This window comes from Gorilla gorilla, chromosome 19, assembly GCF_029281585.2.
Source record: "Gorilla gorilla gorilla isolate KB3781 chromosome 19, NHGRI_mGorGor1-v2.1_pri, whole genome shotgun sequence".
NCBI classification, from domain to species: domain Eukaryota; kingdom Metazoa; phylum Chordata; class Mammalia; order Primates; family Hominidae; genus Gorilla; species Gorilla gorilla.
In genome coordinates this window covers 95,867,135-96,011,313 of record NC_073243.2, presented here as the reverse complement: position 1 = coordinate 96,011,313, position 144,179 = coordinate 95,867,135, and the positions used below count along the sequence as shown (strand labels likewise).

At 39.9% G+C, this 144,179-nt stretch overlaps 1 protein-coding gene across 1 annotated transcript; it reads right to left on the bottom strand.

The window, feature by feature from the left end:
• Window positions 1-27,604: 27,604 nt before the first annotated feature.
• Window positions 27,605-140,367, bottom strand: MARCHF11 (membrane associated ring-CH-type finger 11). The gene is made up of 5 exons (XM_019012998.4): window positions 140,293-140,367; window positions 138,904-139,947; window positions 137,592-137,747; window positions 50,930-51,122; window positions 27,605-28,260 (listed from the first exon to the last, which is right to left on the bottom strand). The coding sequence occupies exons 2-5, from the start codon at window positions 139,441-139,443 to the stop codon at window positions 27,938-27,940; spliced, it is 1,212 nt and encodes a 403-aa protein (XP_018868543.3). The 5' UTR covers window positions 139,444-139,947; window positions 140,293-140,367; the 3' UTR covers window positions 27,605-27,937.
• Window positions 140,368-144,179: the final 3,812 nt, after the last annotated feature.

The window sequence follows — 144,179 nt, the reverse complement described above, 5'->3', positions numbered from 1 at the left end:
ACAATGTGTAAAGATCAAATTAGTGTATTTAGGATATCCATCACTTCCAACATTTATTATTTCTTTGTGTTGGAAATATTTCAAATCTTTTCTTCCAGCTATTTTGGAATATACAATAAGGTATTTTTAACTAGAGGCGCTCTACTGTTCTGTTGAACACTAGAACATATTCCTTCTAATTAACTATACATTTGCACCCTTTAACCAACCTCTCTTCCTCCTTTCCCCCTTTCCCATTCTGGTAACTGTCATTCCACTCTCTACCTTCATGAGACCAACACCTTTAGCGCCCACATGTAAATGAGAATGTGTACGTGTGTGTGTGTGTGTGTGTGTGTGTGTGTGTGTGAGAGAGAGAGAGAGAGAGAGAGAGAGTTGCTGGTGATGAAGCCAAGATCAAAAACTAGAGCCTGATTTCCACCCATGTTTTACTGTATAATGTCCCTTCTTCTGAGTGCTTATCTTCCAATAATCACCATGCAGAGGTGAATGCCAAGACAACTGGCAGAGCCCCAGCACTGATCAAACAGAATGATCACCAGTATAAACATCCACCGTGACTGTAGCTAGGCATCAGGCTGACCATCAGCCATAAACTTATGTTCCAGAGACTCTATACCCTTACTACACCTATGGCTAGAGGGGAAGTACACGTGTTGTCTTGCTCTCTGTGTCATTAGACACAGATATCTTGGCCACAACGGATTGTACCAGAGATTTGCTTCTCAAGTAAACGCCACATGACTTACATGGTAGCCTTGTGGTTGACAAGGTGGTCAAGTCTGGATGTTTGTCTTTCTGCACCTGGCTTATTTCACCTAATATAATAACCTCCAGTTCTATCCATGTTGCTGCAAATGACAAGATTTCATTCTTTTTTATGACTGAATAGTATTCCATTGTGTATACATATATATATATATATATATAACATTTTCTTTATCCATTCATTCGTTGATAGACACTATGGTTGATTCCATATATTGGCTGTTGTGAAGTGCTATAATAAACATCAGAGGGCAGGTATCCTTTTGATGTACTGATATCTTTCCCTTTGGATAAATACCCAGTAGTGGGATTGCTGGATTGAATGGTAATTCTATTTTTAGTTTTTTTGAGAAATCCTCTTACTGTTTTTTGTAATGGCTGTACTAATTTACATTCCCACCGACACGGTGTAAGAGTTTCCTTTTCTCTGGGCAACATATGTTATTTTTTGTCTTTTTCAAGATAGTCATTCTAACTGAGGTGAAATGAAATTTCATTGTGGTTTTGATTTGCATTTTTCTGACCACAGCCCGTTTGAATCCACAAAATATTTCATGTCTCCCCCTACATGATTATAACTGTAGCTAATGTTTTCAGAAGACGTATCAAGTGCCAAGCCCCACTTAAGTCCTTTCTGTGTACTGATTCTATTACTGTTTATCCCACCCCTATGAGGTTAAATAATATCATGCTGTTTTACAGATGAGATACCAAGGCATGGGGAAGTTAAAGTAACTCCCCCAACATCACACAGCTGGTAAGAGGGAATTGAGGTGTGCACCAGGCAGGCCGGCTCCACAATCCCTGCTGTTCCTCCTCATGATAGGAGTGTTTTCACCGAAGAATGAGTCACACAGAACAGAAGGTTTCTACACATCTAGTACACTTTTAAATTCATCTCATACAGATGAAAAATAATATGCCTGTGGATTTAGCTATTCAATTAATAAACACACTTGAAGCAACACATGGGTGTCTGGATGTCTTATGATGGCCTCCCTTATCCTGGTAACATATGATTAGACCCCTCCCCTCTGCCCCCACAGCCCTGGGGCCTACTGTTCCCCAGACTTCTCATACTCTCTTGGACATAGGCTGCATGTTGGGTGTGTCCTTGCTGTCAGGGACTGTAACTTCTTCATTGCTGTAATTCATGTACCCATCATGTCTTGCCTATAATAGGTGCTCAATAAATATTTTTTTGGAATGCATAAATACATAGTTCTTTTTTTTTTTTTTTGACAGAGTCTTGCTCTTTCACCTAGGCTGGAGTGCAGTGGCATGATTTTGGCTCACTGCAATCTTCACCTCCCGAGTTCAAGTGATTCTCCTGCCTCAGCCTCCCAAGTAGCTGGGACTACAGGCATGCACCACCATGCTAGGCTAATTTTTTGGTATTTTTAGTAGAGATGGGGCTTCACCATGTTGGTCCAGCTGGTCTTGAACTCCTAACCTCAAATGATCCTCCCACCTAGGCATCCCAAAGTGCTGGGATGACAGGCTTGAACCAGCATGCCCGGTTGGAATGGATAAATGCATAGTTCTGTATCTAGCTCCTCCCATCTCCTACCAAAGATGTTTTCAAGTACAGATGATTTGGGAATGACTAGCCTAGGCTGTGAAATTGATAGTAATGCAAGGTCTTCAGAGAGAGGGGTACAGAGGAGAAGTAGGGCTCTAAGTGAGCTCCCCTAGAGGTGCCAGCATAAAAACACACAAGGTTGGTTCCAGGACCCCTTTTCATGGGCTCTGATTGAGCAAGTTTGGGGGGACAGTCATGGACATTATGTTCAGTGTGGAGGGGTGAGTGGTCAGTGTAGGCAGAAACCTTCAGTGAAGATAGCAGGGCTTTGGCTAGTCCTTGCCTGAGGCTGCTGCAGGACATGACTTTCATGTGGTACCTGGGACAGAGTAAAAGGCACTATTCCCAACACTGTAAGGGCCACATTGGCTATCTGAGGATGAACCAGATGCACCTAGGATGTGGGCAGCCTGCCTGGGCTGCTGATCCCAAATGGCTGTATAACAAGGACTGGCTCCTCCAGCTCAACTTCTGGCCAAGCCACAGGGAGACTCTCCCTCTCAAGCTTCTTCTAGAAGAAATTTACTCGTTGCTATTTAAACTGAATAAAAAGACACACTGGGAAATTTCAAGCCTATCATTGTGGATATGAAATTGGGCATTAGGGCACAAAAGGAGCCCAGGGCATTGGCCTTTTGAGAGTCTGGGGTTGCTTTTTGTTCACACATCTTGGGTCTACCAATCTGGGGTGTTGTAGACTTTTAGGCAGGCCCTTCTCATTCTAAGGAATAGTTAAGAAATCCCAGAGGGCTCAGTCTGAGCCCAGTATGGGATAAATAAGAGCTCCCCAAGGGAAGCAGGTTCTGACTTACGTTGTTGGAAAATGACCCATGAGTATCAGATAGCAAATCATTAGTTTCGAGAGGGTCTTTGATCCTGAATTAGATTACATGTGTGAAGTTCATTCCTTCCTTTTGATAAAAGTCCCTGTGGCCCTTAAGCATTAAGGTGGGGAGTGGGGGCGCAGAGAGGAGGATACAGAGAACGTTCTCCAGTAGTTTGCCAATAAGATAAACTTCTAGAAGAGAGGACTCCTAGCTCAGAAAGGTCATCCTGAGGCGATAACTCGGAGAATGGACAACTTGCTTGTCTCTGTCTGGTTGTTTGACATCCCTCCTGCTTTTGCACCACGGTTTGTGACCTTGACCTTGGGTAGTTTTTCTTTACAGAATGGATCCTGATGCCCACCCTGTGCAGTCAACTCAGCAGTAAAATAAACAATGAATTAGCCATCACATGTTAGCACTGTAAAGTTCTCAAAAATGAGAAATACACAAAAAGTGCAAGGTAATAGTGTGTCGGATATAGGCATAGAATCAACTTTTCTTGCTGGGTAGAAATAAATCAAAAACAGACACTTCCCTTGATCATAGATGAGGAGGTATCTGGGGCTGGATAACAGCAGGTTGCTGAATCTAAAATGCACATAAAATCCAATTGTAAATTGGCTGACTACAGAATGGGACTGGATCCACTTATTGCTAATTAGGATGAATAAAAGGAGACACTGTGAGATGTGAAGCTTGGGATTATGGGTAGGGGAAGCCATTTGATGGAGGAAATGTATTTTTCCTGATGTTTTGGAAAATCACTTCGTGTAATGTCTGGTTCATTACTTATGCCCTGAAATATGCACGAAGTAAGAACCAAGGATATTTCTGATAAAACCACATTCCATGAAACCCAATCCAAAGGGGCCTTAAGGATCCACGCTGGGAAAAGTGAGTGAGTTTAGCTCCCTATTTAAAAATGACTTTTTTGGCCTGGGCTGTATGGAAAGACATTTTTCCTTCTGCCCCAAGTGATAAAATACACATCACTGAGCAATGCTCTGGATACTGTTAGCTGAGGCTGGTGTGAGGCCCGGATAGTCCATTTGATTATTCATTTTATTTGTACCTCCTGGTACTAACTGCTCTGTCTTAGGGTGAACTCACTATTCCTTTACTCTATCTAGAAAAGAAATGAACTGCCAGGCTCATGCAAGGTAGGGGAGACTAGGGAGGTGTAAGGACAGAAGAAATCAGCTAGATGTTGGGCATAACATAGCAGAATCTTCTATGGAAATTCTTATTCCATAATGTTGGAACACCCCTTTTCCCCAACTTTCTGGCCAGAGGTAAGCCAGGAGAGTTATCTTAATCTTAACTCTTATTTAGGGGATTGGAGTGTTCCAAACAAGATTTTTTGCTGAGCATTTTAAACAACTGATTCCACATGGATTCCCTCCGCATCATTTTTGGAATTGTTTTCTCTAGACGTGTTCTAAAGATAGAATGTACATATTCACTAAAGATTGAAGGATGCTGAAATATTAAGCAGCCAGAATGGCAAATGTTGTCACATTCTGGTTTCAATCGGGCAAATGGCTTCAATTCTTGTGTTTTTCTTGGTGTTTCAATGAGGCATCTAAGACAGTAACTCTGGCAGGGTAGGGCCTGCAGGAGGAATAATGAGGAAAAATTATCTATACCTTTGCTCAAGTGCATACTTTGAGAATATTTTGCGATAGTAATACATGACTTTTACTTCAAATTAGTTTTTGGAGAACTGGAATGAGAAATGTAGACTGCGTGTATGTGTGTGTGTGTGAGAGAGAGAGAGAGAGAGTTGCTGGTGATGAAGCCAACATTAAAAACTAAAGCCTGATTTCCACCCATGCCTTTTCCCATGCCCTTTCTTCCAAGTGGTTATCTTCCAATAATCACCATACAGAGGTGAATGTAAAGACAACTGGTAGAGCCCCAGCACTGATCAAACAGAATGATCACCAGTATAAATGTCCACAATGACTGTAGGTAGGCATCAGGCTGATCATCAGCCATAAACTGATGTTCCAGAGACTCTATACCCTTACTACACCTATGGCCAGAGGGGAAGAACATGTGTTATCTTGCTCTCTGTGTCGTTAGACACAGATATCTTGGCCACAACCGATTGTACCAGAGATTTGCTTCTCAGGTAAAGGCCACATGATGTATATGGTAGCCCTGTGGTTGACAAGGTGGTCAAGTGCCAAATACACATGCTCCTTTCTTTGGACAAAGAGCAGCCAACCCAATGAGAGCCTCTCTCTAGAGTAGTTGAATGAGTGACACAAGAAGTAGAGAAAAGAAATAGAGGCAGGGAAGTTGTTGTGAAACTCCAAGAGTAGAAAAAGAAGCAGCTAGAAAAGAGGTTGAGAATGACAAATTAACTAGAGTGGGTCCCAATAGGTGCTATTGACAAAGAGGACAAGAGGACATAGACCTAAGGATCTGTAATGCTGCTTCAGTTCTCCAAGACAATGACTATGGGAGGTGGTCTTCTGAGCCTTCTTACTTCCCCAAGTCTTCACTGTTAACTTCCTATCACCTACAGTATCACAAGACTGTCTCTCCTCCATGTAATGCAAAGTAATATTAACTACAATAATCAAATGCTTTCTACATGCCAAATGTTTAAGTAGATTGTTTTAGCTAATTATTTCAAAAACTCTATAAAGTCAGTATCATAATTCTGATATCTATTTTACAGATGAGAAAATGGAAGAAAAAGGGAGTCAAGTACGATGGTAGCCTTCTTATTGAAAGCAAGAAGTATCCACAATTAATTAATTGAAAATGCCAATTAAAATTGGGAATTGTTAAAAGCTGATTTATGCAAATCTTAAACTTTTTTTTAAAAACATATGAATGTACATCAATTTGGCAAGGACTTTTCTTTCAGTAGAGGGTCTGCTAATTGCAATTCAGCACTGCTTTTCTGGAAGAAACCACACACATAACATATGCTCACCATTATCTAGTTTTAGTTCCTTTAATGTGAAATAAACCTGGAGATATGTGTAAAGAAATCTGATGCAGAATCCTTCTAGATTTCTTTTTCACTGTTCTCTAATATATTACAGTTATTTTTCCAGTGCCCAATTTGCATGGCTTGCTCATGTCCTGTCCTTCCAATACATTCAGCCTAGTTTTCACTGGGGAAAAAAGCATTCTTTTCACATTCAGATTTCATCATTAGTTATCACATATAATTAAATTATGTGATGACAACTAGTATTAAGAGATCTGAGAACTAACTGTTAGACAATTCACCTGGTAAGAGGAGAAGTGTGTGAGTCTACCATAGAGGATGTATTCCTAACATAGTTGTAACTACCTGTAAGATCTCACATGCTCATCTGGAACTTTTTACTATAGAGAATGCATACTATAGAGGATGTATTCCTAACGTAGATGTAACTACATGTATGATCTCACATGCTCATCTAGAACTTTGCCACTCCTCCATTAGAGGTAGAATCTATGTCCTCTCCCCTTGAATCTAGAGGGGTCTTGGTGACTACATTGACAAAGTATGGTGAAAATAATGCCATATTACTTCCAAGTTTCAATTATAAACATGCCATACACTTCAGCCCTGTCCTTTTACAATGCTGCTTCTTGAAACCTCTCTATGTGCTGCCAGAAAGCCAAAACAAACTATAGAGATGCCTACATAGAGAGGAACCAAGGCCCATAGCCCACAGCCCTGGCTTGAGCTTTCAGCTGACACGAGAACCATCTTGCCAGCCACGTGAATGAACTAACTTGAAAGTAGCTCCTCTAGTCCCCAGTCAAGCCACTCTACCATGTACCATGTGAAGCAGAGGTGAGCCATCTCTGCTGAACACTTGCTAATTAAAGATCAGTGAGCAAGATAAAAGGTAGATATTTTAGGCCACTAAGTTTAAATGGTTTGTTATGAAGCAGTAGATAGCTGGAATGAGTGCTTGGGGTATCATTGGATATGTTTTACCAAGAGAATAGAAAGCAGGTGTCAACCAGTGGGTCTGACAAGTTAAACTTCTACTGTAACTTTCCCAAGATTACACAAATATTAAGAGATAAAGCCTAGTTTTAAACCCAGAAGTCTGCAGAATTATGATAGCCCTGAAAAGATTTTAAAAGGCCCCTGCAAAGACCTACATAGAAGTTGATGATACATAATTATTTATGCATAATTATACAATAATTCCATGCTTACAGATATGCTCCTAATATTTAAAGGCTCCAAGGCAAGAGTACAAATTAATAAAGATATCTAATATTTAAGAGTTAAAAAATCAAGTTAAAAACTGTTAAAACCAGTTTTATCCTGTTGACTTTATAAATATCTGGTGAAATTTGAATGATCAGGTTTGAACTTAGAATTCTTGGACTCCATGTCTGTTCCCTTTCTCTGTTCACCCCTGGGATCCTTTCCTCACTGCAAGGGCTTTGGTCACATGTGTGTAACCTCCAGCCTATACTTCTAAGCTTCCTTCACGCATACTGTGATATGGCTTGCCTCTGTGCCCCCACACAAATCTCACCTTGTATTGTAATAATCTCCATGTGTCATGGGATGGACCCAGTGAGAGGTAATTGAATCATGGGGGTGGGTTTTTCCCATACTGTTCCCGTGATAATCAATAAGATTCACGAGATCTGATGGTTTTATAAAGGGGAATTCCCCTGCACATGCCCTCTTGCCTGCCGCCATATAAGATGTGCCTTTGCTCTTCCTTCACCTCCTGCTATGATTGTGAGGCCTCCACAGCCATGTGAAACTATGAGTCCATTAAACCTCTTTCCTTTATAAAATTACCCAGTCTCGGGTATGTCCTTATTAGCATCATGAGAACAGACAAATACACTGTTTTGCCGTCAACTGCCTCTTGGCCAGCCCCGGATATTAGGGATGTCCACGCTGCAGGATGGTCAGCTCCAGGAGAACAAATGCAGAGAAGAGGCCCAGGTAGGCTCAGGAGGCTGACTTAGGCCATTTGGGTAGAAATATCAGAGATCCTGATACCTGGAGCATGGTCTAAAAGAAGAAATGGGCTCTGGCAGGACTCTGGGTGGAAACATGCCCTTGGCCCCCAGTCTCCTTGTGCCATGGAGAGAATGCAGCTAACAGGGACTGGAGCAGCACTCTTTACTATAGGGCACCCATGACTGGGGCTCCTCTTCTCAGTTCTAAGGACATACTGGCCCTACCTCCCAGATGTGCTTCTCTCCAAACTCCCTCCCTCACCCTCTTCCAGGGTGTCTGGCACAAAATTGAGGATTGATAAATATTTTTCCAACAAAGTACCCTGGTTTCCAAAGGCAAGTTTTCCATTTTCAGTCTTGGGTGCTGCTGAGGTTTAAGGCTGTCAGCCCTGAGTGAGGTTGTGAAGTTGGGATGGGAGCCAGACATTCAGCACACCTCTGAGCACAGCTAGAATTGATCCTAAGTGTCTCTAAAGAGCACACACAATGGATGAGAATTAGATTTGACTCAATGGCTAGTGGCATAAAGCAAGCACCAGACATTTGAGAATGAAACCTTGAGAGCTCTTCCAACCTTTTGCCCTGATGATGATATTTCCACTGACACTGACAAACTGCTATAATCTCTCTCCACACTCATGCCCAGCTGAGACTTCTCGTGTCCCTACCGAACTACACATATTGGTCTGGTAATGACTACCAAGTAAAGTGGAAATGATTGGAGCTAATAGTTGCTTTGCTGTTCTGTAGAATGCTGCAACTATACATTTAGGAGATTTATTTTAAAAGAACTCCCCATTTTGATTATATCTCCAGATCAGCCTCTGCAGAATCACAGAACCTTCTATGCCCAACACCAGTAATGATAGCAATGCACTGTTATTTACCAGACCTGTAAGTCACAGGTCTTCCAAGCTTGTGTATGTTGCAGACATACTTTCTTACTTAGTTTAATGCTATATTTTCAGGTACACTCTCTGTTATGTCCAGAAAATTATTACTCATAAAAGCAGCTGTTTTCATTAATTGAAGCTAGGTGTTTTAATATTATTTTAGTCCAAATATAAAGGACTTCAGCCATAAAGTCCTATTAAAAATTTTACCTGCCATTTTGATTGAACTTATTTCTTTCAGCAGCAGCAGAAAAAGACCAATCTAGGTTATACTCCAGAGTGTTTTAAGTAAAGGTGAAAAGAAAAGTAAAAGAACAGGGTCATTCTGCATTTCTTTCAGTAAATTTAATTTACTTTTATTTGGAATGCAGTTAATGCAAATCATTCATAAACATGGCTCTGAAGATCTCCAATGAAACCGAGGCTATTGAGGCATAACTCTCTCAGGGTTTAACTCAAAAATGCAATCAGAATTGTGTTTTCTGGAAGGCTACTGGATCTAGGCAAGCAACAAAGATTAAACCTATGAGAAATGAGTGGTGCATTCTCTCTAGACCTCCTTCTGACAGTTAAAAATTTCCTTGGCTTCAGAAGAAATCCATCTCTGCCTAAACTCATCACTGGTTCTCTGGGAATAGATGTTGACAAAGAATTATATAAATTGATGTTTTAAATCAACCTTGTCCAACCCACAGCCCACAGGCTGCATGTGGCTCAGAATGGCTTTGAATGTGGCAAAACACAATATTATGAGTTTTTTGTGATTTTTTTTTTAGCTCATCAGCTACTGTTAGTGTTAGTGTATTTTATCTGTGGCCCAAGGCAATTCTTTTTCTTTCAATGTGGCCCTGGGAAGCCAAAATATTTGATACCCCTGTTTTAAGTGGTACTTTTATCTTTAGAGATTTTGAGAAAATTTGATAAATTTGGGGTTAAGAAAAGCAAAATGTGGAGAGGTAATTTATTGAACTACTAATTAATGAGTTTTTCCCCCTGTATTTCCATGGGAGACTTAAAAGCTAGAGAAAAATTCTATATCCTCCTCATCCCTAAGGCTGTGTTTGCATATTTAAAAATGGAGGTTTTGTTTTGTTTGGCACATTATTGTTATTATTTTACTTTCCCTAAGGGGAATTACACTGGCTTCTGGAAGGGGATGGGAACTGAGGAATGCAGGGAAGAGATGTGTGAAGCAGAAGAATGGCCCCCCAATTATGTCCAAATTCCATTTCCTGGAACCAGGAAATATGTCACCTTACATGGCAAAAGGAATTTATAAAAGAAAAATGTTCAGAGTGAATAAAAAGTGGGACTCATCTATATGCTATTTACAAGAGATAAACTTGGCCAGGTGCGGTGGCTCATGCCTATAATCCCAGCACTTTGGGAGGCTGAAGCAGGCAGATCACTTGGAGGTCAGGAGTTTGAGACCAGCCTGGCAAACATGGTGAAACGCTGTCTCTAATAAAAATACAAAAATTAGCCAGGCTTGGTGATGGTCACCTGTAATCATAGCTACTTGGGAGGCTGAGGCAGGAGAATCACTTGAACCTGGGAGGTGGAGGTTGCAGTGAGTCAAGTTTGGGTCACTGCACTCCAGCCCAGGCAACAGAGCGAGACTCAGTCTCAAGAAAAAACAAAAACAACAACAACAACCAAAAAAAAAAAAAGAGAGATAAACTTTAAATATAAAACATAAATAATTTCAAACTAAAAGGATGAGATGATGTATACTGTTAAAGACTTAGGCACATTTGAGTTGTAAAAAAGTTTATTTGAGCATTCAGCAATTCATGAGTTGGGCAGCACTAGACCACAAGTGCTTCATGACTCCTCAGAGAAAGTCCCTAGTCAGAAGTTAATTGGTGGTTTTTGATTAGTTAAGTTTAGGTTTTGTTTTACCGCTTACCCTGAGTGAGATTCGGTTTGCTTACACAGAAACTCAAGGCACTGGAGGCATTTCACCCCAATGGTCTCCTGACTAGTTATTTTAACAGTATCAGGCAAAAAATAAACTCTAAGGACTTTCCACTTTAGACAATCAAATATTTTCTTTGGATTGCTTTCATGAACACCTTATAAAAGTTTTCCCCTCATGCCCACTCTGATGTTGGCCTGGGGGCTGGCTCAGGTGGAAGTCCCAGAGAAAACTCCTATGGAAAAATTAATACTGACAAAGTAAGTTTCCATACCAGAGAGAGAGAAGAACATTTAATAATGAAGAAACTCAATGTATCCAGAAGATATAATGTTTCCATATGCACACATATATATCTAAAATCAGAGCTTTAAAACACACGAAACAAAAACTTACAAGCAAAAAAGAAATAGACAACTCCATAATCACGATGGAGTAAAAAAATATAGATTAAAAATCTAAGGATATAGATTTTAACACTATTAACCAATTTGTGTTCATAAAAATTTATGGAACACCATACTCAAAAATTGCAAGAGCATTTTTTCAAGACTACAAATAGGAACCTTCATGGAGCCTCCATCAAACAGGGCCACAAATTAATTAGTCCCTCCTCTCTTCAAGGGGTACAGTTTCTTTTTCCCACCTCTTTGATGTGAGCTGGTCTTGTGACTTGTATGGCAGAATTGGTGTTATGCCACTTATGAGTCAAGGCCACAAGAGGCCCTGACACGTTGTCTGCACCCTCTTGGAATGCTGCTGCCACTATGCGAAGAAGCTCTGGCTGAGATGAAAAGAGCACATGGAGAGAGGCCCAGTCACGCCAGTGCTCCAACTGAGTCAGACTCAGCCAATCCTCCAGCTGAATGCAGCTGAATGAGTGTGATCAAGGGAAACTAGCAGAACAATCATCCAGACAGCCAACAGAATTATTAAAAAATAATAAACAGTTGTATTTGGGTCACTGAGTTTTGGAGCAGCTTGCTATGAAGCAACAGATTGCTGATACTTAAGAAAGACCATATACTTGGCTATAAAAAGATCTTAATACATTTCCATGGATCTAAATCATACGAAGTATCTTTCTGACTACAATGAGTTAAATTCTAAATACTACAAATCAATAATAGAAAGATCTAGAAATTCCACAAATGTTTGGAAATTAAACAACATAGTTTTGAATAATTTATAGGTCAAAGAAGAAACTGCAAGGGAATTTGCGAAGCATTTTGTACAGAATAAGGAAATTAATGTATCAAAACTTGCAGGATGCAGTAAAAACGACACTTAGAAGGAAACGTATAGTTTAAAGTGTTCAAGTTAGGAGAAAATAAAGCTAGGAGTGGTGGCTCATGCCTGTAATCCCAGCACTTTGGGAGGCTGAGGCGGGTAGATCACTTGAGCTCAGGAGTTCGAGATCAGCCTGGGCAACAAGGCAAAACCCTCATCTCTACAAAAAATACAAAAATTAGCTGGGCGTGGTGGCATGCACCTTTAGTCCCAGATACTTGAGCATCTGAGGCAGGAGGATCCCCTGAGCCTGGGAAGTCGAGGCTGCTGTGAGCCGAGGTTGCACCACTATACTCTAGCCTGGGTGACAGTGAGACCCCGTCTCAAAAAATAAAAATTAAAATTAAAAAAGGCTAAAAATCCATAATCTAAGATTCTACCTTAAGAAGTTAGACCAAGGGCTAGGGGTGGTGGCTCATGTCTGTAATCCCAGCACTTTGGGAGGCTGAGGCGGGTGGATCACCTGATGTTAGGAGGTCGCAACCAGCCTGGCCAACCTGGTGAAACCCCATGTCTACTAAATTTACAAAAAATTAGCCAGGCGTGGTGGCAGGTGCCTGTAATCCCAGCTACTCATGAGGCTGAGGCAGGAGAATTGCTTGAACCTGGGAGGCGGAGGTTGCAGTGAGCCGAGATTGTGACATTGCACTCCAGCCTGGGCAACAAGAGGGAAACTCCATCTCAAAAAAAAAAGAAGCTAGACAAAGAAGGTAAAAATTAAATCCAAATTTCATAGAAGGAAATAATTAGTCATTACATACAGATGTAGACTTGATTGTGTGGGTAGAGAACATGAGAACATCAAGGAGTCAACAACAACAATAAAAGTCTGTGAGAATCATTAGTGGAATTAGCAAGTTCAACATAGAAAAGTCAATTTTGTTTCTATGTGCTAACAATAAACAACTTAAATAAAAATACAACACCATATACAAAAACATGAAAATATAAAATACTTAAAAATTTTTACAAAAGATGTAACAGACCTCTACACTTGAAACTACAAATGTGTACAAACACAATCTTCTAAATAAACACTGAACCTTTTGGATAAATACCTTTTTGAAAAAAACAAAAAAGAATTTTTAACCCTCTTCCTTTTTCTTCCCTTTTACTCAGAAGGCAGAAGGAAAAAGCGAGGAAGGGTTACATGATATCACAGTGATGGGAGAGGTGTGCAAGAAAGTTCATAGGCATTTTTTTGTAATAGCCTCAAACTGGTAACAGTCCAAATGTCCATTAATGGGAAATTTATACACAAATTGTGATATATTCTTTTCTTTTTTTTTTGAGATAGAGTCTCGCACTGTTGGCCAGGCTGGAGTGCAGTGGCGCGATCTTCGCTCACTGCAAGCTCCGCCTCCCGGGTTCATGCCATTCTGCCTCAGCCTCCCAAGTAGCTGGGACTACAGGCGCCTGCCACTACGCCTGGCTAATTTTTTGTATTTTTATTAGAGACGGGGTTTCACAGTGTCAGCCAGGATGGTCTCGATCTCCTGACCTCATGATCCGCCCATCTCGGCCTCCCAAAGTGCTGGGATTACAGGTGTGAGCCACTGCGCCCGGCCAATACATTCTTATAATAGAATACTACTCAGCAATAACAATGAACAAATAACTGATAAACACAACAACGTGGATGGATCCCAAAAGCATTCCGAAAAGCAAATATTGTCAGATGCAAAAAGTATGTACAGCAGTATATGGTATGTACATATTTCATTTACATGAAATTCAAGAGCAGCCAGAACGAATCTATCTCAATAGACGTCACAACAGCTTTTACCTCTGGGAGGCACAAAAACTGACTGAAAAGAGCAGAAGAAACTTTCTGGAGTGGTAAGGATGTTCTACATTTTGACTGGGATATTTGTGGCACATGCATATACATTTGTCAGCTGTAGTTTAACGTGTGCATTTGTAGTCTGTACATTAACACTCAATAAAATTAGTTTATAAGAAAAAGAATGAATTTGCACATCAGTCACAGGAGTTTTCAAGGCCTGGAACAAGTAAATCCCATAGGGCAGACAGCCCAAAGCCTGGAGCTCATTGCAGGGTGAGACTGGCAAGACTGGGTGAGACTCAGATGGTGGGTGGCCCACTGAGAGCCAAGATGGGGATGGCACAGTGGGAAGCAGATGGCCAAACTACTTTGGAGCAACCACCATACAAGACGAGGCGACAGAGGAAGCCTTCGGACTACTGGTGCAGCAGATGCAATGAGGCTCAAAGCCTACGCCCAAAGACTGGGGGCAATTAGCTGTACATCAGACAGAGGTCAGTGGGGCCTATAAGATAGAATCACAAGGTGACCACCAATGTCTCCTCTCCCATCACTGTAGGATTATATATAACCCTTCCTTCCTTTTTCCTTCTGCCTTCAGAGTTAAAGGGGGAACAAAAGGAAGAAGGTTAAAAATTCCCTTTTAAGTAAGAAATTTACCCTAAAGATACAGTTTTTTATTTAGAACATTGTTTTAGACCAGAAGAAACTGAGTTGTCTTGACTGGAAAATTCAAATGCCTTGCCCCCACTCCAGCTACCACCTTCAATGAGAGTGGAGACTGCAGAACCACTGGAAGCCTAAGGCTACAAAAAGTAAAGTTCCTTTTTGTTTTGTGTTTGAATTTTTGGGTTACTGTGTGTAATTTCCAACTCAGATCCATGCTGGTTTTCAGTCTCCATTCTGGCTGGAGCATTGTGTGCTTGTGGGGTCATGGCAAGTAATGAAGCTGGGGAGATCAGAAGGGGCCAGGCCCTTGGGTACCATGTTAAGGAGCTTGGATTTTATCCTGAAGGCAAAGAGAAGGCTTCGAAAAATTTTAAGTCAGACAATAACATGATTAGATATATGTCTTAGAAAAAATTTTCCAGAAATATGGGAAGTAATTTGAAATGAGCAAAACTTGGAGAGTAGATAAGAGGCTATTGGAGAAAACTACGCAGGATATCTGGAGGGTCGTTATTAAGGTGGTGGCAGTGGGCATGGAGAAAATGGGATTGAATTATATTAAGGAAGTAAATACATGGGAAAGGTGGAAGATAACAATGATAGCTCTATCCGGGCTTGGACGACTGGGTGGATTATGATGCCATTTACCGAGCAAAGGAACATAGAGAGTGTGAATTTGAGGGCCTCAGGGAAGGAAGATTACAATCTATTACTGTGTGTATTAGTCTGTTCTCACATTGCTATACAGAACTACTGGAGACTGGGTAATTTATAAGAAAAAAGGTTTAATTGGCTCACAGTTCCACAGGCTGTACAGGAAACATGGCTGGGGAGGCCTCAGGAAACTTACAATCATGGCGGAAGGTGAAGAAGAAGCTGGCACTTCCTACATGGCTGACACGGGAGGACGAGAGAGCGAAGTGGGAAGTGCTACACACTTTTAAACAACAATCTCATGAGAACTCACTCATGAGACAGCACTGAGGGGTGGTGCTAAACCATTAGAAACCACCGCCATGATCCAGTCACTCCCACCAGGCCCCACCTCCAACTATATATATATACACACATATATATATACACACACACATATATATATATACACACACTATATATATATACACACATATATATATACACACACATATATACACACACACATATATATACACATATATACACATATATACACATATATATATACACATATATACACATATATACACATATATACACATATATACACATATATATACACATATATATACACACATATATATACACACACATATATATACATATATATACACATACATATATATGCCTTCTCATCCATAATTTTCAAATTGTATACTTAAATTTATTATAACATTTACTATCTATAACAATACCTAATAAAAATTAAAGCAAGTGAAATTCAAAGAACAACATGATTCTACTTACAGGTCTCTCTGATCCCATTACATTGCCAGTGAATTCCACTGGGCGTCTTAATTCAAGAAATGATCCCTGGGAGCTCTCTGCCATAAAGGGATTACTATGAAACTGAAGCAGATTGCTTTGTGAGGGGTAAAGCATAAGCAGGTAAGCAATTTGCAATTTGAGTAAAAGTGCAGAGAGCTCTGCTGTCAACACTTTGTCTTGGTAGTTGCAACAGTGGCTCTCAGTCGTGGGGATGAGGGCAGAGCAGGATTTTCCCACTTCCCACTCTTCCCTTGTTGGGCTAGTTGGTGACCTAGACTCTACTTGCTTCTAAGATTTAACTGTAAATAATTTGATGATTCAAATATAATAAAATAAATTCTCCAGAAATGTATCTTGTCCATGCAGAGAACTATGCTTGGCAGTATCCATGTCCGACTAGGACTCAAGCACTTGGTAGCCTTAACAAAAGTTTAGAGACTCAGAATAATGTGCTTGGACACGAGCTCAGACCAAATACATCTTTGGTCAGCAGAATGATGGCCCCACAAAGATGTCCTGGTTATGCCCCCCCAAAACCTGTAAATATTTTACCTTATGAGGCAGAAAAAACTTGTGATTAAGTGAATGATCTTGAGATGGGAAGATTATCTTGAATTATTTGGGTGGGCCAATCATAATCACAAGGATCTTATAAGATAGAGATGGGAGAGTCAAAGTCAGAGAGGTGAAGTGATGAGAAAGCAGAGGTTAAAGTGGTGTGCTTGAAAGATGGAGGAAAGGACCACGAGCCAAGTAATGTGAGAAACCCCACAAGCTGGAAAGATAAGAAAGCAAATTGTACCCTATTGCCTCCTGAAGAACCAGCCACATTGACACCTTAATTTTAGCCCCTTAAAATCTATTTGGGATGTCTGCCCACTGTAACTGTAAGATAATAAATCTGTGTTGTTTTATTGAGCCACTAAGAAAGTGGTAATTTTTTACAATAGCAATAGGAAACTAATACGAGACATTATCTTCTGTTTGTTTCATGGTCATGTGTCTCAGCATCTTCCTTCTCATCAATCAGTCAGTCTTACTTAGGGAGGAGGCCAGGTTGAAAGATGCTTCTTAAGTAACATTGAGCCATGAACTGCCACAGCTGCTGGTTCTTCCTGACCCTATCCCCCTGCTCACTCACTCCTTACACACACACACCATTGACTGTCTCCTTTAGGCGCTGGGTCTGGGTGGTGGAGCATCTAGGTCGCCAGACATAGGTTTACGGGGTTTTTCTTCCTCATGGTTATTTGAATACCAGGAAGTGGTGGCTGCTCAAAATCCAGCAACACCCAATCAAAAGTGGGTGGGGCCATGGAAATCCAACCTGAGTCGAGACTCGTCCAAAGGATAGTCTCGATAAGCTACAATTGTCAAATGCAAACTTCTGACCCATACACATTATGAGTTTGAAAGAACATTTAGGGAAAAGGTATTTAAACACTGTCTCTCATACGCACTCAGTGTCAGTACAGCTGACAGCCTGAGAAGTTACTCCATGTTAAAAAACTGTTGCAAACACCTTCTGTACCAAACGCTTCTAGGCTGACACTGAATCACTCAACCTGGCTCTTGCTAGACCCCTCATTTTTTCCCCAACTGGGAAGACGTCTATGTAATTTCATTCGACTCTGTTGATCACCAATATGCTACAGAGGGCATTTAGAGATTAATTGCATAGGCATTTTTGCAGCCCATAGAGAAGGCTTCAGGAAACTGTTACAATGAGTAATTGTTCATTCAATAGACGTTACAGCAATTCCAGACATGCAGTGATGAAATTAATCATAGTCTAAAACATTCAACCAGGAACTTATAAACAGCCTATCTTAGAGTATTTCCAACAGACCAATTCTTTCATCCTTTCAGAAAACTTTATTCAAATCACAAATGCCTGTAAGATATTTGTAGAGCCTTTCCAAGGATCTCAGCTGGCAGAATAACTATTGAAGAGATAATCTATTCAGGAAAGATAAAATGTTTTCCAGCCTTCATATAAATTGTATTTCCTCTTTGTTTCTGAAATGATGGCAGCCAGAAAGAGGTCTGCCGTGATAAAGAAGAAGTTGAAGCTAATGTGGATTCTGATAATGGTGTGTTGGTGTTGAAGAAGAAAAAGAAAGGGAAGAAGGGAAAGAACGAGAATAGGAAGGAGGAGGAGAAGAAGGGTGGGGGAGGAAGGGAACTGGCAAGTGTCAGAGCTATAAGAAATCTTAGTGGTTATATAATCTGACCAGCACATGCACTGCAATCTCCTAGCTGGTGAATAATGGTGATTTATTTGGCTTTCAACATTGTCACATGATTCTTTTTAATGCAAACTTTGTCCAGTTAACACTGTACACAGTGTTGATCAGGGCATCCTTCTGCGCAAGTTAACCTACTTAGTGCAAAACTTTATACTTAAGCCCAGGAGTGGGTGCTCACATGGATGACCCTATAAAGTCCGGTTTCTGGTATCAACTGTCACCTTGCTGTTCCAGACGGGCCTTCTCTTTCCCAGTTCCCTTCCTTTCCCATCCTCCACCATATTTAAACTTTCAACAATCTCCTCTGACCCTAATATCTCCTTTCTTATTCCTAACATATTCATTTATTGATTTTAAAAAAATATTTTTTGAGAGTTTACTGTGTGCCAATCATGCTGTGTGCCAGTCATGCTAAGCATCAGGGGAGCAGCATTGAACAAAATATAGCCCCAGCTCTCATGAAGTTTACGTTCTAGTGGAGGTAAAGAGTAGGAAATAAACATATACTATGTTGGATGCTGGAAAGTTTTCCAGGGAACATAAAGCAGAGGGAGGGAGCAGAGAGCAGGAAGAGAGCGCCATTTTAGAGTGGTCCAAGAGGACTTCATGACAGGAAGGAAGCAAAGTGGTCCATGAGGACATGCGGGCAAGTGTGTTCTAGGTAGAGGAAGCATAGGAAGTGAGCACAGGAAGATGCTTCATATGTTTCACAGCTCACACAAGCCAGACTGAGCAAGTAAAAGAGTAGTAGGAGCTGAGGTCAGAGAGGTAGATCACATAGGACCTTGTGGGACATTGCAAAGACACTGACTTCATTCTCAGTGAGATGGGACCCCATTCGAGTGTGTTTAAGTAGAGGAATGACATGACTTGATTTACACCCTGAAATGATGACTCTGTTGCTCTGAGCTAGGACTATGGGGAGCAAGAGGAGTGTATTAGTTTTCTGCGGCTGTCATAGCAAAGTACCAATAGTTGTGTGTCTTCAAAAATAGACACATTATTTCACAGTTATGGAGGCCAGAAGTCCAAAATCTACATGTCAGGAGGGCCATGGTCTCTCTGAAGGCACTAGGAGAACATCCTTTCATGTTAGCTTTGGTGACTGCCAACAGTCTTGGCCCTCATGGCTTGCAGCTCCCTCCCTCCAACCTCTGCCTCTATCATCACCTGTCACCTTTTTTTGTGTGTCTTAACCTGGCTTTCTCATAAGAACACCAATCATTGGATTTGGAGCTTATCCTCATCCAGTTTGACTTCATCTTAACTAATTACATATGCAAAACCCTATTTCCAAATAAGGTCATATCTTGAGATTCCAGGAAGACATGAATTTTGGAGGAAACACCATTCAACTCAGTACAACTGACCTCAGGGAGCTATTGAGATAATCCCATGAGAGATGATGGTGGCTTATTTGAGCAAGGGAGGTGATGACTGGTAATTAGATTTGGAAAAAATGGTAAAGACTGAACTGATAGAATTCACTAGTGGATTGAAGATGGGATACAAAGGAGTGAAGGATTTAGGGATGACGCCAAGGTTTTTTGACTTAAGCAACTATAAGAATGCAATTTCTATTTTCAGAGATGACAGGGGAACAGGTTTTCAAGGAGAAACAAAGAGTTCTGGTTTAGAGAGGTTGAGTATGAAGCACCAGGTCTCCTATTTCAAAGAGAAAATGGAAGCCACCAAGCAGGGGTTCCCTAATTTCCTTCTAACCAAAGCTATGCACTTACCTGCATTACATGCTATGCACATACCCCCACTCTCCTTCTTCCCTTCTGGTTGAAGTTGCAGCTCAAACACTGTGCAGGGCTCCAGATCCCACCCCCTCCGCCCTCTTCAGGGAAGTTTATCGTCCTCACTTATTTACAATTTCAACTCCCATTTAAACATGCTCAAGGAGTTCACATCTTGAAATGAAGGAAGGGGGAAACAACGAATAAAAAATTAAAAAGGAGGAAGAAAAGGAAATCCCACTTTGAGAAACACAGCCACCGCCTACTTGTCACTGTCATTCACAATTAGATTGCAGCTTCTCCCTCACCTGCAATTTCACTGAAACTGCTTCTGTCAAGAGCACCAAGGCCCTCCTTGTGTTAAATGCCACAGGCTTCACACTCCTGATCTGACTTTTCAGGGACATTTGATACTCTTGACTTGTTTTTGAAGCAGTCTTTCCCCTTGTGGCTTCTAAACATTTAACTCCCTTGGTCTTTCCCCCCATTCTGCACACTCTCTCTCCCCCACTCCATCCCCACTCCTCCCACAGGTGTTGGTCCCATCTGTGTCTCTGACATATAAGGTTCTAGCAGCAATCTTGCTCCTAAGCTTTGGACTCACACATCTGACTGCCTATTAGTCATCTCCACGTTGCTGTCTTATGTGTGCAGAAACTCAGCAAAGCCACCAAAGGACGTAGGATCATTCTACCAACTCCTGCTGCCCTGAGCTCCCTGTCCCAGGGTCAGCACAGGGCTCCCCCATCCTGAAGACCCCAGGAGCCATCTGGTCAGCTCTCCCTCTCTCTCTGCGCCTCTGTATTAGTCTGTTTTCACACTGCTGATAAAGACATAGCTGAGACTGGTAATTTACAAAAGAAAGAGATTTATTGGACTTACAGTTCCATGTGGCTGGGGAGGCCTCACAATCATGGCAGAAGGTGAAAGGCATGTCTCACGTGGTGGCAGACAAGAGAAGAGAGCTTATGCAGGGAAACTCCCCTTTTTAAAACCATCAGATCTCGTGCGACCTATTAACTACCATGAGAACAGCACTGGAAAGACCAGCCCCCATGATTCAATTACCTCCCACCAGGTCCCTCCCACACACGTGGGAATTCAAGGTGAGATTTGGGTGGGGACACAGTCAAACCATATCAGCCTCTTACATGTAAATAGCCAAGTGTTCTGCTCCTCTCCAAATGTGCCTGCTTCCTGTGCACACTCTGTCTGCCTCTTCAGTCAGCCCCTGCTACTTCAGGTTCTCAGTTTAAAAGGTGACCTCCTTCAGGAGACCCTTCCTGAACCCTCAGTCTCAGTCACTTGTCCTTCCCATGTGCTCTTCCTTAAGTTCTTATTTCTGCAAGACAGCACTTACACCACTCTGTTCTAAATGCCAGTTTACTTGACTCCATCCTCCACACGACCATAAACTTGAAACCAGCCTGTCTCTTATCCTGTGTTCCCAGCAGCCTCCCCTCCTTTTCACCTCACAGGGTGACTTTTGGGCTCCTGGTCACTGTGTCCCCACCCTTTCCTCATCCCCTCCATGGCTGCCACTGCTCCTGGCTTGTTCCTCCCCTCCTTGTGAAGGGAAGCCTCTCCAGCTCATCTGGGGCACTGATCCTCATTAACACACCCAGCAGGAGCAAGCTGGGTCCCACTATGAGCCTCAACAATGGCACTGTGGGAAGAATGCCACCGTGTTTGCTCAAGCCAAGATTAATGAATGAGGATGGGGCTATAGAGAAGGAAGCATCCTGAGAGCTGCAGCTCACAGAAGCAGACTGACTCATTATAAAGGACTTAGTTGAAGAGTGCTTTTTTATTTCCTTCCGCTGGTCTCCTAATCCATGCTTTGATTCTTCCTTTTTAGTAAATCCTGACATTCTCAAGAGTATCATGGGAAGAGTGTCCTAGTGAGTTTCTATAGCCTCCACCCATTGTTCTCATTGCCACAGCAGCTTCTGTGCAGATCTCCACGGCCCCAAAGCCCCTGTGCAGCGGTGATGAAGAGCTAACTCCACTGCTGTAATAAGATGTTTCTCTCCATGGTTCCTCTTGCCCACAGCTGATGCCCCTTCTGAGGTCCAGCAGTTGCCATGAATATCCCTGCTTGATGGGTCCATAGGCAAGATTTTTAAATGCCCAGCTCACCATGACAGATGCATTAAGCTCCCTTCTCTGTACATATTAGAGCAAACATTTTCCCCATTTGTAATATGAGAAAAAGATAATTTCTCCCCTAAAAGCCGTGTTGCATGTAGAAAACTCAACAATATGAAAAGTTGCAAGAAAATTTAGTGACTGCTCACTTATTTTGGAAAAGAAATAGAAACTTTATCACAGCACTTTGGGAGGCTGAGGCGGGTGGATCGCTTGAGGTCAGGAGTTCAAGACCAGCCAAGCAAACATGGGTGAAAACTCCGTCTTTACAAAAATTAACTGGGCGTAGTGGTGGATGCCTGTAATCCCAGCTACTAGGGAGGCTGAGGCAGAAGAATGGCTTGAACCCCGGAGGTGGAGGTGGAGGTTGCAATGGGCCAACATCATTGCATTCCAGCCTGGGCAACAAGAGTGAAACTCTGTCTCAAAAACAAAACAAAAACAAAAACAAAAAAAGACATGATTAAAAAACACACCACCAAAACTTTATAGGAAACTGTGCATTATTTTCATTCTCCCATTGGCTCCTAGTGTCCTATATTTCCTAGGGAGAAAATGTCTTAAAACAACTTTTTTTTTTTTAATTTTTTTCTAGATGGAGTCTGGCTCTGCCGCCCAGGTTGGAGTGCCACAGCATGATCTTGGCTCACTGCGGCCTCCGCCTCCTGGGTTCAAGTGATTTTCCTGCCTCAACCTCCCGAGTAGCTGAGATTACAGGCACCCGCCACCACACCTGGCTAATTTTTGTATTTTTAGTACAGATGGAGTTTCACCACGTTGGCCAGGCTGGTCTTGAACTCCTGACCTCGTGATCCACCCACCTTAGCCTCTCAAAGTGCTGGGATTACAGGTGTGAGCCACTGCACCCGGCCAAAACAACTTTAAACTCCTTAACAAATTAACCACATAAACCCATGGTATATAAAATGGCACCTTTATGAAGGAAATCAATTAATCTCTAGGTACCACTGGGGACCAGAATTTTGAGCTTTGCTATAAATTATAGCATCTGCTGCAATTCTGTATCACCCACACATGATGGAAACATTTTTTTCTGAACTGATAAACTGGCACTAAGCTGATTGCTAAAGTACTTTTTAAGGCCTTTAACCTATTATTTTTTAATATGTAGACCACCAAATGATTTTTGTATAAATTATGTCATTTATATAAATAATATATAATATGTACATAATGAAATTATATATTACATTATTATATATAACATTTTATTATGTATTATGTAATATATAATATTTATTTCATACATAGTTTAAAACAAACTTTGCCACATCTTAGTTTGTAAAAGGTTGAACTTGGAAAGAGAAGTTTAAAATATCAGATATTTGTAACTTACTGCTATTAAAAGATATAAGTTAAAAACTAAGCTATACAGAGACATATAGGCAAAGCAACACCTCTGCTTAAAAGTGACATATCAGGCCAGGCATGGTGCTCACACCTGCAATCCCAGTACTTTGGGAGGCCCAGTGGGCACATCACTTGAGGTCAGGAGTTCAAGACCAGTCTGGCCAAAATGGTGAAACCCCGTCTGTACCAAAAATACAAAACACACACACACACACACACACACACACACACACACACACACACACACAAACTAGCTGGGCAATGTAGTACATGCCTGTAATTCCAGCTACTCGGGAGGCTGAGGCACGAGAATCGCTTGAACCCGGGAGGCGGAGGTTGCAGTGAGTTGAGATCACGACACTGCACTCCAGCCTGGGCAACAGAATGAGGCTCTGTCTCAGAAAAATAATGAATGATGAATGAATGAATGAATGAATAAATAAATAAATAAATTTTAAAAAGGGACACATCAATTGCTAGATGGCAAATCCTCCTCCCATACATAGGCAAGAGAGGAGGGAACATTTGTCCATCATCAAAAATAATAGGCCAGGCTAACATTGTTAACTTATGGGGAAAAAACAGAAAAGAGAAGCAGTCCCAGGCTGAAACAAAAACAACAGAGAGAGCTTGCTTTATTTTGGTTTTAGTTATTGGGATGTATAGAATAAAAAAAACAAAAAAAAAATTGGGTGGGTGTGGTGGCTCGTGTCTGTAATCTGAACACTTTGGGAGGCCGAGGCGGGGGGCTGATCTGAGGTCAGGAGTTCCAGACCAGCCTGGCCAACATGGCGAAACCTCGTCTCTACTAAAAAATACAAAAATTAGCCAGACGTGGTGGCGGCCACCTGTAATCCCAGCTACTCAGGAAGCTGAGGCATGAGAATCGCTTGAACCTGGGAGGTGGAGGGTGCAGTGAGCTGAGATCACACCACTCCACTCTAGCCTGGGTGATACAGTAAGACCCTCTCTCAAAAAAAAAGGAAAAATATATATATATATAGAGAGAGGAAAAATCAGATGATAACATGTATTTACTCTGGAAAGTGTTCGGGGCTCATTTAATAATGGAGAAACTGTCCTCTACTCCACAAGAGTAGAAGTGCTTTCCTCTTCACAATGATGCACGTTGCCATCTCCTGGGAGAGCGAAAGAAAGCAGCATAGCCCATTTGATGCCTTAGTATTTCTATTGCCTCATTGAATTTGCAGCAACTGGTGAAGAGAGAACATCCATCTCCCACAAACGATCCTGCTAAATCTTACCAGCCACTGCTTGAACACCAGCTTCTATATGAGATCCAGACCTAGATACCTAAGGTGGGGTCGTGTCTTCACCTGTGGCCCACGGTCCCCTACAGGAAGCCTCTCCATTGCTGGAACATGCCTTTTACTCCACAGCTGTTCCAGAGTGTTCTCTCCTTATCGGATTGGCAAGTATTCATTGATGCTTCCAGACCCATGTCCTGTCAGTTCATCAGAGACACCTTCCCCAGCTGCCCTAGGGCAACTGACAACCCCTCTAGCCTGGCACCTCTCTTAGCTCACCTGTATGTTGACACATATGATGCAGTGCAGCCTATCCCCACACACGGAGTCTTCCTGACAACCTGGCTTATCCATGCCCTGCCACTAACAGTGCCCAGCACAGAAAGTGCTCTGTGTTTCTACTACAAATAATTGAAAAGAGACAGGCTGCATACAGCTTCTAAATCTGTATCATATTGAAAAAGATTTTGAAGATAATAATTTAAAATATTTCCAACTCATTTCCTTACCAGAAATGTTTTTGACATGTATGGCAGCCCGAGTTTGAATTACGGCATCAACTCATATAGCATGATATTAAGGATTTTAATTATTTTAAAGCTCTATTATTTCAATTCTCGAAATGCACTCCCCACCTTTGGAGTGTTTCTTCTGGGTTTCTTTTTTTTTTTTGAGACAGGGTCTCACTCTGTCGCCTAGACTGGAGTGTAGTGCAATCTTAGCTCACTGCAAACTCTGCCTCCCAGGCTCAAGCGATTCTCGTGCCTCAGCCTCCTGTATAGCTAGGATTACAGGCGGGCACCACCACGCCCAGCTAATTTTTGTATTTTTAGTAGAGACAGGTTTCCCCATATTGGCCAGGCTGGTCTTGAACTCCTGACCTCAAATTATACACCTGCTTCAGCCTCCTAAAGTGCTGGGATTACAAGCATGACCCACCACGCTCCGCCTCTTTTGAGTTTCTATACAATCATTTTCATGAATGGTACATTTTGTTGAGTGGAAATTCTGCCAATTTCTTATTCCAACATTGATTCAGTGTGTGTGTGCATGTGTGTGTGTGTGTGTGAGAAAGAGAAGGTGGGAGCTGTGAAGACAGGATGTAGACAAAAGGTACACTCAAAGAGCAAGGTCTTGGGAAACAGGGAGACTAGGGTGCGTGTTTTTTATTTTTTTTTTCTGATGGATATTTCCATCATCCATTCTCCTTTCCATCATGCAGTCTTGTCTCCAGCCGTCTCCACCTCATGCACCCCATACAGTCATTAGAGAAAGTGAGGTTCTCATCCTCTGTCCCTTTTTGTTTTCGAGTGAGTTGATATGAATACAAAGGTGTGCACTAATTCGAAGGGCAGTGGAGCAGTGATAATTTGTGTCTAAAGTCTCTTTTGTCCAGTATTTTTAACACAGTGCTCTAAATTGTAATGTCAATACTAACCACAATTATCCTCTATTAAACGTTACGCTGTTGATGATCTGCCTTAGTGATGAAACTGTTCAGGAATCTCACCCAGGACTGTGCTCATGGAACATCAGATTAAAACAAGCAATTAATCAAAGTTTGAAACACTGTTTAACATTCTCACCATCTAAATCTGCCCTTAAATAGCGGCTGAATTTTCCTTCTTTTATGATTCATTCTTCATGTTTCTGCAAATTGTCATATCCTTATCATTTGTGACACAGCTTTTAACTGGAAAAATATTATTTCAAGTTTTGGGAGAATTTGCTATGGAGGAATCACAATTCTATTCTGTGAGGTATTCCATCATGTAAACATGAACTATTCTATTATTAATCACCCAAGAGTTATTTTTAGAAAATAGAACGTAAAGCATTTTATTTTATATGATTTAAAATCTAGTCATTGATTACTTCAAACAACCAGCATGTTCAATTCATGTTTCTAGGGAAAACATCCTTCCTGTCTTCTCATCTGCTCTGTGGTTGTTCATTAAAATGTGCCAATTGCCTCCATTAGGCAGATAAGAAGGTAGAAAATCCCCAGGTACCGCTAGTTCGCAACCTGTTCCTGGGGAGTCAATAGCCTCATTTTTCATTTCCTCTTTTCATTTAAAAAAATACTCATCTAGTGAAAGAAAAAGACTTCTCACTGCTGGCAAACACATTTCATAGAACTTCATTAAACCAAGTAATAGGATTAGCTTTTAAATGATTTAAGAAGGTATGTAAGGTTTTACAAAAAGAAAATCTAATTAAGATAGTGCTCAAAGAATTCAAGACACTAATAATTAACTAAATTAATTGTGATAGGTCTATCAGAGGGCTATGCAAATGTTAGTCATTATCATTATTGCAGGTACTAGGACACGACATTTTGGTGAGCTTTTGGGGTTATAAGTATGCAAGATGCCCTGCTTATGTAACATGTACTGGAGTAAAACTATTTTTATTTCACTCATTTTTATCTTTCTACAAGCTCTCTGTTTCAGAAATTAGATGATAACAAGACATAAGTCCTAGACCATGCATTCCTGGTGACGGGTTGCTTCAACACAGCAAAAAGTCATGCTTCAGTTTGCCAACCAGCACGAGGCACAAGAGCATCACCTCAGAGCTCTCTATGTTGCAGAACTGACAGGCACTTTGGAATCTGCCCACAGCATCCTAAACTCTTAACCATTTGTAACAGGTCTGAAAAATTACACAAAGAGCGAAAGCTTTCATAAAAATATATTTAAAACAAGCAAGAAAAAATAGTTTTGGCCTTAAGGATAACTTTCATTATTCCTTTAACCAAGTATAGTTAAATTATATGTATAATAATTTCAAGTACCAACTTATAAAAGATGTGACAAACCAGACAACGAAGAACAAGAGGACTCTTTTTCTCAGAAAAATGTATTTGCAATTCAAATGTTCATATAAAAAGCATAAATTTTAAAAAGTTCATAGATGTGTTTTTAGAAGTGCTATGGTTTTGCCATTCACTGCAATTACATTCCAAAATGTGCAGGGTGGTCCACACTGCATCATCTTATGCTTTTGTCACACTGAAGTCACTCTCATCACAACCTCCCCCGAGCTGTTATCTTCTGATAAGTCTTCACGGGGCCTCATCCGATTGAACAGGTGCAATAACACATAGCCACACTGAAACCTTGGTGAGGTTAACTGAGTTGGGTGGACCAAGTTTCTGTTCCGCAGAGCTGTCAATGGCAACCACAAAGTCCTACTTGTGGAAGACTCTCCCCGGCTGCTTTCTTCGATGTCTGTGGCTTTGTCATAATTTAACACATCCCAGTGCAAATTCACAGCTCGCCAGCGCTTAAACACTCTGTAAACTGCAGCTCCTTCATGAACAATGAGACCTAAAATTTGAGGAAATAAAAAACCAAAAAGACTGGTGATAATCCAAGGTTGGGAGTGTTATTTTGTATACAAGTAAGGGATCCAAAAATAGTTATGTTATTCATCATCAGCAAAAATACGGTATTCTGTTTACTCAAATATTATGGCTAATGGCAAGTTACTACCCATATGACACAGAAATAATCCATTTTTGAAGAATGAGAATACACTAATATGTAGAGAATCAAGCTATTGTGGGTATAATTTCCTCGCTCCATCATGGCTCAGATTTTGCTTTGGGAATTTATATTGCCTTAGGAGAATCATTAGGTTCATTTATGCATTTAACACATATTCTTGAGTGCCTATTGTGTGGCCAAGCAATGTGTTAGGGGCTTGAACCCAGCTGGCAGTTTAGTTTGAGAAAGAGACAGATGTTAATGTCATTACAGATACTAAGGTTACTGTTTCCCCAGTTCCTAAAACAATGCCTGACACACAGTAAAAACCATGTAAATTTTGTTATTTGTACTCTACTCAACAATTCAACAAAAATGTATTGAACAGTTACTTTAGAGCTTTATGAATATTATCCCATGTAGTACTCATCGTAGTCTTATAAATTTAAGTACTAGCACTTCCCCCGTTTGGCAAACAAGGAAACCAAGCCTTGGGGATGTTCAGAAACTTGCTCAAAAACATACAACTAGTAGCGGTGGAGAGCAGGGATTCAAAAACAGGCAGGCTGGCTCCAGGGTCCTTGCTCTTTGCTGCTATAAAGTGAATCAGCTCTTTCCACGTTTCTGAGACAGACTCTCAGGAAAATAAAGTAATACAGCAAACTTGGAAACCGTTAAGTCAGACAGGATGCACTAGTACATGTGTCATCTCCACTATCCACTCCAGATCTGTCACGCACCCTGCATTTCACACATTTACATTTCAGCGTGTTGTCCAAAGGCTTTTGAATTTGTGATCCCTCACAAAAAGTAGTCCCTGGGGAAGGTCTCTCAGGTGAGGTGAAGTGAGGAAGAGCTCTTCTCTTTGAGGAGGCTGAAAGTCCACTGAAGTTGGTAGAGAGATCAATGAATATCCTTTGGTAGATGAAGTACGGCATGTGAGCAGAGCATGTCGGCTGGCACAACCATGTTTTAATGATAAATTTAAAAATGAGCAGATCCCACCTTTTAGCAGTTAGACCTTTGGGTATATGCCCTAGAGTTTCTCTACTCTCACAAATGTGAACAAGGAAGTAAGTTAAAAAATGTTTACTACCTAATTGCCTGTATTTGAAGGAAAAAATTGCAAGGCATCTCAAAGTCTATCCTCAGAAGAATGGATAAATTGTATGTAGAACCAATGAATAAGAGTAATGAGATAAAATGAAACATAGTCATCTGCATTAATGTGGATACCTCTGAAACCATAATGACAATCCCAAAGTCACAATGAAAAAATTAAAGTTTCAGAAAGAAACAACCAGAATGAATAAATACTATACATTTTAATGAAGACACACACATATATATATGGTAGACATATAAAAGCATTGATGAGAATAATAACCACTAAATTCATGGTAGTGAAGAAGGAAGGAAAGAAACAAAATTGGGAAGTGGCTTCAAAGAGGGTTTCAACATTTGGGTGTCCCAAATGTTGCATTTTTTAAACTGGGTGGTGGAGATATTAATGCTCAACATATTATTCTGTGTATTTTTGGTGACTGAATAATTCAAAATTTCAAAAATAACAGAGAATTTATTAGAAAAGTTAATCTAAAGTGGATTTGGGGAGTTGGGGAGACAATAAGGAGGTCACCGCATTTACATGAAGAGAAGAGTGATAGCAGTAAGGATAGGATAGAGAAATAAAGTAATAAATTCCCAGGGAAAACTGATAGAAACTGTAATGGAAGAAAGCAGGGAAAATCAGAGTCCCAAGTTTTTAAGGCTGGAGGAATGCGCGATTGAAAGATTGCTAGTAACCTTCCCATAGGTACAATGAGGTAAGTGTTTTGAGCATGTTTTTCTTGGACAGACTATTACCTTTTTCCATCAGATAAAACAATGCCAGGTGGTGATACAGCTACCCAGTCCTTGAAAAATGACACCTACCTAATGTCAAAACTTAAGTTTTGCATTGGTCCCTTACCAGGAGGTAAAGATACATGTGACTTACAAGCATTCCAAATTTATTAATATAGGCTACAAAAAATGCATGTGGTCTAACAAGCAAACATATCTTAAGCCCAGTTACTATATATGACCAAAATAATGAGAATGTAAATTTCTGTTCATCATAACAATTTCAAATAATTGTTTTTATCAACTTCTTTTTTCAAAGGAATAATCAAAGTTGACCTAACCGATCAGATATTTTCGGGAAACAGCCAGAATGAAAAGTCAATATTACCAGATTTTAATTGGTGGTTCTATTATTAGCTTGCTGAATTCACCATGGTCAATAATTTAACATTTTGGGTTCAATTTTTCCTCCTTAAAATGAAATCAGAATACCTAATCTTTACATTCAGCCAGGCAGTATAAAAATAAATTGGAATTCATCAACTATGAAGCCCTCACATTTCTTCTGGGATGGTAACTCTATAAATACAAGACATTATTATTAATTAAAAATCAATAGTGAATCTATGTGGTGGGGAACACACATTCGCACTAATCACAAAACAATTACAGCCCGAGACAGGTTCATTCTGGGCAAGTCAGTGATGGAGGGTGCAGGGGCACAGCTTCACCAGAGGAAACCACGGACTTTGCAAGATCCTATTCTTTTTTTATTGATTTCCTTTGCAAGGCCAGAAATCAGATCACTTACTAGAGCTTAAAGTCACTTTCTGGGAATATATTCCTGGTAGCTCTTTTCTAAATATATAAATGTAACCAATATGCACAAACAAATCCCACAGGTCTTTATAGTACATTTTGAACCAAATTTAAAGAGAGAGAACTACTTGAAGTTTTCATGAAGACACAGTCCCTTTGAATTTCGAGCTCCCTAGGCTGCTTTTTAATTGCCATAGGTTATGAACGATGTTTAGATTTTGTTTTATTCCCCAAGAGCATTCAGAATTACTCCTTGGCCTCTGCAAGCTCAGATTTTACTGAAATGCAATGAATTCCATTCCCATCCCCAAGGCTGTTCTCTGTAACGTGCATTCTTCCCCCTTTTCCTTTAAATGCTGTGGCGTTACGGCGAACACCTTTTGTGCTAGTGGTTATCAGGTGTGACTACTATGATCATTAAAGCCAGGGTAAGGATTCATTCAACTCTGGCTCATTCTGTTGAAAATCCAGCTTTTAAAAACTCTATTAGTATGCTTTCTTACTGATGATCAAATGAATTGTCACCTTGACATTTCAGTTCATATGCGAACAGGCTGACGTACTTTTTCATCTGAGTCACTAAGCTTACATGAAATGAAAAGCAATGATCACTTCTATAAAATGTAAATACTGAATATTTTAGGATACTCACTACATTATTAACAGCATGGATATAAAAAATGTGATTCATGAGACTTTAAGGTTTTGAGAGTTGAGGAGTGTGTGCATGTGTATGTGTGGTTCGTTGGTTGGTTTTTGTCATTTTCTTACTAGTAATGTTTAACTGGAGCATCGCCTTACTGAAGCGCAAAGAAACATCTTTGTTAGAGATTAATCTTGAAAAAGCAGGCTTAAATAATTTCTGGTTTCATTGAATAAACAGTTTTTAATTTAAGCAAATTAAAATCAAAATTTTGAAGTGGTGTGTTACTTGAAATTCTTTCTGGTATTAGGCTATTTACCCAAATAAGTGATGGGGAAGGCTATCCAGGTACATATGGTCACATGCTCACATACTCGTGCACACACATACACATACCATTTGTCTATGCTTACTTTAACATGTGAAGTGTTATAATTAATAGAGACTTACAAAATGTATGATCAAATACAAACAAATTTTATCTGATATTAATTACCAAACCACTGGTCAAAAAATTCCATATTGTGTTACCAGTCTCAGCTTTTGTTTGGATAAGTTTGGTTGTTTTTCTGATTCATAAGATAAATTTGTATCAAGAACCTATTCTGTGCCAAATACTGTGCAAAGAGCTTTACACGCACAATTTTCATTTAATCTTGACTGCAACTGTACAAACAGGTACTAGTTTTTGTGTGTTTTTTTGTTTTTTTGGTTTTTTTTTTGAGACAGAGTCTCGCTCTGTCACCCAGGCTTGAGTGCAGTGACGTGATCTCGGCTCACTGCAAGCTCCGCCTCCCAGGTTTACACCATTCTCCTGCCTCAGCCTCCTGAGTAGCTAGGACTAACAACTACAAACAGGTACTAGTTTTAAACAACCTTACAGTTGAGAAAATTCAGACCTAGAGAGCTGTTCAACATCATGAAGACAGAAGAATCAGAGCTGAGATTGGAACACAAATTTGTCTAAAATGTAAACCTTGAGTACTACAGTCCCATCCATCCTAAACCTCCAAAGTATAGAAGTCTCTTGTAATCACAGAATAATCAAATAAAAGAGGTTACTATGGACTAAACATTTGTGTCCCCAGTGAACTCATATGTTGAAGCCCTAATTCCCAGTGTGATGGTATTTGGAAGTGAGGCTTTTGGGAGGTAATCAGGGTTAGATGAGATTGTGAGCATGGGGCCTGCATGATGGGATTAATGCCCTTACTACAAAAAGAAGAGACATCAGCGCTCTCTCTCTCTCTCACTCTGTGTGTGTGCGTGTGTCTGTGTGTGTGTGTACATACACCAAGGAAAGGCCATGTGAGGGCATAACAGGGAGATGGCGGTCTGCAAATCAGAAACAGAGTCTTCAGCAGACACCAGATATGCTGCTGGCCAAATATCTGCCACAAGTTGTGTTATTTAGCTTTCCCAAGGGTCATTTTGATTGAACAGCACACAGAGTTTTGCCCTGCACTCCTTTGTGGTTTCATCAGGGGCTTGCATTTCCTGGGAGGGCTGGGGGTGAGTGTGGCTTCCCAGGCAAAGCTCTCATCATCTACAGTGTTGCTTTCAAATAAGCCTTGCCAACCCTTTTCTCCTTGTGGGTGGGAAGGGAGACGAGGGAGTGGATGCTTCGCCTGCACTCCTAGAGGTATAATAATGTCAGTGACACACAAGGATGGTAAAGATAGAAACTAACTGTATAAACTTTGCTTAAATCACAAACTCCAGAACTTAATTTACTCATGTTTTAAACGAGGGTGATGCAGTTTACCTACAGTCCCAATACATCTCATATATTTACACACCCAAAATCTATAATACACAGATATAATTCCATGTCATTCTGAGAAGTGAGTGTACACAGGAAGCAAATGAGGACTTTGGGCTCTGTTTAATCCCATGTGCTAGAAGAGCATTTTAGAGTCCATCTAATAAACTGGTGCCACTTTTGACTCCTTAATTTCTGCTGCTACTTGGTGAAGGCCAGAGCATGGTTGCTTCCAAGAGGATTAATCAAACGAGACTGTGGCCCAAGACACCCTTTGTTGTGATGATCTTTGCTAGAATATAATACAATGCATGAATCCTCCTGACGCTGTTTCTTAACCTACCCCAAACTTAAATGTCCAGGAGTTGTGGAAACTTAGATGTGAGTGTAGAGGTAATCACTTTAAAAGTCACTATCTATTGTTGGGTCTTGTTAATATGCATCAAAGCAATAACCATAAGTCATGGTTACTTCTGTAGGTACTGAATGTTTTTTGTTGGACTGAACTATATATGAAGCTATAGACATATAACTGTATATGAACTATATATAAATGTAATGTAAAGTAATATATAATATATAATAATATATATAGAACTATATCCAAATATATTTGCAAAATATGCAAAAGATAAAACGTAAAGATATAAAGACTGAAAAATACACATATGTCATCACAAAAGTCACTAAGCTCACAAAACATAGCTGTCATAAATTTATATCCTAAAACCCAGATATCTGGAAACTACAGTGTCTTAATTATATATGAGCATTTTGTGAATATGCATCTCCACTGTTGTCCATATAAAAACAAATAATGTAAAAAAGTAGCCCACATAAAATGCACCTATAAACTGTACCCTAGAACAGATGGACTTAATAGATATTTCCAGAACATTCTACCCAACAACTGCAGAACATACATTCCGTTCATCAGCACATGAAACATTCTCCAAGATAGACCATATGATAGGCCACAGAACAAGTCTCAATAAATTTAAGAAAGAAAATGAAATCATATCAAGTAGTGTCTTAGACCACAGTGGAATAAAATTGGAAGTCAACTCCAAAAGGAATACTCAAAACCATGCAAATACATAGGGATTAAATAACCTGCTCCTGAGTGATCATTGAGTCAACAATGAAATACAGATCAAAATTTAAAAATTCTTTGAACTGAACGATAATATTGACACAACCTATCAAAACCTCTGGGACACAGCCTAAGTGGTGCCAAGAGGGAAGTTCATAGCATTAAATGCCTACATCAAAAAGTCTGAAAGAGAATAAATAGACAATCTAAGGTCACACCACAACGAACTAGAGAAACAAGAACAAACCAAACCCAAACATAGCAGAAGAAAAGAAACAACCAAGATCAGAGCAGAACTAAATGAAACTGAAACAAAAATACAAAAGATAAATGAAACAAAAAGCCGGTCCTTTGAAAAGATAAATAACAGTGATAGACCATTAGTGAGATTAACCAAGATATGTTGGTTTTTCTACTGTTGACTATAAATGGTATAGAGCTTTGCTCTTCTCAGAATGACGGAGAACCATGTAAAATTCACAGAACCAGGTTGAGAATGGCATGTTGATCATCACAGCTCAAAGGCTCAAACACAGATGCATCATTACCATTGATAAAATAAAATCCTCTGTGCAAGAAACATAAGGACAATGAATTATTGTGAAACTTACCGTGACAATAAAACCCTTGACACGAAGGGGCTGGTTAATTTCTAAATATTGATGATCCAACCCACCCCCAAGTAGATAAAAGCACACATGAAGAAATGATTAGTGCAATAATGAAGATCCTAAATGAGGTCAGAGTTTCTCCAGGAGCACACACAAGAAAATCAGTGTTCATTCTATGACACTGACACTATGTCCCCCTGTCTGCTTCATGAAGTCTGCAGCCATCGGCCTGGACACAAAAAGCACATCTGTGCTGGATCTCCAATGCTGATGACACCACTGCCTGGAAGAACAAGATGGCAAAGCCCAATTGTCAGATGGAGTCTCATCTTTTACTAATTGGCAGTGAATGAAGCACACCCTTTTCTGAAAGGTTCTGACACAGGTTAAATCTGTCCTTGTCTTGCCATCCCTGTTTAGTTAATGACCATCCCTCACGTCAATTAAACCAGAAGCCTAGGAGACACCACAACTCCTCCCTCCTCTTGCACAAACTTCTGCTAATTCTGTCTTCTTGGCAAACCTGAGCTTAAAGCATAAGACAGATAATTTCCTGGAATGCCCACTCTTACATTTGCACAACGAAGTATTAATTATGCTTCAAGATCCAGATTCTCTCACAATTTCTTCTCTGATGTACTCAAAATCAATCTTTCCCTCCTTCTACTGCCCACCACTCTACACAGAAAATATCTGCACTGATTTCCTTACTACCTGTACTATAACGATTTGCTTCTATGCCTGTAATCCCTAATCAGCTGTGTGCTCCCTGACAACAAAACCATGTCTTATTTTCCTTTGGGAACGTGTTCCTATCTCAGTACCCAGGTCAAAATTCAGTCTTTGCTGAAAGAGAGGGAGAGAGAGAGAGAGAGAGAGAGAGAGAGAGAGAGAGAGAGAGAGAGAGAGAGGAGAGTAGCTATCACTGGGATCTAAGGGGTCACAAGGAATGACTTGATCTAGTTGTGACTGCTCTATGAAAATAGAAAAGGATCTTGAGTATTGCTCTTTGAAAGGTTAAAGTAATATTTGCAGATGCCAAAGAAACTGAGACAGGCAGTTCAGGATGAGATTGGAAAAGAGTTTAGGGATTGGGGTCCATAGTTCACGAGTAGGTTTTGGTCTTTGGGTGTAACGGTGGTGAGGGGAACATATGGGCAGGGCAGAGGACACGGCCAGGGCAAAAGAACTAAAATTCTTTGAAAGGATCTGTGTTCAGCCCCAGCAAACTGTAGCTGCCTCCCCCACTGTCTTGCTGGCCAGGTCATCAAATGTTTGCCTGTATCAATCACAAACTGAGATACTGGGCTGTGCCCAGGCCTAAAACCTAGGAGACAGATATGGATTCCTCCCTGTCTTTTCAGGCAAAATAGAGAGAGTAAAAAGGAAATTGCCCATTCCTCTGACCTCTTGCTTTTCTAAGAAGCCAATGAATCAATCATTCATTTAACTGATTTTTAAAATTCCTTCTAGATGGGAGTATCTCCTGATCTTTTAATTAGTAACCCTGGAGCACAAACCCACTACTGGCACATTCAAAGAATATTTATCAAAAGCTGTGAAGGTTATATATTATAAAAAATATGGTGTATCTTTTTTATCAATTTTTTTAAATGGATTAACAGAATTCACAGGAGAGAAAAATTGTTATATTATCTAAGTTTCTTCCCTACAGTGCTCAAGAAAATAAAACCATGGATATATTTTTTCAATAAAAGAAATAAAAGAACAAGTCCAATACTTTTATAGATAATAAATATCATAAAGATATCCCAGAGTTCTCCTATAATTGGTAGAATGGACTGGAATCAGTTACATTTTAGTTGAATGAAGTTTCAGTTCTGTCTCTCAATTCTTGGACAGATGAAACACCTTGCAGCAGAGAGGGAGCATCATGTATCACAGGGGTAAGAACATCAAGAGCCTGGCGGACAAGCACAGTCACCGAATTTCAAAATTAAAAAGTAGTGGATATAATTTAATCCAACCCTCTCACTTTGGGGAATAAGGACTCTGAGACCCAGAGAAGTGATGTAGTGTGGCTTGCTCAGGGGCTTGGACCTAGGAAGTGTCTGAGCCCAGAATCAGAGCCAGACACAGGATGCCGGTGTGCTTGCTCTGCAACAACTCAGACATCGGGAGCCATCCTCAGCCAAAGCCAGTCATCACCGGTGTCTCCTCAGCCTGCGAAATGGCCAGTGGCCAGAAGGGATATTACACTGACTATGAAGGAGATGACAGAATTAAATTAAAATCTCTTTTCTGTAACAGCAAAGGCTGAGATGGGTAAATTTTTCTCTGGCCTTTATCCTAAAGGGTACATTGCAGCGTTTGGATAGGACATAGGAGGATTACGGCAACCTTCACAACTTATGAATATAAATAACTCTGCAACCTCTGATTCAATGAAAACTGTATTTGGTTTAAAAAGCCTATCAGGGTCTATCTTCTGTGTTAATTTAAGGTTTTAGCATGGGGAATTGCTTTGGTAGATTTCCATTTGTTTCCCACACTCTAGTATATGGACTAAAGCCAGTTCTTAGAAAGAGACTTTCTAAGAACTTTTTCTAAGAGACTTGGTGGGCTTTTCCTAGTGGCAAGTGAAAATAAATACAACTAATTTTCTATTTTTCTCCAACGGATAAACTGTCTACTGCAAATTCACACACAAAAAAATGATTTTAATAATTTTCACAGTAAACCATACACGTATTTGTTGCTCTGTTTTGGGGGAGCGAAAATAATATTTTTAAAGATCTAAATTGAAATGTCTAATTAAAACCTGTCTATGTGACTAGTAATAAACTATTTCATTTTTGGTGGCTTCATTTTTCACTTCTCTTAAATCCTACAGGAAGAAGGCAAAAATTCCAAACAGAAACTACCATCTAAGTATAATTAAAATTTGTAACTCTTCTATTTCACTGCACGACATCAGTAAGATGCTTATAATTAAAACTATTAATGAAATTTTTAACCTAAATATAAAAATGCTCAGACAGTAGTTTTCTTAATATTCTATTCTATGTGCTAGTAAGAAAATTCAAGATTGGGATGTGATTCTTTACATAGATAATCCTTATTAAGAAATTGTTTCACTCAGAACCATGGGAAGAGAGAAATGGCTTTTGGTATGGTGTATTCCGTGTTTTCCATTCCCCTTAATAATGTTCCCTTTTGTTTTAGACTGTTTTGCATTCTATTAATTTAGAATAAATGAATGAATACTTTGGGCTTTCAAGGAAAATGTTTTCTCCATTTCTGATCTAAAATCAGTTCATCTATTATTTAAAAAGGTATTTACTCCCTATACCATGTCTTAAGTGTTTGAGACAGAAATTTAAATAGCTTCACTTTATTGTTTATATAGAAAACATTTTGTAAGTTCTTCAAGTTATTCAAGCTCAGCATATAAAGAGGGGTTTTTACCAAAGAATAAATGGAAGTACGTGGGTCATCTTACTCATTACGCAGGCTGTGGAGTGACAGGGTCTGGGTTCTTATTTTGGGTCCTGCTCACCATCTGTTTGATCTTGGGGAAATTGCTTCATCTGTGCCTTTGTTTTCTCATCTCTCAGATGAGAATAACAGTATCTGTGCCTCCTAAGGTGGTTGTGAAAATTAAGTGGGAAAATCGAGGCAAAATGCTTAGAATGTTGCCCAGATCACAGTAAATACAATCTTAGATATTACTGGAGATGCATTTTTAAAAACCCTATGTCAAATTCTTTACTTGGAAGTGGCTGAAAACATCTATGGGCTTCATTTCTATGCTCAGCCATGTGGTTCCCGATGGCCCAGAGTTTGTCTCCCCTGCCCTGCTGGCGCCCACGGTTCCACATCCTCAGTGTTCTGCATAGAAGCATCATTTAGAAGAATGGTCGTGTTCACATTTCTTTGAAAGAAAGTTCTTTGGTGCAAAACAGTACAAATCCAACAGTTCCCCAGAGGGGCAGGGTTCGTTCTGAAGTACAGTCTTCAGGTTTTCAGGTTAAGGGAGTGGCCTCCTCTGGGCCTTCCCCAGTGAGGGATGGGGACAGGTGGCTCTTCTTGTAATGGTGTGACCTCACTGCTGCACAGTCTACTTTCTGCTTTCTCTTCCAAGGAAAGCCTCCTATTCCCATGTTGATTTGGCCTCTTAATAAGCTCACTTTAGACTTCCTGGGGATACACTCAGATCTCTCTGAGGCTATGCAGTTGCTCCTGAGCCTCATGTGTTTGGAATTCCCACAGCCTCTCTTCTGGAAAGCCATGGAGTGACAGGGTAAAGCCACACAAAACACACACACGTGCACACTCATATATGGGATAAAGCCATGGGAGATGTGCCCTCCTGGTCTCTCAGCTACCCTCCATGGTGATGGATGGTTTGACCCCTGACTCCTGGACCTCCTCCATCCCCCTAGGCCCATGTGATTCAGGGTCCATGTGGATGGCTTGGCCTAACATACACAACCTATTGCCCTCTACTATTCATCCTTTGCCCCAGCCTGGGCCTTGCTCTTCCAGAAACCATTCCAATTCCAAGCTCTGAACCTCTCCCATCCCATTGTTGACAACCTCCAATGCCTCCCACTCACCCACCTTCTTAATCTCAATGCACCCACTTCCACCTCCTAAAGACTTTGAGGCCCTAGACTGCATGATCTTTTCCCAATGCACCAGCTTCTTTCTGGCTTTGGATCCTTCCCTAGCAGCCTAGAAAGCTAAGCCCATCCTGGAGCCATTCTCTCCTCACTTGAGGGGAAAGGCAAGGTTGGTCTTGCTGCTCTGCCTTCCAGAAACTCTGGAGAACAAGACCCAATCTTAACCCAGTCTCACCACTTCACCTCTCTGCACTTACTCTTCATCCCTATTGGGCAACAGCCCATAGCCACATGGCCTTGTGGATCTTGTGGCCTTGCTCTGGCCTCAAGGAGGTGCTCAGTCATGCCCAGTGATTCTGCAGGGGCCTCAGCCTCCTCTCCCCAGGGCCCTCAGCAGCTGAGCATCACATTCATTGCTCTCCTCCGAGTCTTTTCCCACATTGTGCTTTTGTCTGAGCAGATGGCCACACTACCTACTTACTGAGAAATGAGGCATCTTTTGAAAGGAGGCCTCTCCATGTCTCATTCTCTCAGAGCAGAATATACAGCTGCCTCCAGCTGTGCCCACCTCCCCTCAGGACACAGGGTCCCTCCTGTGCAAGGCAAAGCCCTTCCTGGGTACTGGGCTCTCGCCTCTTCAGTCCCAGGGACATCAAGCTGCCCCCTCCCATCTCTGGATTTTCACTCTTTCTTCTGATTTCTTCTGGGTCTTTCTTTTCAGCATCCACCCATGCCTAACACTACTATTAAAGCAAACAAACAAAAACCTTTCTCGATTCCACACCTCCTTCTGGCTTCTACCCTCATTTAACTGTGTCCTTTGTCAGCTAAGATTTGTGAACTCACCTCTGAACCCCCTTCTGCCCATCCCAGCCATTCTCAATTCACTGCGGTCTCGCATCCATCCACGTTACCCCCACATTGCCAAGTCCAGTGAGTGATTGTTGGCTTGACTTCACCTAACCCTTGACAGAACACCTGGCACTGTTGGCCACTTGCTCCTCCTCCTAGGAGTTCCCTCCTCCCCATGTGCCTGACCCCACTCCTTTTCCAGCCACGATCCTCTCCCTCCCCTTCCTGTTTCTCCACCGTGTTCACCAAACTGCTGCTCCTCTCACCAAAGCATTTCTCTGCAGACACTGGTTTCAACTACCAGATACAAATCTCCAGTTCCAACCTCTAGCCTGAGTTCCAGACCCTTAAATCTGGGTGCACACTGGCCACATCCACTTGGATTCCCCAGAAACTCTGCAAAAAGAAAACACTCAGAATGAGCCTATGACCTTTCTCTCCCTTAGCCCTCTTCTGATAGCCAGTGTTTTAGCAACTGATGGCCCATCTCCCAGTCAGCCTCTGTGAATGACACTTGAGGGTCTCTTGCTCTTAGCGTCCCCCCCCTTCCATCCTGCCTCCATCCAGCTGATCACCATATCTTGTGATTAATCCCTTTTAATTCTAGCAGCTTCCCAGCAGTCTTAATGCAGGCCTAATCAATTGCCTGGGTTATTATAATATTTCTCACTTTTTCATCCCTACTCTCCTTTATGTTTCCACGCTACCAAACACCTCTCTTTAATATTAATCTTGATCAGCCACATTCAGGGATCCTTCTGGGGCTTCCTGAGCTTTCAGTTTGGTCTCCCTCCCGAGCTCCACCCACAGGCTCCTTTTCCTTACTGCTACGCCTCAACAAACATCTTTTGTTCTTGCCATACCAGATTTCATACGATGTCTTTAAAAATGACAGGACTTCATACGTTACTAGGTCTAGGCACTTGCCTCTCTCGGGGCCCCATCCTAATTCCTGCTCTTCCTTAAAATTCTTCTCCCCCATAGACTGCTGGTCCTAAGTGTAATTAACCTTCCCCGTTAGCTCTCACATACATTTCTCTCCTGGCACTTTCAGGCTATAATTGCTTATTTCCCTGGCTGTCTCCTCTTCCTCAGGTGGAAAGTAGGGAATTGTTATATTCCAGGGCTCCACAAACCTTTTCTGTAAACGGCCAGATAGTAAATCTTTCAAGCTGTGCTAACCTTTCATTCACTGTCACAACTTCTCATCAACAGCACATAAATACATGGATATGGCTGCATCCCGGTACAACTTTATCCAAAGGCACCAAAGTTTAAATTTGCTACCATTTCCACATGTCATGAAATAATATTTTTAAAAATGTATTAAACCATTTAAAAATGTAAAAGCCATTCTTAGATCCCGGGCTGTACAAACACAGGCAGTGGACTGGATTTGGCCCTCGGGCTGCAATTTGCCAAGCCTTGTTCTATTTATACCACTATCCCGCACTCCAGGCTCAGCACCACAGTAAATACGCAATGAATATTGGTTCGACAGATTACTAATGCTGCTTTGTCTAGACTGCCCCCAGTGAAAGAGACAACTGACAGTGTCACACTATCTCCTATGGAGGAGACGAAACTCAACAATAACATATTTGGTCTGCTGTTCTGCTAATTATATTAATGTTTATCCATAAGAACTTGAATTTTACAGAGTCAAATAAGAGCAAAGTGTTAGGTTGGGGTGTTTTCCCCCCTTGAGGGGGCCTTAAAGGGTTAACTAGCCTTGAGAGGCCATTCCATGCGCAGCACTAAGGGGCAAGCAGCAAAAACAAGTTCCCTTCTATGCTATTTCCCAGGATTTTAAAGGCAATGGTATCACTCATAACCAACTATGATAATAATCTTTAGAGACACCGGTGAACATCAGTATGATTAAGGCATAGAAAAGCCCATAATTTGTACCTCCAGAGAAGAGAAAAAATAATGGCCTACTTCTCAAAGCATATAAAGGATAAAGCGTTGTTTCTCCTCTGACAATTTCACATCACAAAGGGCTGCTCTGCCTCCGCTTTCCAGGGGCTTTCCCAGTATGTGCTCAAAGCATGAAGGATCCGAGGCAGGGACTCCTGTTGGAGGATAAGCTGCTGCTTGTGTTTCAGGCTCATCACGTTGAATCAGACTCTCTATAAATGAAGCTGAGGCATTTCCTGGGGCTCGAAGCATGCTAAGATAGTCTGAAGCCAGGAAATAATGATCTGTGCTTGTAAAGGAATTCTACTCAATTTAAGAAATGATTCCTAATGAGCTACCAGAACATGCCAACCTGCAACAGTCATGTCTGTGCGAGTAACAGACACCAGGCACGGCCAACCTCACAGCCCAGGGCTCCTCCACTTGGGATGAAATTTGAAGGGAAACTCACAGGGGTTTGGGCAAGAGGAGAAGAATGTTCCTGTCCTTCCTGCAGAAGCAGTTGTGCGAAGGTTGCCTTAGTAGTCAAATTGTGGTGCTCAGGAAAATGTAGTTCCCAGATCAAATTATAAATCAGGAAATGGAAGCATTTCCTGCAGCAGAGGCAGGTAATATACTTCTGTCTGGAGGGAAAATTGCAGTGATATGAAGTCTCCAAAAGGAAATACTAGGCTAATCAACTCTCCTGGTTATTAAGCTAAATAGTGTTTAAAGTGAGCTTCATTCTTCACGTGCCCTATGATTTATGCAGACACATCCACGTTAATACTTCCCATGAAACTCAAAATGAGATAGACACAGCAAAACCACCTCCTACAACTCGCCTGCCATGTAACCCAAAGTGTCAGCCTCAGCAGGTAAGCAGCCTTCTGCACCCCCACTCCATGGGTGAATGCTGACCTGTCAACTTCCAAAGCTCAGCTATCCTCAGTGACCCCAGGAGCTCAGATTCCAGGCTTGGTAGTGGTGGCAGTGATTGGGTGGTAATCGAATGGTTGGATTTGGGCTCCAAAAGTCTTGTGATGAAAGTCTTTTGATGAAAATTGATGACACTTTTGAATGGTGTGCAGCTGCTCTGCTTGTACAGCTCTGAGATGCACGGGGCTGTTGGTGGTTGGCAGCTGTGGTCTCCACTTCCCGTAGAGAAAGTATCTTCACTGTGCAAGTGGCCCCGAATCAGACCACACTGGATTCTGGTGGTCTTGGCTCTCCACAGGGAGACCAGGAAAGAGCTTAGTCCACTCAGACATCCCCAAACCACATAAGCCCTAAAGTCTTCAGTGGACATTTTGATTGTTCTCTTGGTAGTTTTACATTCTTCACTTGAAACTACCTGATAAATTTCATATTTATTCATAAATATTTTACAGCTTAAGAAATCACTACCTATCGACAACGATCCAAAGGCCTTACCAACAATTACACTTTCAAGCACGCTCGTCTATGGTTGATGAACCTGTGTGGCAATGAACTTAAGGCTCTCCTGCGGTCTTGGGCAAACTCATTTTTTACTGCTGTAAATTATGGCATATTTCAACTTCTAATGCTAATTTCTTTCTCTTTCCTTACACTAGGTAAGTTTTTAACCTAAAATAATTTAAGAAATCATTGTCAACTCCTGAATCAATGTGAGAGATACCGGAGGGCATGAAAAATTTTTTAAAGGAGATAGTCTAAAAGTCATGTGTATTTTGTTTGAAATGGATTAGAATTTTTTTCTTTAGCAGTAGATTTATTTACTTAATTATGCTTTCCTTATTCTAGCTGGTTTATATTCATAGAAAGCAAACTACAAGGAGGACGACGATGACCTAAAGGCATCATTTTAGGGGGAAGCAACACTGGTTTTAAATAGACAAGTAGTCATCTTCTATGTGGGAAACTTATTTGTGATCACAGAGTTTGATTATCCTGAATTTCATTTTCAAAATTCTTCACCTTTATTCATACAACACAGAGTTAGTAAATGTATATTTTAAGTTTCGTGTCAATAAAATGTTAGATTACATGAAACTTTTAGCTACTCCATCTGGAAAAAAAAAGTAGCAAAGTTAAGCAGGAGAAAAATATTACCCTCACTTTAAAAAATGTAAATATATGTCCAATATAATCCATCTAAAACCATAATAATACATGGTATTTATTATGCTGAAATTCTATAATGAAATGTGAATGTATTACCAACTGGTAATTCAAAGTAGTTTTCTTGTGCTTGCCAAAGTAGCTCTCGCTAGATATATTATCAAATAGGACAAACAGATTTTTTAAAAGGCTATAATAATAATTGTAAGAATTTACACAGGCCAGGTGCGATGGCTCATGCCTGTAATCCCAGCACTTTGGGAGGCCGAGGCAGGTGGGTCACTTGAGGTCAGGAGTTGAAGGCCACCCTGGCCAACATGGTGAAACCCCGTCTCTACTAAAAATACAAAAATTAGCCAGGTGTGGTGGTATGTGCCTGTAATCCCAGCTACTCAGGAGGCTGAGGAAGGAGAATCACTTGAACCCAGGAGATGGAGGTTGCAGTGGGCCAAGACCACACCACTGCAATCCAGCCTGGGTGACAGAGCAAGACTCTGTGTCAAAAAAACAAACAAAAAAGAATTTACATGGATTTAAAGAAAAATTATTTCATTTCAAAGTACAGGAAAATAAAAGTTTGTTGGAGAGCATGAACTTTCTGTAGAAGGAGCAATTTTTTTTTTAGTATTAAATATAACTGGTACAATAAGAAGATATTTTGATCTGATCCTCATTCTGGCATATCTCAGGTTATTTTTTTAAAATTCCCTAATCTCTGTAGCTTTCAAAAGAAAGACAACATAAACAATTACATTATACTTTAATTCATTATTTCAAAAGAGCCTCAAGAGAGATATTTTTGGTTCCTCGTGGGTATACATCAGGGATCAATCAGGGATCAGAGTGAGTGTGTGTGTGTGTGTGTGTGTGTGCCTATATCTCTTCCATTGTCCATGCTTGTGCTTTGAGAAATAAAATAATATGAAGAACAGGCAATAACAGGATCAATACTTTAGCCACAGAGAGAGCTATTTTTCTTGAAGCAATTTCAGGAAGCACTTTCTACACTAAAAAGAGACAAACTGAGAAATAAAATCCCCTTAGCGTTAAAAGTATAATAGATTTTTTTTTTAAGTGATCCAAAAACTCCTAAAGTGTGCTGAAGAAGGCAGGGATTTTGAGAGGCAAAGGTCTCTGATCTTGATCAGTTCTTAGTGTTTACAGATTAGAGCTCGTCTATGTCCCTGCATGTCACATCCCTGCAATCCCAAAAAACATCAGGCAGGATGTGCTGCACATTGGCATGACCTATGTGAGCCATTTTTATTTTTATTTTTTAGATAAAATTGTCCCACAAACGTAAATAGCTATGGAATTAATTTTAAGAAAACTACTCGAATGGTTAAGTGTAGTTAAATCCACTGATTCAAATGTCAAACAAGTGATGATATCCATAGTTGGCATGGTATGAGGAAAAAGGACCTCATATGTATCGGTGGGTGGGGTGGGGGGGGGGATAAACTGATAAAGCCTTTTTAGGTGGCAATGTAAAAGGACTTATCAAAATTTACATAAGCTTATTACTCCGCCGGGCGCAGTGGCTCACGCCTGTAATGCCAGCACTTTGGGAGGCCAAGGTGGGTGGATCACGAGGTCAGGAGATCGAGATCATCCTGGCTAACACGGTGAAACCCCGTCTCTACTAAAAATACAAAAAATTAGGTGGGCGCCTGTAGTCCCAGCTACTCAGGAGGCTGAGGCAGGATAATGGCGTGAACCCGGGAGGTGGAGCTTGCAGTGAGCCGAGATCGTGCCACTGCACTCTGGCCTGGGTGAAAGAGCAAGACTCCGTCTCAAAAAAAAAAAAAAAAAAAAAAAATCTTATTACTCAACCCAGACTTTCCACTTCTCAGAACTGTGCTAAAAGAAATATTCATGTAAAACGATGTCCTTTACAGCATGGTCCCTAAAGGCAAAAATTGGTAACAACATACAAATTCATCAGTAAAAAAAAGTGTAAATACATTGTTGTACATCTGTCATAACAGGGAAAGATCTCTAGATTATATCGTTGAGTGAAAAAGACTATTTTCTCAACACCATGTACAGTATGATCTCACTTATAAATAAAATGCGGAAGTATCCATGTACCTAAAGCCACGTAAACTTAATGAAAAAATCTGGATGATAAACATCAAAATGCAGAAAGGGGACATTTCTGCAAAGGGAGTAGCATAGCAGAATTGGGGGTGTGAGTTAAGTGGTCTTTTTTTAACTTTATAGATTTCACAATTATAAACACAAATTTCACATGTGTTTGTATATTATGTGGACAATTAGGAAAAATTTTAAGAGACCAAAGCAATCCATGTTTTTAAGTGTTATAAACATAATCAGTATCTTCCCATAGTACTTGAGGGAAGATCAAAACATTTCCAGACTTGGATTTGCCATTAACTTGCGGTGTTGATTAGAGCTGGTACAAGCACTACCATCTCTATTTTGCAAATACCACTGATGATAACAGAGTTTTGGCTTGCTGCTTCTATTAACCAGAACTTGAACTCACCTCATCTGGTTCTATCAGACGCTAAAGTGACTTGGTGACAGCCTTCACTTTTTAGATGCACGTTAATCAAATAAATCCTGTCATCACATGGCCCTCTTCTGGTCCCTCAAACTTTTAGTCATTAAGAAACATATTCTTCTTGTGGCACTAGCTTCCCTTGAATCAAAGGGTCAGTGGAAATGATGGTCTTCTATTTTTTCTCAAAGTGTCCAGGGTGGAGTGAAGAAGCAAATCCTCTGCCCAAGGCCTTCTGCCGGGCAGCTGTGCTTCATTTCTGAGTTTGCTCATCTTCCTTTGTCCACTGTGCAAATCTTTTTTAGTGGGAAGCCAACATGAGCTTCCTCGGCTGTTACTTCTCCCTAAATTACTGCCACTAGCTTAAATCCTAAAGTGACTTAAATCCTTTCTATTAGTTTTCCTGATTTACAATCATGCCATCGATTTAAACAAGTAGAAGCACTCCCCAGATATAATCTCTTTACATTCTAATTTCCTTAAAACAGATGTGAACTTTATAAGTACAGACTGAAAATTAAATTCACATTTGACCCATAGAAGTATTCTTAAAAAGTCCAATAAAAAAAAAGTTTCATTTGTCAAACATGTCTCTCCTTCATCACTGTCTAACTCTTGGCAATCACACATACTTTAACACCCTTCTCTTAATTCTCAAACTCATTTTCACTTTATTCACCTCTCTTGGAAAAGAATTCCTTTATCACTTAGGAGATGCAACCCATTTATAGAGACAAAGGGAAACCTGTTATTCAAGCTCTTATACACTTACCATTCCACTATGTAGAATCTGTGTCTAATATAATAGTCACTAGCCACTTGTGGCTATTTAATTTAAATTGAAAATTAACTTCTCAATCTCACTAGCCATATTTCAAGTACTCAACAGCCAAATTTAGCTACTGTCAATAGAATTGGATGCCACAGATACAGAATATTTTCATCCTTGCAGAAAATTATTTTGAACAGCCTTGATCTAGATGTTTCAACTATGATAGTGGCTAGACCCTTGAGCGAACTCAAAACGTTAATAGCCAGAAAAAAAACCTAAATATTGGGAAAGAAGAAACTGTATTAATTATGAATGAAAGCAACAAACAAATTCACTGTGCCTAGGAATAAGTAAATAAATTTCCCCAAGTAAACAAATGTTCTCCAAATATTAACTTCTATTTAGCAATCCAACTCTTCCAAGCATTACATAGACTGGCTGGATGATAACATTTTTGGATTCTGGAATAATCTTCTACAGATTTTCAGAATTATTTTTTCAAATAATATTTATGAAGCTGCCAACCTGTTTCTTCTACTTAGGTAGAATCAAGTTTGGAAAGCTTGGACAGACAGGAAAGAGGGATGTCTCCAATTACATTAAAATCCTTTGAATGGGGAGCCAATCTCACATCTTCCCATGGCAAGTAGGAGGCCAGCTCTCTATTTGCCAAGTATCTGTTCATCTGCTTGGCTATCGCTTCTGCATGAAATCGGCCTGAAACCTTCCCCTCCCTACACACAGCACCACAGAGTTCATCCCTCCTGGTGTTCAACTACCCCTTCCTGTGCATACGTCCACAACTGTGCACATCCCACTGTATTCTAATCACTTACTTACCTGCCTGTCCTCCTCATGAGCTCCTTGGGGAAGGAAAGTGGGTGACTCTTATTTTTATTCACAGAACCTAGCACTGTTCAACACATAGAAAGTTCCTAGGAAATATTTATCAAACTGAGCTGAGGAAATGGGACGCAAAGTTGTAAACCTGCTTTTCACACTAACTCTGCCTCTAAATCTTCCAATCAGGATTATTTAAGGAACAATCAATATAATCTTTGTTACTGTCTGCATTTAATTTGCAGACATTTGAATTAATTTGAAATATTAGCAGGAGATCTTCCTGGCTGCAATCCAATTGGCTATTGGTAGACTAGGAGTATTTTGCTTTCTTTACTATAATAGTTTCTTAATTTACTGGGGAAAAAAATTAAGATATTCTCTAAGCCAGAACAGACTAATTAGTGAAACTGCCAAGTAAAATAAACAATGTTCAATCAGAATTCTTTAATTTTTTTCAAAATATACAAATAGATCATGGAATGATAAAATTAGGATTTGATGAGCCAAAACACAATGAAAAGTGCCGTCAGTATTTAAGACTCAGATAAAATACTCATTCTCCCAAGTATCTCCAGAAAAATGGCAACTGTTTTTGTTTCTAAGAAATTTGACTTTATAAAATGGGCAAATGCTCAAATTTCAAAAGAGAAGCTTGAAATTGTCATATATTACTAAAAGATTATTTGTTCATATGTCTGTGCTCTTGAAACCAGAACTGTAATAATCTTGATCAAAATATTAATATTAGTCATCAAAATTTAAGACATAATAACTCAGCACTAAATGCAAGTTCTGAAATTAAAAAAAAAAAAATCATTCCCTGACCAGGAAATGCATGGTCTTTTTGAGTATTTATACTGAGGGCAAGAAAGTCAACTGGACTTTTTTTCCTTTTCAGGTTGGATTGGGAGCTAACTGGCTCTTTTATTTTGCATCTCCCCTTTTAATATCAATGGAACACCTCATTTTATACCATTCATGCTGAAAGACAGAATAAACACTGTCTTTGAATGTGTTAAGGGATTCAATTTGTGGATCAATTTTGTGATTCTTCTTTATTAGAGCAATGCCCTAGAGATTATATTTGAATAAAGATTTAGAACTTCCAAATGCTTTCATACGTGTTATCACATTTCATGCAAACTGTTCATATACATGATTAGCTCAATTATTCAGGCAACATCTCTTTAGTTTATATATTATTCAAAACATTTCATTCTTTTATTTTTTTCTTTCTGGCCTGAAATTTGATCATTTTCTTTCCTATTAGACTTGTACTAGTGAGAAAGGAGGAAAGAAAAAAGTAAAAAAAAAAAAAAAAATCATGCTGACATGTAGATCTGGGTGGAGCCTGTGCATTTCTGCCACATCAGAGCAGGAAAATGCTCCCAATGCCGTGGTACCTCCCTACAGCCACCCACACCGCTCTACCCCTTGCCGACTGGTCACCATCGCGATGCCTGTGCACCTCACACACGCCACATAAATGCTGCAGGATTGGCTTCCGTTTTCTCACAGTACTAGGGAACAACAGATGGGTCAAAGGAAACACCGAAGTAACCTTTTTGTAGGGTTTATTTTAGCTAAAATGTTCGATACTTTTTCTCTTCTAAGTCGCTGAGTTTATTAAGTAAAACAAAGAGACACAGGCCAGCAAGGAAAACTGTTCCCAAGTCCCTAACCTTCCAAGAGGCCCCTTTCTGCCCTCAGAGAATCTGCACAGTCATCTTGATGTAAGACATCGAGATGTCTGTCCTCTCCCCAAACGCACAATACAGTACCGCCATTTGCATCAGCCAGGACTTCCCCAGCTTTGTAAAGGGAAACTGGTTTGCTCTCATTCCTTAGAAATAAATGACTATCCTTATATCACTCACTCCAAATAATTTATTCAACCCTTCCTCCTTTCTTTCAGTTGCACAATATCTCACTTTAAATGGGCATTATCCTGTTAATTTTGTTTTCAAACTACACGGGAATATAGATGCTATGCTTTCTTATAAAAGCAGCCCAATTGTGACCCGCAGCTAATTCATTAACAGGAGAACTGAGATAAGTCAATCCACAACATTCTCTATTAGATCCGAATGGTGAAAACGTAATCGCTGAAAGAAATGGATTACTGACAGTGTGTTAACGTTGAAGGTCATGGTCTTACCTATGCACACTAGATCCATAAAACCATACATTCCATAGCAGATCTGAAAAAGGATGTCCTTCCTCTGCCACACTGCATAGGGGCTGAAGGCTGACCAGAGGAGCCAAGTCACACTGGCTATTAAGAACAGGGATCCTAGGATTACAGCAATCATCTGAACTTTCTCAACCAGTGTTATAGAAATGCTCTGCCACTAAAAGAAAAACAGAGGCATGTAAGAAAGGAGCTGTGTATAATTAAAAAAGAAAAAAAAAACATTTTCAGTCCTGTGTTTCTTTTCATAATGTTAGACCCTTTGAAATCTGATGAGACCCCAAATGAATTTTTTCATTTCATCCAGGCTATAAAAAACAGAGAAGCAGATAAAGATTAATGACTTGCCTTAACTTCATTATTTTCAGTAATTCACCATTCTGTAAGTTTAATCTAGTTTGATTCCAGATAATAGTACTGAGTGTGAATGGCTAAGGAATATTTAGTACCTGGAAATCACATTATTATCTTTCATGCATGCATGAAATTAAATACATTCTGACCATACATGGTGAGAACTTCTCTATCTGGTAATTTAGTTTGCTCTTAATACATTTGGCTACTGCAAAAAGAGGGAACTGTCTCTTGTTTTTGTAGAAAAAAATGTAAAAAGCAAATAAGTTATATAAGAACATCACTGAAAAAGTCATTTAAGATAACACACTAGAATAATCATAAGGGAAGTATAAAATTGTACATTATCTGTTATTGGTACATTCCATATACTCAGATATTACTGACTTTTTATTATCTAATGGGTAAGCCATGAAGTATTTTTGTCAAGATTTAGAATTTGTACCTACATGAAGTATCTTTGAAACTCACAACCATTTTCAGCATGTACTCTTCAGTGGGGCAAATAATTTGATGCCCTAAGTATCAATATTCAAAAGAATTTACAGTACAAATGATCAAAAATCCTTCAAGACTGCTATTGACTGGAGAGAATTAATTAATCATGTTCTCACTTTTGCATAATTGAAGCAGAAACGAAACCAGAATTGTTATTAAGGTTTGCCAGTAAACCATGAAACTCAAAACAACCTGCATAATTTACTCATCCTGTGTGGAAGAGCTCTGGCTATGGCAACATATGGCTTCTCAGAAGAATTCTTAAACGGTTTTTTAAATCTTTAAAAAAATGAGCTTAAGCAGTCAGTGTCCATCGGATCAATCTGAAATTTCGTCAAACTCTTTACTTACCTTCAATCTGAACTTATGCATCCCCAAATGGCAAGTTTATGACACTGATCCTCTCTCCCTCATTGTCTGTCTCTGTCACACACTCTCTCTCTCATACACATACCATAAATAAATAATTTACATGTAACATTTTTAAGTATGTATGTGACCTTGCATATTCAGGATACTATTAAATTCTACATTTGTTAAAGATTAAATACCAATGTACATTTGAAATATTTCATTCTCTAAAGTCAATTACCTTATTTTTGTTTTAAATAACAGAACCGAACAACACTGTTTGGTGAAATACTGTGAGAAAGAGATTTCCATTCATTTTAATGTAAAGATTAATTTAGTGAGAAATGGTTTGTGCTTTTACAATTCCGAATGAATAATAATTAAACTATTTCATAAGTGGGAGTTGAACAATGAGAACACATGGACACAGGGAGGGGAACATCACACTGGGGCCTGTTGTGGGGTGGGGAAAAAGGGGAGGGAGAGCATTAGGACAAATACCTAATGCCTGAGGGGCTTAAAACCTGGATAGCGGGTTGATGGGTGCAGCAAATCACCATGTATACCTATGTAACAATCCTGCACATTGTGCATCTGTATCCCAGAACTTAAAAGTAAAATAAAATAAAATAAAAAATAATTAAACTAGTTGATATTATTTTGTCATTACAAATGAATCAAGGCTGTATTCCAAGATGTGTCTGAAGTTGTTTTATTCCTAGTTTACTGACATAATTTTAAGTACATTTATTCCAAACTGCCAGGCCTTCACATCTTTAACCATTTTAAATCTGGTGTCACCAAACAGATATGAAGTGTCAGTATCTCTTGCTCTTGTCCAGTTTTGATACTCATTAAAATTTGTTTTGAATGCAATATGGTGAGCAACGAAGAAAATCGCTATCAACCATCCTAAATGGGCGCTACCATGTCTATACACGTTACTTTACCCTTTAGCAATTTATTAATCACATCAGATAGACGAAAAACAAAGCATCCTTTAAGTCCATGAAGCGTGTCTGTGTGTGTGTTTGACTTTCATATGGTGGGCCGCATGTTCAAAATGTGTATGCTGGAACTGGAGGAGTCCTAGGTAACCAAAGGGGAGTAACAAGGATTCACCAAGAAGAGACTTTACTGATATCTATTTTCTGTTTGGCAATAAGTCTATGATGTAATCTTAGGGGAGTAAATTTGAATAGCTCAAAACTGCATAATGAATTATATTTGGCTTCAATTAGGCCTACTAATTAATTGATCTAAGCCTCCTTGCATGATAATTCACCGTGGTGTCTGTAGACATAGTGTGGCTAGGCCCTACTGAATGCTTGGATTTGGCAGGATGGAAGTGATGGTTGGATGCACTGGCTGTAGTGTTTCCTGGGACCCAGGAAATCGAGTGGCCATGCACTGACCCTGAGGTGCCATCCTCTTCTATTTTCTGTATGGCATACTTCTGACACATGAGGTGTGGCTGCTTCTAGGTGAGGAGGGTGAATGAATGAAGGGAGAGGCTCACCAGAAGCAAGAAACAGTGACGCTTCACACTTGTTTTGGTGACAGCAAATTTAAATTTGTGTACAATTCAAATGCTTGGCAGTTTGGAATGAACGTGTTTAAGATTATGTCCGGAGGCAAGGAAAAAAAGAACAACCTTTGATTACAGTACACTGGGAAGCTTAACTATTCACTATCATCATAGAAATTATTTTTGTTGTAAATATAAGAAGTAATTTGGGATTTTTGAAGATTATTTTTTAAAGAAGGTTAAATTGTACAAAATCTATAGTGAGCTCCCTGAAATTTTTTTTGGTTTTATATCACTCTGCTAATAATGCAAATATGCAAATGTGTTTACAAGTAAACAGACGTTCCTCATATACTGATGAACCTTAAAATTAACATCATTTTTGAATAATTAATGAAGATACATCATTACTGAAACCAAAATTACTAAACTCAATAATAAACACAGGAATTTCCCTTTGAAGACAGCTATCATCTTGGTAATTTCTCTGCCCACTATATACGGTGCTTTCTTACATCTACCATTATGTGCAAAAAGGAGGGTTGTTCTCATTCTTCCGCTAGAAGAAATAATTCTGCCTTTGACCAGTAGGAAACACTCACCCAGTGTCCTTGTCCTTGGAGGGCGTGCATCATCTAATGGGCTCAGCCTGAAGGAGCTGTGTTAATGGGCCATTTGCTTCGATGATAAAAGTAGAAAATAAGTCTCGTGGGACTTCTCTCTCTACCCCAATGTTATATCCATAAGTTTTGGAAATAATCCAAAGGCCAGGATTTAAGTTCGTGAGATTATTTCCAAAACTTTTCAGTGAAATATTTCACTGTCTCCTCTAAAGAGATACATAGGAGTGTGTGTGTCTGTGTGTACGTGTGTGTGTGTGTGTGTGCGCATGTGTGTGTGTGTTGCATTTAACTTTCTTCCCACATTTGGAAAGAAAAGTAATATAACAATAGCCAGATTGGCTCTAAATAGTTGCTACTGCTTTCTTTCTTTCCGTAATAGTTGAATATGTGTGATTCTTTCATATTCCTGAAAAGCTGTTTACTTCTAAAAATCAAACAATTTCATGTACTGTTTCCAGCAAAAGTGGGACCAACTGGCACCTCTTTTGAAAGCTCACCCTCATTTAGTGCACTAGAAGAAGTAATTCAGTAATTTACTAAATTTACTAATTTAATAATTATAGCTTCTATTTGTACAGGACTGATACATGCCAGGCACTTTTCTAAGAGGTTATTTATTTGTATTAAGTCATTTAATTCCCACAACTCCTCTATGAGGGAATTACTATTGTTATCCCCATTTTACAGGTAAGTAAACTGAGGCAGAGAGAAGTTAAACAACGTGCCCAAGGTTACACATCCAGTGAGGACTGGAGCTGAGGTACAAACCCAGGTATTCTGGCTTCCAAGTTCATGCTTTTACCACTTATACTAGACTATGTAATAATTCCACCGAGAGCTTTGATAACAATTAATGGCATACACCCTGCCTCTGCAGTGCCATGACAGTTCTCCTGATGAAGCTTCCCAGTCTGTCTTCTCTAGGCTATTGAAAGAGCTTTCTAGCTGAACTTGAAGCTGTGAGTCATTCCTTGCTCCTCAGAGTAATTCCCCGGGGTTCATTCCTAATGCAAGGGGAGCTGCCCCTCTAAGCTTTAGCAAGGAGGGCTAAATGTTTGGTTCAGCACATATCCTCAGTGTCTGGCAGAAGGATCAAAAAGGGATGGAGGGTGATTAAGAGGAAGAGAGGAAAGGAGCAGGGAATGAAGGAAGGAAGGAAGGAAGGAAGGAAGGAAGGAAGGAAGGAAAGAAGGAAGGAAGGGAGGGAGGGAGGGAGGGAGGGAGGGAGACCCCTCAATTCAGCTTCATATGACTTCTTTTTATTCTCCCAAATGCACTGTTTACTTTGGTCCCTCTGTGTCTTTGAGCACGCTCTTTCCTCAGCATGCAACGTCTGTCTCCTCTTTATTCAACTGATCCATCTGTCCATACCTGGCACTAATGCCACCTCTTGTAAAGAGCCATCCTCTCTTGCACTTCCTCTCCTAAACAGGATCCTTCGATCTGGGCCCCCACTGTCCACTATTTATACTTCTGGGGAAAGCTGGCTTCCTTCCTTCACACTCAAATCCCAGATAGCCGTATCCGTCCCCATTGTCCCTGGACTGCAGGTTTCCCGGTGGCAGAAGCTGAGTCTCATGCCCCCTCCTGTGCACCACAGAGCTGAGCACACCCAGGAGGTGCTGGAAATACACGGAATTCTGACTTTAGTTTCCACCACTCATCCAACTGCCAGATTTGCATTCTCTGCATCCATCCCATCAGTGCCTATGGGATAAAGATCCACTCTGGCCAAGCCACCAGTTAGTCAAGAAGTGAGAACTCAGATCTGTCTCCAAAGCCCCAGTTCTTTCTAAAATGCCCTTCTCTCCGCCTACTCTCTCTGCTCTCACTCCTTAATTCCCTACTTAAACTGACACATCCTGTATCTGAAAGGAAAAACAACACGGGCTCAGTCATACCTATTTGAAAGGTGGCTGTGGCAATGGAAAAAATTCAACACCTGCAAAAGCAGTCCAACAAAGTTCCAAAATCTGACTCATACCTTTCTAAATGGCATCTCCAAATATTTCTTGAATCTGAAAGCTGCAGTTTGTTGATTTTAACACGAAGACGACAAACTCAAGGAGTTATATCTCTTTAATTTTAATGAAATTTTGGGAGAAACTAAATAACTCACATTGGATATTATGTAATATTCTCTTTACATGTAAGTGCCCAGAGATGTATCAGTAGGGTCCACCAGTCCTACAAAGATTCTGAAAATGTACATGGCCCAGAATTGGGTATCTTTGTGTGGGAGGTTCCGTGTTAGTGGAGTATTCTCCATGAGAAATTAGAAAAGCACTCCAATAATTTCCACAGATTGCTGTGAAACCAGGCAAATACTGTGTTCTTATCAATGAAGTATGACTAATTAACGGAGGTTTATTAGTGCCTTCAGAGAATAAAGGAGGGAAGAGAAAGCTATGAATTTTCTTTAAGGAAATGACAGGATACTCCAAGTCTCTTCCTGTACAAATCCCTTCCAACCAGTAAGCTAAGCACTTGAGAAAGACATACACTCCATCAGGTCTCTAAGAAGCTATTTAGAAAAAGGTGGACCTGTCTTTCTGTTGTCTGAAAGAGTTAATAAACCTTCTCAATTTAGGAACCAATTTCCTCTCTGAAAATAGCACATGCTCAGAGGGAACTAGGCTGCACTCCGAGGGAGAGAAGACCTGTTCAGGGTGCCTTAAATCATTCAGTCTCGGGTACTGTTTCATCTTTGTTTTTACAAGGCAGGCCAGAATGAATCATTAGTTAATAGATTTATAGTATGATGATTTATACTGTGCGCTATGACAGGTGGGATCACTCAACAGTGTCACAGGAGAGAACACCTGCTCTTAAGAGGTGTCCTCTTCAGAAAATGAATTTAGCTAAAACGTACATTCAGTCATCTTTAGATGGTGTACAAATTGCAACACTAAAGTTGGGATTTGAAATGCTGGCAGAAAACATCTCAATGTGTAATCAAGTTGACATGTAGATAGAAAATTCAGTTAATTATACGCCCTTTCTTTGTAGAGCTGTATTTATAGGCTGCATATTAAAAGTGATTTTCATGATTTGGTATGAGTCTTTTCTGCTAGAAAAGCATTTTCACAAACTTATCAGAGCTGAGCTAAAGATTAGACAAAAGGAATTTGCTTTGCCTAAGAAAGAGGAAATCTAAACAACCTAGAGAAAATCATTAGAAAACATAGAACCATTTCTCTGGAAAAACTGTTAACAGTTAGTTAAATGAAAGAGGAATATAATAACTGATTCTAAAGATGGAAGAGCAATAAGGAGATACTACAAATAGCTGTATGCCCATTAATCCCAGAGCATAAAGGAAATAGGTAACTTCCTTGGAAAACTTAATTACCAAAACTGACTCAAGAAGAAATGGAATGTATGAATAATTCTAAATAGAAACGGAAGTTGTCATCAAAAGCCTTCCAAAACAAGATAACAAACACCTCCAGGACCAGTTTCACCAGATGTTATAAAGCATTTAAAGACAACATTTTATCAATCTGACATAGTCTGTCTCAGAAAACAGAGGAGGACAGAACATTTTCCAACTCATTTTATAAGGCCACACAACGCTGATACCAAAACCTGACAAAAACATTATAAGAAAAGACAAATTTCAGGCCAATATTCTTTATGAGCATGGATGAGAAGAAATCCTCTACTAGATATTAGCAAATTGAATCCAGCAATATATAAAAACAACAGTGCAGCATGAGTGAGTGAGGTTCACCCTAGAAATGCAAGGTCAATATAACATCCAAATAGCAATCAGTGCAACAGACCATATTAGAAATAAAAATATCCTCTCAGTAGATGTGGTAAAATCATTTGGTATACTCTCATTCATGATGAAAACTAGGAAGAGAAAGAAAACGTCCTAACCTGGAAAGGGCATCTAAAAAACACTTACAGATGGGATCATACCTAATTGTGTGGAGGGGAAATGCTATCTTTTCTCTGATCAGGAACTAGGCAAAGATTTTCACCCGTTTTACTTCTATTCGACCTTGCACTGGGTGTCCTACTCAATGCAATGAACCAAATAACAAAAAGAGAAAAGTATAAAGATGATGAAGGAAAAACTTTAAAACTGTCTCTCTTTTTAGATAGCATGATTATCTGCATAGAAATCCCAGGGAATTTACAAGAAAACCTGTTAGAATTAGTAAATGAATTTAGCAAAGCCTCAAAATACAAGATAACAGGCAGGGTGTGGTGGCTCACACCTGTAATCCCAGCACTTTGGGGAGGCAGAGACAGGTGGATCACCTGAGGTCAACAGTTCAAGACCAACCTGGCCAACATGGTGAAACCCTGTCTCTACTAAAAATACAAAAATTAGCTAGGTGTGGTGGCAGTCTCCTGCAATCCCAGCTACTCAGGAGGCTGAGGCAGGAGAATCGCTTGAACCCAGGAGGCAGAGGTTGCAGTGAGTTGAGATCATGCCACAACACTCCAGCCTGAGAGGCAGAGTGAGACTCCATCTCAAAAAAAAAAATACAAGATAACAATGATCAATTATATTTAAATATCAGCAGCAAAAGGTTGAAAAGTGAAATTACAAAAACAACACTACATAAACAACAAAAACCATAAATGACTTAAGACTAATTTTTTAAAAAGATAATCTACAAACTGTTGTTAGATAAAATTCAAAAAGAACTAGATAAGATTTATTTTTTAAAAAGTTGGAGTGTTCTTGTTAAATGATCCTCCAAACCTCTTCTTCCTTGTTTCTACACTTTTGAGGTACACACTTTTTAGCTTAATAAAAGCCATTTTCTTTGTAAAAAGAGGAAAAGAAAAGAAAAACATAGATGTGAACATTAAAAAAGGAATGCACACCTATTAGAAATGGGTTTACTAACGGAAATTTTTCAAGAAAGATGATCAAATTTCCAAGAAATACGACCCACTTATTTCTAAGAAAGAAATATGAATTTGGGTTATGACAACTATGAATCAGCTCCTGTCACATCAGCCACATGGTAGAAATTTGATACTGTATGGAGATATATTTAGTGTTTCAAATTTTTATAGAATCATTATAACCCATAAAAGAGAGGGAAAAAAAGGGTTCCTCAACTGCTTACATATTATAATGCAAACTATCACTTTGTTGATTTTTCACTGATGTAATTTCATTAAAAACATTTTTAAATGCCAAAAATAAATAAGACTCATATAAATTACAGTTGTGGCTAAAAAGACTCACCATTGTTCAAATAGTCATTCTCCTCCATTTTAACTTCAAAAGTTAAAATAGGAGCAAAATAGTAACAGAAAAAAAAAAAAAGCTTCTTGTTTTGTTTGGTTTTTTAAAAAGTTTTTTAAAAGAGACCACTCATTTGAAGTTAATCAGTATAATTTCAATTCATAGAAATCAAAAAAGAAAATTGTTGGTTGCTATTTCCAAAAGAATTAGGCATGAGAAAATGCTCCAGACTCACTTTCTTGTGTGAAAAGATCTTTCCTCCACTTCTTCAGCTATTGGTAACGCACATCCTTTGAGGGATGGTGTCTTGACCAGAGATCATCATTTCATTCATTAAAATACCTTGAACTCAATCATGCCACCAACAGAAAAGCAGAGAGGTGGGTGGGAAGCTCCCGATGTGTACTCGGGAGTGCTGTCAGGATTTCATGTTATTGTATGGAATTTAGAATGTCAATAAAAATTTTCTTCCAGAAACCTGGAAATCCCAGGGGGTTTGAAGGGCCATGACCCAGGACTATGGCAATGTGCTCAGTAAGATTTTCTGTTCAAGAGGAAGAAATTAAGCACCCTGAGGGATGGGTTACACTGGGGGTTCCTGGGATAAGTATCCAAGACCATGTGCCTGGGTCCCAGAATTGCAAAGGAGGAGAGAAATTTTCTTTTCCCAGAAAACAAGCCCTGGGAGGAGACAGCCTCTAGGAAGACTTCGCTTTACTAAGGAGATTCTTCCCCACCTTCCTCGGGGTACAGGACTCAAGTGAAGTGGACACGGGAGTAGGCGAGGCTGCCCTTTAACTCCAGGACCAGAAGAATAAAGTGCTAGATGAATCTGAACAAAGGTAAAACTGGCCCAAGGCCATGGAGGCAGCAAAAGGAATACCAGACCAGGGCCAGAGTGACCAGATGAGCCTGGGAAGTTCCAAAATTCAATTCCAGGAGGAGGAAAATTAATACAATATGAAGGTTTCGTTATCAAGTGAGAATCACGACCAGTAGAGCCCAGTGATGTGGAGTGGAGAGTGACTCAAAATGGCAGAGGCAGCTGTAGGTGGCCAGGGAAAAGGACATGAACAACATTAGTGAGATGGGCCTTACAGAGAAGTGTCTACCCAAGAAAACCCTTCCATCAAAGGCTGCCCTTTACCCAGGTGCCAAGTCTTTGGAAACAGGAGTTGAATCCTGTTTCCAGAATCTCCTATCTGTCTCCATTCACAGGAGGAAGGTATATCAGAGCAGCAGAAGGTGTAAAAAGTTTTCTTAGAAGGAATAAAGATGCTTAGTGGGAAGGTTATGTCTAACTGAGAAGTTAACAACAGCAACAAGTATTTGGACTGACTAGCAAGCATTAATTTAGCAACTATAGGGTACAGAGTAATTTAGCAACTACAGGGTAAGCATCTTACAAAGAAAGTTATGTCTAACTGAGAAAAATCCCTGAATAACTGAGTATTAACAGGAGCAACAACTATTTGGAATGACTTGCAAGCATTAATTTGCCATCTACAGGGTACAGAGTCCACAGAAGAAATACCAAAGATTCTGGATCTCACAGGGAAAAAAAAAAAAAAAAAAAGAATATTTATTCCTTTATTTGCATTCTCTAATTCTTCCAGAACCATCCACATCTTATCTCTCCATGTTATCTCCTATTTGATTGTTGTAGATTTTCATATTTGTCGGCGGCTTATTAGTCCAGATTTAACAGTCTAAAAGTTGAAATAAAAATGCATTTTAGGCTCCTGTAGTCCCAGCTACTCAGGAGGCTGAGGCAGGAGAGTGGCGTGAACCCCGGAGGCAGAGCTTGCAGTGAGCTGAGATCGTGCCACTGCACTCCAGCCTGGGCAACAGTGCGAGACTCCATCTCAAAAAAAAAAAAAAATGCATTTTAGCTTTTCAGTTTTCAATTTATGCTGACTTCTCCTTTTCAGTTTTAATTGTGTCTCATAACAAAAGCAGGTGCTAGCTATTATTTCAAATCAGGGAAATCTTCCCCAAGTGTCAACTGTCTAATATGATTAGGCTTAGTAACCAGATTTTGCCCCATATGAATTAAAAGTGTGTGTCTGCATGTGATGCATTTTTATTTCATTACTCCTCTCAATATTCAGTATTAATTATGTTTAAATACAGACTCCCCAGGGGAGCCCTATATAACTAATTAGTAGGCGGTCATAACTAGATTTACTTGTTCTCTCCATGAGGAGTTGAAAGCTACCTTTTTGCTAAAGGAGCTTATTTAAACTCTCAACAGGCTATTGCTGTTTTCAACCTTGCTTTTGGAGCAGAATTTTCATTGAAAGCAATGACCTTCTCACTTGAAATATTTCAGTTCATGTAGGCCAATGCAATTTCTCCTGGTAGTCAGAACAACACTGTTAGTAATTAGGGACCATAGCATGAGGCAGATTAGCCCTTGCATGAAATTTATGCAGAATCTTTTACAAAGTGGCTTCTCTTGGCTACAGGCAGGCAGCATACTATGTTGGGACAAGCAGAGAGCTGTGAATTGGCACTGCTACCAAGCAAGTAATTCTTCTCATAAGGACCTCAATGTTCTTTATAAAATGACATTTGGTATATCTTAGAATAATTGTATGTTGATGCCTCCATGCATTGGTCTCCTTCCTTAATTGGGGTTCTGAGGAATGAAACAATGGCTATAAGATCATAAGGTGGCTGAGTCAGTAACAGAAAAAATACAGCCCATTAAGCTGAGTTGAACGTGCAGTGTCTGCTACTACATGGAACTGGGCTTTGCCTCAGTTCTTGGTTAAAGTCACACTGTAAGATGACACTGATACGTACAGGAGGCAGGGAAATACTGGGTAGAAGAGGGTGGGGTCCCTGGAGAGGGCTTCACCCTCAAACCTGGACTTGTGATCCTAAATGAGAACTTCACATCCCTGTTTTCCTGCCTGAATGTTGCCTTCTGTTCTACCACGCCCTCTGTCCTGTGCCCATAAGAACTCCAGACCCCAGACTCAACACACACACACAGAAGTGTCTGAATGTCTAGAGAAGCAGCAACTGGACATCGGAGACTATGGCCAGAGAGGAGTTCAGCCACTGATAGCCAAACTCCAGGGGAAGACTGCCTTCCCACTCCAACCCATTTCCAGCTGCCCATCCCACTGAGAGCCACTTCCACTGCTCAATAAAATCTCCACATTCACTGTATTTCAAGTCTGTGTGACCTCATTCCTCTTGGGCACTGGACAAGGACCCAGGTGCAGGTCAAGAGGCTGTCACACTGACTTTTCACTGAGCTGTTTAACGGTTGCTGTGGGCCAGTTTGGGGTTTGTTCCTGCCAGGACCCAAAGGCACTTGCCCTGGCTCCTGGAGCCCCTCACCTGCATGCTCCCCCTCTTGCAAGCGGTTTGAGCATTGTTCGCTGAGTAAGGGAGCCACCCTTTCACAAGTTCCGCGAAGGGGTCAAGGGAACCATCTTGTCTTAACACCACCGATGTAAAAATACATATGGAATTCTGACCCCTTTAAGCATCTAATATGTATAAATGTATTCATTCAACATGCAACTTATCAGATGTCTGGTACATGCCAGACCCTACAGAAGTCACCATGAGATCACTGCCCAGGCATAAAAAAAAAAAAAAACTCCACAAAAGTCTAAAAATCACAATACAGTTTGGTATGCACTCATAGAGAAAAGTGAATATGGTGCTTGACGAATGGAGAAACTGCATCTGCCATGGTCATCAAGTCATCAGCACTTGAGCTGAGTTTGACAGGATGGGTCAGAAGAGTTGGCTAGGTGGAGAGACAGCAGAGGACCCGGGGAGGTGAAGGACAGACAAGGAGAAGTATGTGCACAGGAGTCGGTGTGTTTGGTAAATAGTGGGGTTTTATTGTTGCTAGAGAGTAGAATCCACGTGAGCAAGCTTGAAGGGGGTTTCTAGGATTAACTATGGAGTTTCAATTTTATCCTACAAGGCAATGACAATTACAAAATCACAAGAAAGAACTAGGTTTAAATGTGGAAGGATGTTGCAGAGATGTTCACCTGCCTAGTCCTGTTCTTGCTTCCTGTATTTTCCAAAGATGGTTAAAATAATACATCCTGTCCATGTGCTCTTTTGCCATGTGGCTCTTGCCATTCCCCATCAAGAAGCCCCATGCCCATTTCTCCACCCCCTAGAATATAGGGGATGCTTTGACCAATAGCATATGGCAGAAGTGGCTCTGTGTCAATTCCAAACACAGATTTTAACTGACCTGGCAGTTTCTGTTTCCCCTCTTTTAAAAGTCATGCCACATAAGAATTACTGAAACCACCATGCCATGAGAATCTCAAGACACATGAGAGAGGCCCTGGCAGATGAGACGCCATGTGGAGAGGAAGACCAAGGGGCACCGAGGAACTAGGCATGTAAGCGAAGTTCTCATGGAAGTGCATCCTCCTGCCCAAGAATCCTAGGCAGATGCCATATTGACCACAGACAAATCACCCAGCAGAACCCTTTCGGACCATAAAGTTGTGAGCAAAAGGAAAATAGTTGTTTGAAACCACTAAATATCTTTGTGTCATGGTAACTGCAGGAGAAACAGGCTAAAATTCAGAAAACCAGACACTTCGTGTATCACCAACTCAACTGAGCTGCCCAAGTTCTCGACCCTTTCTCTTCCTCATCTTTAAAATGAAGATTTTGATTAAACCACCTTTAAGGCCCCTTTCTGCTCTATAATTCCCTAGAGTACTCAGTTCGTTTTATTATTCAACCTTTCTTTCCTTCCCACCTTTTCCCCTTATCCCTCCTCCTCCATCTCCTTTTCCCCACAACTACCTTAGGAATTCTGTAACAAAAGGCCCTTAAAACAATGAGAAATGTTTTGGGGGTGATAAAATATTCTATAACTGTATGGTGATAAAAGTTGAACAAGTCTATAAATTTACTAAAAATTATAGAATTGTACACTTAAAATGGGAGAATTTTATAGCATATAAATTACATCTCAATAAAACTATTTTTAAGGTCCTAGAAAAAAAGTCCTTAAAAGAGCAAAATGAATAAAATCTTTTTGTCAATTATTTGTCTGGTTGGTGTGTGTTATCTTCAATCGTAAAATACTTGAAATACACTTAATTTTTAAAAGTAAATCCAGCTCCTGGCACAACCCAACAGAGAGGGAACCCCAAGGAAGGCCATTTACCTCAAAAAAAAAAAGTTCAGTTTTTTTTATTTGTTTTTGTTTTGTTTTGTTTTGTTTTTCTTTTTTTGCTTCCTGGAAGGCTGTAGGCTGGCTAATGAGTTTGGACTCTGAGGTCAGATTTGAATTGAGGGTCTGTTACTCCATCTCTTTGCTGTATGGCTTTGAGCAAAAAGAACCTATTTTCCTCACCTTTAAAATTGTATAATAGTAATTATTACATAAGGTTATGGTAAGGACTAAAGGAAACACACACACACTCACACACACACACACACACACATATCCCACAGTGCCTGGGCACATAGTGGGTGTTCACATAGCTGTAATTTTTCTTCAAAGGTAACAGAGCGCTAACTGATAACTTCTCTGAGTAAGGCAAATCCCCTAGCCCTTCACTTCTGGAGGCTTCTAGATGAAGTCTGATGGAAGAATAATCACCAGTGTGTCTGGGCACTGCTGCCCGGCCCATCTCCCAGTTAAACTCCAAATCATGTCTCCTTTCCTGACATCCTGCTGTGGCTTGCATATCACATTGCTTGAAGTGCAAAGAAATTCTTTCCACTGACATAAAGAACTGTAAATCTCTTATGTGAGATTTGGCAGCTCATTAATCCTCAGTAAGGAATGGGGAAAGGGAGGGATAGCTATGATACCTTCTCATATTTTATCCTTTACTTTGAATAATATTTTAACATAACAAACAAACAAATGCCTTTCTATGAGTTCCTAGAATTCCTCGCAGTCCTTTAGTTTTCCCATCAATAAGGGTTTTATGGTATTAATAAAGAACAAGCTTTTCCTCACTAAAGAGATCTTCCCCTTGCTTAAACTTTAGGGCAATCATTCATATTTTGATTGAGAACTCACTATTTGCCAAGCCAGGCAGAAATGTACTGAGATACCCCAGCCCTGGCCAGAACACCTGACAGTCCATGAAGAGAGGAGACACTTGGCCAACGGCTGCAGGGGATCCCCCAGTCATCTCAAGCCACAGAAAGCACAGAGAAGGTAACATGGACTCTGGGGTTTTGAAGCATCTGTAGAAGTTCATTAGGCAGAAAGGAATGTGCCCATCAGAAGGCCAAACACCTCTCAATCTCTGGCTTCCTGTTTTTTTGTTTTGTTTTGTTTTTTTCAATTTCATTTTATCTTTCACTTGCCTTCCCCATACTTTTGAGTTCCCCTCCCATCTCTGGTTTTGCAAGTCAATGACAAATAGTCAAACAGTGACTTGCTTAGCCCTTTTATGCAAATAATCCAGTATAACATCTGATTTTTACCTTCAAATGGCTCACAATCTACTTGATAAGATCATGGCATAGGAAACAGAGAGGACCAAACAACACTGCATGTCGAGCCATAAACTGTGTAGAAGAGACCATGAGTTTCATAATGGGAGCTGGGTGGACAGACATCAATGCAAGCTAAAACAATTTAGAATGGCTTCCTGTAGGAGGCAGACCTCCCTGTAAATGACAGGGCATATTGGGAGATATAAAATTCTGACATGAGACCTTCCAGGCAGGAACAACCTGAATGAGGCTCCAAGAAGGGGGAATGAGCAAGGGGTGCCTCTGTGGCACCCCATTCAAAATAAGCCTATGTCTACCAACCCCAGAGGGGTCATTTGAAAAGTAGAAAGTGTGTTCGGCAATCTGATAGCTCTATCTACATAACATCCAACAATATGACCAATTTTCTCCCTGTAAATCCTGTTAAAATACGATTGTTCTTTGACATATCTGCTTCCCTGACCACACTGTGAGCTCTCTACTGGCAGGATGTCTGAGTTCTGTGACTTGGCCCAATGCCATGGTAGCATCAGAACACAAGACACATTGGGCCCATGCATGAAGTGTGGTTTTGTTTTCTTTCTTTACATGAATGACTTATTGTGACAGCATGAAAGGATCCCAAAAACCACTTTAGCTTCTAATTCTAGTCCAGTCATTCTCAACCAAGGGTGATTTTGCCCTACCCTACCCTACCCTATCACCAGGAGATGTTTGACAATATCTGAGGATATTTTTTCTTGTCATTACTGGAGAAGGTGCCATTGACATCTAGGGGGTAGAGGCTAGGGATGCTGATAAACATCCTACGATGGACAGGACAGACCTTGCAACAAAAAACCCTTCTGACCCAAACTGTCAATAGTGCTGAGGTTGAGAAACCCTGTTCCAGTCTATCACACAAAAAGACTAAAACAGGTGCTGTGTTTGGATTGTGGGTGTTCTGGTTCTCTCTGGGGTCATATATTCTCTCTCCTACTCATTCTTAATCTTTCTTATCAGTTCAAGGGATGTGGCCCATTACTCATGGAAATGGAAGAAACCACCTGCCCCATGAACGTCAGATGTGGCTGGGCCCTGGCTGCAGGTGAGGTGTGTTACGAAGCTGCACCTGTACTACCTGTACTTCTTACAACATTTTCAATTGTCCCTACAAACATTCCAAAATAACAAACATTACACAAAAATGAAGATGACAGTATCCACATAACAGCTGAACCACCTTATAAGCAACTTTACTTAGGACCAGGGCTTATCTGATATAAGATGTGCAGGCAAATTTTCTAGAGTTTTTCCTCTCCCAAGGGTTGCTTAAAGTGAAGAAATAAACTAAGTAGTTTGGAAAAGAGAGGAGGGCTTGATGGAAGCACTACTGATTTTTTTTTTTAAATCAGATTACCATATGATTGCTTTTTAGTCAGTTATGTCCCTACTGAAGAATAATTTATTCTTCAAAAAATGTCTTTGACAAAAGTTTTGTGATTGGGAGTACTAGAGTTAAGCATGTTTTGCAAATAGTAAATTAAGGTGGCTTATATCTCCCAAGTAATTTAACAAATTATTAAAGAGCTACAACAATATTAAATGTGATACAGACAGGAGACAGGGAAATACTGGGTAGAAGAGGGCGGTTCCCCAGCAAAGGCCCCAGCTGGGGTCCCAGCCTAAAGCCTGGATACACTCAGCCCTAAATGACAACAGGCATTCTTGTTTTTGTGCCCAAAAAGTTGCCTTTTGGCCCATCACGCCCCCCTATCCTGTACCCATATAAATACCGAACCCCAGGCTCCAGGAGCAGATGAGGAGATGAGGAGACAAGCAGACAAATGGCCGAATGGTGTGGCAGAGAAACAGAGAAGGGAAAGAGTGTCTGAGCGCCTAGAGGAGTTTGGCTGGGGGTGGTCAGAGAGGAGTTCGGCCGCTGGATGGCCAAACTCCAGGGGAAGATCATCTTCCCACTCTATCCCCCTTCCAGCTCCCCATCTATCCTGTTGAGAGCCACGTCTACCACTCAGTAAAATCCCCACATACATCTTTCAAGTCCACGTGTGACCTGAATCTTCCATGACGCTGGACAAGAGCTCAGGATACAGAAAGCTGTCATACTGGCCTTCTGCCCTTGTGAAAAGGCAGAGTGTCCACTGAGCTGGTTAAACACTCAAGCCATTCGCGGATGGCAAAGCTGAAAGAGCACACTGTAACATGCCTCCTTGGGCTTTGGGAGTCACAGGCACCCACCCCTAGACATAATCAGAGCTGGAGTGGGGCTGGAGCCCAAAGTGCCTGCCCACCAGAGCTGGGCAGGGCTGGAGCCCAAAGCACTCACCCAGGCTCCAACACCTGCCTGTCTGCATGCTCCCCCTCCTGTAAGGGGTTTGAGCTCAAGGCAGCCAAACAGAGAGCCATGCCCCTGTCGCATGTCCTGCGAGGGGGGGCCAGGGAACTCTCCCGTTTCAAAGGTGCCCTTTATTAAAAGAAATAAGCTTATATCTGGACATTTTTAAGCTAAGAAAGATGAAAGGGAGGGCAGGTATGGGTTGCAGTGGTGGGTACAGAACTTGGAAGGTCATGTCTTGACGTCTGCCAGGGAGAGGAAGGGGATTGTGGGAGGCAGAACTGTTGCCAGGCTCACATAGAGAAAAGATGAGGCCCAGAGGACCAGACATGTTTGCTTCCAGATGCCCCAGCTGGCCTGGGGCAGGGGAGAGAGAGAGTAAACGGGAAGCTGCAAAGCCACACACCAGGATCTTTGGAAGCTGCTCTGGCCTTAGATTACAAGGCCAGGAGGGTGGGAGAGTGGACAACACAGAACAAGACCAGTTTATCTCCAAGTAGCTAAGTTACCTGAGGATGTTGTGCTCCAGGGTGTTTTTCTCCTGCAGCCACAGAAGCAGAACTCTGCTTGGAGTGCTTTATGGAGACAACATTTGTAAAGTGCATGCATGCATGACTCTGCCTACGTTCTCTACCTGCTGGTGATGATGGCCAAGGTCACAACCTTGAGATGGAAAAACCTCGATGAGGGTCCTAACTGCCATTTCCTATATAACCTTGGAAATTCACTTGACTTTCAGATCCTGTTTCCTTATCTGCAAAATAGGGATAATAATACCTACTTCAGGGATTATGAATTGCTTGGAGCATCTGTGACATAAGAAATACACACACACACACACACACACACACACACACACACACACACACACACACACACACAGTTTGGTCTTTGCCCTATGTCCTGGAACACACCTCCTAGAACCCTTGGAATCTTCAAAGTGCTAAATGTCTTCTGTACACTAATAAGATGACTGGTGGCTCCTGGATGGACTCAGGATGGGGGTTGGTTGCCTGGGGAACCAACCTCATGATTAGAGGGCTGATGTTTTTAGCCCCACTTCCTGAACTCCAGGGAGAAAAGAGGAGCTGAAGGTTGAGTCCGTCACCAATGACCAATTATGTAATCAATCATGCCTATGTAACGAAACCTCCATAAAGTCCTAAAAGGACAGAGTTTGTAGAACTTCTGGGTGGGTGAACACATGGAGCTGCCCGGAGGATGGTGCCCGGAGAGGGCATGCAAGCTCTGTGTGCTCCTCACATCCCTTGCCTTATGGCTTTCTTCCATTTGGCTGTTCCTGAGTAGTATCCTCTATAGCAAAAGGGAAAACATAAGTAAAGTGTTTCTCTGAGCTCTGTGAACCATTCTAGCAAACAACTGGACCCAAGGCAGGTGGGGGGAGGCATGGAAACCCACAACTTATAGCCGGTCATTAGAAGCTGAGGTGACAACCTGGACTTGGGACTGGTTTCTGAAGTGGGGGCAGTCTTGTTGGACTGAGCCCTCAACCTGTTGAATCTGATGCTGACTCCAGGTCAACTGTGTCAGAATTGAGTTGTGCACACAGAATTGAAGAATTGCTTGTGGAAAATCCCCCACATGCCTAGTGCCAGAAGTGAAGTGTTGTGAGTATAGAGAAGAAACAGCACTAGCTTTTCTAATTCAGCATCACAGGAGGTAACTTTCATAACACACGCAGCACCATCTCTAGAACATATGTGCTCAAAGAATGGCTTCTAGTTATTAATTGTTAAGAGGGCCAAGTTCCCAGAAATTCCTCCACCGTGCTCTGATAGAAAACAATCCCAGTAATGTTTTATCAAGTGGGCAACTATTGTAACTGCCACATTTTTGTCCAGGCCCATTAGTGTAACATACAAGTGAAGTCTCATTTAAGGAATATGTTTTTCTCTTGGTTCTTTAGAAAAACTGGGCAAATTATATGCATATTTTTAAAAATTTAGAAAATTTTATAATATATACAATTTTAAAGGTCCCCTTTAAATCACAAAAATCATAATGCAAAGAATTTTGGGTTAGGGCAGTGAGACATCATGTAGTGTCTATATTCATAAAATTGTTTTGCACAGATAAATTATTAAAAGGAGACCGGATACAATGCTGGAGACTGACCAGTCCACCTACTTTTGCATTTTTGCACTGCTGACTTACAGGCTGCTAGTCATGAGCAAAGAGCAGCATCTTCATATATGAAGGGCATGATCACAATATAACACAACAAAAACATAAAAAATGGATATTTATTTGAATTAGAGGGTATTCAGGTTTCTTTTAAATATGTTTTTTAGAAATGATCTGGTCCAAACTCCTATTTTAGAGAAACTGAGGACAAAGGTAAGATGATTTACCCAAGGTCATACACCTAATGGCCAACATAATAAAAGTTATAGGTCTTTACATTATCATTATCGATAGTGGATTCAGACAATAGTGTGGATTTATATTTCTAATATCCAGCCTATGAAGTATTTCTAATATCCAGCCTCCAAGTCTAACAAGATAATCTGTATCATATTGAAAACTACCAAATTATAAAATGACACTACCTGACATGGTTTGGCTGTGTCCCCACCTAAATCTCATCTTGAATTGTAGCTCCCATAATCCCCATGTGTTGTGGGAGGGACCAGGTGAGAGAGAACTGAATCATGGGGGTGGTTTCCCCCATACTGTTCTTGTGGTAGTAAATAAGTCTCATGAGATCCAATGGTTTTATAAGGGGAAATTCCTTTCACTTGGTTCTCATTCTGTTTCTTGCCTGCTGCCAACATAAGACCTGCTTCTCACCTTCTGCCATGATTGGAACCGTGAGTCCATTAAACCTCTTTTTCTTTATAAATTACCCAGTCTTGGGTTTGTCTTTATCAGCAGCGTGAAAACAGACTGATACAGTAAATTGGTACTGGCAGAGTGGGGTGCTGCTGTAAAGATACCTGAAAATGTGGAAGCGACTTTGGAACTGGGTAACAGGCAGAGGTTGGAACAGTTTGGAGGGCTCAGAAGAAGACAGGAAAAGGCAGGAAAGTTTGGAACTTCCTAGAGACTTGTTGAATGGCTTTGACTAAAATGCCAACAATGATATAGACAATGAAATCCAGGCTGAGGTGGTCTCAGATGGAGATGAGGTACTTGTTGGCAACTGGGGTAAATGTGACTCTTGCTATGTTTTAGCAAAGAGACTGGTAGCATTTTCCTGCTGCCCTAGAGATTTATGGAACTTTGAACTCGAGGGAGATGATTTAGGGTATCTGGAGGAAGAAATTTCTAAGCAGCAAAGTATTCAAGATGTGACTTGGGTGCTGTTAAAAGCATTCAGTTTTAAAAGGGAAACAGAGCATAAAGGTTCAGAAAATTTGCAGCCTGACTACGCAATAGAAAAGAAAAACCCATTTTCTGAGGAGAAATTCAAGCCAGCTGCAGAAAGTTGCATAAGTAACGAGGAGCCAAATGTTAATCAGCAAGACAATAGGGAAAATGTCTCAAGAGCATGTCGGAGACCTTTGGAGAGCAGCCCCTCCCATCATAGGCCTAGAAGCCTAGGAGGAAAAAATGGTTTCCTGGGCCAGGCCTAAGGCCCCCATGATGTGTGCAGTCTAGGGACTTGGTGCCCTGTGTCCCAGCCACTCTAGCCATGGCTAAAAGAAGCCAAGGTACAGCTTGGGCCATGGCTTCAGAGGGTACAAGCCCCAAGCTTTGGGAGCTTCCACATGGCATTGAGCCTGCAGGTGCACAGAAATCAAGAATTGAGGTTTGGGAACCTCCACGTAGACTTCAGAAGATGTATGGAAATGCCTAGATGTTCAGGCAGAAATTTGCTGCAGGAGTGTGGCCCTCATGGAAAACCTCTGCTAGGGCTGTGCAGAAGGGAAATGTGGGGTGTGAGCCCCCACATGGAGTCCCCACTGGGGCACTGTCTAATGGAGCTGTGAGAAGAGAGCCAATATCCTCCAGACCCCAGAATGGTAAATCCACTGACAGCTTGCACTGTGTACCTGAGAAAGCTGCAGACACTCAACACCAGCCCATGACAGCAGTCAAGAGTGGGGCTATACCCTGCAAAGCCACAGGGGCAGAGCCGACCAAGGCCATGGGAACCCACCTCTCGCATCAGCGTGACCTGGATGTGAGACATGGAGTCAAAAGAGATCATTTTGGAGCTTCAAGATTTGACTACCCCACTGGATTCTGGACTTGCATGGGGCCTGTAGCCCCTTTGTTTCAGCTTTTTTCTCCCATTTGGAATGGCTGTATTTACCCAATGCCTGTACCCACATTGTATCTAGGAAGTAACTAACTAGTTTTTGATTTTAAGGCTCATAGGTGAAATGGACTTGCCTTGTCTCAGATGAGATTTGAACTGTGGACTTTTGATGTAATGCTGAAATCAGTTAAGACTTTGGGGGACTGTTGGGAAAGCATGATTGGTTTTGAAATGTGAGGGCATGAGATTTGGGAGTGGCCAGTGGCGGAATGATCTGATTTAGCTATGTCCCCACCTAAATCTCATCTTGAATTAGAGCTCCCATAATCCTCATGTGTTGTGGGAAGGACTTGGTGGGAGATAACTGAATCATGGAGGTGGTTTCCCCAATACTGTTCTTGTGATAGTGACTAAGTCTCATGGGATCCAATGGTTTTATAAGGGGAAACCCCTTTTGCTGGGTTCTCATTCTGTCTCTTGCCTCCCCAGCCACATGGGACTGTGTGTCCATTAAACCTCTTTTTCGTCATAAATTACCCAGTCTCAGGTACGTCTTTATCAGGAGTGTGAAAACAGACTAATACATAACCACAAAGCATGAATTTTATGGTACTCATGATAGGAAATTGCTAATACATTACCAATACCACTAGTAAACTGAAGACCAAGAAATGCATGATATATTCAAAATAAACTTGGCTCCAGCAGACCTACTATTTTTCCTCAAAATCATTAGTAGATGCCATGATCTATAGAAAGCTCTGTATACATTGGATTGACAATATTCATTGTAACTTATAATTTTTTTTCAGCATTGGAGAGTAGAGGATATTTCCATTCTAAAGGATGCAATCTATAGCTCAGATCTGTTCACTATTTCAATAGTGTTCAATAACAACCATAATTAATATTGACTAGTGATCACATGAAAAGTATGACCAAAGTTTGGCAGAATACTCCTGAACATACTGAAGAGACTCAATGTTATTATTGTTCAACTTTAAAAACTAGGATTTTACATAGTCTTATTAGATCAAAGGCTACCTTCCCTAAATGAAACGTGCATACATGGCAAAAACCACAATGACTTTTGCATGAAGCTAATATTTGAATAAGGCTATTAAAGGAGAATAATTGAAGAATGACACTTCTTAGAATCTCAACACTATAGTGCCTTTTAAAAAAAAAGTAACAGTATTTTTATTGAAAGATAATATTTATAGATATATATGGGGCATGTATTTTGATACATGCATACAATGTGCAATGAAGAAATCATGATATTTAGGATATCCATTACCTCCAATATTTATCACTTCTTTGTTTTGGGAACTTTCCAAATCTTCTATTTTGAAATATACAATATATTGCTGTTAAGTACAGTCTCCCTACTGTGCTATTGAACACTAGATCTTATTTCTTCTATCTAACTGTATGTTTGTACCCAAACCTATCTCTTTGGGAGGAAACTCACCTCTTTCCAACTCCCTCCCCACCTTTCTAAGCCTCTGGTATCTACCATTCCACTCTCTACCTCTATGAGATCAACTTTTTCTAGCTCCCCCATATGATTGCGAAAATGTGATATTTGTCTTTCTGTGCCTGGCTTATTTCAGTTAAAATAATAACCTTCAGTTCCTTCCATGTTGCTGCAAATGACAAGATTTCATTTTTTTATGGCTGAATAGTATTCTACATTTTCTTTATTCATCTGTTTACAGACACTTAGGTTGATTACATATCTTAGTTACTGTCAACACTAGGATATCTTTGGGAAACTGTTAATACAATCCTCCTTCTTAATTCTAATATTTTATATCGAGAGTATTTTATTTTCAAAAGAAGGCAATGGTCTTACTTTTCACAGAGCTAGTTTATAATGTAACAATTTAAAGTAACAGAAACCTTGGCTTTAAGATGAAAACTGCGATTACAAAACTAAAGAAAAAATACAGAAGTCTAAAATCTGAAATTTTTGTGTTTCATTTTTGCAGAGATTATGTTTGCAGGTAAATTGCCAACATGTCCTAAATGTTTTTGTTTTATCTTTTTCTTACTTCCAGCTTGTCTATCTCCCAGAAAGCAGCATTCCCCTTGGTGCAGTGGTAATCTTCCCTTTTTGTCTAGAATCACTCGATAGCCCAACCAGTAGGATCAGAGGATCCACTGCCTGTGTGTAACAAGGGTTGATATTCTTAGAAGCTTTACGTTTTTTTTTAAGAGATGAGGTCTCACTATGTTGCCCAGGCTGGTCTCGAACGCCTGAGCTCAAACGATCCTTCCACCCTGGCCTCCCAAAGTGCTGAAATTACAGGCATCAGCCATCATGCCTGGCCAGCAGTTTTACTTTTATAATCAAGAAGAAACAGCTACCATAATTATTAATATAGAATGAAATATAGTATAGTTTCTCGTATTTTTCCACTAATTAAATTTACTTTGATTATTTGGATGGTTGTTTAAGAATTAAGAACTTGTGATGTGGAATCAAAAACCATTTACCTAAGTTCTTCTACTTGATGGTATTTACTTACAGCATTTAACTGCACATCGTGTGTCAGGCTGCTATGATTATTTCATCTTTTTGCATTAAAATAATGTCTTGCCTTCAGTGAGGTTCAGGAATTAAATCATGAATCTTGACTGCAGTATCATTTGTAACAGAAGCTGAGGGACTTTGTAAAGGGCATTTTGCAAAAAGAATAACTTAAAATGAAGTATCGAGCCAATTTACGTAAGATAAAATTTGTGAGTCTAATTTAAACCATTATTTTGTAATAAGTGCCTTCTCAGTCCTTAATTCGTCAATTTCCTTCAATAACCCTTGCCCTAGATATGCACTTAGCACCACTTCTGTGCGTCCGTGAATCTCATATTTTGGGTGCTGGCTTCCTTCTCAGCTGAGGACGACTGTCAAGTGAGCCTGATATCACAGCCTCATCAGTTTATGAGAAAAGAATGAACTCATCAATAAATTTGAATCAAGAGTCCTGGAGGGTGGAAGAAAGGATAGAAGCAACAGTGCGCAAGGATAATTTTTATTTTAGTGTAGCATATTCAGAAAGCTTCCATGGTAGCAAGCATCTGGTACTTTTAATACATTGAGTAAGAGGGAAGGAATAAAAAGATGTACACAAATTTTGCACCAGTTTAATTGAAACTTGGAGCTTGTTTGCTTTTTTTTTTTTTTTTTTTTTTTTTGAGATGGAGTTTCACTCTTGTTGCCCAGGCTGGAGTGCAGTGGTGCAATCTTGGCTCACTGCAACCTCCACTTCCCAGGTTCAAGAGATTCTCCTGCCTCAGCCTCCCAAGTAGCTGGGATTACAGGTACACGCCACCATGCCTGGCTAATTTTGTATTTTCAGTAGAGATGGGGTTTCACCATGTTGGCCAGGCTGGTCTCAAACTCCTGACCTCAGGTGATCCACCTGCCTCGGCCTCCCAAAGTGCTAGGATTACAGGAGTGAGCCACCATGCCCGGGTGCTTGTTTTCTTTTTTAAATTCATATCTTTCTCTAGGAAAGTTTCAATGAAAGTGACTTTTGGGTTGGTATGCATTTTGTGAGGTAGAGAATCATTAGCAGTGAGATGGCAAACGTTTAGTGGCATGATTCTAGCCTTTGGAACATGAATGTACTTATTTATGACCACCAGAAGATACACTGCAGGTAACAAAGAAAATCATGCTCTTTTTGTTTACCAAATCACCAAGTCAATGAATAGTATTCTTGAACTTATTAATAGTATCCTCAAATGAAGCATTTCAATCACACAAGGCTTTCCGTCTCTCTGTCTAACTCTGTACAGGCACAAAATTGAATCAATTTCTGTGAAATCAAACTGACCACACTTCAGTGCCAGGGCCCAAGGGATTCTCTCTCTCCAGGAAATAGACAGCATCCACTACACTACCTCCAGTCCCATGCTCTATCTAACAAGGAGTTGAGATTGCACAGTTTTCCATGCCTACAATTTCATCAAACAACTCTGAATATTTCAAATAGCTTAGTTCAGTGTTACCCCCACCCCCTAATTGCAGAGAATTGTTATTACAAGTGATTTAGAAAATCGTTTCTGCTACTATATGAACTTCTAAAAAAGGAAATGCTGTGCTATTGGTTTCACTCTGTCTACTTTGACAGAGTAAAAAGATGCCATAGTGACTTTAGAAAAATTAATCTTAGGCTACTGGGATTAAAAAAAAAAAGTAAAAGCTGCTATTTGCCTACCAAGCATGATGGCACTACATTTTGGAATATTTGGAAAGAATGCAAAGATCTATCATACAATGATGAACAGCTGCATAAAAATATCTAAACCTACAAATGAATGTTTAAGAAATGGGATTTGGGGAAAATGCATGAACAGCATCTTTATAATAGAAGTTGCTTTCTCTGAAACAGGCCCTCCATCCCATGTATGGTCAGAGAGTGGGAGGTGCTAAGACTTATTTCAAGTACAGGGAATAAAAACTCAAAGAGAAGAGTGACGCTGCCCAGATGAGACATTTCAAAAGGACAGAGATAATGGGAGGGAATTTAACACTAATATAAATCATGCTGGAGATTTTAATTTTAGAGCTATTACTTAAGTGACAAGTTGGAAGCACACTGAGAAAGACAAACACACCGATACTGCAGTAGTAACTGCAGCAGGAATTTTACCGATTAGTAAGAAGAGCAAGAGAATAGATGAGTTTTGCAGTAGCTCTATCTGAGAAGAACAACCTAACTCCACACACAGAGGAGGGGGTCTAGCTAAGCACCAGGATTGCTCTGGAAATTTTTCAAATTGATTTTCTTCGATACAGAGATAAATAAAATATGACTGGATTGGCTGTGCTATAATAGGGTTCATTTGGGATGCTGTGAATTATTCATTCTTATCTATCCATTCGGCATGTTTTCACTAACCTTTTACAGCCATCTGATAAAATGGTGCAAACTTTTCTTAAATTGATTCATTTGGGTAGACATGTTTAAGGACCAGCTTCCTTCTTTGCACTCCTGAACTAACTTTCATTTACACCTCTGGAGAAAAACAGCACACATGTAGGTAATGATTTGCAAAGCAACATTTGGTCTTGAGCCTACAGGAAGGCCTCACAGGAAGGCAACAGGCCCAAAAGAAGTTGGTGACTGCTTTATTTAAACTCACCTGTCAGCTGGTTGTGGTGGCACACACCTGTAATCCCAGCTACCCAGGAGGCCAAGGTGGGAGGATGGCTTGAGCCCAGGAGATTGAGACAAGCCTGGGCAACATAGCAAGACCCAATCTCAAAAAAAGGCAAAAACAATTCAACTGTCTTCCAAAATAACCTACGACATAAAATTTACTTGCTCATCCTATAGTAACTTAGTGTTCAATTTTTTTCTTTATGCTGCTCAGACACTGCTGAAAAGACAGACAAGTTCCTGTTCATGTGGTACTTGGAAGATGCGGTTATTAAACCACAAATGGCAAAAAGGGAGTACGCATGCTACTCTACATCGTGACAAGTTTTATGAGAAAGCACGGGCTGCTCTAAAAGAGGGAAAAAAAGAGGAACTATGTTTGGGAGTTGAGAGAGGCTTCTTTGGTCAAAAGGCATTTTATCATGACAGCTAGAAGATGGGTAAGAATTCACCTGAAGAAGAACAGGGGACAGGTGTGCCTGGCAGACAGAAGAGTGCCAAGCACCTGTGGCAATCCTGAGGCACACGCAGAACCACAGATGGGACGCGCGGGGGGAAAGGATGAGCTATATGAAAGGAGCTTGAAACAGTAAGCATGGCCGAGTCAGGCAGAGCCTGTGAGTCCTTCCAAAGGGATTTGAAGTTTTCTTCCAAGCTAATCGGGGAACCAATCACAAATGGGTTTTAAGGTGAGAAGTGATGTCTCCTTCACTGCTGGATGCAGACTGGATGTGAGCAAGGGGGAAGTAGAGAATCCATTTAGAAGGTCATTCAACTGGTTCCAAAAAGAGGCAGGGGGGGAATGACTTGAACCAGATGGTGGCTTGCAAAGGCAAGTGAACAGGGGTGCTATGCACTGAGACGAGGAGATCGGAGAACAAGAAGGTTTCGAGAAAAAGACCAAGAATTCTGTTATAGACATATTCAGTTTGAAATTCTCATTAAATAAGCAAGAGACAATGTCACCTAGGGAGTGGGATTCATGAGCATGAAATAATTGCCACATTTGATAGAGGAGGAATCAGGATTTAAGAAATCTAAACTACACTAAGCCGTCAGCGAGATAAAAGGAACCCAAGAGAGAGGAATCAGGAAAGCAAGTGGACAAAGGAGGATGCCACGTACCATGTTCAGAGGCATCTTAGGATCTCTCTCCCAGGTCATGATTGGCTTTGGCAAGAGCAGTTTTGAGAAAGCACTGGAGTAATACATCAGCTTGGAGTAGACTGAGGAAGGACAGGGCAGTGAAGAGGTGGAAGGAGTGAAGTGTGTATAACACTTTTAAGGAGAGTGACTGGGAAAGGAGACTATAGCAGTGGCTGGGTCAAGGGAAGGTTTGTCTGTTAGGTTCTTGCTTTTTCTGCTCTATTTCTTAGAGTGAGGGGGTGAGAGTCTACATAACTCTATGTAATGAGTCTTGGAAATAATCCAATAGTGAGAGACACTTAAGAGTCAAGGAAGAGTGACAGGGCGCAGTGGCTAATGCCTGTAATCCCAGCACTTTGGGAGGCCGAGGTGGGTGGATCACTTGAGGTCAGGAGTTTGAGACCAGCCTGGCCAACATGGTGAAAACCCATCTCCACTAAAAATACAAAAATTAGCCAGGTGTGGTGGCTCATGCCTGTAATTGCACCTGCTCGGGAGGCTGAGGCAAGAGAGCACTTGAACCCAGGAGGCGGAGGTTACAGTGAGCCAAGATCGTACCACTGCACTCCAGCCTGGGCAACAGAGTGAGACTCCATCTCAATTAAAAAAAAAAAAAAGTCAAGGAAGAGAAGAAACAACTGAGGAACAAAAGCTGTGAGCTTCCAACAGGGCTGAGCTCTAGAGCAGGAATAGAAGGATGTACCCTGAGGAGGCTGGCATTTCCTCTCTGGTACCTCATCTGGTACCTCCAGATGCCTCTCTGGGAGAGACATCACCCAGGGACCACAGCCCTGACATGCTCCACAAGGGATCTTTCAGGAAGAAAAAACATTTTAATTTTTCGAAATCTCCAGAGCCATGATAATTGGAAGCCTTATAGGTTTTAAGATGTTAAAAAAAAATGCCTATTCATGAACACTATATGTTTTGGGATGCTGAGGTCCTATCAGCTAACAAAACAACTATGTTTACTGATTTGCTGACGATACCATTTAAGAGCCCTCAAATTATTCCTCTAAGGCAAAAAACCCCCCAAGGCTCTGTGTTTTATTATTTCTATTTATAGTAGTAAAAACTCAATCCACAGATTCAAATAAGCAATGCAGAATGCAATGAAGTCAAATGAATGCACTTAAAATGCATTACTAAATAACCCTTCACAAATGAATTCCCATAGGCTTTATGTCTGTACATATGCCGCTAAGTGCTTACTTAACTCAAGGACACTCCCATCCCAGCAGACAGTCCAAGGACATGAGCAGAGGCCTGTATCTGTGCAGCAGGCCAGGAACAGCCCGAAACCAGAGGGGTCTCCTAAAGAGTTTCTGAGAATGGGACTGTATCTGGTTTCTGGAAGTTAATGTTGGAAATGTAAAGCTTCACAGAAGCATTTGCTCCTTCTTTAACAAATATGTACTGGATATCTACCATGTGCCAGCCATGGCTCTAAGTGCTGAGAACATTGCATAATAAAACAATCCTTGCCCAGAATGAGCTTCCACTCAAGATGACTGAAAGAGTGAATCAACAGAAAAGGGCAGTCAATGCATGCCTGGAAAGTGTTAACTTCTCACCTCCTTCATGGCTACCTCCCCTGTACAAGTCTCACTTAGATTGCTACCATAGCCCCCTCTACCTAGTCATTCACCTTCCACTTGGCCCCTCTAGGGCCTCTTCTCCACAGAGCAGCCAGACAGTTGCTGTTCCGTTATTAAGTCATATCTTGCTAAAGCTCTGCTTCACACGCTCAGATGGCTTTCCAACTTATATTTACAACGGACATTCTGAACAAAATGTAAACTTACATTCACACCTTACAAGGCTCCACCACTCTCTGACTTCATAACCTGACACTTTCCCTGGGGTAGACTGCAAAACTGGCCACATGAGAGGCAGCTCCTCCCATCAAGAGCTGGAATCTATTTCCCCACCCCCTGAATCTAGGGTTGGCTGTGAGATTGGCTTTGACCAGCATAATGTGACAGAGGTCACCTGCCATGTCAACAAGCATGAAATAACTTCTCGGAGGATGAGAGGCCAGTGTGGACCAGAGATAAGCCACCCCACTTGAGATCTCAAAGACCAGTCAGCACTCAGTGTCCTGGCAGCTTCTAGAGATATGCACGAGCCCAGTCAAGACCAAAAGAACTGCCCAGCTGAGCCCAGTCAACTTGCTAACAGGTTAGTGAGCTAAATAAATGGTGGTTGTTCTAAACCATTAACTTTGGGATAGTTTGTTATGTGGAAAAGCTAACTGATATATCCCTCTTTATCCACTTTGTTCCCCCCACACTGACTTCCTTACTGTTAAATAAATACAAGTATATTTTGCACTTTGTGCTTGCTATTCCTGATAATAGCATCCCTCACACAGACAGCCAACATGTATCACTCCCTTCAGATTTCTGCCCAACTATGATCCATCAGTGAGGCCCTCCCTTAATACATTCATTATACAGAAGTACAAACACAACTCCAGCCAAGCATTCCTTTGTTTTTTTGCCTGAGTTTTGTCACCGTGTGACATACTATATTTACTATTTATTTATTCATTTTTAATATGCCTTGCCCATTAGACTGTAAGTCTCATGAGAGCCAGGACTTTCTCTCGTTTTATTCATCCCTATGTCTCCAGTAACTAACACAGTGGTTGGCACATGGTAGGAACACAGTATATACTCGTTACGTAAACAAGTAAATAAATGAATGAAACAAATCACAAAATATAAAATAGCAATAACTACTATAGAGAGATTTAAAATAAGGTGAATGGGTAGTAGGAAGCAGGAGCCTACTCTAGATTCATTAGTGACAGAAGGCATCACTGAAGAGGTGACATTTGAGTGGATACCTGAATAAATTCAAGTTCTTCTAATTACAGAAGGGCCAAGGTACAAGTAAGTGTCACAATAGCAGTGTTGCTGTTCTCAACGGCAGCTAACTGTGCTGCAATGGCCCAGTGAACAGTCTCCATTCATAGATCCAAAAATCAAAGCTAATGTGTTTATGCTCAGTAAAATAAGTTTACCTCTCCTGAAGCAGGCAGACTTTATCTTCACCACTCCATCAACCCTACCATCAATATTATTGCAGCAATACTATCACAGCTGTCCATAATAACAATGCTAACACTTTTGAGCAACCGCACTCTGCCAGGTACTAGTCTATGTACAATATAGACTGCAGCTCATTGGTACTATTATGATGCTCTTTTGAGTACTCACTGGTACTCTTTTTAATTCTCCTAGAAACTAGAAGACAGAGAATTTAGGTACTCTGTCCAAAGGCACCTGGCTAAAAAGCAGTAGGGTTGGATTTACACGCAGGCAATTTGTCTCTGACACCCCTACCCTTTCTCACCCACTGTACATGACTTCACATCAATCACCCACACCAATCACCCAATGCCTTATTCAGAAATTTGACAGAAGTAAACTTCTGAGCCTTGATCCCTAAGCATCACACTTTCCCAGGGAAAGCATGCACACGTATAAGCATGCACCGGGACTGAGTCTGGACAGAAAAAGGAGTTCCTCCAAGGAGAGAACCGAGACGCTTCTCCATGGTCTTCGTTATGAGAGCCAGTCTTGCCATGCCACCTACTGTCCAAGTTCCAGTATCCTCCTTTGGTCAGCAATCTGGAATACCAGTGCTCATCACATGTGTGGTCTTTGTGTTTACTAGCTTAAAGCCAAGCAGAAATAAGTAATATTTATATTTTTAGGACAAGAAGAATTCAACAAATGTTAACAGTGCACGATGTGGCTTTCTTGTCTCCATGCCCAATGACCACCTTGTCTTTCTATCTTAAAATAATGCCCATAACAGTTTTGCTCCACACCATCTGGATCCCTTGTGCAATCCTGTGGTTTTCCCTTCCTCGTCTCTAGCCTCCTGTCCCAACACCACACGTGCTGCAGTGGCCCTCAGCCTCGCCACCCACTCCTTCCTAGTTACAGATTAAACCCCCGTGGTAGTAAAGTGAGGAGTCGGGTGAGATGAGGGTTTGCTGGCCTCATTTCAGAGTGGAAAGCACATCATCAAAGGAGAGAGCCACAGAGATGTTTAAAAACCATCAGACCCCACACTTGTGCCCATGTTCTCTTAAAAGATACCTCCCCAGGAGCCACACTTTGCTAAGCCAGAAAGGCTGGATTATACTATGTTAGTTTCACATGTATTGTCCAGACAAGTCTTTCTTTCAGTGTTGATGCTGTGAGGCTGTAAATGCAGTGGGATTTCCTCATGAGCTGGCCCTTGTCCCTCCCACTGAAAAACTACCTATTCTTCAAAGTCAGCTCCTCCAGCGCAAGTCCATTCCCTCTTCCAAACCCTTTGCTTCTTGTCTGTTCAATTTATTTCCCGCATACAGTATGTTATGGGCTGAACTGTGACCTCTCAGATACTTATATGTTGAAATCCTAAGCCCCGGCACTTTACAATGTGGCTGCATTTGGAGATAGGGTGTTTGCAAAATTGATTAAGGTGAAATGAGGTCATTCGGGTAGGTCCTAATCTCAAATGACTGGCCTCCTTATAAGAAGAGGAGATTAGGATATGGGTACAGAGGGAAGACCTCATGAAAACCCAAGAGGACAGCCATCTGCAAGCCAAGGAGAGACGCCCTGAACAGACCTTCATAGCCCTCAGAAGGAAACAATCTTGCTGACACCTTGATCTCTGATTTCTAGCCTCTACAAGTGTGAAACAACAAATTTCTGTTGTCTAAGCTGCTCAGTTTACTTTGTTACAGTAGCCCACACAAACTAATACACCATACATGGTTTTGAGATAGTCCTGTGTGGCCTTGTCACTGAACTCTTAAGAGTTTTCTTTTATAGCTTGATTTGGTTGCATGGTGATGTTGCAGTGAATTGTATTATTATTTAAACTGTGTGGGCTCATTTCTATGACAAGCTATAAGCCCAGAAGCCACGTATTCATATACTGCCTCATAGATACCTGCTGCAGCATCTCCGATCATCATCATAATGTCAGTGTTCAGCAGAATTTGCAGAATGAAAGATGGATTTGCAAGAGACTATTTTTAACATGTGCTGCCTTGCTATAATAAATATAAGTCAAGGTCTTCTTTAGTTAATAGGTATAGAGACCCACCTTTTACAATTCAATATGTGGCATGAAAAATACACAGATACATATGGATCAATGGGATAGAACATTTAAATCAGGACTGTGTGGGGGAAGTCCAGCACACTACCTTCCTCCAAAAAAAACAAGAATTGCAACATATCAGGTTTTGTATGTTTACAAAGTTATCAAGCTGAAATCTTTAAAACAGGCTAATGTTTGAACTCAGGAGACAACGAGAGTGACGTTGCAGGCCTGGGAAGTTCATTTTAAGAGCTTCTGAGCATGGAATGACCAGGATGGGAAGCAGCATCGCCTGGGAACAATGGAGTGAATTTACGAGAAGTTGTAAGGAAAAAAAGACGGAAGAAGAAAATGAGGAACTGCTACCTAGAACCTAAGGGTCTGAACACCAAGAAGTATCTATGTAAAGTGACTCACAGGAGGGACTATTAGCAAGAAGGACAAGGCAGGACTGGATGACCGGGATTGTTGGATAAACTTTTGAAATTGATTTCTGTTATGGAAAAGGAAGAAAAGTTCACACACAGCTCCAGACAACGGTTCAAGGGTATCACTTGCTAGAATGTAGTGGGGACAGGATTTCAGGGAGTTTAGTTCATCCTGAACTCAAAAGTAAGACACAGGAATCCAGGCAAAATTGGCCTTTCTTCATTACCCCAGGAGAAGACAGAACCATCAGTCAGGATGCAGACAGCCATCAATGAAGTTTCTACATGGGTCTGGGAAAGGGATTGCTTAATAGACTTGCAGAGAATACAACAGTATGTTTTCTAGAAATGGAGTCAAAACTGGAGGCATGTTCTATTTCCCACAGAGAAGGGTAAAAGATGCTATCTCAAGGAACTTTACTTCCATTCATGTCAGTGATACCTACAGAGAGAATTCTTAGACATTCAGTCACCAATTCAGGACAATTAAAACCTCAAGATAAAATCTGAATTTGTATCATTAGTTTGTATCTTGAACACAACACACTTAGGGGCAAGATTCATAATTAACAATAGAATATGTAAATCCATACTTCTAATAACCTCTTAGTCTTTTCTAAGTTTTTGGCTGACGTTCTGTCGATCTGATTAGACTGTCATTATTTTCTCTAGAAACATGGCTGCACTAGTGTCAGGAATGTTGGCTTGGCCACGTTCTTATTGTTTGATTAGGTTTGCATTATTATAATTGCCTTCAATCTGAGGTTTCTTCGCAAGAATATTTTTCAGACTCTTGGCAGTTGTGTGACAGCAAAGTGGCGTTTAAGCCATACATCGTAATTTGCAATTCCAACTCAATAGCTCCCCGATAACTGTGATATGTCACTCTAGGCTGAAATGTAACACATGAGGGTGACACTGCTGATAGCTTATTGATGGCCATCTGATGTTTGAACTGAATACTGGGCCCCAAAGCCAATCTGTACATTAAACATTGGGAAAGCTGCTGTGGTATGAATTGAGGATAATACATGTCACTATCCAGAACCGGGATATCTCACAGTTCATGTTCAACACATCCTATTATCATCATTATCCTGGAGCTCTCTATGCTATAAAGAGTCCCCAAAACGGCCCCCTGCAATGTGGGTTTTAAAGCATAGAGTTAACTTCCCAGTAATGTTTGGGGCTGCCATGAGGAATCCAGTCTCAAGCCTAGTCCCCAGGAATGGACTTGGAGCTTTTAAAGGCAGCCAAGACCTTAGGACTAGCTCCTTCATGGTCACCTCTCAGCTGGTGCACCCTGGCACACTCTCTGTGTGTGTGTGTGTGTGTGTGTATATATGTGTGTGTGTGTGTGTGTGTGTGTGTTCATATTGACCACTGCTTTATTACAATATCAAAGGGGCCCATGTCAAGAAGCCAAGAATAAGTGTCCCAATTGTGAGGAAATCCAACTACATTTGTTCTATGAAGGAAAGAAAAGCTACATAAGAAAGGCAGAGGAAATGTAATACAAATCCCTTATGGGTTAACTTGACACACACCAGTAGGTGTGCAAAGTAAGCTGCACTTGTACTTTTATCCATAAGAAAGGCACAGCAAAGAAGTGTTTTGCCTGAAATCTGTAGATACTAAGTCAATGTAATGAGAATTTCCTCATTTCGATTTGTGAACATAACTTCTTGCTTGCAAGCTTTAAGAGACTAATTCGAATAAGTGTTCACTGTAAGGGATTCAGATGAATCCCTTAACTGTTAGAGTTGTTAGTGTTGGTTTCTTAAATAACATCACTCTGGCCAACAGTTACTGCTCACAATTAAGTACTGTAACCTAGTACAGTCAAGCAGTCATTGTTAATGAAGGGATAAAGAATCCATCATTGCAACATAAACTACAGATGGTTTTAAGCTGGGGTAGTGAGTGAAAGAGGCAGGGATCATCTGACATAGAAAGAAAGGAAAGAGAATTGAGAATTAAGATAAATCATTTTCTGATTAGCATGGTGCTCCCCAATTCCATGAGGCAACATGCCAAGAATGTATCATATAAGTGCCACTAATTAAAAACAAAATAATTTACTAGAAAATGTTGGCAGATAAACTAATTTTTAATTTTTAACACATGAATTATTTTGTACTTTATTCCAAGTTATAATACTTTGCATCTGGAATTAAGCTTAAGTTCTTAACTGCAAAGCCCCTATTTAATACTTCTCATTGTTATAACAGCTACTTCTTTATGCCCTGCATAGACATTTTATAAAGAAGAACTGACTGCTTATAATGATAGGGGAAAACTATGAGTATATGGTGGTTCTAAATTCGCTAGGGCAAAAAAGCTAAAAGATACTATATTCTTTCTCCAGTCTTTGGTCCTGTGTACAGCATTTCAAATATTTCAAAGTTTCTCATGCAATGGGACACACAGGGTTAAGATTCTAATGAGTGCTGACATGAAATCAGTTCACCCTATGAACTACTCACCATAATAAAATTCACTGTGTGTTCCATCCTTAAGGAACGGTATTTTCAAAAGCTCTGCTTTTGTTAGCATCTACCATTACTAGGTGTTAACATTTTAGAAGAAGTCGAATTAACAACTTGATTTAGGCATTAAAAATTGGGGGAATATTTTTAAGGGGTCATAAATTTTTAATAACAACATAAATCTACCTGCTTACATCACCTTAGCTCAGTCAGAAAAAAGGCATCTCCCCAGTGGCTCGTCCAAATAATGAGTTATGGTGATAAAGTGGCATATCTAGAGTAATATAAACTATTCAAGTTTCACAGGGTTAGGTGGACAACAGGACTTAATGGATATGTGCAGTCACAGAGGTTGAATACTCAATTAGCATGTGTTAAGGAGGCCAGGCTTACTAGACGTTATAGTCATTGCTGAGTTTCAGGCACAGAACAGGGACTGCCAATGCTCATCAAACATCCTGCCTTTTCCTGCAATCAGGTTGGTGCAATGTGACTAAGTGGTCAGTCAGATGTAAGTGACCAGATGTCGGTCACACAAGGGCAGGCCATAAAAAACATCTTATGTGATCCTCTCCCTCGTGGTGACCTTGGAGGCCCCAAGTTCCAGGGGGGATATCTACAAGAGGGAGGAAGACCTTGACTCATACGGAGCTTGAATGTGAGCAAACGCAACTTTTTACTGGATTAAGCCAATGAAACTTTGAGATTTGCCCCCAAATCAACACCAAACAAGGCATATCTGAACAGATCTGGTGAACCGCCTGGGTCAACACAGTAGAAGTTTATTTGTAGCTTCAAATAACTTGTGGATAAGGAATCAAGGACCACAATTACAATCTGCCATTGTTCCCCAGCAGGGAGGGACCGTCCTAACTGTAGTGAGGCATCTCCTTTGCAGATTTCTACTCCAACCCAGCTCCTAAGGCACATGCCTAGTGTGTTGTAGGAGAGAAGAGGGGAGAAGAGATGTGCCAAATACTCTTGATTAGGCCTCCAGACCTCATCTGTCTTTCTCCGCTTTGTTCTCAATCACAGGATCTGCCCGCCCCTCTGGCTTCTGGTTGAACGGGGTCAATGGAGAAGATTTTAGACTATCACACGGAGGAAGTGGAGTGAAGTCAGGGTAGCTGCTCCACTTGCTTTTTCCCTTTCTGGCCATGAACTTGGCAACGGCTACATTCTCCTACGTGCTGCTCATCCCCTCTTTCACAGCTACAGCCTCCAGGAACTCTGTGCCTGCCCCTCCCAGGTGCTAGTGCAGTCCCTGAGTGCCTGCCATCTCTTGCTGCTGCTTCTAACCCTACTCATACCACCCACGAAACCTGCTGAGGGCTCCATCTGCTTCCTATCAGGGCTGATGGAAGCTACCTGTATTTTTATTGAAATTTCACAACACAAGGTAGCACCATTTATCTGGTGAAGCACCACCAAACAAGAAAAGGCAGATATCCTCCCTACTCTGACTCAAGGCTCAGTGCAGCTTGGCTATTTGAAGGCTCCCAGACACACATGGCACCTGTGAGTGACGGAATAACACTCATATCTCTGGAGGTAAAAGGACCCAGCAGGGATCACGTTTGTCTGCAAGCAGTTCAAATGCAGGCACCAAAATGTGGCTGGGTACTTGTGCACAGCTTTGCAAATTGCTGAGGAGCTATCAACTGCCAAGGCATGCCCAAAGCCACTGAGATAACCCCTAGGGATACCAAGAAATAGATGGGAAAGGGTTTAAAGTTGATCAGGGTCCCACTAAAAGAAGGAGGGGCAAGAACCAGGGAAATAGAATTTAACGTTCTTCATTACCACGTACGTGATTCTAAGCTGGTGTGACCTGAGAAAAAATCCTTTTTAGAAGAAGCTGCTATGGGAAAAATCATTGAACATAGAAGGTGTCTTAACAAAAGAAATAACCTCTTTGGAGTGGATTTTAGTTCACTGTTTATATGCCAAACTTGACTGTTTGTGTGTGTGTATGCATGTGTGTGTGAAAACACCATTTCAAATGTGTCATTCAAAGTCCATAATAAAATGTATTCAATATTCAAAAATTTAGAAGAAAAATGTGAGCAAGCTTGGCCATCTGTTCATGCCAGTAATTCATAAACCATCAATTGTAGACGAATATTTAAGCTTTAGACATTTACTTATTCTGCCCTGTTGTACTTATTTCCATGTTCAAAACTGTCTTTTATTTTGCACATGTGGCCACACCCTTTTCAACATTTATATTTTTATGCAAAGAAGTCCCACTAACCCTTGATTAGTGAGGGTTGGTCAGAAGACAAGCTTACTGCTTGAGTGGCTCTAATTCTAACAGCATCGTTCAGTCCTTCTACGTGGCAATCAGAACTTACACATCGTTCACTGTAGTTCATGCCATTGGCATGAAACTGGCATAAGCTGACATTCTGCTGTATATCTTGGCACAATATTGCTTTCATCTCTGGAGTCGGGTGTCTTACAAATTTAACAGTGTAAGTTGGGACTGTCCAGAGATATTTACAGGTATGTAAGATTGTAGAATGGCTGGAAATGTTTTCTGTCATCTTCTCATGATTAGCAGTGTTTGTTTGGTTATATTGGCATTGCTCAGGAAAGCTTTTTCCAGAATAAAGCGTGTCTTTCATTTCTTTCTATCCAGCAGTATATTAAAATAAACCATTTTAAAAATAATCATTACAATGGGAACAAATTCTTTATTGTTAAGTCAATTGTTTTATATTGAATTAGCTATGCCAAATTTAATTTAACTTAAAGATGTTCACATAATATTTATTTTAGAGTTATTTTATATTCTTATTATGCCTTAAGTAAATTATATTTCAAACAACTTGTTGGCTTGGCAATATTTTATTTCTACATTGAGTTTTAGCAACTCTAAAAAGGCTTTGTAAAAATTAACTGTAGGATGGAATAAGACATTTGCAATACCCTTCTTGAGTTTGTTTTCAGGTATTTCAAGAAGACATAGTGATTTCCAATTGACATTTATTCCAATAAGTTACAAAATTCTTTTGTTTGAAATCATTTTATGACATCTGGACCAACTTACTTTTATCTTAAGTGGCACTAGAGATATGTTACCAGAGCGAGGAAAGCCTATCAATGAGATCAGTGTCAAAAAACATAAATAAAAAATTTTAAAATGAGGGAGGAGTCAAATTTATGCTATGAAATCTGAAATTGATAAAGTTACCATCTCTTCCATTTTTAACATTTCAAGATAACATTTTCAAGAAAATCAATAGATGCAAATTATTTTAACAATTACAGAGAAATGAGAGATAATTATTTATTGCCAATAACCTTCTGTCTAACTTCGTTGGGTAAATACAGGTAAAATCTCATTTTAACAAATTTAATAATTATATCCTGATTCATTTTGGAAATTTGGTCCACTTCTCAGCTAACAATTCATAGTAACTCTTGTACTGATTAAAAGACCGTAAATTCCAGGTACATACACACACACACACACACACACACACACACAAAAGATGTGTTCATCTTTTTTGTTAACTTTTACTCTGTCTTACTAGCCAATAAAGGTTATGAGCACTTCGATAAGATTCAGATCCTTAACTTGAACACATTTGCTATGCTAAATAATTGTGAAATTGTGATTTAAAATGTGCTGGTGATATGTGGGCATTATGAATATAGTTTTGTTGTTTTGTACACTTCTGTAAAGATTCTGGCTGGGCAGTTACACAATATAATTACTGCAGGGTGCTACTAAATAAAAAGGATAAACTGTTCTTGGAAAAGAAAACTTCTTGGTTCTGGTAAAAATTCTCTTGGTGATGGCATACATGAAAGGAGCAGACATAAAAGGACAAACAAAAATAGCAATTTTATCAGTGTAAACAACCCAGAAGTGTCATTGAATGGAGTCAAGAATGCTCAAGGTACACTTCTAATTTGTATTGTCATTTTTGGGGTAGAAGACAAATGCCATCACAGGTTAATCTTAGCACTACTGCCAGGGATCAAACCATGAACTGACGGTCTAACCCCAAATATGTTTATGTCATTTTTACTAGACATCACATTTTCCATTCTCATTGAAATTAGTTCACCTTCTAACTCTTTTTCTATCTGACACAAATTATTTTAATGCATATGCCTGAAGGCTCCTATTAATTTAACAGGCAAATATCATCTGATATCTTCTTCATTTTAAGTTGATAAGATAATGTTGAATATTTACACGTGCCTTTAAATATACATGTGAAAGCCAGCAGTACCTTGAATATTTCAAACAGCAGAGGATAGCCTGAATAATAGATAGAAGGGAAAGGTAAATTAACACAAATCAACATGTAATATTAAGGAAAGTGCTATAACAGTTCAAAGTAATTCCTTAAACAAGTTCAAAATTCTGGTTCTGATGGCAATGACTCCTAATTAATGTTTAAGGAAGAAAGCAAATAACCATCATGAAGAAGTAACATGCAGCAATGCAGTTTGGTTCAGTAAGCAGTCACATAATCCCCTTTGAATTACCTTCTATGGAGAAATGGGAGTAGAAAACAGTTACCTAATAAACTAGTTTGTTATCTGTAATTTTCTAGACAACAAGAAATCAATTATGGAAACATATTCAATCCATTTTGAACTAGAATAAATATACAAATGTGTAATTACACTAAAAGAAGGGTGAAAAACATGTGGACCTTGGTATTAGAAAGGAAGGAAAAAATGCAATCTAAAACAAAATGTAATGTTATCAGCAAAGCAATGAGAAGAACTGGTCGGGGGTGGGAGTGGTGAAGAAAAAGGCAGAGGATTTAGGAGACCTGGGTATGAGACCTGTCTTTCAATGACCAACTCTGGAATCATAAATGAGCCACTCAGCCCCTCTGGGATTCGGTTTCCTCTGATAGAATGACGAAGTTGAACTTGGTGGTCTCCCAGATCCACTTCAGCTCAAACATTCTGGGAACATTGCCATTTCATGATGGACAGCTTAAATGGAAAGATCACTACTTCGTGCTTAAGAACTGGACCATATGTCCTTTTGTTTTTCTAAATACCTACTCAGTTCTAACTTTTGCTGGTGTCTGGTGTCAGATATTAAGTAGTGGTGATGTGGCATCATTTAAAGGGAGACACAATAATTAAGTAGCAGGTGCTCTGTGGTAAGGTAAAGTTCACTAACGTAGAAAGAACGAAAAAGGAAAGCAGTGAAGAAGCCACTGACTGCAATCCATGAGTGCCGTTCAGAGACTGGCTACAGGGGATTCATTTCATCCCTGATCCAGAGCCCCATGGCAAGGGCTCAGAGCATCTACCAACTGTGACTGTGGAGACTGACCAGATGGTGCAGGGGGATGCAGGCTGTGTATAAGACTATAAACAGGTTTACTGCCATGTTCAGAGCCAAGTACCAAATTAGATATTCTCCAGGTGTTTAAATGGCCTAAGAGCAACAATAAGAGGAAATAAGTATACAGCTGAGAAGGAGAAGGGACACGGTGTGATGAGTGGCCAGCTGGCTATGTTCCTTTTCGTCTGATCTCATCAACCTTCAGGCCAGCCAGGTGGGTCCCAACAGTCCAACTTAGTACCTGTGCCAGGGTTCCACTCTTTTTGGTCTAGAAGTTTTCACTTCACTTTTGTCTTTAGCTTCTTCCTCCTTAACATGGACCTCATGACCCTTCTACAGTGCCTGACATGGCACAGTCAATGATGGACAGTTTGTACACGGACCTCTAGTTGTTGAAAGAATGTTGTTTAAAAGGCAAACTACTAGGATAATGCAAAAACATTTGACTGACAAGCAAACAAGTGGTTGTATTTGGATATGGATTATTTACATACAAAGTGCTGGAGGAACAAAATAGGGTGAAGTGTTGGCCTGGACACCAAGAGTAAGAGAGCTAATGTTTTATTAAAGAAAATGCAAGGACATTTTGGAAAACTTCTTGGAAATCTAAGAAAGTATGAAGGAAGCTATGCTTTATAAGAAACAAGAACAGAAAATAACATGGAGAGAAAACTCTTCAAATGAAAAGTTAGTAGGAACAGAGGAAAACACAATTGGCTGCAATAGAAATAAAGATAAATAATTGCAAGAAAATAATAAAACATAATAGGCAAATCAAAATTCACACTGCAGTAAGCAACTGACATAAACATGAACAATAGGAATGGATGCAAAAAATAAAGATGTAGTGAAGGAAATCTTCATGTACTTAATCAGAGTAAAATTAATTTTTAAAAAGTTTATTTGACATATCTTAGAAAAAATAATCAAAACGATGAAGAGATATCCTAAAATGATTTTTTTTAAGTTGCCTACTGTGGAAGATTGAAAAAAAAGTGGCCCCAATTATTCACTCTTCCTTGATCTATGCCCTTTAAGCATACAAAATTTGCAGTTCCTCCCACTAAGAAGTAGAGTCTTTTTCCCCTTCCCTGGAATTTGGTCTTCATCTCTTATTTGTTTTTCCCAACAGAATGTGTCAGGAGTAGCTATGCACAAGTTCTAAACCTTTCTTGGAACCCCATCATTTGAACAAGCTAAGCTTACTTGCTGAAGGAGAGAGAGCCCAGTTGCCCTAGTCTAGGCCATCAGAGATCAGCCAGCCACCAATGCCCAAAATGCAAGAGATCTCAGCTAAGATCAGCAGAAATATCTCTTCACCCCACATCTGACCACAGAGGCATGAGAGAATCCAACAAGACCAAAAGACCACATAGATACACAAAAACTGACAAATAATAACAAAGAATTATTGTTGTAAGCCACTTAGTTTTGGATCTTTTCTTACACGGCACTAGCTAACTAACTTACATAAATAGAAACAAAAAATGTTACATGCACATGCTCTTGCATAAACACACATACACATGCACACACACACACATTTGCAAAAATATGAAAAAAGTTGAAATATTTAAAACAGAGTGTCCAATCTTTTGGCTTCCCTGAGCGACAATGGAAGAAGAATTGTCTTGGACCACACATTAAATACACTAACACTAATGACAGCTGATGAGCTTACAAAAAAAAATCTCATTAGGTTTTAAGAAAGTTTATATATTTGTTTTGGGCTGTATTCAAAGCTGTTCTGGGCTGCTTGTGGCCCACGGGCCATAGCTTGTACAAGGTTGGTTTGAAATGTCCTTAAGGGAAATAATCAAAACTCTAATACCTGCACAGAAAATTGGCCAAAGGACCTGTTCAGAAAATTTTCAGAAGAAATACAAATGACTCATAAACATCATAAACTAGTCAACTCTATTGATAAAAAGAAACAATCGTTAAAGCAATGGAGTGTCATTGTTCCTATATTAAGTCGAAACAAATTTAAAAACTCATGAGGCTCAATGTTGACACTGGCATGGAAAGGCAGTCACCCATAATACTGGTGGGAATGTAAAATGACACAGGCGCTCTCATAAGCCATCTCCTATTATATATTGCTGTGGTTTACTGTGTTCCTCAAAAAGCATGTGCTGGAAATGTAATACAATCATGTGGGACATGGGACCTAATAGGGAAGGTTTAGGTCATGAGGGTTCCACCCTCATGAGTGGATAATTGCCAATTATAAAGGGCTTGAGGCTGCAAATCTGATCTCTTATTGCCTTCTCTTTGCGTGCTGCCATGTGATGACACAGCAAGAAAGACCCTGCCAGATCAGCTCCTCAATCTTGAAATTCCCAGCCTCCAGAACCATTAGCCAACAACTTTCTCCTCTTTATAAATTACCCAGTCTGTAGTATTCTGTTATAGAGGCACAAAACGTTAATGCTTGCATTATATAGCTATACATGCAGTATTCTGAAATAAAACAACAGAAGAAATTATCACCAAAAAAATTATCATGTTCTTTCACCTATTAGCCATACTTCTCAAACCCTATCTTAATGAAATAGTTATAAATAAGGACAGAATTTGATAATATAAGAATTTCAACAATAAGAAAGTGACTAAATAAGTTCTGGCATATCCTTATATTTAAAAGTTATGCAGCCATTACAAAATCCATATGTAAAGAATATTTACCAACATGAGAAAGCATAATACAAAGAGAAAACTTGATAAAAAAATTTAGGTATATGAAACATGAGTACAATTCAATAAAATTATATGTGTGCATGTATATTTAAATCTAGAAGGAAACACAAAATCATGCCAACTAGTCTCTATACCTGCAGGATTATGAGTGATTTCTCTCTCTCTCTCTCTCTCTTTCTTTCACACACACACACACACACACACACACACACACACACAAACACGCACACAAACATAGTTTTGAGTGAACTTAGAGGTCAGTTCCCGGCCAGCTCATTTTAGAATATTTTTCATCAATGACTGCATAATGGCAGAACATATAAACTTAACAGCTTTGGGCCAGTTACTAAACCAGGAGGCTGTATGAATTCAGACTGACATTGTTAAGTGCTGAGGTGAACAGAAATAAACAGGATGAGATTCAAAAGGGGCCCCTGCTGGGTCATTTACAGAGGATAAACCAATTACATAAGACAATGTAGAGAATGATTTGCAGATGTGTCTGACACAGATCTAGGAGTTAGTGGGCCAAAACTGGACATGAATTGGAAAGCTGGTGCATAAAATTAAGTACATTATTGAAACCAAAATTGAAGAATTAAAGAATTTAAAAAATCGAAAAACCAAAATTGGATAATTAAACATGAGATTAATTCCCTCCACCCTATTGGCCATCTACAGTCTCTTCTGAATATTGCCTACAGTTTTGGGGTCTACAATTTAAAAAGAAAAATAATAGTATCTTTTAAGAAATGAGATCATGTAGCTCAAGAAGAAAACACTGTTGCAAAAATTTTCAAGTGTTGATATAGATGAAAAGCAATCATTACATAGATGGCAATGCCAGATGGTCTCCAGGCCTACTGAGAAAATACCAAAAAGTATGAGTAAATCATACTACACTACGTAATACATACATAGCTTTATTTGGAACACTTATTTGGAACAGCCACACTTTTGTTTGGAACGCTCTCCTCAATGCAAAGATGTGGAAAAATACATCAAAGACCACAGGAAAGAAAGGATGGCGAGAAGGGAGGAAGTGAAAGAGATTTAAAAAAAAAAAAAAGAAGGAAGGGAGGGAAAGAGAAAGAAATAAAAAAAGGAGACGGAAGCACAGAGGGCGAGAAAGAGCAAAATGATGTGGGGAGATCTTCAACAGGAATAAAGGCATTCTGAAAAGAGGGAAGGCAGACCAAGGCTTGATTCCTAGCCATTCCTGTCCATTACTATGCCTCAGTTTCTCATCTAAAAATTAAGGAAGATAATAAATTAAATATGCTCTTAAAAATTCAGGAAAATGATAGTAGTTAGAGAAGAGATTCTATATATGCATAAATGGTGTCCCAGAAAAAGAAAACAGAACAAATAGGACTAAATAAATAAACAAAGTGTAATTCAAGAAAATGTTTGAGTAATAAAATATTCAAGGGTACATTGGGTACCAGAAAAAAAAAACTGATATGTAACAATAAACATGAAGTAAGTGGACTTCAGTGATAAAGAAAGATCTTTCTGGCATCCAGACAGGATAGAAAGATAAATCTATCTTGAAGGGAAACACATAAGCAACTGTGGGCTTCTCTGCAGCAACATTCAGTATCAGGACATGACAGAAGGCATCCCAGGTCCACAGGCAAAGAAAGTCAGGAGACAAATGAGAAACAATAGCAAAATGACTAGCAGTGATTACAGAATGCATTCAAACAAAAAATGAAAAGTAATGCAACTGTGAGAACTATGGTTATAGAATAGAAATGGGTTATGCTATGACAAATGTAGAAATGGGGTAACTAAAAAAACTTGGGGGTACACAGGAAGAGAAGTGGAGAATGAAGTACATTAATTGACTCATCTTTTACAGCCAATGTAAAACATAAAATTTAAATCTGGTAAAGGAAAAGCAATTTAAGTTCATTAAAAATATAAAAGTAAATAGCAGGATAGCTAAAAATATATATACTACAATCAAATAAAATCAGAAAGAAAGGATGGAAGGTGGAAATATGCTCAAAAATGCTTATTTCTTCATGGGTCTAAAGGGATATCAGTAGAATCTAAAGAAACATAATGAACTAAATAGATCTGTGAAGCTCTAATTACAAAAGTTATCTAATCTAAAAGAGTTACATTACATGACCTTTCTAAATAACAATAAAAAATATAAAATCAAATCTAGACCATGTAATAAAAATTAAGTAATAAAACAAATAACATAAAATATGGTTACAGTATTAAAACTAACACATCTATTATGTAACTAAGCCCTCATTATGTTCAAAACTCAGAAGAAAAAGGCCCGTAGATTGGCTCCCCAAGGGCGAAAAATCGGTATACTGATATGGTTTGGCTGTGTCCCCAACCAAATTTCATCTTGAATTGTAGCTCTCATCATCCCCATATGTCATGGCAGGGACCCAGTGGGAGGTAATTGAATCATAAGGGCAGGCTTTTCCCATGCTGTTCCCATGGTAGTGAATAAGTCTCATGACATCTGATGGTTTTATAAAGGGCAGTTTCACTGCACATGCTCTCTTGCCTGCTGCCAAGTATGATATGCCTTTGCTCCTGCTGTGCCTTCTGCCATGATTATGCAGCCTCCTCTGCCATGTGGAACTGTGAGTCCATTAAACCTCTTTTTCTTTATAAATTACTCAGTCAAGTTTTCTTCATAGCAGTATTAAAATCAACTAATACAGATATTGGTACCGATAAAGTGGGATATTGCTATTAAGATACCCAAAAATGTGGAAGTGACTTTGGAACTGGGTAACAGACAGAGGTTGGAATGGTTTGGAGGGCTCAGAAGAAGACAGGATGATGTGAGAAAGTTTGGCACTTTCTAGAGACTTATTGAACTGTTTTGACCAAAAAGTCCAGTCTGAGGTGGTCTCAGAGGGAGATGAGGAACTTATTGGGAACTGGAGGAATGGTGATTCTTGCTAAGCTTTAGCAAAGAGACTGGTGGCATTTTTCCCCTGCCCTAGAGATCTCTGGAACTTTGAACTTGAGAGAGATGATTTAGGGTATCTGGCAGAAGAAACTTCTAAGCAGCAAAGCATTCATGATGTGACTTGGGTGCTCTTAAAAGCATTCAGTTTTCTTCTTTCACGAAGATATGTTTGGAATTGGAACTTATGTTTAAGAGCGAAGCAGAGCATAAAAGTTCAGGAAATTTGCAGCCTGACAATGCAATAGAAAAGAAACACCCATTTCTGAGGAGCAATTCAAGCCAGCTGCAGAAATTTGCATAAGTAACAAGGAGCCAAATGTTAATCGCCAAGACAATGGGGAAAATGTCTCCAGGGCATGTCAAAGGTCTCCATGGCAGCCTCTCCCATCACAAGCCAGGAGGCCTAGGATGGAAAAATGGTTACATCAGCGGAGCTCAGGGCCCCCTACTGTGTGCAGTTTTGAGACTTGGTGCCCTGCATCCCAGCGTGGCTAAAAGGGGCCAACAAACAGCTCAGTCCATTGCTTCAAATGGTGCAAGCCCCAAGCCTTGGCAACTTACATGTGGTGTTGGGCCCGCAAGTGCTCAGAAGTAAAGAAATGAGATTTGCGAACTTCTCCCTAGATTTCAGCGTATGTATGGAAATGCCTGGATGTCCAAGCAAAAGTTTGTTGCAGGGGTGGAGCCCTCATGGAGAACCTCTGCTAGGGCAATGCAGAAGGGAAATATGGGGTCAGAGCCCCCACACAGACTTCCCACTGTGGCACCACCTGGTGGAGCCGTGAGAAGAGGGTCACCATCCTCCAGAACCCTGGATGGTAGATCCATTGACAGTTTGCATCACATGCCTAGAAAAGCTGCAGACAATGCCAACTCATGAAAACAGCCAGGATAGGGGCTGTACCCTGCAAAGCCACAGGGGTGGAGCTGCCCAAGGCCATGGGAGCCAACCTCTTGCATCAGCATAACCTGGATATGAGACATGGAGTCAAATGAGATCATTTTGGAGTTTTAAGATTTGACTGCCCTGCTGGATTTTGGGCTTCCATGGGGCCTGCAACCTCTTTGTTTTGGCCAGTTTCTCCCATTTGGAACAGGTGCATTTGCCCAATGCCTGTACCCTCATTGTATCTAGGAAGTAACTAACTTGCTTTTGATTTTACAGGCTCATAGGCAGAATGGACTTGCCTTGTCACGGATGAGACTTTGAACTGTAGACTTTTGAGTTAATGCTGAAATGAATTAAGACTTTGGGGGGCTGTTGGGAAGGAATGAATGGTTTTGAAACATGAGGACATGATATTTGGGAAGGGCCAGAGGCAGAATGATATGGCTTGGCTATGTCCCCACCCAAATCTTGTAGGGACCTGGTGGAAGGTAACTGAATTATGGGGGTGGGTTTTTCCCATGCTGTTCTCATGATAGTGAATAAGTCTCATGAGATCTGATGGTTTTATAAATGGGAGTTCCCCTGCTGAAGCTCTTTCTTGCTGGCCACCATGTAAGATGTGACTTTGCTTCTCATTTGCCTTCAGCCATGATTGTGAGGCCTCCTCAGTCATGTGAAACTGTAAGTCCATTAAACCTCTTTTTCTTTATAAATTACCCAGTCTCGGGTATGTCTTTGTAGCACTATTAAAATGGACTAATACATATGCTATATGTAAGGAACATCTAAAATAATGTGACTCAGAAAAGTTGAAAATAAGAGCTTGGGCAAAAGCATACCAGACCAGTACCAACAAAAAAAATCAAGAATCTTAATCTTACTATCAGACACATTAAATTCAAAGCAAATACCAACCAATAAAAAAAACTACTTTAAAACTGTAGAGAGTATAATTCACAATGAACATCTAACAACTATAAATATGGTATCGATATTTACATAGCAAAATCTATCTGAACTACAAAAGTATAAAAAATATAGTAATGTTGAAATTAATCTCTTTCCTGACAAAGAATGATCAAGTGAGTAAGAAATAAGAATAAAATTACCAAGCCATTCTAATTGATATATAAATGGAATTACATGTCTTAAAATAGAGAATGCAACTTCTCTACAAATTTTTATGGGATGTTTTCACTAGCAATAGAAAAACAAAGCCTCAATAAATTACAAAAGTAGAAATTAAATAGACAATACTTGCTGTTGACAATGTAACAAAAATCTATAACAAATTAGAAAACCAAAACACCCTGCCATCTGTAAAATTTTAGTTCCCCAAAATAAACTTTGTGTCAAAAATGAAATCAAAACCAAGAATACAGTATTTGCAGAAAACAGTGAAAACAGAATGTCCTCTATTGGAATCTCTGTATACAGCCATAATGGGCTGAGAGGAAAATTCACAGCCTAAACTACTTATACTAGTAAATAAGAAAAAAATGCATAATTTTTTTAGAAAATAAACATTCAATTCAAGAAATGTAAGGCCAATAAATGAGATAAACCCTTAAATAACCAAAATAAAGAAAAAATATAAAAGTCAGAATATAGAAATAACCACAGATTCTTCACAGACTATATAAATCATAAAAGCTCCTAGGCTTAAAAATATTATAATAAATGCAAAAACCTGAATGATGGGTCATTGTATATATAGCTAATTGCCACAAATGAAACTGCAATAAATTGTCAAAGAATACCCCTCCCGAAATGCACCAGACAAAATCAACTTCACACAAGCGAATTCTATGAATTCTTAAAGAAACAGCTCATTCCAATGCTATTCACAATACATATGGAAAAGGAAGGAATGGTTTTGAACCTTTCTATGAAATCGACATAACCTCTACACTAACCCCCTACAAAGACAGCACATGCCCACAAGGAAACCACAAACTTCTCTTACGTTCTCAACATAAAAAATCTTAAACTAAATCTATGCAAACAAAATTATGCAACACTGTTCAACATTTTAAAATATGTCCATATAATTATTCATATTAGTAAGTGCAAGGAGAGAAATATTTTCTCCATTAATGCTGGGAAGGAATTTGACAAAATTTATTAAAATGTAAAGTTTATACATTCTTGATTTTTCAGAATTCTTAATAAAATAGAAAAACTTGGAGACATCACTAAGATCATAATACTAACATTTATATAGTGCTTATTATGTTCCTGGCACCCTAAGCAAATGTGTGCCTATTCAAAAATTGCTCTTTCTTTTTTCCTAAAGTAATTCTGAGTTCAAGCAATGACAGCGGAACTGTACAGGATGTGGGGGCTGGGCCAAAGCTGTGGGACTCCGGATTTATTTTGTGAGTTGGAGAATTGTCTAGTCATCAGACCAACAGAGGAGCAAACCTCTAACAGCATCTCCCTGCTTCTTCCCACCCTCTCAACAGGAGGCATTGGAGAAGGTTTATCTAATGACTGACATCTGACGCATAAGGTGCAGGCACACTTACTCAGGGTGCGAATATTTACTGAGTGTCTCTGTGGGGCCATACACTACTCTAGGCACTGGACATACACCAGTAAAGAGAAGCTGTCCTCATCTGTCTTATTTTCTGGTCTTAAATCTAAAGCCAAGAGGCATTTAGCAGCACAAATCCTCTTCAGCAGTCAACACTCCCAAAGTTTCAGGCACTGAGGAAAATAAAAACAAAACTGTGGCCCTTTCCCAAGAAGTGCACAGTGTCCACAAGAATGTGAAAGCCATCTGGAAACTGATAAACTGCAAAAAGCTCAGCCATCTTCTGTTGGCAAAATAAAAGAATGGATGTCCTTGGAAGAACGATGTCCTTGGAAAGTCATCAAATAAAAATGTGAGAGAAACACAGCCATTAGAAGCTAAACAGCTTGGGACACCCTTGTTTACACAGCACGATCACTGTAATATGTTGAAGTAAATTGTTGTTTTTAAAATCCAATAAAATCTACTTTCCATTCACCTTGAAAATGTGAATTGAAACTCAAGAGCCAAAAACAAAAACAAAAACAAAAAACACATGAGAACACTACATGCTGACCCTGAGTCTCCAAAACATCTCTTTTGTGCAAAGCACTTTGCAGTATCCAAGTACTTCACATTCATTGCCTCACGGCATGGGGACCCCCTCAAGGCCTTTAACCATCAAGACATTGCTGCATTCGTGGGGGGATCTCCTTCCCATTTTTCTGGAAAATCACTTTTCAAACAAAGATTTTAAAGGGCAGAACAGAGCCAACCCATGGTTTCCACATAAGTCATTGCCAAAAATTTAGAAGACAGACTTGTGATCATTTTTAAGAGGAAAACTAGCAGATTCTATCTTAGTCACACAGAGTTATCAACTCAGGCCAAAATGACAAAACACTTGAAGGGCTGGCTTCACTATTTCCAAAACCAAACTAGTTATCAACAAGTGGTTAAAATCGGGGAAAGATTGCACTGTATCATGTTTTAGAGGCAAGCCATTTCCAAGTTAAGATTTTAAGAGGCACAAGCAACCAAGAACTCATAATCATGATACAGTTTTCTCTTCCACCTAGGACCTATGTCCTCACCTCCTCCACTCATGTTCACCTTTATTGTAAAAATAGCAACGCTGGAAGTAATGGCACTCTAGGAGCATTGGGACAGATTTCAAAAATCCTTCTTCTGAGCCCAATAGTGTCTTAAGCCAAGTAGACAGCTCGTAGGGTAAACACACAGCAAAATATATTCTAGAGCACTACCATGCAGGCTGGTTTTGCCCTAAGGAATCAAACTACCTGCAAGTTCTGGATCCAGGTTTCGAGGGAGTATGGTGAACTGTACAGTCTTGTGAACTAGAGGACTCGCACATTTCTGGCTTCCACTACCCCGGCCTCCCTCTTTTTTTTTTAGCTCCACTTAAAGGGAAAGCCCTGTGTACACTTCTTATATTTTATCTTTTTTTTTTTTTTTTTTTTTTTTTTGAGACGGAGTTTCGCTCTTGATGCCCAGGCTGGAGTACAATGGCGTGATCTCAGCTCACCACAACCTCCGACTCCCAGGTTCAAGCGATTCTCCTGCCTCAGCCTCCCGAGTAGCTGAGATTACAGACATCTCCCAAGTAGCTGAGATTACAGGCATGCGAACCACCACACCTGGCTATTTTTTTTTTTTTTTTTTTGTATTTTTAGTAGAGATGCGGTTTCTCCATGTTGGTCAGGCTGGTCTTGAACTCCCGACCTCAGGTGAGCCACCCGCCTCAGCCTCCCAAAGTGTTGGGATTACAGGCATGAGCCACCGTGCGCGGCCGTATTTTACTTTTTAATGGATAAAAGCAAATAGTATCAGACCTTAAACAGGGCAGAATACCCTAGGTCCATTTCTCCTCCCCTCCTTTCTCTGTTCCTTCATTTCTTTACTGGCCCTTGGCTCTTCATTCTGTTTGAAGCCCTTGTATGTGACCCCTCTGCTCTGTCTCTAGTTCTGACTCCTAAAATAGCCTCGTATAGAGTCAGAGACCTCCACGGATATGCTGGAGTCAGGGAAGCAGAGTCGTGTGGGAAAGGACAGTTGACAGGGAGACAAGTCTTGACCTGGCCTCATTTCCTATTTGCCAGTCATTCTTGGTCCCTCTAACAATGCTAGGTCTGGCCCGTTGGGCCAAGGCAATTCAGCTGCCCTGGCCCACTCTGGCTGGCCTGTTCCTCCTCATTGTGTCCCAGGTGCTGGTTCACCAGGCCACTGGATGTCAATATTTTCCCCATCCAACAGGAACTCCTTTCGACCTATTTATTTCGAGTTCCATTAGTGTAACAGCTAATCTGATACACCGTTCAGCCGGAATGTGCCCTTGGAGGAGACCTGTCCTAAGCAAGGGCTAGGCCCTGGCCTGCATTCCAACTAACAAAGGCATTTTTTCCTCAACTCTGATTCTGTCTTTCTGCCTAAACCAGAGAGACTAGTTGAAAAATTATAGAAAGGTCAAAGAGCAAAAGGCAGATACTTGAGAAATTTTTGTCTGGGTCCTGGGGAGTGTGGCATGGAGCAGAGGTACAGCCAGAATCCTGGCCTGGGTTTGGGTTACACCCCCAGAGAGAGACTCTGCTTGGACAGCCCTGTAGCAAAACCTCTTCCAAATACTGGCAGGACTTCAGAAGTAGTTTAAGTGGATTATGCTTAAGAATCTAAGGCCTGTAGTCAGTAGATCCCACAGGTCCAGCAGTCCCTAGCAGTGACGATGCTCACTCCATCTGTATTAAAATCAACTGAATTTCATTGAAGCCAGCTGAATTTCTTTGTGGTTTATCTCTGATCAAGTAATCCAGATTAAACTGCTTATCCTCCCTAAGCCTTAATGGACCCATCTTTGAAATAGGACTAATAATAAAACTAACAGCACAGATTTTTGAAATAAGGAGTTATTGAGCTAACACATATGAAAGCACTTTATACACAGAAACACAGTAAGCAAATCTTTAGGATTATTTCTCAGAGAAACTCAGAATGAATGCTGTGCAGCATTAGAAAACATAAAAGTCAGAAATATGTCCTTGAATAGCCTCTAAATATTAAGATAACTGTTAGTGCCCTTGAAAATGGATTTTAACAAATTGTTCCTTGATACCCAGACCATGCACACTCTCCCGGTGTGTTATTCATCACGATGTTCAGCCATCAGCAGGTCCTCCCTGCCCTCCTCTCTTTCTAACAGCATCACTATGCAGAACTTCTATTCTCCCTTTTCTTTAATCTCCAGGACTAACCATTCAACACGTGCTCACTGATGCTGTCTCGTATCCCATCACCCTCCCTCTTCATCAGCTGGTTTGATGGATTTGGGGGTTTTAACTTTTCGTTAAGGCGTGCATTCTGATTCTTAATCAAGGAATGAAATCTGTGTATAAAACACACAGAGGAATGTACAGATATGAGTCACATGGCTCCGCACCCAGTGAAATTATACCAAAATATATTAGCCAAGTGAGGAAGTCATAGTACCAAAGTAAGTATATCACTTCACAGTGCAAACACTGGGATTAAAAAATAATTTTCAGTTCATTATCTGAATTTTTAGGCCGTTAAGCAAACATTTAAATTAAGTAGGAACGTGGGGATAGCTAACTCGATTTTTCAGTCTTAATCTGGGATTTAAATGCCATGTGCATGCCACAGAACACCAGCAAAATGAAAAGTGACAGATGATAGAAATGAGAAAAAGAGGTTGTAGGTGGAGTTTGTGGGAAAATCATTAGACAAAATCTTCTCATTAGGATTAGGATAATGGATAGAATTGGGATTCACTTAGACATTACGGGTTAGTAGAACAGAGCTGAATACATTCATTTTTAAAGTCAAAGATCCTCCACCCTTTCTGTGTGGGCTGCACTTACTGTGTAATTTCAAAAAGCAGATTATGGAAAGAGGTGGGAGGGAAGGAATAATTTTACAGTGGAGAAATCTGCCAAACACTACCTTGGCCAAGATGCTATGGCTTGAATGTGTCCCCCAAACTTCATGTGTTAGAAACTGAATTCCCAACACAGCAGGGTTGGTAGGTGGTGCCGGGTGAAAGGCAGAGTGCTCATGAACTGGTTAATACTGCTACAGAATGGGCATTCAGGAGGGGAGCTGCTCTCTCATTTGCTCTTCCACCATGTGGGGAACTTTCTCCCCTCTGGAGGACACAGCAACCAAGTCACCATTTTAGAATCAGAGAAACTGGGCTCTAACCTGACGGTGCCTTGATATTGGACTTCCCAGCCTCTAGAACTGTGAGAAATACACTTCTATTGTTTAAGCCTCCAGTTTATGGTATTTTATTATAGCAATCCAAGCAGACTAATAACAGTTCTTTATGGAAGAAAAAGTCCTTTTAGAATTAGGGACAAAATATATGTATGCTATATAATAGGACACATGTGTTGAAAAGACCAGTCTCAATAATGATAGAAGTGGATTCTGGAAAAATATAAATAAACAATGTCCCTTTTTTCTCATTCCAGTACAAGATTTTATGAAAAAAAAATGTAAAAAGATGTGCTACTTTTCACAGAATCACCATCTCCATATTTCAACATAGGTATGACACACGGCCCTCAAATGGGTGTCCTGCTAGTAAACTTTCTTATGTTTCTAGGTAAGATTTATCTACTTTTGTCCAAAGTAAAGAATTAGATACAACTTCACCTTTTTTATGAACTGAACCTCTGAGAGGGTTTTATGTGAAAGCATTTCAAACCCCTTATGGCCAATGTAAATACTGCCCCCAACACTCAGAAATTCCATAAATGGAGTGTACCATTCAGTGTCACTGATTTAGGGAACACCTTAAACCAAAGCTCATAATAACTTTCAAGAACAGAAGAAAATGTCTTGGTTTTGTAAATAATCTAAATAATTGAGACATAATGTCAACCTCTTCAATCACGAGTGGGTGATAATCTTGTGAATCTCCCTGTCCAAATGTCAGGAACCTTTTTGTTTCTATTCTATTAAAATAAAGGAGCAGGCAGTGTCCCTATGATCTCTCGCAGTGGGCTTCTTTATATTACACCAAATCATTCAAACACATGGAAGTCGACACCTGTTACTCATCAGTTAGCTCCCACTAAAACCAAAAATCAGCAAAACAAGGTGCAGTTAAGCAAAGCCTTTCTCCTTTGCTGAAAACATTCTATTTCTTCTCTTTCCACGGATGGTTTTGAAAAGAGTATTCATGTTGAGGATGATCTCAACTCAAAAGTGTAGAGTTCTCTCTGATTCATCACCACTTGAAGAACAGTAGAAAGACCCTGGGACTCAGGGACCAGGACTCTACGGCTCATTTACTCCTCCAATTCTATGACCTTGGGAGTTTGGAGTATATGATGTCTAAGGTACTTGCAGCTCCAAGGACTGAAGACCTGAAAATAATTCAAAGTTTTGATTTGAAAGGCTGTGAGAAGCCAGATAATCTGTTTGGAGTAGGTTGTTTCCAAATTTTTAAGTCTGTGGCACAGTAGTTAAACTGGGAGGACAATCAACAATCTCAATTTAGCTTTCCACAATAACACACTTTGAAGGCAGGCCAGCTAGTGCAGAAGCAGACATACAGGATGTAGCAGCCACATGTCTTAAGAAAGAACAACTCTTTTCTTCTATTATGGTACTTTGTGGGAGATGAGATAGCAAGAGGCATAACCAGAGGTCTTAGATTAGCTATCCTGTGCTAAAAATCTTAAAGAGACTGAGATAGAGACTGAGAGAGAGATAGAGAAACATGCTCAACTAACCGCACTTCAGTTTACCAGGATGAAAATACTGGAAGTATTTTCTCAGATAAATTTATCAAAAGAAAGGAATATTTCAAAAGACTATCTTTTATTTGATATTGCAGTAGATGCCATCTTTGAGGTGACTGCCTTTAGAGGCAGGCACAGCCACAATAGAACAGGTTTTGACTGGTGAATCTGTAGAGAGTTCCAAGAACACCTTGAGAATCAGTGCTTAGTCTCTGTGCTCAAACTATACAGCCCTTTATTTAAAAAATCACTGCTAAAGCCAGCTGACATTTACTCAGTGCTTTTTCCATGTGTCACTCTGCTAAATGCATTATGGGCATCATTTTCATTTAATCTGCCCAAAACCCTGTGACGCAGTTACTACTATTATTATCTCCATTTAATAGCTGAACAAAACTGGGACACTGAGAGGTTAAAATACTGGCCCAAGGTTACCAAGCAAGTAAATGCAAAGAGACTTGAAACCTGATCTGTGGGCTTATTAAATCATGCCCTCAACTATGAAATCACTTGTAAGATAATAGTAGGTCCTAGTTCTAGACACGGCCTGGGCACTATCTCTGGGAGCTTGGCTACCTCATCTCCTCTATGAGTAAAGAGGCTTGGTCTAGATGATCTTGAATGTGCGATAGAAATATCAAATTGGGATTTCTCAGATATGTTGAATGACCATGAATCTGTCCTCAGTTATTCCACATGAGTCATTCCTGGACAGTGGGATCTACCAGACCTGTTTATGCAACCAAAGACTGTATAGCATACGTAGCAACCCTAATACACTGCACACTGGTTTGCAGTTATTTGGGTCCATTGCCTAAGTACTACTAGAAATTCTTCAAGACAGAAAACATAATTCATCATTGTACTCCTCCACGCTGGCTAGCCACTGCCTTACCTATTCTATGCATTCAATGAGTGTACTTCCAATGAGATGAATGAAGGAGAGACTGCTTGTTCATGGTTCATACAATTGTATATTCCAGAGAATATCTATGTCACCAAATAGGCCACATGACACCAACACATCATGGGGGAATTTCCATAATTCATGTTTTTCTTCATCTTCTGCCTCATTTTTATATTATGCACTTTGGGAAATTAAAAAAAAAATTTAAGGAGAGTGCAGTCTATAACTTTCAACAGCATATCCATTTAATAAATGATCGGAGGAGGAATTAAGTATACAAACCGCTAGGAAACAGAGGGCATGAATTTACTTTATGTTAAAAGAAAACTAGCTGGTAGGATTAAATTTATGAAAAAAAGTACCTATAATGTGTAAAACCACATAGACATCATAAACGGAACATATTTCATAATCCTACTTTTAGATACCCCTTAGAAATTAACCAAATTCAGTGGCTACATGGGATTTTCCTCATCTCTTTCCTTCTTTCCTCACTGGCCTAGAGACCCACTAACATCTGGCAATCTTTCCCTGGTACCAACTTCCAAACCTAATCAGTATTGATCCTTGTCCAAAAGCAAGTGCAGAATGGCAGGTTTGGTGATGAAGACAGAGGAAGAGGGAATAAGCATCCGACCCTTTCATTGCCTGTCCCCACCCGACCTATGGATCTTTCTCCAGCCAACTGTTAGCCACCTGTTAGCAGTTTGCAGGCAAGCCAGCTAGTGCAAAAGCAGACATACAGGCTGTAGCAGCCACACTTCTTAAGCAAGAACAACTCTTGCCCTCCATTATAATGCTTTGTAGGAGACTAGCTAGCAAGAGGCATAACCAGAAATCCTAGCTTAGCTATTTTGTGCTAAAAATCTTAAAGAGACTGAGATAGAGACTAACAGAAAGAGAAAGACAAAGAGAGAGAGAGGGACAGACAGGCATGCTCAGCCAACTGCATTTAAGTTTACCAGGATGGAAATACTGAAGGTATCTCAATAGTTCTCAGATAAATTTTCTCAAAAGAAAGGAACATTTGAAAAACTATCTTTCATTTGATATTATAGTAGATGGTTTCTTTGAGGTGACTGGATTTAGAGGTGGACACAGCCACAATAGAACAGGTTTTGACTGGTCAATCTGTAGAGAGTTCCAAGAACACCTTGACAGTCAGCACTTAGTCTCTCTTTATGCTCAAACTATACAGCCCTTTATTTAAAAACCACTGCTAAATCCCTTCTCATTTCCCTGCCCAGTGTCCTCCTTACCCAGTGTGGCACTACTCCCCACTGTAGCCCTAACTTCAACTTCCAAGGCCTTCCTTTGAAATGTGAGGTCTTCTCAGAAAATCACCACTGCATCTTGTTTTAAAGACCTAGGGCCTGAATTAAATGAAGAGGAAGGGGAATGGAAAGTTGAGATGAGAAGGGAATCCTTTTACATTATGGATGTTTCCTGGCTGGTATGGTTAGAATGAAAAATCATAAGAATTCAATACCTAGTGTTGGCGAGAATGCAGAGCTACTAAAACTCAGTTACATTGCTGGTTGGAATATGAACTGGTAGAAGCATTTGGGAAACTCTTTGATAATATCTACTAAAGCCATACACACATATACCCTAAGACCCATTGTCATTGACTGCTTGATGGCCCAAATTCTTCATTTCACCCTGTGTTCATGCCCTTGGCCATAAAACCCTGCAGTTTCTCCCACCTCCATTGAAGAAATGCATTTCCCTGCCTCTTGACTTTGGACCCAGCCATGGAATTTGCTTTGACCAGTGAAATGTTAGCAGATGTGTACTTGCTTGCTTTGTTATGTTCTCTTGTGCTTCGACCATCTCCTTATGAACAACATGCCCTGAGAAGTCCACTGGTCCCAGGAGAAAGACAGCTGCATAGCTGACCAGCGGACCTGCACCTGTGGTACATCCATACAATGGAATACTACACAGCAATAAAAAAGAGCAAACTACTGCTGCACTCAACCATGCAGATGAATCTCCCAAACATAATGTTAATCCAAGGAATCCCAAGACAAGACAATAAACACCATGAGATTCCATTTATACAAAGTCCATAAACAGATAAAACTAATCCATTTTGATAGGAGTTACCTTTGTGGGGCTGTCTACTCGGAGGGAATACAAGGAAGCCTGTTGGGAACTGAAACTTCCTCTGTCTTCATCTGGGTGGTGGTGACACAGGTGTACATGTATAAAAGATTTATCAAGTTATACAGTTTAGATTTATGCACTTTATTCTCTGTGGGTCATTCCTTAATGAAAAAGCACATCACTACAAATAGATTATATAATTCTTAGAATTTAGAAGGGACAGCAGGGAGTTATGAGAGCCAATTCCTGCTGCAGTCTGTGCTGCTCAAAACTAGTAAGTAGTGTGAGAGTCTTGTCTTTCCAGGCCCTGGTAGCCAGTCGCAAAGCTGGAAAGAGCAGAATTGAGGATAAATGTGCTCCTGCCTACCTAAATCCAAAAATCAATCCACCTTAGAAACATAGTATGTGGTTCTACAGAACAGGCAGGGTAAATGGCCTCCATGGGCAAGCCTGAGAGCCCTGCATTGTCTCTGTGAGTGGGAAAAGTATTGGGATCTACAAACAGGTTTAACTCATTACCTGTTAGTGAGTTGGAGATGGCCTTTTGTAACAGTGTAATGGTCAGGTCTGCGGTACATTCATGGTTTTTATCTGGTATTAGTTACTCTCCTATAGCTAGCTCATCCTCTGAATTTCCTCTCATGCTCACCTCTCTCCATACAGTCCCATGCCCTCCACCTCTATTCCCTATACCCAAGGCTTAGGTAAGTTCCTATTTTCAGGACTCCCACAGTGCCCTGGGCACATCTTTCATGGTGCATTTTCCACACTGGATTATAATTTATGAGCTTTTATTCTATAAGCTTCTTGAGTCCATAACTTATATTAATTCTGAAGACCAGCTTCAAGAGAACATTGTGGAAAAAAACGCGGTTCCCCATACCTAAAATGCTGTTCCTGCCTCTACACCCATTCAGATCCTAACTATGATAAATGAATCAACTCAAGTGCTTCCCACTGCATAAGCCCCTTCTTTGATCTTCCCAGTTAAATTTTAATTGCAAATGTCAGTATTCTAGTAAATGTCTTTTTCTAGCTATTGCTCTATATTCACAGAAATGCTTAGATATATAGAGACAGATAAACAGCTATCTATCTATTCAACTACTAAGAGAGGTTAGAGCATATATGTGTTCCATAACCTGATTTTTGTCCCTGAACAATAGGATGTGAAAAATCTTTCCAAGTCAATAAGTTTGATTGGCTTCATAGTAACCCATTGTATTTGGCTGCCAAAATTTACATAGTCATTCACCAGCCTTTATGGATGAGCATTTAGGTCTTTTCCAATATTTCTCTATCACAAACAAGACTAAAATCAATATCCTCATGCATACATTATTTCAAACTTGCACAATTACATCCTTAGCACGAGTCCCCTAAGGTGTCATTGTCAAGTCAAAAAGTTGCACATTTTATACTCACACAAACATTCCCAGACCATCTTCAAAAACACAGTATCAGCTCATAGGCCCCAAATCCTTTTCCCAGAAACCATTCCCTTGCCACATCCCACGCTTTCAGGCTGATCTTTTTTTTTTTTTTTGTCTCCTAGCAGGACAAAAACCTGACAGCTTATAGTTGTGTATCTTGGCATCAGGAGCATGTCTGTGTGTGTGTGTGTGTGCATGCGTGAGTTGAGTGTGTGTGTGTGTGTGTGTGTGTGTGTGTGTGTGTGTGCATGTGTGTGTGTCTGGAACTATTGAAAGCTGATGTCAATCAGAATTCTTCCTTCCCTATTTCCAGTTATTGCTGCAAGTAAACATTTCATATCTCACTCTTAACTTCGTCAAAAAATCTTTGACAAGAAATCCAAGCTCCCATTAAGCAAAGGAATGCAAATAAAATAATGAGTTTTTTAGTTTTGTTTTTGTTGTTGTTGTTGTCATTTGGGGATGAAGACAAAAGGTAATATTCTTTGTCAATGCAAGTGTGTGGAAAAAGAACTTATACCCATTTTTTTGGTCTCTTTCCTAATTTGGTTAGCTAGCACTTTCAGAACAATTTCAAATCACAGTGAGGATAGCAGAAACTCATGTTTTGATCCTAATATTAACAGCTATATTTCCAGTATCTCACTCATTAAGAATGAAAAGGTTTTTTCAGCTGAGCTTTATATTTTATTTCTATTTTACTCTCAGTTATGAACAAACGACTTCTCCCAAATGCATTTTTTTGTATCTCTCAAGACGAATATGTAACTGGTATAACTCCTGATGGGTATGATATAAACCAGACAGTTTCTACCTGCTCATCCATCTGTCTATTAAAGAACTGTTCCCATTTCTAAAGCTGAGATTTGTTCCAAGTTTCTGGGACAAGCAAGGCTCAAAAATATAGTTACAACACATGTTCTAAGTATATCCATAATATGAAAGTAATAACTGTTATCAATATCCATGTTACAAACCATATCAAATCCTGTTAATTAATTCATCTTAAAGAAACTAAGCCAAATTTTGTCAGGATCCAGTCTGATGCAAAGAAAGCCTGACTAAGACACGAAGGATAGGTGTAAGAGCACAGGATAAGATTATCTACAAACGGTTTTCACAGCAAAATCAGACATTCATTTCTTACCCTGATTTAGAGACACAAATGGAGCCCAAGACGTTTCATCACTCCCTCCCCAAAGTTTATGAAATAAAGTGCCCTCTGATTAATCCATTTGCAGGAATTGGCATTGTTTCTAAATTCTGCTTCCTCTATTTGGCTAAGAATAAATCTATTAAAATATTAAGATATGCCAGTAAGTGGCATCATGTGTTATCTCACCACCTGCAGCTAGTTATGCTGTCTTTGAACTAAATGTCTCTCTCTACTTATTACTACGATTAAGCACCCATAATGTCATCTGGACCACATACAGTATAAATTATGTTAATGTAATATGATAACTTAAATGGTATAAAGTAAATATTATGGCACCAAACACACACATTTTATGAGCAATAAATCATTCACTTCACCTTCCCTTATTGATGCATTGTCCAATGTTCCACGTATAGCAAGGCACTGCAGAGGATGGAAACAGATGTCAGGCACTGATCCCGTCCTCTGCTTCACAATGTGGCAGAGAGATAAAAAGTTGTCCATAATGGCAGAAGCACAGAAAAGATAAGGGTCATGGACATTCCAAGAGGGAGAAGATTACAGACAGGTAATGTGACGTGATCAGAAATGGCTTGGAGGACAAGTGGCTTGGATTAGACATGAAAAGCAAGAGATTTATCCATGTAGAAAACAGAGAAAAGGCTTTCCTAGATGAAAAAAAAGTGCTTCCAGCACAGAAATTAAACTGGAAGTCCGGTTTGTGCTGTGAAAACAAGGACAACTGGTTTGGCAGGATCACAGGTTACAGGAAGCACAGGAAGTGGGCTTATATCTAGTAACTTCAAATGTGGCTAACTCAGTGAAGCCCCTGACTACCATGCTAGGAAGCATGACTGTCACTGTAGGCAACTGGGAGCTGCCAAAGAAGCTCTTAAGAAAGAAACAGCATGCTCAGTGTTGTGTTTTAGAATGTAGAAAAGGTGGAATTCTAATTATTTTAACAAAGATCACATGCAGTTAAGCGCAGTATTCTTTACATGGCAAGACATTTGTATTCAATAAACTATTTATTGATGGATGTACATATTGATAGAATTGGTTACAGCAGAGAATGCTAATTGTGGCTTAACATCTCTTTATCCTTTTCTTAGCAAAAACAAACAACCAAATCCTAAAAGTAAACAGTTCACAGGCTAACTAGAATAAATATGACATTTTCTAGCTTGCCCTACAGTTTGATGTGATCATATGACTAGGTTGTGGTCCACGCTATGTAATCTGAAGTGCTCTGTGCAACTTCTGAGAAATAACCTGTAGACTTTTCTAGACATCTCTAAAGAGATGTGCCTTCCCCTCTTTTTCCTCACTCCATGGGGAATGTGGATGTGATGTCTGGAGCTAAAGCAGCCATCTTGGGCAGACAGATAAACTTGGGAATGGAGGCCACATGTATCAGGACAATGAGATAGGAGAGCCTGGACTTGATAACACAGAGCACTTCACAGCCGTGGCGCACCTTACCTGATACTGTTATGAAAGAAAGAAATTCTGACCTTTTCTGAGCTTCAGATATTTTGGATTTCCACAAATAGCACCTAAACCAAATCCCATCTGGTATTTTTGGGAGAGTGACGCCAGGGGTTTTCTGTAGCTACACGTCTAGCAAATCTGTTAGGTTCACCTTGGGAACTCACAGAATTCTGTAAGGAGTAATGTGAGCCATACTAGACAATCCAATTAAACTCAAAAAACTGCATCCAACCATTGAAGAGAACAAATTCTTTCCAAGCACACAGGCCACATTTACATAAATTATCCAGTTATTTGGCCAATATTCAAGTCTCAGTAATACTGAAAGACTGAATTCATGCCAAGTATATTTTCTATTTTCTAATCACAAGGCAATTAAGCTAGAAATTAGTAATACAAAGGTAATCCTCAGATGTTCAAAAAGTAACCGTGTGATGATCTGTTCATGTCTATCTCCCAATTACATTGTAAGTTATGTAACAGCAACTGACAGACCAAGCTGCCACCTCCCAAAAAGGCGGGGGAGGGGGGAGGAAACTTTGTAATGTTGTGAATATACCTTTAAAAATTAATGTCTGATTTCAATAAAAAACAGGCAAATAATATAAACATATAATTCACACATACACAGATCTGCAAATGGTCAGCAAACAGAAAACAATGTTCAACCTCACTAGTAATCAGGGAAACACAAGTTTAAAATAACAACATATCATTTTAATGCCACATTCATAATTTATTAATAAAAATTCATAATTTCTGTATTCCTGAGGATGGGGAATGGGCACTACCCTGCAATGCTGATGGAGGCTCATAGCAGCACACTGTTGATGGTAGACAATTTGGAAGTATCTATCAAAAGTTTAATGGCTCATATTCAAAACCCAACATTCCCACCACATCTGACCCAACCCCTACAGTGATACGCCTGATGTGTGTGTAGGGTTTGACACATCATTTTTATTACAGAGGAAAACGAGAAACTATCTAATGTTCCTAACTAGGAAAACTGTTAGATAAACTGTTAAATTCATTCTAAAGAATATAATGCATTGGTTAAAAAAAGTAGAGAGCCATACGCACTTACTACTAGACTATTAAGTGAAAGACACTATAGAACAATGCAGGTAGAAGTTTCTCGTTTGGTGGAAAAGAAATGCTATAAACACAGAAACATATGTATATACATGTAAACGTATTTTTCAAACCTCTTAGAAGGCCACAGACTGTTTTGTTTTTCATGGCGATTACCACCAGGAGGCAAAATGGATTGGGGTGGGGCCTGAGGGGTAAGTAAAAGAAGGGATTTTCCATTTTTACCCTATTGATATCTGTATTACCTGGATTATTTAAATTTTAAAATACATATTAACAATATTGTGTTTTCCTAAGTTATTTATGTAGTTAAAACAGTTGAGTAAATTATTATATTTACCCCCAACTCCCACAGTGTTACACAGTGGTGCGTGAAATAGGATTCAGGCTCCCTAACTGATTGGACAGAATTCTTTCCATTTTCCTAAACTGATTTAAACTTTTCTGAATTTCAGAGGTCTAACTGATCTTGTAAATCTTGGTACAACTGAAGCACCTAAAAGTAAAATACAATTTTCCTAAACTGCTTGTTCTTGCCCGATTTTTGGGAATTAAGTCCGGCATTCCTACTAAGTACTTTGCAAGGAGCCTGATGTGTAAGAGCTCAATAAATGGCAGCTATTATTGTCAGTAAGTATTTCTAGAAGTAGCCACTGTATTGTAACACAAACGATAATAAATGTGCTTCTTTTCTGAGCTCACCAAAAGTTCAGCCGTAGTCAGCCTGTGAAACCGCACTTTGAGGGAGAAAACTCCCGAGCATACTCATAACTTCCTACTCCAGACTGCTCTCAAACATACCTAATAAATGTTTCAGTCCTGGAAATAACATGTTGAGATTAGCTTAAAGTAAATGCTTGTCTAATCTACATCATCTTCCACTGCAGTTTGCTATGCTATCAAGTTAGTTTTAATCCATGAATATCTATAAGTCTGTAAAGAAATAAATTCTTTGTACTGAGTTCTGAATGTATTTACTGTAAACTTAATAACTGTATAATTTAATCTCTGCGAGATCACTTTGTTGACACTGCTTGGTTTTGATCAGACATCTGAGAGAAATTCCACTGTTAGACTCTGATGTGATACAGGAAATTAGCTCTCTCACTTCTAAAGTACTGGCCAAATTCTGACTCACAATTGATAGGAAATTCTGTACTACTTTTCATATCACAGAACTGTCATCCATACATAGTTAGCACCTTATTTTAAGTTAGGACTTTGTCTTCAAAATATAAACTATAACTGCCTTTAATAGTGCCAATATTCATGTAGTTCTTTATAACTATCCTAATCCTTTGTCAGTGAGGAACTACTAGGAAATGATTCAATGGATATATTTTAATACAAGCATGCAATTCAGATATGTTAATGTGAGCATGTCTTTCCTCACTCTCAATGACACTTTATGCTGTTTCATTGGATATTGTCCCAGTTTTGTACCAATCCTTTGCTGCAATATTTAATAATAATATGGTCATTAATTGCTTAATGATGAGGATATCTTCTGAAAAATGTGTCATTAAGTGATTTTGTCCTTGTACGAACATCAGAGTGTACTTACACAAACTTAAATGGTATAGCCTACTACACACCTAGGTTATATGGTATAGCCTATTGTTCCTAAACTACAAGCCTATACAATATATCACTGTACTGAATACTGTAGGCAATGGAAACAAAATGGTATGTGTGTATCTAAAATAGAAAAGCTACAGTAAAAATACAGTATTATGGTCCTATGGAACCACCATAGTCTATGTGGTCCATCGTTGATGGAAACCTTGCTAGGTAGTGCATACTGTAATTATTTTATTGTCATACAAATTAATATGCTCTACATTTTGCTAAATGTTTAACTGCTAAAAACATGTTATTGACCATGCAAAACGCAGTGAACTATTTGAAAAGAAATCAATAAAACAATCCTATTTACAACAGCCACAAAAAAACTTAGAAATAAACTTGACCAGGGAGGTAATGTGCACTGAAAACTACAAAACATTGATAAAAGATATTGAAGAAGACACGAGTAAATGAAAAGATATCCCGTGTTTGTGGATTAGAAAAATTAATATTGTTAAAATGTCCATACTGGACAAAGTAATCTACAAATTCAATGCAAACCCTATCAAAAGTCCAATGTCATTCTTCACTTAAATAGAAAAAAAATCCTAAAATTTGTATGGAACCATCAAAGACCCTGAATAGCTAAAGCAATCCTGAGAAAAAAGAACAAAGCTAGAGGCATCACACTACCTTATGTCAAAATATAATACAAAGCTACAGAAATCAAAACAGCATGGTGCTAGCATAAAAACAGACATGTAGATGAATGGGACACAACAGAGAGCCCAGAAATAATACGTTCATGATCAACTGGTTTTTGACAAAGGTGCAAGAACACACAATAGGGAAAGGACAGTCTCTTCAATAAATGGTTTTGGGGAAAGTGAATATCTCCATGCAAAAAATGATGTCAGACTCTTAGCTCACACTGCATACAAAAATCAACTCAAAATGGTTTACAAATTAAACATAAGAACTCAATCTGTAAACCTGCTAGAAGAAAACACAGAGGAAAACCTCCATGAGATTGATCTGGGCAATGATTTTTTTGGAGATGATACCAAAAACACAAGCAACAAAGTAAAAATAGACAGGAATTACATCAAACTAAAAAGCCTTTGCACAGCAAAGTAAACAATCAACAGAGTGAAGAGACAACCTATGGAATGAGAGAAAATATTTCCAAACCATCTATCTGATAAGGAGTTAATATCCAAAACATATAAGGCATTCAAACAACTCAATACTAAGAAAACAAATAATCCAATTAAAAAGTGGGCACAGGGCTTAAAGAGACATTTCTCAAAGGAAGACATACGAAACAGGCATATAAAAAATGCCCAGCATTACTAATCATTAGGAAAATGCAAATTAAAACCAGAACGACACATCACCTCACACCTGTTAGAATGGCTATTGTCAAAGAGACGAAAGATAAGTGTTGACAAGGATGTGGAAAAAAGGGAGCACTCACACACTGTTAGTGGGAGTGTAAATTAGTACAGACATTATGGAAAGCAGTATGATGGTTACCCCAAAAATTAAAAATAGAACTACTGTATGATCCATAGATATCTGCACTCCCATAGTCATTGCAGCATTATTCACAACAGCCAAATATAGAATCAACCTGTGTTCATCAACAGGTGAATGAATAAAGAAAATGTGGCATCTATGCATAATGGAATACTATTCATTTGCAACAACATGTATGAACCTGAGGGACACTATGTTAAGTGAAATAAGCCAGGCACAAAAAAGACAAATGCCACATGATCTCACCTGTATATGGAATCTATAAGTCAAACACATGAAGCAGAGGGTAGAATGGTGGTTACCAAGGGCCAAAGGTGACAAGATATTTGTCACAGAATATAAAATAAGGGTTAGATAGAAGAAATAAGCTCAGGAGATCTATTGCACAACATGTTGACTATAGTTAATAACAATGTATTGCATTCTTTTTTTAAATTGTATTTTAAGTTTCAGGGTACATGTGCAGGATGTGCAGGTTTGTTACATAGGTAAAAGTGTGCCATGGTGGTTTGCTGCACTTATCAACCCATCACCTAGGTATTAAGCCCAGCATGCATTTGTTATTTTTCCTGATGCTCTTCTTCCCGCACCCCTCAACAGGCCCCAGTGTTTGTTGTCCCCTCCCTGTGTCCATGCGTTCTCAACAATGTATTGCATTCTTGAAAATTGCTGAGAGTAGATTTTCAGTGTTCTCACCCCCAACAAATGATAAGTATGCAAGATAATGGATATGCCAACAGCTCAATTTAGCCATTCCACAATGTATGCATATTCCAAAATATCATGTTGCACATAGCAAATAAATACAACTTCTATTCATCAATTTAAAGTAACTATTTAAAAAAAATAAAACCATATTGACAAACTTCTCATACTCAGTAACGTTAAAATTTGATTATCTATCTTGAAAATTTATATAAATGAATAAAATAACTTTAATAAGTTTTATGGACACACCATCATACAACGGAAGCTTCCTGCTCCTAAAGTCAGTTCCAGAAGCCCCAGCTCCACCTGAAAGACACTTGAAACCCACAGTTAAATTGATTTTCCCTGATAGAGCATAGCATTCCTTCTACCTTTTGCCACACTTTCAAATAGTTCTTGGTATATGAGTTAGATAATAAGGCAGAGACAGTACAACAAACCAAGTTCTTTATAGCTACTTGCACACCACTCATTTTCAGTAACTAATAGGTCATATTCTCTGTGCATCAAACCAAGAGCAATTTTGGCCTCACTGATCTGAAAGGATATGCATGTGCTTTCAGACAAATAATGTTTGACTAATACCCATTATTAATGTTCTTGAATTGCTTTATACCTCTGAAATGAAATTATATTTCCCATTTAGAAAAAGAAGATTATTTCTATCTCTTCTTTTTTCTTCTTTTATTTCTTTTTTATTTTCAGTTATTTCCAGGGTACAGAGCCATTTTCAGGGATTCACAGCCTGCCAGAGAGGCTCATTCTCCATACATCCTCCCTCCCATCAATGATTGATCCTCAGGAGATGGTCGGTGCCTCAATAGTTACTGCTTAATTAATGTTCCTCTGGTTGTTAACTAAGAACTTAAGCTGCTTGGAAAAAAATTTCTCCCTCCAGCAAGATGGCTTGCCATCAGTAAAATAATCCTTGGTAATTAAAAATCTCATTTTCAAATATAGTTCGTAAGTTTTACATCATGAAATGGTTTCTCATCTAATTCTCTTTAAAAATGTTGCCCTAAGCAAAATAAAATTCCATCTTTGAAAATCTGAAGCCAAACAAAAGAAGCCAAAACACAACCACTGTTTCTTTTTCAAATAACAAAACTTCCCCTATAACTGGCCAGTGGCTGCTTTTAGATACATTAATCCAAATAAGTGATATTCTCTAAAGAATTTTTTCTTAGTTGAGAAAAATATCTAAAATATTTGATCATCAATATATTACAAATATTTTGCCAGAGACCACTAGATGTTATAATTATCTTTTACTTAAACTTGTTGCGCCCAGCTATACAATGGACAATCAACATTTGAATGTACTCACTATGATAACTTTAAATGGATTTAATATTATGCCTGAGATCACATGCTTTATATTCTTAAGATAGTTTAGAAGTAGTTGTTTCAAAGTATCTGAACAGAGTAAAGATTTAAATGCCCAGATTACAAAGTGGAATAAAGAAAATGGAAAATGATTGATTAAATCAAAATCTCATCAAATAGAGAGACACCTTGGTTTTAAACAAATTAGGTGAGCAATAACAAATGGCAAAGCTTTTTAAGTAAATGGAACCTGGGTCGAATTTATTTTCCAAAAAGGTGAAAAAAAAAATACATAGAAATGTCTCTAACCTAATGGAGCTCTGTGCACTCTGGGTCAAATTCCAAGAACACAACCGTAGTTCGTGTGAAACACTAGAGGGCAGAGTTGCACAGTAAAGTTCTTCTGACGTCTAACTGAGGACATGGATACCAACACTTAGGATGCTTGCTCCTGTAAACCCTCAGAACATGCTGGTTTATTTGGAAAGGTTTTAAACTTTTTTTAAATTATACTTTAAGTTTTAGGGTACATGTGCACAACGTGCAGGTTTGTTACATATGTATACATGTGCCATGTTGGTGTGCTGCACCCATTAACGCTTCATTTACATTGGGTATATCTCCTAATGCTATCCCTCCCCCCTCCCCCGACCCCAGAAAGGTTTTAAACTTTTAACAGATGATCTAAACTAGTCCACTATGAAAGCAATCAGCCAAATTCAGGAAACCCAGACAAGGGCTCCATGGAGAGTACTTACCCTAAAAATGATCTGTCTTCCTTCCTGCATGTGTTCATAAACAGCACATCTTATTCCTCATGAAATGACCATCGCTTTTCTCCTGAATAAAGGATTCTTAATAACCCACTTGTGCTTATGGACTCTGAGAGCTAAAGGTTTTAAGTTATGGATGACGTTTCCCATCTTATTTGGGAAACGGATTATTCCATTTTGGTTGACTAAGTACCATAAGCTCAAACAAAATGTCTCCATATTGTTAAAAGTTTTGCAGGGGAAAGAATCTTCACCCTTCAAAACTCCTTTATATTCATATTCTTTGTCAATGGCAAAGATTCAAAAAATACTGGCTTCCCAGCATCTTACCACACTGATAAATGGAAGCCATTTATTTCAAATGGAGTCTGGAAGCCCAAATATCAATTTGTGTAGCTCCAGGAGCAACATAAAAAGTTATTTCCCCTCTTTAAGCCATTGTGTGTCTTTCCCAGTGGCCAAGTCATGTACAAGCCACTTCAATATCTCCCAATTATATTATCTTGAAAATTACAGCCTCAAATATTCATTCTCCAAATAGCCAGGTTCCTAGAGGGCATTCAATGAGATGATGAAGCGTCTCTTCAAAATAATCCATCTCAGAAACTGTGGGCTTTTAACAGAAAAACTGTGCTTGTCCAAGGAGAACACAGGTCTAAAATTATTTTTCACTTGTTGTATTATCACTGTATTTATAAAAATCGATATTAAAAATAATTATAGTCCCAGGTAGACGCAATTTATCATATAGAGAGGTTTTTGAAATCCTAATGCTTTGATAATTCTATAAATTAAATGCTTAAAATGGCAACATAAATAAATATTTTAAATAACTCAGGAGGAGCAAATTGACCACCTGTTTCTCAGAATCCAGAATCCATTTTCACTATTCTTTGTCTCTGAATGTCTATCTGATTGTACTCATTTTTTCCATGCCCCTAAAACCAACGTCTCACTAGAACATGCTAGATATAAAATAGATTGAGAAAACTGAGCCTTTATCAAGGCTTTTTACATATTGACATAAGCTATAAAACTATAAGCTGTAAATATTGACCTCTCCAGTTCACTCATGGAAAACTGAAACCCAGAGTGAAATATACTTCAGTAGGAAAACAAACCATAGTAAATATTCACTAGCATACCCTATTTCTAGAAGGCAATATATTTTTTAAAATCTGTCAATCAATTCAAAGATCATGGATTGGTAGCCTTCACTGACCATTCTATCTAAAATTTTAACAATATCTCTCAACAATTCATAGACCCCTTCATTGCCCAATGTTTTTTTCTTATGATTAGTTCTTCTACTTGGAATTTCTACTTATATATTATCAGTCTGTTTGCAAGGTATGAGCCTAATGGCTGAGATTTTGTCTTTTTTGTTTACTTTTATTCATTCCCAGTGCCTAGAATACTGGTATCTAGTAGGTAATTAATAAATATTTGTTGAAATATTAAATGGATGAATAAATAAATGAATACACAGCAAATCCAAAATATAACACAATTTTATGTATTGCAAGTCCTGTTCTAATAAGACTAGGAGTCAAGAATCAATAAGAGACCATCAAATGCCAAGCATTTTGAAAATGTTACTTGATTTCATCCTTCCAACAACATTAAGAAATTAAACATAGAGTAGCGTTGTTGCTTATACAGCTGAGTAAGTGGCTGAGCTGAAATCTGGATTTGGTCTGCATATTGCCGAAGTCCATGCTTTTTTTATTATATTACGCTGATCCTCATACTATCTCAACTCTTCTAAAAGATGTGTAACAAATGTTTAACAGTAGGGCGCTTAAGTTACAAAAGCTAATTGTGTCAGCATAACTTCATAATCAAGACGCTCTGGAGGTGCAGAAGAAGCAACTGACTATGAATGGCAATAAGAATCTCTTGTTTACTAGAAAAGAACAGGTTTCCACAACTCCTTGGTTGCTCACAACAGGTCTCAGGTGGTGGTAGAAGGAGAAAATAGGGAAAAACAAAACAGTTCCCTCAAAAGTTATGGAAGAGGATAATTGCATAAATTCATAGGTTAACAGAATAGTCACAGCAATTCCATCTAGGGATTAAAAAAACATAATCTCAGACAGCACATATTCACCATGATTAGGGAATCTTAGACTGTGCTAAATTGATAACATCACAATCAGAAAGCAATTCCTACAATATTTGCTGATTTTCATAAGGCTGTATTCCAGGAATAACATCATACAGGTCCAAAATCCATTACCCTGTAATCCAACTATATGCTTTTTGTAAGAGGCACACTTTATATGCAAAAACCAAATAGGTTGAAAGTAAAAGGATGAAAAGATAAATCATGCAAATAGTAAATAAAAGATAAGTTGAGTAGCTATATTAACATCAGAAAGAATAGACACGAAGACAAAGCTTGTTATTAGAGTGCTATGATTTGAATGATGATGTCCCCTCTAAAATTTATAGGCTAAAACTTAATCATCAATGTGATAATATTAAGACGTGGAGCTTTAAGAGGTAATTAAGTGATGAGGGCAAAGCTCTCACAGATGGGATTAGGGCCTTTATAAAAGGGCTAGAGGGAGTACGTTTGCTTTCTTCTTCTCTTTGCCATGTGATAACATGGCATTTATCCCCCTTTTGACTTTGGGTCCCTTCCATTAAGTGAGGACACAGTGTCTGTCCCCTCCAGAGGATGCAGCAACAAAGTCCCACTTGGAAGTGAAGGCTGGGCCCTCACCAGACACCAAACCTGCTAGGGGCTTGATCCTGGCTTGCCAGCTTTCAGAACTGTGAAAATCAATGTCTGTTATTTATTAAATTATCCAGTCTGGTGTAGTTTGTTATAACAGCACAAACAAACTATGATATAGAGACAAAGGACATTCTGCAATAATATAATGGTCAATCCCTCAGGAAGATATAACACTTAATAAACATATTTGCACCTAACAACCAAGTCCCAAAATATGTGAAGAAAAAATGGACATAATTGAATGGAGAAACAGACAACTCAACAGTAATAGTTGTAAACTTGCATACCCCACTTTCAATAGACAGAAGATTAACAAGGAAATAGAAGTCTTGAACAACACTATCAACCACCACACCTAACACTATAAATCAACTACACCATACAGACATGTATAGAGCACTCCACTCTCTAGGACAGGCCGTGTGTTGGGCCAAAGTCTCTTACCCAAAACACTTTGGCCCATATGTGTTTCAGGATCCTAAGTTGTCTGGATTTTAAAAACATAATATGGTGCATTTTCAGTAGATTATAAAACATCCACACCACCATCAGGATTTAGGTCAGCACCCTGTAGCCAATCACAATATTTCTACAGCAAAATATATAATAATTATTGATAATAAATGAGATAAAGGCTATAAATAACTTGAAGTTAAAGTCCACATGTTTTTGCCAAAAATAAATCGTAAAATGAAATTAAAAACCTATTGCTTCTACTTTAAAGGCATATTTCAAATGTATCCATTTTTCCTCATCCCTGCCATCATCCTAGGACAGTCACCATTTTGTCCCTTTTGTCCTTAAAGGAACATTTTAACAGCATCCATGCTTCTACCCCTGCCTCTCTCCAGTCCAGCCTCCACAAAGCAACTGAAGGCATCTATTATTATTACTATGTTATTTCTCTACCTGAGACTCTCCAATAACTTCCCACTGCTCTTCAATTAAACTCCAATTCCTCAGGACATCTGCGCTTCATCACTCAAAGCCACCCAGCCACGTGGTCCTTTTATTCCCTCAAACACTCAGTCCTTCCCTGCTTAGAGTCTTTGGTGTCACTCTTCCCCTTCCAGAATGCTCTTCAAATAATTTTTCAAAGGTAGGATCATCATCAACCTTTAGGTCTAATCTCAGACGTCACCTCCTCAGACTTTCCCTATCCCTTCTACCTGTTCTTGGCCTTCCCTACATTATTTTTGTTTGTTTGAAGACACTTCATTTTAGAGTAGTTTTTTATTTACATAAAAGTTACAAAGGTTGTGCAGACAATGGCCATACACTCTGAACCCAGTTCCCCTATTGTTAATATCTTACATTGCTATAGTCTTATTTGTCACAACTAATAAACCAACGCTGGTACATTACTATTGACTAAGCTCCGTACTTAGTTCTGTCTCATGACCTTTCTCTTTCCAAGATCCTATATCCAGACGACCACATTACATTTAGTCATCATATCTCCTTAGTCTCTGGTTTGTGACAGTTTCTAAGACTTACCCTGTTTATTCTCCAGCTTTGAGAAGTACTCCTCAAGTTATTTTGTAAATTGTCCCCAATTTGGTTTTGTCTGATGTTTTTCTCATGGTTAGACTATAGTTACGGGTTTTAGAGAGGAAGACCACAGGTGAAATAATCTCATCACATCATACCAGGGGCAGATGCTGTCAACATGACTTATCAGTGATAATGCTATCAGTTATCATTGATAATGTTAAACTTGATTGCCTGGCTACATAGAATTTGCTAGCCTTCTCGATTGTAAAGGTATTTCCTCATCCTTTCCACTCTATTACCAATCTACTCTTTGGAAGCAAGTCACTAACTACAAAGATGGGGGAATTGAGCTCTACCTCCTGGAGGGGAGATTATATACATAAATTATTTGGGAGGCGAGAATTCTACCATTGAACCACCAGTGCAATTATTTGGAATTCTGTAAGGGAGACTTGTCTTTTCTCTCCCATTTACTTATTTGTTTGATGATTTATTTATATTGGTGTTCACCTACAGATTTTTATATTATAGTTCAAGATACAATCCAAGCTAAATTGTTGCTCAAATATTTCCAGCTTTAGTCACTGGCGGTTCTTCCAGGTTGGCTCTTGTGTCCCTTTGATGACTTATCCCCAATCCTTTTGTTTTTTGAGCACTTCTTTACAATCTGGCACTACAAGGAGCTCCAGTCTCATATTGCATGTGACTATTTTTTTAATTGGAGAATGATGTTAGAAACTGAGGTCTGATGCCAGGTGAGCTTACTCTCACTCAGGTGCCACTAATACTGAACCCCCTCAACAGACAAGAGCTAGAAAACATATATATGTAAACTAATCAAAGCATAAGCACATATGTGTAAATATTTCTATATTTAACCATGTCTATCAATAGAGATAAAATGGATCATGTGATACTTGATTAGAGTACATCGATATAAACTCATGCTTTGCTTAAGCCTGAGTTTATATAAACTATATAAACCATTTCTATCAACACAGAAATGGTTACATACAGAAACATTTACAAATACATATAGAAATTTCTATATGTAACATTTATATATATTTCATAGATATGTAAATTTCTATACGATTAAATGTATTTCTATATGTAATCATTTATATAGAAATGGTTACATATCTATGAAATATAGAAATGATTACAAATGTATCATCAATATAGAAATAGTTACAAATGTATCGTTTATATAAACTTATGCTTAAGCAAAGCATGAGTTTATAAGAATGTACCCCAGTCTAATCAAGTATCACATGATCCATTTTAGCATACTCTTTTTAATCATCCAGGATATTTGTCAGGTTTCACCAGAGAAACAAAACCAACAGGATGTGTGTGTGTGTGTGTGTGTGTACATATGTGTGTATGTATACATATGAGTGTGAGGAACATACAACGATATTCATTTACTTATGAACATACAACGATGTTCATTTACTTATGTCCCAACATTACCCCATTGTAAGCTGAGGGGCATACTAAATGCATATCACTTTCACACCATCATGAAATTGAAAAATTATAAGTCAAACCATTGTAAGTTGGGAACTGTCTGTATACACACGTGCGTGTGTGTGTGTGTGTGTGTGTAAGAGAGTAATTATAAGGAATTGGCTCACACAACTATGGAAGCTGACAAGTCCCAAGATCTGCAATCAGCAAGCTGGACACTCAAAAGAGCCAAGATTGTGGTTCCAGTTCAAGTCCAAAGGCATGAAAATCAAGAGAGCTGAAAGCACAGATCTGAAAGCCTACCAGTCCAAAGGCTGATACATTACAGACCCAGAAAGATCCAGTGTTTCAGCTGAAGTCCAAAGAAAATAATGATGTTCCAGCTTGAAAACAGGTAAGCTGAGTTCTCTCTCAGTCAAGGGAAGGTCAGCCTTTTTGTTCTAGTCAGGCTTTGAACTGACTGGCTGCAGCTCTCCCACATGAGGGAGGCCATCTGCTTTCGAGTGTGCTTTATCGGTCTACCAACTCCAGTGTTCATCTGCCCAGAAACACTCTCACAGACATACCCAGAATATTGTCTGACCAAATACCTGGGCTCCCCATGACACATAAAATTAACTCTCACACCCAGTTTATTTCCATTAGCATCATTAATGCAATCTATAATTAGCTACTTTTTGTATTTATTTGCTCACTTGCTTTTCTTCCGTTCCTTACTATTGATAATTTAAGTTCTAGAAGCAGAGGCCCTGCCTGTTTTGCCAACTCTGTAACTCTACGGCCTAGAACAGTGTCTGCTCTGTAGTAGTGGTTAACGTGTTGAATAAATGAAAAAAGAATGAGAAAGTACCAATTATCAATTAAAAAGTACCAATTTCTACTATGAGTAACATAGTAGAAAACAACAAAGAATACTTTGAGGCTACCTCTAGAACATGAGTAAAATCATCTTCCAGACCAAAAAATAAACACACACTGATCTGTCACTGTGTCACATTATATGAATAATCACGCATCCATCATCACTTCATACTGGAATTCTCCCCACAGGCAATTCAAGGGATGGTTGGTGTTTTTACCTGAAGCTTACTGTGGTAGAGCTTAATCATGTCCAAAATAAAGAAGCATATATTTCTCTTTCAAGTTTTCTTTTCTGTAACAAATATGAGTTTCAGTCTTAGTAGTATTCAGGTTGAGGGCAGTAAGTAGACAGGAGGCAGGGAGATTCATCACCCATCCTTATATGTTTCACCAAATCAAAATTTTTCCAGTATCAAAGCATCTTTCACTCCATAGCCTAGGAACCATGTCACCCACAGCTACCCAAAAAATTCTGGCACAGTTAGTTGTAATCTTGTTGGCTTCGCATGTTTTAATGTCTTTCAATCACTTCTCAAATTGCTGAAAACCTTGTCTAGATTTGAAAATGAATTTAATAGAAGCGATGGTAGTGTGACTGAGAGAGACCACTGTGAAAGCAAAGACTGTTTAGGAGGAGACGGAAAGGTGGTTTTGCATTCAAAATTTCTTTCTGCTTCCAGGGGAAGAAAGCGTGGCATGGTTGGTCCAGAGAATGCCATGCAGGCAAAGACTTCCACCCTATTCACTGTGCCCTCCTCCTTCTTTCCATGGGGCTGGAGGTCTCACTGGAAACCTCCCACCTACTCATTCCCACACAAAAGATGAGTCAGATGATGTTAGAAAAAGGAAGAAAGAGATGGAAGAAGGATAAGACAGATATTTACTGAATGCTCAATACAGGCCTGGCAAATCCTCTGTTCTTGACTACTCTAAGATTTTTATTTCTTCTATTAAAAAAAATAGGGCACTTGTATACATATTTATGTTTTTTTAAAAATCTACAAATATAACATAGGAAACAAGTTAATACTAGGGAGAGAGTTGGGGGAAAGAGAACAGGGCCAAATTATTTCCTGCAGGCTTTGGAAGATTGGTTAGTAAGAATATAAGAAAAATCCCCTCACGTTGTGTGAAAGATGCTTCCTTCTTAAAATATTTTCTAACAGGTTGAACAAACCAAGGCAAGCCTGTGTAAGTGTTCTGAAACAATTCTTCATTCATTGGAATGATTCTATAGCTCAGAGTCATGACACAAATGGAGTAAGGAGATGAAATCTTGCACAATCACAAGACCATATCAAACAAAGGAGTGCCAGGAGGGTTCCTGGAATAAGAGCTGGATACTTATGGGCGGCATCCTCCCCACCCCCGACACCCCATGCCCAAATTAAGCACTTGGCCACCTGCACCAAATCAGTATACCGAAAAGAGAAGAAAAACTAAAAGGCACACTAAGGCAACAATGGAACTCTATCATTATAAGGAAGGGACATCCATTGTACAGGTGTCATCAATCAAAATGAACCAACTCAAAGAGGTAAAAACTAGAGAGAAAGCATCTTTTTAGATGGTAGTTTTCAAAGCATTCCACTCCTAAGGGAACGATGGAATAAGAAATGTGTCCTCAATAAGTTCCCTTATTGACTTTGCTGATATAGAAATGTTTCTGGGTTCCTGTCATGTCTTATCATATAACAGGTTCCAGTCTACCTCTTCTTACATCAAATTCACTTGGCTAAATCATGTGGAACAGCTTTTGAATTATGAGTTATTCTCACAGGGAAGATGTTGTCAAATATCCAAGGATACAGAAAGCACAAACCACAGTGCAGTTTTTCTTGGCCAACTCCTCTGTGTCTGCCATCCATTTACTTGTAATTGCAGGTGATTATCTACTCATCAGTCCATTCCCTGCTATTCTGAAGGGTCGGAAGTACTCTCATTTTGCCCTCAGAGTCATCCCATTCTACTCTCAGAAGGTCCCAAAATAGAAAGAAGCCAAGTTTCCTTTATACCAATCCCTTTAGCAAAACATCAGTCACATCACAGCACAGCTACATGCCAAGGCAAAGCAGGAAATTAGTGAGGAGGAAATAGCCTGTTCTCTGGCTACATCTCCCTGGGTTTGAGTATTGTATTCACCGGTGGAAAATCATTTTTGAAGTTATGTTACAACCGTGCAAACTGCTCATCAAAAAAGTCACCTAGTTTTCAGCCAGGTGGCAGATTTCACTCCAAAAATTTATATCCAGTAGACGCTCTTAGCAGCTCATCTATATCCATGATCATACAGTAAAATTTCCAACAAATTATTCAAATTTCCTGAACAAATGCTAGAAGAAACCCTTCAAACAGTGACAATCTCAAGAAAGTGAGGGTGTCACACATGGGTAATTCCACATTCACAGACTTTTTTCATGACATTTTATTTTTTGAAAAGAGCAGATATGTCTCACTGGAAGCTTTTATAAAAAAAAATTCTGGGTTTTAAAAAATAGATCCCGTGTTACTATCAAGGCTTTTTTTCTGTGGTCTGAAGAACTGAACATACTTGCCCAGGCAACTTGAGAATAGCATTATTAGAAGATCAACTTGAGATACAAGTTGAAAATTAACAACTATTAGATGGCTAATGTATGAGTAATGAATGCAATTTGTTTTCCCTAAATCATACTCTCGCTCAGAAATAATATAACCTCCATGGTTCTTGCCACCTTACAAAAACACTCAGGTATGCATCTATTCATTCATACCATAAATATTCACTGAATGCCCACAAAGTGACCAAGAAAATGAATGTCAGCAATATTGAGCTGTGTTATATAATGTGCTCTAAAACCTGTCCCACTCATTGCTATGCTTGTCCCTCAGAATACAAGCCCAGAAACTCTAAGCAAATTAAAATAATCTCATTTCAAGACATTCAGAAGGGAATATTCCAAGGATATTTACTGCACTGCAGACAGCCTGGGGCGGGGTAAGAGCATTCTTTAAAATGTATTCCAGGACTCACAGAGAGGACAGTGGCCTGTTCCAAGGACACTTATTCTGAGATGCCCCTGCTTTCCACTCCTGACTTAACCAAAGCGACTCCTCAGAATTAAGGATTTGAATCTGATATGAACAAGAAACTGTTTCAAAGAAGCAATGGTTTTAATATTTAATACGGAAAAGTTAACAGCATTTCTTTTTTATTTATTTATTTATTTATTTATTTATTATTATTATACTTTAAGTTTTAGGGTACATGTGCACATTGTGCAGGTTAGTTACATACGTATACATGTGCCATGCTGGTGTGCTGCACCCACTAACTCATTATCTAGCATTAGGTATATCTCCCAATGCTATCCCTCCCCCCTCCCCCCACCCCATGGAGCTAAGATGCCACCGTTTTCTAAATAATGTAAGTTTATAATAAGTTCATTCAAAATTAGAAAGAAACATAGAAATTTAGAAACATCCCACCCATTGAATTTTCTAAGAGGTTATAAAAACCTAAGTCCAAATCAATACTCCATATGTTTAAATTACTACCAAATGCAGCTGAGTGAACCCAGCTCGCTACCTGTTTTTGTGTGGTCCATGAGTTTTTACATTTTTACATGGCAGGGGAAACATTTTTTTAAAAAAGAATACTATTTCCTGACACATTAAGATGATATGAAATTCAAATTTCAGTCGCTATAAGTAAAGTTTTACTGGAACACAGCTATGCTCATTTATTTATACAGTGTCTGTGGCAGCTTTCATGCTAGGACAGTAGCTTATAATGGCCCCCCTAGCTTAAAATATTTCCTGTCTGACCCTGCAGAGGAAAAGCCTTCTAACCACTAATTTAAATAGTAATACAAATGTTATCAAGTGAAGACAGGTTGGAGCCATGACAAGGCTCCTCTACCCAACAACTGCCAAATCTTCTTGTCATCCTGACTTGCTTTAACCCATAAGTCGACCCATTTCTGCCTAGGATGTTCTTTCTTCTACAGGAAGCTGTGTGGAGGGGCAAACAAAGCACAGAAGAGGAAGGTGTCCAAAGGGAAATGCACTTAAAAGGGCTGGAAAATGTAGAAAAGTCGAAGGTATGTAGAGAAGAAAGTCCTGAAGGGTATCACCTATAAGGTGCATGTTGTCCCCAAGCCTCGTTCTAAATAGTTTAAAAGCAAATACCAGGGCACAATGCCCTAAATGACCTTTGGCTCCTTTTACCAGTGTTTCAGAACCATCTGGCTTAGGAGAAATTGTAAAATCACTGTACATGTAGTCTGTACAGTAAATAAGATGGTTATAGTAGTATACAAAGTAAAATTTACATATTTTATTCAGCAGAAAATCATTCATTTCTTCTAGTGAGTAAAATACAGATTCTTATGTTTTGAAAATTAGTAAGCAAATGAAACAAAATTAACTCCTAAGGTGAGAAAATTGCCTCGTGATGTGCTGCTCATTTTGACATTTTTAGTTACCTACAAAATATGCCAGGATAGACATTTAAATATTATATCTCAGCATTGTTTTTTAGTTATTCAGCCACAGTAATAAAACACGTCTCCCCTCAGCTTGTCATTTGCTATTAAATCTGCAGAGAATGGAAGTAAGAGCAGCACTTAGAGAAAAAGTCAAAGGGGTGGCTCACCGTGTCACAGGCTGCACATATGCAGACATTTTTAAGCCATGAAATGCAAATGTCTTGAATGATTTCAAATGACAGCATGCAATGCCGATACAGTTCATGCTCTGATGTTTTCTTGATACATTTTCAAAACCAAAGTCAGTTTTCAATGATAATTTGTCAGCTCCTCCTAGTGCATCAGCTACATCCTACTAACAATCAGTTCTGAAGGTGGAAATGCCCCTTTCATGATGGAGCCCCATTTAGAAAAGTAGTGACCATGGGTTCCTCAGAAAGTTAATTAAAGTTCTATGTATGTATGTCTTACAAGAAGGTCTGGAAGCTGTACCTAAGAAGGACAGCCAAATAAACCCACCTGCTATCTAATTCCCCTCTGGTTCAAATCCATTATGATGAATCCCAGGGTTTTAAGAACATGGATACAAATCAAAAATAATCTCAAGTCCTTCTCCTTGCTAAGAGATTTCCCAGTCATTCTTACTGCTATAAGAAGATCTGCTGCTGACAGCACATTAGAAGAGTTTAAAGGAAAACGAGTAAGGGAAAGGCTAATAAAAAACAGTATAGGCCAATAACAAAGGCCAAAGCCTAATCCCTGAAAAGGTCTATGGACCACATGCAAGTTTCTAACCCTTCCCAAGTAGGCAAGGCAGGCCGTCGGTGCTCCAAGCAACAAAGGAGGAAGAAGGAAAGTTGGTGAACATCATGATTCCTTTTGACTCCCTTTGACTGATGCTCAGCCATTACCCCTTCTGTGACTGTCCCCCAGAAATCTCAGACTTCTCTGGCCTCCTGCCTACTCACAGGTTACATGCACCCACCTGACAGGGGCTGTTCTAAAGCATAAACAAAGTATGGCTGCCTGACCTTGAATAGTACTGTCCTGTGCTTGGCCACATTTAAGAGCATCTCATTGCTCCAATTATGAGTAGACTCCAATAAGGACATAAATAAGACCCACAGCGAGGGACATCTGGAGAGTAAATATGCTCACTGCACTGAGATCATTATATCTCATTACACCTGCTTTTAAAAATGCTGATTCATTCATCATGGATGTCAACTGATTTTCTCAGAAACTGAGGTGGGATCCCAGAAAAAGCAGGGAATAAAAATCCAAGAGTAAAGAAGAATATGGAAAGAGAAGCCATGAACTTCACTTTGGTGACACAATGAGAAATAAACAAGAAGGACCTGTGGCAGTGAGCAAGTGAAGGTCCCATCCCTTAGCTGACTGAACAGATCATAATATCCAGAGCCAGCATTTAAATGGCACCTGCTATGGGCCAGGTGTCATTCTAAGCATTTCACACATATTTATGTGTCTAATTCTCAAAATAAGGTATAAGACAGGTAGCATTGTCATCTCCTTTTTGAAGATGAGTCAATGGAGATGCAAAAAGTTTAAGTAGCTTGTCTAAAATAACAGATATTACCTTCCATTTACATAGCTTTTTCTTTGTTTAGGCAGTACAGTCTGTCTTTTATAGAAAGTTTAAAATTTCACATACAGTACTTTATCCCATAAATGTTATCTCTTCAAAGATCCATCATGCCTCTGGAAAAAATACCGAAGCCATTCATAAACTGGAATATGGCTTAATTAATGTATAATGCTCCCAACATCTCAAAATAAAATTGATCTTATATGTCCATGCATTTCACTAATTTTATGCCAGATTCAAAACAGAACTAGGCTTTACTCTCAAATTGTCCTTAATGCATCATCTTGGATATGTTAATAAAATAGATTCTGCCAGTAGATAGGAAGGTAAATGCATTTTAATTACCTCAAATGTCTTAATTAACTCCTACTGCTAATGATACGGCAATTAAGGTTTAACTACGTTGTACAGGATACATCTGCTAGCTTTCTATTGGGTCATGCTGCCGAGCATCACTGAAATCCAATGAAATTGGGAGGTTAGACTCCAATTCTCAAAGAATTCAAATCTCAATGAGAAAAACAAGTGAAACTAAGGTTTTAGGCTCACTGCAGCGTGTTTTCCTCACACACACCTGCTTCCTGATAACTGCTCTTTGCCCTTCTCTGTCCTCATCTTCCTCTGAGCACAAGGAAATACAACATGGTAATACTTGCTTGTGAAAGTGCTTGAGGATATACATCAAACATCACTGGTGAGTTCTTGCATACATTGTTTTAAGCTCCTTTAGTTCAGAGTGCTGGAAGGGAAGTTATGGTGATATGTGCTGATCCACCCGGACTTCATGAGGACCAAATGCAGAGACCAGGTCAGGAAGGCATGGCCATTTTGGAAGCTAACTCCTATGGGGGATAAAGATGGCCACTCTCTTTAAAAGAAGGGCCAGACTCCAGAAGTGGAGTCTATTTCCCCTTCTCTTGAATCTGAGTTGGGCCTCTGTCTAGCTTTACACGAAAGAATGCAGTAGATGGTGAACCACGTCACTTCCAAGGCTATGCCTTAAGAGATTTGTAATTTTCACTTTCATGGTCTTGGAACCCAGCTATCACAGTGAAAAGCAGCAGCCACATGGAGGGAGAACTGACACACCAGGTGGCAGCCCCAACTGAGCTTCCAGCCAACAGCCAGCACCAAAACCAGGTCAAATGAGAAAGCCTTCTTGGATGTTCCAATCTGGTTAAGCCTCTGGATGATGATAGCTCCAGGTGATGTTGCATGCAGAGAAAGACATCTCAGCTGACCTCCATCAACCCATAGACTCTTAACAGATCATAAATGACAGTTGCTGTTTAAAGCACTAAGTATTGAGGTGGTTTATTATGCAACAGTAGACAGTCAAAACCTTCCCAAACCATCTTAGAGATCCAGGCTGAAACTATTTCCTGCTTGCTACAGCCTTTTCCAGGACAAGTCCTGACAGATCCAGAAACATGAAGGCGGCTAGGATGGGATTGAGAAGCACACTTTCCAACAGGGCGGCTAAGACAGTGGACCCTGTGCCAGACTGACTAAGTCTGAATCTTGGCTTTGCCTTTTACTAGATAGGTACCTAGTAGAAGTTACTTAACTTTACTGTGCCTCAGTTTCCCTTCGAGTAAAATAGAAATATTCCTCACCTCATAGATTTGTCATGAAGATCAAATATCAGTATCCATATATATAAAGCATTTAGAACAGTGTGTAGCAAAGTATTTGTGAATATTAATATTTGTTCTCTGTTCTGTTCTACATCCAAGAAACCACCTATTCACAAGGGATTGGCCTCACACAGATACATGTGTATATGATGTAGTCCTGGAAAGTTATTTCATCTCCAGCTGTTCTGAGCTATCATCATCACATTCATATCAACTTTGTTTCTACATATGATTTTGTAGGTCACTACAACAATCAGATCAGGTTACAGATAATAGTAGTATTTACAGATGTCATAATAAAATTAATCCTAAATATGGTAGTAGTACCAGATTAGTTTTTGGGTTTTAGTTCTTTTTGGGGAAAAGGAAAATCATATGTACAGTTTGGGAGTTACTTTTTAAAAATAACTATTGAATCTTTTTTAAATGAAGCAAGAGACAGTAGTAACCAATTCTTTTTGCTATAGGATTAAAATTAGTAAATAGTATTTTTTTTTTGCCCCAGCTCTTGATCTCCTATTTTAAAATGTCCATCAAGTACTTATCTCTATTTACTTCAAAATTAATCATCCTAAATGAATTAACATATAGTTGCCATAAGTTCAAGCTCTTGAAATAGTCTTCTGTTTCAGCCAGCCAATGAGTGTCTGACCATAGCTCTTCTCATGGAACTTTTCTCTAGAGCCCAAAACTCTCTCATTTCTTATTTTCCCACATACTTCTATTGATAAAACTGTTGTAGATCCAATTATACTACCTATATGCTAGTCTTTGAAAATGGTTTCATCTGTTTTTCAAGACAACTATGATGGATTCATAAATTGATACCCAAGTAGTTCAATCAGAGGTTCTTGGAAAAGGTGTCAGGTTTGTGCCTGTCTTCAGCATGATAATATCACTCATCCATATTATTTATGCTTTCTCTTTCCAATTATTCACAAGCCCTAGGTCAGCTTGAGAAATACATATTTTCATTTTGTGGTTGCTAATCATGCATTAAATGGAGACTATCAGAGATGCAAATTAATTGCAAACTATATAAAGGATACAAAAATTTTAAACTATGAAATTTAAATTATGAATGCACTAGTAATTCAGCTTCCAGGTTCCTTCTGCAAACACTGGTAGTTCCACCTATATTGCATTGCTGAATAAAAACCAAATTGGGTGACTTAGATAGCAACAAGGAACACGAGAATTTATTACTTTTCCCCCTCCCAACTTTGCAATTCCCTATTCTTTTTATTTCTATTACTCCTTTGTCTCTGTTTTGAACCCTATTCTTTTATGTCTACTTAACTTCAGCCTACCAGATAACATTAATTGCACATTATTCTGCTTTTCCTTAAGATGTCATTCTTAATGTTTTATATTCTACCTGTCTGTTCAAAGAACCTGAATCTGTTTCACGATAAATTTTAGGCCTATTTTCCAGGGCATTTGTAGATTTATGTGTATTATGTTATTATGTGATTATACACAAAAAGTTTAAGAATATGTAAGAATACTAGTTCAGTAGTATTATTGAGAGTAACAGTTGGGAATACTTCTGCATCCACTATGTAGTCGAACACAGCAAAGAAGAAAATCAGCCAAAATTTAACTGCGAAAGAACATCACATGATAAAGAAAGCCTGGTTAAGTGGAAATAACATTCAGATTAGAACTAATAGGTTCAACCAAAGTTTTCACACCAGTGAAGTTTTGTTTTACTTGTATCTGTTCTCCATAAATGGAGCCCATTAGAGCTTAAATGCTTAAGTTAACAAAATATTAATAAAATCAATTGTGTAACATTTCTAATGAATAAAATTGATTTAAGTGTGGTACAAGTCATTTTACCAACTTGCCTTTTTAGAAAAAAGACTGGTATCATTTTATCAATAAGTAAAAAATTAATAAAGGAAACCATTCGATTAAAATGTCTTTTGAGTTTCTCACATAAAATGTCATGGTTTTCTCAAAAACACATGTTTACAAATTCTAAATCTTGGTTTTAGTGTAATTTTCACAAAATGTTTTTAAGTAGCATAAGTAAATATCCTTAGTAATAACTAAGCTTAAGTGCATTCATGTTAACAAAATTATTTCAGGAAAAATAAACGTTGAAACTGCTTACCTGGCAAGGTTGTTTCATTTTAATGGCTATAACATGGTATCTATAACAGCAAAGTTCACAGGTCCAGGAACCTCTCTCGCTGATCCACTTTAGCAGGCACAGCTGATGTGTATACCGAACTGACCCATCACATCGGCAGGGGTTCAACAACTCACCCTAAAAAGAAAACAGCTCAGTGTGAATATTTGTGTCTGTGTCTCTATTTTAAAAACCTAATGCTTCCTTTCTTTTCTTTCAAAGCCATTTACTCAGGATACAGCATCAGGTTCTATCATAGGAAATGAAATTAAAATTTTATACCTCTGATGGGAATGAAACTAAGTCTTAAAACTATTTCAAAGATATTGCTTAGAGTTATGACATAAATGTTCTACCAACATACAAAATGTCTGCAAGATATAGCTCCCAATACCCGTGGGGGAAAGCTGTACTATTAAATCTCTTTAATAACTTTTAAGTGGATGGTCAGATGCATTTCCTCTGCAGTTATTCTTAATCATTGCTAAAGAAGAAACGCATGGCATCCCAGAAAGCGGCATTATGCTTTTTTTTTTAATGTAGCATCATAAATATTGACTTAGGGCACTATATTCCTGAAAGCCTGTATATTCTTATGCAATTTCCTTACTTTTAAAAACATTACATCTAATCTTTCATCAGACCACACATTTGTAAGGGACATATGCTATCATTTCCTCTGCATGATTACTCTCATATAAGTTTGCATGCACCTACAATGGTGTTTATAATTTTAGAATTGTGTTGCTGACAAAATATAAATTGTTGGCATAATAGCCTTTCTTTCAAAGTCCATTCCTATTTCTCCTGTAAAAACTATCACACGCTTTTCACATCCGTGAGATTAAGTCACCCAAATTTGCAGTAAGGAAAGACTCTGCCCTTTCTGGTTGTGATATGACATCTGTCTCAAGATACATCTGTGGAAAACGGACTTCACCTTACATCTGACAGGTTTGCTTCTAAGCATAAACCAAAATCCATCGAATAATTCACAAAAGCCGCTTTTGGCATTATCACTTAAGCACCTGAGGAACATGTAGCTCCTAAGCCAGGAAGGAAAAAGAAAGTGTAGATGAAATTAAACCCAGTATTCACCACTGGGACATTTTTATTTGCCTTCACAGGAAGGGAAAGGGGAAGGCATATTGGAGCCAGCGCTCACAGGGCAGAACCAGACGAGCCTTACTGGAGGCAAACTGGGAGGTATGCGTGCGCTGTCCGTGGTGCTGAAAGCTTGACCGGCGCGAGCTGGAGCCGCCACCGGCTGCCTCGGGGTCTCGCCGGGCCTTACCTGCTCGGCGCCCTGGAAGCAGATCTTGCAGATGGGCTGGTGGTGCTGGTGCTGGTGCCCAGCGCGCTGGTCGCCGCCGCCACTGCTGCTGCTGCGGCTGCTGCACACCGAGCGCGTCTCGGGCTGGTCTCCGGCGCCCCGCCGCTCGCCCTCGCCGCCCGCGCCGGCCTCAGATTCCCCGGGGCCGCCTTTCGCTGCTGCCGCCTCCGGGAGGCGCCTCGGACCTTCCCCGGAGTCGCCGGCCGCCGCCACTTCCTGGCCGGCGGGCTGCAGGGGCAGCGGCAGAGGCGGCAGCTCGTCCGCTCCCCTGCACCGCGGGGCCACCTCCCCTAGCGGCTCGCTTGGCCCCGCGGCGCGCTCGGGGGTCTCGGGGGACGCGGGCAGCGGCGGCAGGTAGCGCGGGGCCGCGGGGACCGGGGCCGGCTCTCCCGGCGGCGGCGTCGGCGGCGGCGGCGGCGTGGGAGGTTGCGGGGGAGGCTCGGCGTCCCCGCTCTCCGCCCCGCGACACCGACTGCCGCCGTGGCCGCCCTCAAAGCTCATGGTTGTGCCGCCGCCGCCCTCCTGCCGGCCCGGCTGGCGGGCCGGGCTCTGGCTGCAGGGAAAGAGAGCGCGGAGGGGGCGGGAGGGAGAGGGGAAAAGGAGGGAGGGGGCCCGGACGCCTGGGGCTAGGGGGCGGGACGGGGAGGGGATGCGGAAGGTTCTGCAGCTGCGGCGGCGGCAGGCGCGGCCGTTCGGTGGAGCCGCCGGCTCGGCTCTGATGGAGGCGGCGCCGAATTCGGCTGCGCGTGAGAGCCGCGCCGCGGAAGGGGGGGCCGGGGAAGCGAGGGGGCGGGAGGGAGGAGCGGCGCGGCGGGGGTGACAGGGCGCGGGCGCGGGGTGGGTTGGGGGCGCGGATCAGCGGGACGGAGTTCGGAGTTCGGCTCCGAGCGGGCGGGCTGGAAGTGGGGGATCCCTCAGCCGCCTCCACGGGCCGGCCCCGCGCTCACGTCGGTTCCGGGGCGGATGACCCCTCTCCAAACGGCGCAGCGCTGCGGCTCTCGTGAGCTGGGAAGTAGGGGGCAGGGGAGAGGCCGCGGGTCCAGAAACCGTTACTGGATGGGCCGGTGGGATGTGGCGCGGGCCGGTGGGGCGCAACAGTCTGAGCCGAGACCCGCGTGGGCTTAAGGGTGCGCGAGGCGGGTGCCCTGGGCGCGCCCGAACTGGCTGAGCAGTGGAGCGGGAAAGGGCACGGGACCCGGGACTGTAACCGCCACTTCCAGGCCCTCGCTCCCCGCGCTTGGAGCCCTCAAGGGCACTCTCAGGGATCCCCGAGAGCCTTAAAACAGAAGTCTCTGGAACCTGTGTCCTCTCCCTGTCTGTCCCGCCCTCGAATCCCTGTGTCCTCCTCACCCGCTCCCTCCTGCAGTGAGCATCCCGGGTTGTTGGTAAAGATCTTGGTGCCTGGGAGGTCGGAGCTTCGTCTCCTGAAATGGTTTATACTAGTGAACCCTGGCGCCACGTTCTGTGGCTTATAATCACTTTCGTCGTCGCCGCATGAGGAAGCAAATGACACCGTCCCTTACCCTGGAAAAGTGGCTGCAGCCTTCCCTGGATCTTAGTTTTACTCACCCCGAAGTCAATTTCTCGGTAACTCCACCCTGCAAAACCTCTGTGGGACTCATTTCAGGGCAGAGCTAACAGTTTTCTTTCCGGAAAAAAAAAAAAAAAATCCCTCACCTGCAGGGAACTAGGCTGAGAATCGTGCACATGCAGTAGTTTCCAAATCCGTGCAGTGTGAGATCATAAAGCACCGGATTTATATGCGGCAGTGTGTCTATCCGAATTTTCACTGATGTGACGCTTTCAGTCTTTGACACAAAGACACAGAGCAGTCATTTTTGGCAGCGTTTCATAGCCGAAGACCCAGGATCAGAAAGGCAAAATAACTTGTTCAAGGTTATAGAACTATTAACAAAGAACTTCTGTGTTCCCTGACCAGATTTTCTGGTTCAAATGCCAATAACTTTTTCTTCCAATCCTTTCTTCTGCCTCCTAAAATAGTATTGTAGTACATTGTGTGTTTGGCGCCATTGATTCCCACTAATAGTTAGATACTCTGTAATGGCTGAGATAAACTACTAGCTTAAGTTCGTTTTTCCATTTCACGTTTTGGCAGTAAGAAGTATATTTGATTCTTAAAGAAGACCTACCTCTTTTGACAGAAATTGGTTTCATTTGCCAGAGAGAGAAGGTAGTGAAAAATAATTCAAGAATGTTTTGTCACAAATGGTCTCTGATGAACTAGTTTCCAGGAATGTCCTCTTACACTTAGCCCCTTCAGACTGGCTATTTTTGGTGGCAGAGTGGCAGGCAGCAAGCACATTTTTAAAACAATAATCTCCAGGAACTTACCACGTTGAAGAAATGTGGTTGTCGATATGCTTTCATTTTTGGTCTTCACCTGTCAGAATGACAACGCAAGTTTGTGTATTGCCACAGTCAAGATAATCATAAGCCTTATGATCATCATAAACCTTCTTCATAAGTTCTCGAGTTAAAGACTGTCTAGATTTGTACAGAATCCCCTAAATAATTCCATTTATGACTAGTAAATTTCTACCAGGTGTGATAAAGTGCATCGGTACTCGAAGGACAGCATAAAAGCTATGGGTTTTGTATAAACGGTGTAGAATAATTCAGACAGCGAAGCGGCATGGATAAAGGAGAAAAGGGCCACAAGGCTAGATGTGTCCTCTCAGTTAATTGTTTCTGAAAAATAAAAAAAAATACGTTTGCTTGCTAAATTGGGTAGCCACGTAAGATTCCTTCCCGGTTTCAATGACCTCCAAAGCTGACCAGTCCCTGAAGGGAAACTTGCTCGTGATCTTCAGTTAACCCAATGCATTTTCAATGGGTCCAGGAAAAACACCTTCTTTCTAACTTTGGCTACATCCTCTGCCATAAAATTATAAAATAATGGAATGCAGAAAGGATGAATTCCTCTCAGCTGCTGGCAACCAAGTGGAAGAGAGATGGAGACACAGACATCAGATAGAGCAGTGCGCCGGTGGCCACTGACAGCCATCAGTGGCAAGGTGCATCTGCCAACTGAAAATGAATGAGGGGAAATGCAGGTTTATCAAATTTGAGCAAATATTGAAAGGATGATCAAATCTTCATGATGTCAGTAAACCAGTTGTTCATTCATTTAGTTGTTTAAGCCAAAATCCTAAGTGTCATCCTTGACTTCACATCATACGTTCAGTATACAAAAATTTCTTTCAAATGTACTTTCAAAATATTCACCACATTTCACTACACCTTTTCACCTCCGTCCCCACCAACCCAATTCAAACCACCATTATAATGCACGAAACTGTCAAAACAACTTCCCGTCTCCCTGCTTCTCATTCTTGAGCTTACACCCTACACCAGCCAGGATGATCCCATTCAGGTGTTAAGTCTAGTCATGTCATCCCTCTACTCAGTACCCGCCAATGGCTTCTCATCACACTTAGTGTAATACCAAAAATTTTAGCAGCCCCTGCAAGTCCCCAGTGTAGCCTCTGGCTGCCTCTCTAAAGACCTTTCCATACCCTCCCCACCAGCCTACCCTACCCTCCTTGCTACTCATTTCTGCTACACTGGCATCCTTGCTATATACCAAGTACACCCCCTCTACCCATCTTCAATTATTATGGCTCACTCCCTCACTTCACACAGATTTCTGCATTTCATAAAAAACACCTTCTGGCCAGGTGCGGTGGCTCACGCCTGTAATCCCAGCACATTGGGAGGCCGAGGTGGGTGGATCACCTGAGGTCAGGAGTTCCAGACCATCCTGGCCAACATGGGCCAACATTGTGAAACCCTGTCTCTACTAAAAATACAAAAAAATCAGCCGGGTGTGGTGGTGGGCACCTGTAATCCCAGCTTCTAGGGAGGCTGAGGCGGGAGAATCACTTGAACCCGGGAGATGGAGGTTGCAGTGAGCAGAGATTGCACCATTGCACTCCAGCCTGGGTGACAAGAGCAAGACCTCATTTCAAAAAAAAAAAAAAAAAAAGACCTTCCATAAATTTTTCATCTGATATAGAATTTTCCACTCTCATTTTCCCAGTTTTACTCTTTTTCATCTCACCTTACTGCTCGACATTATATATGGATATATTGTGTGTATTTTGCTCACCTAATGGTGTTAATTAGTCATTTGTTGCCCTGTGTAAGTGAGGTCGATGTCTCGGATCACCTTGATTTCATGTTCACCAAAGACATGTCAGAAATTCCAGCATTTGTCAATTCTACCCTTAAGTTTGGTACCATTTTTCTGCCAATCTTTCTAGCTTTGCCTCCTGATTCTCTCATTGTTTTTGGTAACTGCTGGTTCTTCCACTCATATGGGCTTCCAAATCTAAGTCAGCCGGCCAGTCCTCTCTCCTTCCTTATTGGGTGCCTTGGTCCTCACCAACTTATATTAACCTGGCTTTTCTCTGAGAACCTAGTATCTTCTCTAAAAGCTCACTAATACCTAAATTCTAGATACAAATACCATTCAGTACTCTCTAAGTCCTACCAAAAATACTTATTTCAACCTCCCACAAAATGTTTTAAGACCTTCAAAACAATAAAATAGTATATTAAGAGCATGTTTGATTTGTAGAGGATCATATTGCATTTTTTTAAAGTAATGACCAAGCATTGTTTTCTTCCCTTAGTCGTCTCTGCCTTGAACCTTGGAAACAAGTGCTTTCAACATAAGCGATGTGAAGGCATTAAAACATGTTGAATGGCTGTGTGCACAGGATATCCTACACCTGCCTGACATCTGGAATGCAGGTGAATCAACCTGACCTGATGGAGCCACCCACACTTTAGAAGAATCTCAAATACAGCCAACCCTGATCTTCCTCAGCTGAAAATCATCCATCTACCAAACTCACAAATTAAACATAACGTAAATAGTATTACGTTATGCCTTGCGTTGTGGTGTTAGGCATGCACAGATCTGGGTTTATCCCCTTGTGCTAGACAGTAAGTCACTTGGTTTGAGTCTGTCTGTTTCAATGACCCTTTTCTCTAAAGCATTTAGTTAACATGATGGCTGACATCAGCGAGAACTCAGTAAATGTGGATTAAATGAGAAAATTCAAAAGAATGATTATTTACCTTTTTAAAGTTATCAATGAATTCTATACAAATAACAACTTAAAGGTCACTGTGTTTCCAGGAAGTTTGGGTGGAGAGCAGAGGATTGGTTTTCTAGACAGAGAACTTGTTAGACTGAAACAAATCTTTCT

Excerpts from the sequence above, each read along its gene's own strand:
- MARCHF11 (XM_019012998.4), bottom strand. The coding sequence starts at position 139,443 with ATGAGCTTTGAGGGCGGCCACGGCGGCAGTCGGTGTCGCGGGGCGGAG. Across the intron at positions 51,123-137,591 it reads AAATGAAACAACCTTGCCAG|TGGCAGAGCATTTCTATAAC; the intron begins GTAAGCAGTTTC and ends TTTTTCTTTTAG. Across the intron at positions 28,261-50,929 it reads TATGGATCTAGTGTGCATAG|GTCTCATTGTTCATGAAGGA; the intron begins GTAAGACCATGA and ends CTCAAATTTTAG.